Raw genomic sequence first — 121,896 nt, 5'->3', positions numbered from 1 at the left:
TATCGACCACAGAGGAACAGCTTTACTGCCACGTGTGCAGCAACCCGATGCGGTTGCAGTCCAACGCCTTCTTCCCGCAGTTCCCCGGAAGGGCAAAGAGCCGGCTCAGACCTCCCCCAGTCCCTGTGGGGGCGGGAGGAATGCGGACGGGGGAGGTCGCGGGCCGCTGGCGGGGCGGGCCGCGGGCAGCCCGGCACGGCGGTGCCCCAGCCACTGCCCCAGGCGCTCGGACGGCCCGGGGTGCCCGCGGCCCGAGCGGCGCTGCCGGAGCGGAGCGCACGGGAGGCGGCGCGGCCGGAAGGGGCGGGCGTGTCTCCCGGGTGACGGGGCCGAGATGGCGGCGCGCGAGGCGGCGGCGGAGCGGCGCGGGCCCGGCTCTGGATGAGGGGCGGCCGCAGGCTGCGGGAGCGGCCGCCTCGGCCCCTGGAGCCCCGCGACCCCCGGCGAGGCCTCCCCGCCGGGGCAGGTGAGCGGGAGGTGTCGGTTCCTACGCTGCCGAGTGCCGCTTCCGCCTTGCTGGGCAGGGGCCCGGTCCCGGCGCCTTTTCTCCCGGGGCAGAGCTGCGGTTCTCCCGCAGCAGCGCCGCCGCCCTGCTCTGCCCCGTGCTCGGGGCGCCCCGGCCCCGCGGCCCTCGCCCAGCGGCGCGGCTGCTTGGCCGGCCCGGGAGCGCCAGGCCCGCGGCCTCTGCCCGACCGCTCGGGGCCTCTTCCGGGGCGAAGTGGGGGGGAATCTCATGGACTGCGAAGAACACGATGTGGCAGACAGGCAGCGTTTGGGGACAGAGGGGCTTCGCACCCTGTGGGAAAGGGCGAGGGTACACGCCTGTCAGAACTCGTGGTGGGACGGCATTGCTTGGGGTTACCTACTGTTTACGCTGACGAGCAAATTTAATAATACATAGAGTAAAAATTCCTTAGCATGGTTTTAAATACTTCAGAATCTCTAACAGCTCACAGAAAAATTAAGTGCTACTATTTGGTTTCAGTGCTGTCTCCTAATAATATTCAAGACTCGGCTGGTCGGTAGCCGTGGTAGGGCACTGCTATTTGGTCCTGAATTCACAGTGTAAGTGTCTGAGTTGCATCTCTAGTGAAAAATGGCACAGCTTGCTGCTTTATAGCTCTGTGGAGCTGTATTTCTGTGGAAATACACATGTGCACTGCAGAAACTTCTTTAGGCCCTCTTGTAGTGTTGTTGTTTGTAAATAGCTGGTGCTCGTCAAGACAGGCATTGCAAGATGATTTTGTAGTAGTAACAATGAGTGTGTTAATTTGTTGTCTCTGGCATTGCACATAGTTACAGAAAACTTAGGTCCGGGATGGCAAATAAGGAGTGGAACAGAACTGGGGTCTCTTAAGCTCTGGTTCTGTGTCTGAGAACTTAAGTTTTGTGAAGTGAGTTACATGAATGAGGGCATTATGTAAAAGACTTGTTGCAAAGTTATGAAGTGAATGAAGTTATAATGTAGTCTCACAAGATTGTGTTACCTCAAGCTGTATTCTGTATGCTGGTTTTCACAAGACAGTGGCATATACAGGTAAAGAATTGTCAAAGAATAATGGTAGACATAAACTTTCTATCTTAACTAATATTGCATTGAAGAGTATAATTTATTGTAATTCAAGACATAAAGCTTCAGGAGTTCACATTAGTGAGATTGTAGCTATATTCAGTTTCTTGGAGAGGACCTTTCAAAAAATTCTATCCTTACCACTGAAACTTTGCTAGGGTATTGTCACCAGCTGTTCTGGTGACAACACGAAAGCACTACTGAACCAGTATGGATTTTTGGTGCTGACAAATGTTAACACTCAAGGTCATGTTAGTCTTAAGTCCTAGGAAATGAACTTCTTGTTTTGCTTTAGGAGGGTGAAGCATTTCTCACGTCTCCTTATGTAAATTGGAGGGGAGCCTTTCAGTTTCAGACAAATTATTTTAAGCATCATCGTCTGGTTATTTGTCTAGCTGTGTTTAATATGGGCTAAAATCACTGATTCCAAGGTGTGTTTGTGTTTACATTCCAGAGTTACAAGTGAGCTGATCTGAAAGAAAGCTGATGTGGCAGTAGAATATGAGTTCACTAGGAGGAAAGAAGTTTCTGAAATAATTTTAGTGTCCCAAAGTGACTTTATTTTAGAATTGACTCTGTCTGTAGAGATCCTGTTTAAGTGGTATTTGTGTGTACCGTTAGATATGAAAGAGGAAGTGTTTCTCCAGGTGCCAGTGTGCTTATTGTACAGTGATAAACAGTGAGAGTCTTGCTTATTGCACCATAGTTGATGAACCAGTCCTCCTGAGGTGGACTATGCTGGCTATGTTCAGTGAAGTCAGAGGTGCCAGGAGTTCTAATGAGGCTGCTGTTGCAAGCTGTAAAAATGTTCAGTAAAATTCTGAACTTTGCCTCCCTTAATTCTGTTTCCTTTATGGGTCCCTATAATGTTTGAGTTTCCTCATTCTTCTGACTTGGTTCTAAAGTGTATAACTTCTCATGGCTGTTGTCTTTTAGTCCTTTCTGGGCTCATGTTCCATATGAATACCTGTTGTGACTTTTTACCAGTGGAAGACAGTATGAGACGCACAAGTCAAACTCCAGCTAAATTTGGTGTCTGTTACAGAATTGCTGAGTTGACCATGAGTATTAAATTGATTAGGATTCATGTCTTGATTTATTTGCTTGTTTATATCTGTTGTAATGGAAGTTCAGTTGACCCTAAGTCTCATAAATGTAACAAAGCAATTCCAGTAGTGGGAGAAGGAAATCTATCCTGTTTTATAGATGGTAAGTTGAGGCATGAGGTGTGATACACAGAAGGATGTATCAGGCTGGCAGACAACCCTTACCAGATTTTCTGAATTTTAATCCAGTATTTCACATTTGCCTCTATCTGTTAAGAAATGTTGTAGGATTCTTGATGTAGCACTGCAACTTTGCATTATGTATCTGTCATCCTGTGTTATAATTGACTGCTGATACAGTTGTGGTTCCTTTTGGGAATGTTTATCAAGGAAAGGCTTAAGAAAACAAGGACGGTTGTGGCCTGCCATTTAGCATTACACTGTCAGTATTTTTCCCAGGAGAAAGAGAAGGTACATGGCTGTGCTTCTTTCCAATGTCTGAGAAAGATGGACAAGAAGAGGATGAAAAAGTTGTTTCAGTTCAGCTTAGTATAATGGTATCATGTGAATTAAGTTTGCAGTGAACTGAGGAAAATTTGAGTTCTGTGTACATCTATATTCATACAACTGCTTCCGAATATAAAATGGTTTAGCTTGAGAAATTTAATTAACATTAAAAAACTTCCAAGCACAAAAGAACCCAACCCAGAAGGCACCAAACAAAACTCAAAACCTTTAGCAAACCTTTAACTTTTCAGGTAGTGCTGTTCTTAGAGCAACAATGCTCACATTTCAAGTGCTGTTTCAGACAAAGGGGAAAATGCTTGACTTTTTCTTACCTTGAGACAATAATTGGTTCAAGATTTTGATTTAAATTAATTTATAAAAAATAATATTAATTAAATAAATACATATATATGGCTTCATATCATAAATAGAATAAAAAGCAGGTACATAGAGGAAAGTTCTTTTTAAAGGTAAATTATTGCTAACACTACTATGGCTGGCTGATAGCATATTGTTGACAAAACTGGCTGTGCATCTGACAGTTTATAGTGTAGGGAGCTTAACTGGGAAGACTGCAGTCAATGCTCAGAAAAGAGGTGGGCAAAACAGTACTTACTATCTTAAATCACAAACAAAACAAACTTACTATCTTAAATCACAAATGGTTGGAAGAGGCCTCCAAGGTCATCAAGTCCAGCCTTTGAAGGACCTAGTTCTAGCTCAGCTGAAATGAAATCTCTATCACAAATATGTGAACTGGCCATGTGTCTCATTGTAACTCTGAAATCTTTGCCTGACACATGGAAGGTGGAGAGGTGCAAGTTATCTGATTGTCATGGGCATAATGATAGATGTTGAGCTCTGCCAGATGGGCATACTGGTGGTACTGGAAATATAGTCACTTACCTGGGAATGACCTGGGAAATGGATTAACTTTTGCTGATTAGTTCTTGTGGACTTCACAAGTCCACTGACTCTGCAAGCCAGAGTTCTTGTGGATTGTGCTTTTTTTCAATTGTTTAACTTTATATTGAAAACTCAATACAGGATACAATTCGATATGTGAAAAAATGGTGAGTTGAAAATATATGTATTGGTAAGTGACACACTTGAACATTGTTCTGGTTTTAGTTTTTTGTTCTAGTTTTAGTTTTAGTAATCTTCCTAGTTCCTTGACTTTAGGCACAAATAATATTGAGTCTGCAGAGGTTTTTGGTGGCTTCCTAAAACGGCCATCTCAGTCAGTAGTTAGGAGTTTTTTAAATTTAGGGTCTGTGTCTAGTGTCCAGTGTAGCAGTTAGATAGCCTGAATGAGGGAAAAGAGCTTTTACTCTTGCTCATACTGAGTACTGTTCTGCTGCTTCCCTCCTGCCCCCCAAGCTGATAAAAGAGTGAATTCTGGTAGAGTGGAGTGAGCTTCCAAACAGGCTTTCTTTCAGAAAAGATGTACCTTTATAATAATTTCAGCAGTCACATGCTCTTCATGCCTCACATCCTAGGCAGATAACTTCTAGCTGCCTTTCATAAAAATAACATTTTCTTTCACCAATTCAGTGTTAGTTTGCAGTAATTTCTACCTTTTGGATTGAGAACTTTCCATCTTACTACTGTTCACTCTTTCACTAACTTCCATTATTTCCTAATCATTTAAATTCTTGACTGATGCATTTTTCTGTTATCTACATATTGTTAACATTGCCCATTCTAAAAGGTTAGGAAGTGCTTGAGCATAATATGAAATAATGGTCCAGTCTTTTAAACTAAAAGCTAAAGATGTCTGACAATGTCTGTTCTTGCTTCTTTGTGGGAACTGACTGCTTGCTAATTCTGTTAGATAAAGAGCCAATTCAACCTTGTATAAAGTTCTCTACATTTTTAAGTCTCCCATGAAATGAAATGTGATAACACAAATATTGAAGTAGAGGTGAAACATGTCCTGTAAAGCCTTTCTCCTGAGCTACAGCTTGGTAGTGCAGTCTGTAATTTGGTAGTTACTGCTAACTTAAGCTTTTCATTTTGTAGTAAAAGGGCCTGTTTATCAGCTCCCATATGATTTTTCAGTAGCAGAAAGTCCTGTCCTGAACTACATGTAAAGCACTATTTCCAGTACTATATTACTATGGTGTTTAATAATAGTTATGTTATCTAGCAAATGAGCACCAATAAAAATACATCTATGCTCCTTGAAGCTCACAAATCCCATTGTGTACCTTTTTAATAAAATCCTCAGGACAGTATTGGAGCAGCGTACCTAATGATCCACCTTCCTGACTCTTCCTAACTTAAAGCCTGGAATATAAAAAGTGATTTAAATGCCATAGCATATTTGAAATCAAGCTGTCCTTCCATGGAATACTCATGGCCTGAGGAAAATGTCACAGGGCTGCCTTCTCTTCTCACCAGAAGGTATGTTAAACTTGCAACAGAGTATGTTGTTACAAGTGTAGATGTTTATAATGCAAAGCTATTTCTGAAGCCTAACCTCTTACTCTTTACTCTGAAATGTTCACCTACAGGAGAGAAAAGAGATCCTTGAATTCCAGCAGGTTTTTCTGAGTCAGTCTGTAGTTATTCAAGGTGGTATGTTGGAATGATGTGATGTGATAAATATAAATTCTCTAGATTATCAAATTGTCACTGAAAAAATAGCTACAAACAGAAGTGGCTTCAGCCAAAGATGAATTTTTTCTTTTCTGTGTTTGCTATCATGATCCGGTCAGGCAGAGAAATATCAGTAGCTCTGTGGGTTAGCTGGTGCAGTAGTTCACACAGGATGAACACTCTTTTTTTGATGATGATTTTTCAGTGAGACTAGTTCTAAAATAAGCAGTGTTCTCATCATACATTTCCATCAAAATGGAAGGCAAACTTAAACAGCTAATTTTGGAATTTCACCTAATGACTAAATCTATAATTTGTATATGCATGATATGCTCAAGCAAGCAAGAGCTTCTCTCTGATGAGTACTCTGTTTTGCACTGCCACTGTTCAGTGGAGTGTCTGGAACAGATCAGCTGCACAGGCACTGCAGATGGTTGCCTACACTTCCCCTTTAGGAGTGTCTTTAACTGTGACTCTACCTGTGATTTTGTGCTGTTTCTTTAAAGGTCATATATAGTAGATACCTGTATTACTTACATCAGTGAAAGATCCTGATAGTAGGCAGGTAGCGTCTTTGCTCCAAGTACCTGCTCTCTTTCCCTGCAATAAGTTTCACTGACTGCTCCTAGCTTAGTAGCAACTAAGGCCATTGGCTTTAGGTACTGTATAAAGTTGTATAATCCTCTGCATCTAACTTTTTTCTTTTGCAGGAAGGGTTTCTTACCATGGCCATAACACAGTTTCGACTCTTTAAAGTCTGTACTTGCCTGGCAGCAGTGCTTTCGTTCATTAAAAAGTTAATATGCAGGTAAGCAAGTCTTACTTAATTTGGTTACCTTTTTTTTTTTCAATTTTTCAATTACAGATTCTTGCACTTCTGCCCTTCCCCCAGCACCAGCCACCACTTTTACCAGCTCTGATTTTACTAATTGCAAAACAATCAACACAGATGAAAACTAAATTGAGTGAATTCTTTAATTTGCTATTTGTTCAGAGTTCCAAAAGTCTGTGTAGTGTATTTGTGAGTGTATTTTGTTGTATGGTGGCTGAATAAGGTTTTATAAACAGCTATGACAGGGTTTTAAAATGGCTTTTAAAACTATTCCATGTCAAACTTGAAGAAAAGCTGTGCTGCACAGTTTTGAAAAGTGCTTAGCAAGTGATACTTTGTGTTTCAAGAGATTCAGTTAATGGGAGCATCCACTCTGTCATCAGTCAGTAGGCTGTCATTACAAATGTAGGCAGTTCTCATCCTGTTTGTCAAAAACAGTTGCCTGAGACTTCAGATTCTTCTGCCTATTGAAGATTCTTTCAGAAGTTTGGAGGACCGTGATTAAAGTTCAAGGAATGGCTTTTTTTTCTTTTTAATGATGAAGAATGGTTTATTTTTTACACTCTTTTAAGTCATATGTGGTGTTCTTTTGAGTTGTAGACTCATGAATGCTGCAGTGTAGTACTTTGAAGCAATCTAAAAATCCTCAAGAGTGAACGTGGAGTAGTAGAGTTCAGTGATACAGTAGTAGAGTACCTGAGGCAGTTCTTGGCACTGTGCTGTCATACGAACTGCTGTGCTTCCTGCCACTTCTGCAGCATGTTGTTTACATGAACAAATGCCAATCTAGAGAAATGTATTCTCTTTTTCTGTATGATGACAATTACTTTCCCAGTGAGGATTAAAGCGTATGCAGAATATGTGGTAGACACAAAATAACTGCTTATTTCCTCTTCACCTTTACTTATTCCAAGAGTAAGAGGAAGCTCTTGAGTTGTTGGTAACAACTCACTTACAGATCTAGTGAAGCATTAAAAGGATACATTTTAACGCTGCATACAGTGATATAGATGTCAACCTTAGTTCTGTGATTTGAATTCCAAATTAAATTAAGAAAACTTGCTGTTCAAGTTCTGAAAGAAGTCAAAACAGAGTTGATCATAACTTCTGTATTATGTGGATCCTTAATTTCTCAAATTATATTTTTTATAAGCAGATAATTGTTTTCTAAGTGTCGTGACAGTATTTTCATTCGTTTTTCCAACTTCTAAATGACATATTATCTTGAAATGAACAGCTGAGAAACTGTTTCAGAGTACATTAAGTACTCTGAAACAGTACTTTATTTGCTTAATAACAATTAGATAAAGAAATGAAAATTAGGTCTTTCACATAAGCACATAAGCACTGGATCACATTAATTCAGACCACTAACTACAGATGTTTCTTCTGTTCACTGTCATTTGCAAAGTGTAGTTTGATAAATTTTGTTTTCCTGTAATGCACCCCTCGATATAACTATGACTAATTTTCAGCAAATGTGATTTAATTAAACGTGCATTTTAATTCAATGGATATGAGCTTAGTACTTACTTAGATTACATAGTTTACATTAGATTTTCATTTGAGCAAGTGCCTGTAGAGATTGTGCAACTTTTTAGGCAGCATAGAGCTTACAAATAGTACTAGTCCTTTCTTTAGTTAAATCTCTTCTTGATAAATAACAGACTGCCTGAATCCATCTTTCAGGAAATAAAATGTGTAAGTATAAGAAGAGATGACACTTCCTTCCATTTAAAATATCTAATTATCTCCAACTGAGAAATCTGAATACTACTTATTACTAAGGAGAAACAAATCCAATCATTTTTGAGGCATTTGGCATTCAGAGCAGTGATCAGTATCTAATGGTGGCTGTGGAGCAGCTGTTCCTCTAAGCATCTTGTTCCCTTCCTAGAGGAAGTGGAGATCTGTAGCCTGCCTTGGAGCTGCTCTGTGTACTATATTCTTTCTGATGTTGTGTGACAAAAGCTCTTTCCTCCTACCTCCAGCCCTGTTACCATTTTGACTTGATTAATGTTGTTACAAGCTGCTTGCTTGTCTCGTAGCTCATATAGAGAAAGTCAGTGCAGAAGTGATGGCTTGTAATAGTATTAAATGTAAATAGTATTAAGGGTGTCTGTGTTGTAGAGGTCTGAAGGAAGTTGTTTCCAAGCTTGGATTTCCTTTAGAGATGTCCAGTAAATCTTGTCAACCAGAAGTCTCTAATGTGTTTGAGGGAACAGTGTTCTCACTTTCCTTTACCCCTAAAATCTGTTGCTTTTCAGACTTGAAGGAACAGTTTATAAAGCAAGTAGAGTTAATTATATAAAACTTGAAAATTTGATTATGGCACCTGACCTTGTCTAAGGAGGAATATTGGTCTAGAGTAGAAAAAATATATCTAGTCACTCACCAGCCTATAGTAGAGGTCATATGACAAGCAATTCAGCTAGTCAGTTGGTAGTGTGTTCTCTAATACTAAAACTAATGGATAGAAACTAGAAATTGAAGTTCCCGGTTTATTCTCATCAGTTGTAAGAAAAAAACATTCAATTTCCCAAGCTACATAAGGTCAGTTTCATGACTGCTTTGCTGTAGGACCTTACATTCTTTGTGGAAAACATAAATGTGAGTCTTAATTGCACTCTATTGTGTTGTAAGGTGTTAAAATACAGTGAATGTCAGCTAAGAATATTTTAATTATTCTGATCTTTGTATGTCATAAAGTAGATATCTAGATAATTTATTTGCAATGCATTAGTGTTGTTTTAAAGTAAAATTATTTTATATGGTTGCTGAAATGCATTGAAATGGTATTCTTTACGTAGAAGCATGAATTGAAGCTATTAACTTGCATAATCTTGTATTACCTCTGTTTAGAATTTGAAGAAAAAAGAGCTTCAGAGGGGCTTTCAAATCAAGCAGCTTAGAAAGCTATTTGTTAGACACAGCTTAAAGTTTAAGACAAATAGAAAAATTTCTCATTTTACAGTAGAAATGGCTCTTTTGCAAGTATAGATTGTTAGTGCTTGCTTCATAAGCACTGACAGTCTAAAAATTGTGACTGAATTATGCAGATGAGTTAGCCCATTTTCATGTTTCTTAGAAGTATTTCTCTATTTCACTGCAATTAGAAAAGTAAATTGCACTTTGATATTCTTGTGAAAACAACTTTCAATTCATGATGAAATTCCTTTGCTTAGCTGACTTTTAGTGACAGTAGTTAATACAAAGGTAATGGAAGCACTGAATGTTTTAGCCATGACTATTTTCAGTAGTGCTGTTCTCAGACTTCCTTTTTTGTTTTTTTTAAACTTAGTGCTCATGTTTTCAGAGCTTGGAGGAATCCTACATTTTTTTTTCAGGTCTGGAAGAGGGCGAAAGTTAAGTGGAGACCAAATAACTTTGCCAACCACAGTGGATTATTCATCTGTTCCTAAGCAGGTAAATGTTAAAGTGGTAGGTGACTTAATCCCTTAACAGGGTGATTATAGAAGTCCTACAATATTGAATTGGTATATATCCAAGAAATATATCAAATAATGTGATATATGTGATACAGTGTTAAGTATATATCTTAGCAAGTTATAAAAAGACAAGATTTTACCTGCAGATAATATTAATTTGTACCATATTCTTATATTCAGCCTGAAGTAGAAGATTGGTCTTCATGGGATGAAGATGCACCTACAAGTGTGAAGATTGAAGGTGGCAATGGTAATGTGGCTGCTCCACAAAATTCTTTGGAACAAATTGAACCTGATTATTTCAAAGATATGGCACCAACTATAAGAAAAACTCAAAAAGTAAGTATTACATTTTCAACTATATTTATGGAGGGTCTTCCTTGCTTTAAAATAAAAGCAAGTAAATTGGCAACTTACAGAAGGTGCTGTTGGTAAATGAGAATAGATGTTTGTGTGTAGTTTATCATGTTTAATTTTAAGACCTTTGAGATCTTAACAATTGTGATGCTATCAGATGTTTACATACTTAGTCTTCATGTTATTGGAAACTTATGAATAGTTTCATACTCTAAAAGTTCTTGGAAGTATAATGGGAGAACCCTCTAGTCATTTGTGCTCATATCCTTTTTTGAACAAAGACATTCAATGTCTTGCTCTATTGAAGTCTGAGGGAGCAGCCCTGCTGTTTCAGAAAACAATGGTTAATTGTTTCACCAAGTTATATTGGGGAGGCTGGAATTAGGGAACTGATTTCAAAATAGCTTGTTCTTCAGATATCCATTTTAACTGGAGACAAGACAGGAGGGCATCTCTACAGGAGCATCAAGGTTGTAAATAAATGCTGATTAAAATCTGGTGATTGCAGGTTTTGTTTCTATTTGTGAATCTTTCAGCTGGGTACTTGCAGATCTTTGAGTCAATTGGAAAAACCTCACAAGTACTGGAATAGGTTACCAGAGTTGTGCAGCCTCCATCTCTAGAAGCTTTTAAGCCCCACGTGGAAAAGCCCTAAGTACTTTCATCAGCTTTAAAGTGACAGTGGTTTGAGGAGGAGATTGGATTACAAACCTCCTGAGGCCCCTTCAAACATGAATCTTCCTGTGGTCCTGTGAACTGGAGGTGATCCTGGTGTCAGCTTTCTGTACATTTAGAATCTTCTAAGGATTTTGCTGTCCCAAAATCTGAGGAGTAGGAGAGGGCTAGGGAGAGGTAGATTTCTTCTTTATATCTACTGACATTTTTTGCCTCATAGAATGCACTTCAGGTTCAGAACAAAACTGAGGAAGAGTCCATGCTAAACACTGGGTTTCTATTAAATATCTCTCTAGGGATTACTGCAGGCACTGTAAAAAACATCCCTGTTAACTTGGCCAAATTACCACCATTCAGTATGAATTTATGTTTATTTCCACTGAATGTCTCAATACAAACCCTGAGATTTGAGGTACAGTCTACTCATGCTGTCACTCATCTATACTGATCTATTTGGAAATAGAACCTCAGTCAAATAACAGACTGTCATTGCCCAATAAGACAATAAGATTGTCTAGTCCTCTTTCCTTTCTTGGATTGGTACAAGCATACAGGCAGTGGAACTGTGGATCTGCCTCATTGGGAAGCAGAAGAGGCTCGAAGTAGCCAAAAGCCAACTTCCCAAAGTTTCTGCCTTGTGCTCAAGAAAAGTGAAAAAGTTATGTGATCTTGGCAACTGTTTTGGGAAAAGCACTGCTTTTCAGCCAAATCAGTACAGAGCTTATTAGTAAATGTTGACAGAAAATTTGCAGCTATTGAAACTGCACAGATAGTGGAGTAGTTGAGAGAGCTGACATTACAGTGCAGTACAACTGTGCAGACAGCACTGTCCTCAAAAGTAGTAGCTTAAAGTGACCTGTCACTGAAGCAGGATTTCTCCAAGCAATTTGTCACATAATTGGTACTTTTATGAGTACTGGAGATGTGGCTGTTTGAATTGTGATTCTTTGTTCCCATTCTCTGTCTTGATACAGTCACAGGTTTCTATGTGACTAAAGAATATGCTAGTGGGGGGAGGAGGAGTTCTTGTCTTTTGTATTTATCTTTCACTTACAAGTTCATTTTGCTGTGCAGCTTTAAGAACCTGGCCAGGTTTAAGACACAGTGAGGTGTTGTGTAGCTGAACCTTCATGGACAGAGAGTTATATGACCAAGGAATCTCTGCAGTGCTTTAATCTACCACTTTTTTGTTCCTTTTTTTGAATATTTTCAGATAGTTATTAAAAAACGAGAGCCTTTAAATTTTGGAATTCCAGAGGGAAACACAGGATTCTCTAGCAGATTAGCAGCCACACAAGATATTCCTTTTATTCACCAATCTGTAAGTATGCTTTAAGTATTGATCTTGTATTTGTCAGTTAAATGATATTCTCTATGGGAAGGAATAGTCTGCCTAAGGTGTGCATTGTGGGAAGTAATTGGAATAGTTGGGGATGTAAATTTTTTTTAAATTGAGTGAAGAATGAAGTAGTCCAATATGTTCTGCAGAGAAACTTGACAGATCAGTGATAAAAAGGTAGGAAGCTTCCATATACTTATGGGCTTGCAAATCTGCTAAAGCAATGAACTGGAAGTTTTGGATTTTACTCAGTAAGTTACTAACAAAAGAGTAGAAGGCTTTTTTGAAAACCTTTAAGTTACCTTTGCTTTATTGCTTTGGACCCATTTTTAACCTTCTGCTTCTCCCTTTTTGTGTAGGAATTGTAGTGTGGCAGTCTCCTAATTTTTACTCCTTAGCCTTTGAAAAATTTGTCTAGTTGCCTAATGACCTGGCCAGTTAGCAGGAGATGCTCTCCCTCCCTTGCCCTTTGCCTTTTTTAACAGTGTTTCTCTTTTGATAAACGTTGTGCACAAAAGGGTACAGGCAGGAAGCAGTACAGAATGGTCATACCACCTCCTTGCACTGTCTTTTATGAAAATAGTTCAGGAAAGGACTTTTAGTGAGTAAAAGTGTCACTCAGCTGATACTGGACATAAAAACAAGTGGATGTACGTGTTGGTTTGTCCATGCAACTGCCAGAAATCTTTTACATTATCTACTCATTTAATCTGCTCAATCTGTCTTCCTCTTGCTAAAAATGCACTCCACTACTTCCTTCCTGTCTTTGTCCAAAAAAACCCTTTGACAACTGAAAAAGCTCAGTATTATAGCAGGAAGAAAAGCATGGACAGTAAGATGAGAAGCACTGCCATACATCAAATATTTCTGTAAGTCTGAAGCATTAAGGTTAAAAATATGTTAAGGAAACTTTGCTGTCATCCAGGAGCCACTCTGGCAGTCACACACCAGTGTTTTATTTAATTTTCCATGTGCTTAGAACTTCTCTTTGTTTCAGCCTGAACTGGGAGACCTGGATACTTGGCAAGAAAATACAAATGCCTGGGAAGAAGAGGAAGATGCTGCTTGGCAGGCAGAAGAAGTTCTTAGGTAACTGAAATTAATTTAACACTATGTAAAGGTTTTACATGTAAAAGAATCACATTTGTTTATTTGACACCTTCCTGGTAAGTGCCAAGAATTCTTTAACTCCTCTTAAGACAAATTATTTTTATGCATCTAATCTCTGTGTAACTGGTACTCACCAGAAGACATTTTGGATCTAATTAATTTAATAAATGAGATAGTAGAGGACATCTGAAAATCACTGGAACACTGGAACAACACATTAACACATGCACATGCAGGTGCTAAAAAAATGGCCCTCCACCAATCCCAACAATTTATTATGTTCAGATGACATTACTTGATTAGGTAAAATACCACTTGATGTCCTTCTAAAAAGTATCACAACCATGTGCTTAAGGTAAAAATAGTTCAGGATAGAAGGTGAAGTGATAACTATGTTCTTGGAATCCCTGTAGGAGCTAGGCTTTTGTAATTTAACTAAACTAGCTGAACATAAAATCAAAGTCTTGCACAAAGTTAGTGTGAATGCTTCAGCTGTTCAGTTTGTGTTCTTCTTTCCTTTAAGGGGTATGGAGAGTAAAGGGATGCAAATTAAGTTTATCATACTCAATGATTTGAACTGGTAGTGACTTACAGTTGTATCAAACTTTACTGCTTGCTACATAGTCAGGTAACCAGCCTCAGACAGCTTTAGCTTCCTAGGCTGTTGTAATTCTACTCATTTAATTACAAGCACATGGCTTCTGTGGTCCACTAGTGAAATAAAGACATGATATAGTAAAAAATCATTCTAAGGAAAATAGGGATTGTGGGGAAAAGAAATGAGGAATCTGATCAAGTGTTTATTTTAATGTTTTGAAAAATTCACATTTTCAATCTGTGGAATAAGACAACAGGGAAGTTACCAGCTCATTTTCAATGTGCTAATCATAATTAGAATTTATTCAATTTATTATCTCTGTCAGTCTTGCTTTGCAGCAGCTTAACGTGTGAAAATAGAGTTGTAATGCAAATATTTTTGTAAACTTTATCTGGTATCGGTGTGTACATTCTGATCAATATCTTGCTGGTCTTCTTTTTTTTCCTTTTTTTTTTTTAAACTTCATTACTGTTTCAGGTTTTGTACTGAAATACAAGCTTTGTGATGTGAAAGATGTGCTTTTGGGCTGTTTTGGTTCCACAGATAGTACTTTTTCCTGTAAAGAATATCAATAGACTCAGTAAGATCTTCAATAGCTGTGGTGCAGTGAAAAAACTTTTTTTTGTTTGTTTGTTTTTTTATTGAGAAATGAAACAGGTACTTCTGCTACTGCAGAGGCTGCACTATATTTACTTAACCCTTGCCACATTCTATTACAGATGGTTTGTCATACATGAATTAGCTATTAAAAATTACCTGGTGTATGTATATGCCAGTTTATTCTTGGAGTGTAAAATTTGTGCAGTGAATATTTCCAGGATGGGCTAAGTTATATTGTTTGCCAACTGTCAGGTTCATGCTCTAGAATACATAGGAAGAGCAATCTCTTACATGGTGATAGCAGTGGAGTTTCCCAAAGGCTTTAATTTTTCATAGTGTCATAATATTTGGTTGAACCTATCCTAAAGATTTCAGCCTACCATCTTTACTGTTAAAAGGGTTCAACTCAAATGGTTACTTCTCATAGGGTTTCTTTTTGGCCTCACTAAAAAGTATCAAACTGCAGTTGTTATAGAAGGGATGTGTGTCTAAATACTTGCAGCAGATAAAATATGATTAGAACTCCAGATGTCTATGGCTTACTGCTTGTCCAGCTATGGCTGGCTACCTCTATACAGCTGGTCATTATGTAAGCTGTACCCCAGCTGGGTGAAGTAAAACCTTTGTTTTATTCATGACACAAAAATAACAATGTTTATCTGTAAATGAGTCAAGGCCTGGCTGATTTTTAGCAACATTGATAAAGAAATCCCGACTGGGTTTAGTTTCTCTTGCAGTAGACATCACCGGTGTTTTTAACATCTGACATTTAACATAAAACTTAAGCAAAATATTTAACATAAAACTGGTCAGGCCTGACTCTGTTTTCAACAGAGTGTAGTAAGGAAGTGCAATGGAGTCTCTTCTTAATGATAGAAGTCTGCATCTTGATCTGCAAAATGATCTGAAGATCCTGTGGCCACTATGGTGACTTAATGCCTAAGTGTAACACTTGAAAGAAGCTTGTATAATATTTCAGACTGCCAAATAGAGGACAGTCCTGTAATGTTCCAGAGTGTTAATGCTGACTGTACTCCAGTGGTGCTTTTGGAGAATGAAATGAGTGTGCAGAAAAAGTGAGGGTCTCCCTTAGCCTGCTGTGTCTGGTACCTGTGGGTGCTTAGTAAGACCAGAATAATTTTTGTGTAGTAATGGAGTGCTGATCACTTATGCAGAAGTGGGCTGTGTCCTGCTAACTAGCAGTGAAGACTGTCCTGTGGCCTCTGGTGAGTTTATGTATAAGCATAACAGTTGAAATGAGCACATATAGTAAGTCAAATGCTCCCTGGAATTAAGGCATGCAGAAAGTGCTGAAGAGTAGGCTATCAGAGCATGAGAAGTTCCTGTAGTCTCTTTTTTCCCCATTTTCCACAGGTTCTAGGCTGGGATACACTGAAATTTTCCAGTCAGTGGTGAATTGGTATAGTGGATGACAAACTGCGTTTTCAGTTAACTTGAGTTAGTTGGAACTGAGTTTCTTCTGCAAATTTTAGATACCTATCTACAATTCAGACTTTATATTACCAACGAAGTTTTTATCCCAGTGGAAGCAATTGAACTCACACATTTTTAGTTTATAACAGCTACTTGTATTTTTGTTGGCCAGTTGCTGTGTCTGAGGCGAGTTGAAGGTCTGTCTCTGGTAGAACTGAGTGCAGGTTCCCAGACAGTAGAGGGCGTGAAACCACTGCTGTGCACAGGAGCTCTGTGTCCTGTGGGTCACCCTGGGGAGAGAAACAGGAGCTGCCATGATCCCTCCCTTCAGAACTGCTCGTGAACAGCAGCATTAACTACATGGGGCTTTTTGGAACTTTACTGTCTCTGTGTATTGGCTGGTGAAGAAACACAGTGCCTCTTCCCTTCTGCATCACTTCAGATACGTGGGAAATATAAAAATCTGCCACTGTAATGTGGCAAATATTATTACTCTGCATATTGCTGCACTGACAGCTCTGTCAGCTGTCAGGTAGAATGTAGAGTAATGGGTGACAAACTCAAAAATATCCCTAAACCAGCAAAAACTCAAAACTTTTGAGCTGCTGCTGAAAGTATTAGATAGATTTGTAGTTTTTCCTCTAGGCCTTGCAACTGTCTTTACTCTCACTGATTCATTTACTCTGAACCTTTGAGAAGCTAGTGGCTTTTAAATTGCTGAATAATTGAACAAATATTACTGCCTAAAGCTAGGTTGGATTGGGTTTGATATGAAAAAGTTATGAAAAGTTATGAAAAAGTTCTTCACCTGGAGTGTGATCACGAACAGGCTCATCAGGGAAGTGGTCACAGCACCAAGCCCGCCAGAATTGTTTGAAGAATGCTCTGAGGCATATGGTGTGATTCATGGGGATGGTCCTGTGTAGGCCAGGAGTTGGACTTTGATGATCCTTGTGGGTTCCAACTCAGAAGATTCTACAATTCTAGATTAATCTGAAAAAAGGACTTCAGCACAGTAAAAGGACTTTTCTGAGCCTAACGACAATAGGCTGATGCTCTGTTTTTATTAGTTATAATAACCTATGTATTGACAGGAACTTAAGGTATGAGCATGCTGAAAATCGCATGTGTGTTATTTAGCAATTTATGTTTTCTTTAATTACAGACAACAGAAGATAGCGGAAAGGGAAAAAAGAGCAGCAGAGCAACAGCGAAAGAAAATGGAGAAAGAGGCACAAAGGCTAATGAAAAAGGAACAAAACAAAATTGGTGTAAAACTGTCCTAACAGAAGCCACACAGCAATGGCAGTGCCAGTGAAAAGAGAATTTCAGCTCCACAAGATACATGTTGGTATTGATTTAACTATTTATAGGACTTCAACACACTGCTTGGTTTCAGTGCATTCTTCAGGTCATCTTGGAAGCCAGGATTTTCCCAAAACATCTTGAACTACTAGTATGTAGTTCTTAAAGAAGAAAAGCCCTACAGAAAATCATGCCTTGATGGAATGTTTCCTGCAATAGTTCTTTTCCAGCACCCTTCTTTGCAGCAAGTGATTGACAAGGATGTTGATTGAAAAACACTCTAAATGAACAGCTCAAGCCTAGGGAAAAGAATGTAAATATTGAGTGGTGGGAAATCTACCTGTATTGTCTGTGCTTACCTGAAACGTGTAATTAAACAGTTTTAAAGAACCTTTTGTTTCCTGCCTGATAAAAAAGTCTGCTTTTGCTCTTTTATGAAAGTATTTGTAAACACTTGAAAGTTCTCCATGGGAGATCATACTGTATAGAAGAAAATAATTTATTATGGATGACCTACAAGTCAAAATGTGCTCCTGGTGGGTTATGCAGCTGAACACTGAAATTGGATTTCTTGTCACTTTGTCACTTGCAGCTTCCTATGCTCCCATTTACACTTGACACTGCATTGACTGCCAGCAGTGGCATCACTACACAGGAGTGGTGCAGCCTACAAAGGGTTGATGCAAATGTAAGGGAGCATTTTAGTCATTTACTTGTATTGGTAAATTTGTATTTCTAGCAGAAATTCTTAAACTTGCTAGAGATAGGAATCCTCACACCTTATAGTTGTTGCATAGTTAGCGTAATTGAGAAGAAAAATTGTGTCTTCTGCTAATAAAGCTAGTGTGAAAATTGTCAGTTCAGTTACAAGCACTTTTCAAACTCCATTTTTTGCACACTTTCTGTATGTGTTTACTTTGTAATTCTCCTGGTGAAGCATGAATGGTGTATGTGCAGTAGAAGGCAACAGTGCTTTAATGAAAAAGTTCAGTGTCTGCTGGAAGGAGATAGATGGGAGGGGTTGGGGTCTATGTGCTTCATCCAGCCCAGTGCTTCAGTGAATGCTTTTCCCAGGTTCTGTTGTGTGGGTGCTATTACCCTTGATTTGTGGGTTGTATGGATTTCTTGCCTTATGACAGGTGAGTGACGTCGGCACATTTTGCACTCAAGACTTGTTTCCTGTTCATCCAGGGACAGCACAGGAAGTGTCAGTTGTAAGAGAATGGGAAGGGGAGGAGGGGGCATGTGACTAGATCTTTCCTGCCTACAAAAATAGAATTTGTAACTAAGTTCTAGTAAGTTCTGGCACAAATTTTGCTTAGAGTGTAAGTAATTTAGAAAACAACACAGTAAGAATTAATTTTAATGGCTTTACTCCCAGAGAAGTTTTTAAAAGTTTTTAAAAAAATGTTTAGTATACTTGTCACATAGGTTCAAATCTTGCACAGGTTAACTGATGTGACAGTAATTTTCAGATGTTAAATTTTGAAATATATTTTGAAGCCAACAATGCCATGCATGATTTCTGCACAAGTCTTCTGGCTGGAGTAGAACAGATTATTAAGTGCAGACTTCGCTGCAGCAGTATGGCAAGCAAATCTGCTCCTACTACTCCTCCAAAGTATTTGGCAAGGGATGGAAGATGAGAAAGTTTATGAATAAGCTTTAATAACAATCTGGTTTGTTCTTTTAACAGCACTCAAGAAGCAAGGAGGTACCAATCACAATTCTTTAACTATTGCTGACACAGGGCAAGGAAACTGGCTATCTACTGCCTATTAAACCTGAAATCATTAGAAGCTATGTCTGATTTTATAGAAAATTAGTGATTATTGTTGCTATTTTTGAGACAGTATAAAGTAGATATAAATCAATACTATTTATTAAAAATAACAACGGGTGGGTGAGTTACTAAGTTGCAAATAAAGCCCCTTAAGTACATCATGAAAGCACATTTGATCATTGAGCCTTCAGCCATTTTAAAAACCCTTGAGTTCTGCCACCTTCTGCTTGGGACTGCTGCATTGCTTTTCCCTCCTCTCCTGCTGTGTACTGCTTTGCTGTTCTTCCATCTACCTGCTAAATTTGATAACGGCTGCTCTAGAGATTCCTCCCATTTCTGCCCTGTGTTGACATGGTGCTAGTAGGGAGGACTCTGCTCTTGGAGGAAGTCTCTTGCATGGTGATACCCATGCATTAGTATCAGTTTTGTCTTTCTCCTGTGGTCTCTTCTTTCCTCCTTCCTAAATACTGATTTTTTATCCTTGATAAATATGAAAACACTTTTGCTAAGCTTACTGAGGCTGCTGCTGATACCGTTTTTTCGATTGGTTTGAGTTTTCTGAAGATCCTATACACCCCTTTATTTCTTGTCTTTCCCTTCTACTGCCATATGCTCCTCCTTTTCTCATTCATATTTTAGTGGTTGGCCATGTGTTTTTTTTTTTTTTCTTTCTTGGCTGAAAGCTGGACTTGATTGCTTTCACTGATATTCTTGACTGTGGAGGAGTGACCTGCCAGGATGACTGAAAAATCCTTTCCTTGACTTTGCTGTACTTGTTTGTGCTTGCCAGGTCCTGTGCTCATTTGTCTGAAGGGATTTGGAGTGAAATATTCACTTATATAGGGCATATGTAAAACAGCTAAATAAGTTTCAGGAGTTTGGGATTAAGAGAGAGTTGATTTGCAGGGAAAGGAAGGAAAAATGTGTAATTGCAAGTTGGGAACAGCCTTGTGAAAAGGACATAAGGAAGGGTGGAAAGAGTCAACAAGCAGAAATTGATGCACAGCAAGTTCCACCTCAACATGAGGAACAACTTCCTTACTTGAGTAAGCACTGGAACAGATTGCCCAGAGAGGTTGTAGTCTCCCCACCCCTAAAGATACTCAAGAAGTGCCTGGATGCAATTCTGTGCCATGTGCTCCCTGCTTGAGAAGGGAGGTTTGACCAGATGACCAGTTGTGGTGCCTTCCAACCTGATGCATTCTGTGATTCTGTGAAGGATAGAGATGAATCTCTAGTGGGAAGGGAGTCAAATGCCTGAGCCTCAACATTTTCAGCAGCAGGGCATGTTGGGTACCTCTTAAACTGAATATGAAAGAAAGGCTTTTTTTTGTCCCTGGATTAGAAATAAAATGGGATTATGAACATGCATCCCCTCATCCCAGGAAGAAGCTGATTTGGTTGCTATGCCCTAAGCCCACATTCAAGTGTTCACTCTTTTATCTATAGTGTATGAGCTGCATGTCCTCCTCACCTGCCTGTTTTGAGATAAGACTTCCCAGTGAGGTAGAGGTGTGGGTATGAGCATTTTCTAAACTTATAAAAAAAGGATGAGAGTTTCTGTTGAACTGTTTGGAGGCTGATGTGTACATCACCAGTGAGATATGACTAAGACTTAAGTGTAATATTAGAGAGAAAAAAGTGAACTTGGTATGTTTGGAGCAACAACTGGCATATCCTCTACGAATTGTGAAACAATGACCAAAGTGTGGGACTGGTGCATTATAGTAATTCAGGTGTGGTCTTACAAAGGGTACCTTGAGCTATGTCCTTGCAGTGTGGAGGAGGAAAGGTGGAGGCTTAGAAGTGAGCTGAATTTCAGATAGAGATCACAGCAAAGGCTTTTATCAGGAGTGTGACTGGAATGCTGTCACCTCTCAATGAGCACAGTAGTTAAATGTCATAGGAGAATTGAACTGACTGAAGAATCTTAAGTGCAGAAAGAAACTTTGACATTGTTCTGGTTATGAGATCTGCCTATTGGCATCTTTAATGTAAGTGTAGTTTTTTGCCGCTTTGTTGCCTCTTGCTGCAAAAACTCCCCACAAAGTCAACAGTGAATGCATCTAGAACTGAAGATCACTTTTTCTTCTAAATTATGGTGCATTTCAGTGTCACTCAAAGATCACTTAAACAATAATGGCTGTGAAAGAAAAATCCAACATTGTAATGAAGTTGGTAACATCAGGTATAAAATACTGCTGTCCTGGCTCTGCACAGACATTTTGACTTAGGAATAAAATTTTCTGTAACGTGTTTCAGTCCCAAGAAGAGATATTCAGGAATTATGGAAGTCCATGGTTGTGTAAAATTTATATTGATAATATCTCCAACTGGTAATGTTGGCCCTAGTGTCCCTGTAATGTAAAATCTTTTGAAAGTGACGTTTGAGTAATATGTCACAAGGCAAGCCAGATGGCTGCAGGCACCCAAGAAGGTGGGAGAGCATGGAAGACAAAGTTATGGCAATGTAAGCAAAATGCTCTCATGTCCATCTCTGTTAGATGGGGTTTATATTACTTCAAATGATATGTTAGAGTTCTCTTCCTTAATGTAATGCTTAATGAAGCCTCTAGAATTTCTGCTGCAAACAAAAAATAATTCACCACTCAGGCACCACAGGGACATGAAAGGTGTGCAAGTCGCCTCTGTAAGCATCAGTATCACCCTGTTGAGTGTTGCAAAAGCTTCCCACACATGGCCAATTATACTCCTTTGTGAAGTACTCATAACTTCCTTCCCAAAAGCTGCACAGCAATACATGGCACTGTCAGGTTTCCCTGGATTCCTTTTTCTCTGGGTCACACAAGGAAATACTACACTTGTTTTCCTGAAGGCGAAAACAGGAGGCCAATGAGGTTTAAATGGCCAGAGGTGGGGTTGAAAGCTTGGGTGGAGCCAGACAAACCCCACTGTTTTGCCTATTGGGTAGTATTGGGTTTTGGACATGGAGAATTAATGTTTTGATGGTCACAGTGTGCATGCACACTGAGACCTCATGACTGTCAGATGGGTGAAATGCCAGAAAGACTGGTATTGTTCTGGGATTGCAGTGCTGAGGAGTTCCAGGTTTCCAGATGATTGCACTGGGTTAAAGATTAGGTCACTTGCATCTGTGAAGCCAGCGGGAGGCAGCAGAGTAGGCTGTGTGTGCAACTGCAGCCCTGCTGGAGCCTTTAATCAGCCTGGTGAGTGCTTACACTTGCAACTGTAGTCAGGTTTTCTCAGTCTAATTCTGATCTCCTTGAATAGTACCTGATACAGTACCTCCCCTAGCTCAGCCTGTACTGACAGCTCAGCTAGAATGGGGTACTTTTTTATACCTTTCTACAGTAAAACACTCACACGTTTGACATATCTATCATGCTTTACTGAACTTGTGATTATAAAGGTAATTTACAATAAAGCAATTAAATAAACAATAAGTTAAAACACAATACATTTATACATAGTATTTCAAAGGGCTCAAAAGACTATCTGGTTCCAATACATAAAGACTTTAAAACAACATTAAGAACCAAAGTGTATCCACGCCTATAGTTATCATTGTAACAAGTGTTAAGACTCCCAACGATGTACATTTTTGGTTACAGTCCCTGTATACGCACAAGACCAGTGAAATGCTCAAGCAATTGCACAATTGAGAAGAGGACTACATGAGACAGGCACAAACAATGTGCTGGAAGCTGCCTGGGGAACACGGGTTTTATCTCTAAATTGAATTGACACTTGGGACAACAAATGGAAAGCGCTAGCATGCTTTCTGGAGCACAGGTGTGATACCCTAAGGGAAGGTTAGTGCTGCCTAGAGAAATACCCCACCTTTCTCCAGCCACTTGTTCCTTGTGCATCTCACACTACCCTTGAGCCAGTGCCAAGTACTTGTACATTTGCTCAGTGAACCATCCAGGGAGAGTGACTGAACTTAATCCTGGCTCAGCAGTGGAACATGAAAGAGCACTAGGCTTGAATTCCTATTTCTCTGGTTAGGTTCACTGTGCAGATGTGCTGGCACCAGAAAGTCACCAGCACAGGGGAGGGACATGATGCCTGGGAGCAGGGGGACTATTTCTGTAAACAGCAGTATTGTTAAAAACATCTTGTGGAAGTAAGAGGTTCAGCTTATTTTTTTTATTTTGAAACAAGGAACATGTTTTTAACTGATTTATAGTGCAAATTAAATAGTCAAAAGCAAAGGATGGACTCTGCCAGAATATACAGTAATCTTTTATAATCCATCTCATCCCTCTTTCTCTCTGCCTCAGCCAGTTGGTGCCAGAGTAGACTTTAGGTTTTGATATTGAAGGGTGTTCGGCGTAAAGAGTGCAGGGCCACCAGGCAGCAACCACGAAGCAATGCTCCAATATTGTAAATAGGATCTGTTCCTCCTCTCTGAGTACTCAAAGCCCACAAAATAGTTGGTACAACAGGGGCTGCTACAGCCAGAAGATCCCCGAGGAGACTGCTGCTCCAGTATCTTCTCTTTATTCCTGTATTAACATACTCAAAGGCTTCATCATCATGAGTTTCTGTAAAATCAAGTTCTTTCATGAAACGGTTTTCATTAACTCTGTGCTCCACCTTCCGGCATGGAGACTCCATAGGAGACAAAAGGATGGCAGAATTGGGATCACTTGGGGTTAAGTCCACTATGATACCAGAATCACTGAAGCTTCCAAGAGAAAATTCACCCAGATCCTTCAGTGAAGAAGGTGGGCTTAGAGGACAGGTGTCTTGAGCTCTGAAGATGTTTTGAATGAGCTGCTCCACATCCAAGCTATATGGCACCACATCAGTCTGGATGGCCTGTTCCACCATCATACTGCTTTTTGCTTCTTCCTGGCAATAAGTTAGCTTTCCATCCAGAATGATTTCAAGCATCTCTTCATTTACAGCAGCACTGAAGGGAGCTGGATCACTCAACTCAGAGGTTGTGGTGGTCAAACTCTCTCCAGATGAGTCAGTCCCGGTAGCTCTGTCCTCACCAAGAAGCAGATCACTGTCTGCCACCTCCTCCAGACCTTGGTCCTCTGTGATGGGGCTGTCGGGCAGGGTGGCACACAATGATAACAGCTTCCCCTCTGAGTCGCTCGCATACTCCAGGCACTGCTCATCCCTCACAGAGTGGTTCTGAGCCATCTCCATGCTTTGCAGCAAAGATTCCAGTTTCTTGTTTTGAATGTTTATGTCTGTGAAGTATTTCTGAATTTTTTTGTCTTTCTCAGCCAAGCTATTTTTCATGCTTTCAATAACCTGCTTAAGTTGTTTAATTTCACTTCTTGCTTCCTTTAAGGCTAGCTCTGCCTCCACACGATTGCACTCTTCTTCAATCCAGTCTTCCCTCATCCGTCCCAGCTGAGCTTTAAGCTCTTCTATTTCTGTTTCCCTGTAGCAAAATAAAAATGATGTAACACTTCTGCTGACTGCTCACCTAAAGTCAGTATGAGGCCCCCACCACACAGTGATGGTTCTGCTGCTGAGATGCTCCAAGAAGGAAGCAAATTTCTCCAGGTGCCACTTGTGACCCCCTCTGAGAAAGCCAAGATATGCCAGCGGATTGCTAATGGGAGTGACTGACCTCCCCACAAAACCAGTGGCCTTGTGGGCTGTGCCATGACCCTGGACAATTTGAGGCACCAGTGGTGACCTCTAGGTCACATCTAACCACTGTAGTGCTTAAAATCTCCCCGATTGCCTCACCCTGGAGCAAATGGGAAACAGCTGCCTGGATGCATCCCTGCTCCTGCCAGCAGCTTGTCACATACTGCCAGAGCCAAGTGGCCTCGGACAGCCACGGAGCTGAGGTCTGCAGGCACATGGCTGGCTTGCCCCAGCAGGGAGCCAGAGGCTGCTGCAAGGACATGGGGAGCAAGTGGGAGAGAGGGGACTCCTGTGTCAGTTCCAGGCCTTGCTGATGCAGAGGAAGAGCACAAGGTCCCTGGAACTCTGTCTTGGGCTCCATTCAAACAGCCTTTTGTGACCCCTTGGATTGTCTGTGCTGGAGACCCAGCTCTCAGAGGGCAGTTTTAGTAAGAGACATCTGCTGCTGTGTAATGCATGTTGTCACTTTGCTCAGCATCCACACAAAGGGCTATTGTGAAAAATTCAGCATGTAAGTGACAAAAACACAAATAGGCACGGTGGTTTGGGTATGAACTATTCTTTCACTGGGGAAAAGGAGGATATTTGCAGTTCTACTTCACTGAGGGAGGTAGAACAGGACACTAAGGTAACACATGCTGGCAGGTAGAAACTGTTTTATGTATAAAAGGTCTCAATCTAAATAAGACTTGTAAAAAGTTGTCCTTTAAAAGCATTTTATTGTGAAAGTTCCAAGAAGGAAAAAGAGCTATATTTATAAATAATTCATTGTTTTGCATCCCCTTAGTACACTCTGAAACCTGAAATACTGAAAACAACCTAACCAGACTAATTGTATTTCAATTTTCTTAATGGAAACTTCATTGATCAAGAAATGAGTAAAACCACTCAGGATTCCCACCCCTAAATGTTCCCAAATAAAATCTTTCTGACTGGTTTCTGAAGTGAGGTTTACCTTTCTTTGAGTTTGCTTTCAGATTCCTTCAGCTTGGTTTTCAAATGTCGCACTGCCACTTCTTTCTGCTGCAGAGGAGTCAAATACTGCTCTGGGTTTTGTGGCTTAATGCTGTGATTGTCACCACAAGAACTGTATCTCCCTGACCGCCTGAAAAAACCCAAAACAAACCATCACATAACATCACTCTTACAGTTCTTAAATCCTGGCAGAATGAAAAACATCCCGTTGACGGATAAATGCAAAACTTGACTCATCTGGGGCTCCTCGGTGTCTACACAAGTTACTTCACCTTGCAAATCAAAGTACTTGAGGAAACAGCTGATTTGTAGCTATAGTGCAAGATTTACTATTTATTGTACTTGGCTTCAGTGTCATTACGTCAAATGAGGCTTTTAACTTTATTTTGACTTTACAATACCTGGCCATTCCCTCACCCCAAATGGGTGGTGTGCCCAAGAACAGGCAGGGCAAGGGCACCCATCTACAGACAGCCAGGAGAGGCAGCCCAAGGAACAAGTTCAGCTCCACACAGGATTTATAAAGCTGAGCACACTGAAATCCACACTCATCCTGTCTAGCTTTGGGTGTGTACATTACATGCTCAGTCAGCCAATACACATGTATAGTGGCTGCTCAGTCGTCTGGGAGCGTGGACAACAGCAGCAGCATGGCGGCCATTTCTTCTCTGCAACACATGTCACATGCTCTGGCAGGTGTCTGTATTCTTTCCTTACAGCAAACTGCACTCCTTAGGGAGGTGCCTAAGGCTAGGTGGGGTGAATTTTCGCCCAAGTTCATCATGTTTCCTACACTACCCCACCCAATTCTCTTTGCAGTGAAAAGAACCCTACAACAAACAAACCAGTAAATCCTCATAAGAACTGATGGCATGAAATAGCCTGCCTTGGAGTGAAAACCAACTGCAAAGGACTTTGACTTAAAGTAAACTTGAATTTTACAGTGCTGAAACAATAAAGCTTTTACATGGTATGGAGAACCTTGCTGACTGTTAAGTCACCTATATAAGGCATCATAACTATGGTGAGGAGCAAGATGACCTGCATGGCAACTCCTACAGCTGATCGCACACTACAGTGCAGAGAGAGTGTCAATGTACCCAACACCAGGAGGCTGAAACACAGACTTGCCTCATCACTGGACTGCTATCACTTCCTTTGTACGAGCCTGAGTTGCTGCTGCTGGCTGAAGAAGCCCTGTAACTCTGATGGATGTTAGCAGGACTCAGATGGTTTTTGCACAGTGTTGATGAAGCATCCTTTCCATGTGAAGAAGGTGGACTGGCTCCAGACTTGTAGGATGAGGATCCATTATTCCGACCATAAGGACCACGACTGGAGAAGAACCAAAATGGTGAAAGCATTATTCTCATCACACAACCCATTATATGTCTTATTTTATACACAAAGTTTTCTAAACAATAAACCAGAGAGATAACTGTGAGTGGCTGGAAAGAAATAAAATTCTGACATGATCAGCAACTGCATGTTCTTTCACTGGCAGGGGGCTCTCAGTCTGAATTATGTGTTCTAAGGAAATCTCAGCCATTTTACATCTCTCTGGGGACAGCACAGTTCTCAGTGACTCCATCAGATCATCCATGTTCCCGAATCTTTGACTCGGTTAAGTAAGGAGAGGCCTGTGGTCTGGACTAATGCCAAAAGAACCACACTGCAGCTTTCCCTGGCCAGGCCTGCACAGTGGTGCCTGTGCACGGAGGGTTGCTGTAAGAATGCTTTCATGCTCCTCGGCAAGCAGCCTGAGGGATCACAGTGCGCAATGAAAACAGATTTTGTTTGGGCCACTGTTCTTTTCTGCCTTTGGCATACTGGGTGCTTCATCTGTCATGGTCAGCTATTCATTCACTTCGATATAGCTTGAGCCCCATGGAGAGCAGGCTGAAATAGTATTAAAAGAGACAAAGGAAAACACAGTATTTCATTTTTTTTCTTCCAGTTTTTCTCATACATATTTACCTTTCTTTTTCCATTCTTTATAAAAGAATCTGTCAACTGTGTGTGCTTGAAAGCAATTGGTATCCTCCCTGCCTGACAGCTGCCCAAGGGCTGGAGTGCTCTGAGGCCAGCTTCTCAAGATGTGTCCCTTTCCTGTTCACTTGGTTTGTCATCCTACACTACCACACTGCCACCTCACTCTCCCCCTGAAGTTGTTCTTCTAAATGGTAATGAAAGGGAGGTTAAAAAAAAAAATAAAATAAAAAAAAAGTCCAAACAAAAAATACCAGAAAAAGGCAAACCCAACCCAGCCAGCAAAAGAGAAGGCATGAATATAAAAAATCAAATACCACAGAATTATGAAGCAACATCTCTTTAAATTGTTTCAATTGGTTTTTTCCTTTCTCAGCAAATGGAACAGTTTATAAGGAACAGATGGTTGAGTGGCTGCTGCGAACCTTCATCACACTGCTGTGGTTTGGGTGATTTTGTAATTATTTTACAATGAACTACAGGACTGTGGTTTGTGACAACATGGAACTGTTTCATAGCAAGAACAGTTAAAAAAGAACATATTGCAAAGGAGATATCTCTTTCCACTTCATACAATGTATCATCAACTCTGGTGTGTGGCAGAACTCGCAGAGACTGTGCTTAACATAGCAGGGCATCAGAAGGAGCCTTATTACAGAGGACTTCTGTCCAATACAGGATGTCAGTATGCTCTAGTTTAAAGTTATATTAAAATGCCCAGTAGTATATGAAATGACACAGAAGCTTACTGAAATTAAGGTGACTTTAGAGCTTCATATTACACTTAGTATCCTTTTTTCCCACAGCCAGTAACTTTACTTGTTGAATGTAATCTAGAGGGAACTCAAGTAGTGTTTATTTTTCCCAGAGTCTCACGATACAGACATGAAAGCGCTCTCAAAGCCTCGCTCTGACAGCCCCTGTGTTCCAGGGCACACCACGACCTCCAGGATGCCGGTGTGACTCAAGGCACATGGGTACCCTGCTGCCACCCCAGCCTGCCTGCCAGCTCCTCCACCACGGGCAGGAAACCACTCCTGTCCCTGAGAACTCCCTCCTCCTGCTCCACAAAATGTAACCAGCAGGGATTGCGTGGGCAGAACACAACGTGTGCTGCTCCATCCCAATGCCCCTGTCTTCTCAATCTGACTGAATTTGCAATTCACAGATGACAGGGAGAAATCTTACAAAAATCTTTCATGAAAGGTTCACTTAGACAGATGACTATGACATAATTTTTTTTTTTTTTAACTGCCTATAGGCTAGGCAAGGGTATTTCAGAAAAAAAAAATTCAACATCAAAGGCAATACTGTCTACTTCTTACAACAAAAAATAAGATAATGATCTGGAAGGGTGTAAGCTCAGCTGACAATTTATGACAGAGATAAAACAAATTAAGACCAAAAGGTTTAGGTTAACTGGTTAGAAATACAGCTGTTAACTAACACACCCAGCTCTCTCTCCACTCCAGCCAATGCCTTTTCTGCCTTACCTGATTCTATTTCCTGTACTTGCCATGAATAAACAAAAAAACCCCAACAGCTAGCTGATCTGGCACACTGACAATTTCTGTGCACTGAATACAGCATTTTTTTCTTTCTTATACTGCAGTTCTCACCAGTGTGCTACCCAAGAGCCTTCTGTTAACTCAATTGTTTTAAAATGCAAGACCTTACACAGTAGTCTATCTTTGCACTAGCAATATTCAGGAAAAACTGCTTTGCTTACTTGCGAGAAAAAGAAGATCTCTTGCTTCCAGCAGCCGACATATGGACTTCAGGTGCTGATATACTGCCTGTGCTGCTTGAAGAGCTAAAATCAGCTTCACTGCCTGTAAAGGAAAAGGAAAGGGTGAAAACATGGAAATTATAACTCAAAGATTGTTTTCAAAATAACAGTGAATCACAAGCATCCTTCCTTTGTCTGTTCTGGGTGAATTTCAGAAGTTGCATGGATTTTCAAACATCCCTGGGGACAGGAGATGGATTTGCTCCAGATTTTCCCTATTTCTTCAGAACTGGCACTTCAACAAGAGCAGAAAAAATACATTTGGACACAAACCCCTCACACTACAGAAGCCATTTTAGGTCTCAGACAGGAACACTTGTTGTGACAACCTGTTTGCTTCTCACAGACACCGACAGACGAATGAGGCTGCTCACGTGGCTCCTTCAGGAGCACAGTGATTAAGAAAACACCACTGTAAGTGGGTATTTCTCATGCTTTAAACCATGCAGAAACACTGCTTGCTGCTTCTGTTATGTTTTATCAGATAACATAAATGTACATATATATATACGTAAAGGCTAATGTAAATCTATACATTTATCTACACCTGCATGTAGAGTTTCATGTGGTACAGAAGCATAGTGAGGCAGTTGTAATAACCTTAAAATAATCCAGTAATCACATGTAGGTCTCAAGTGCTTCTCAGGTACCAAGTCATCTGATTACTGATTTTCTACAGATCACACCTTTTATTTGACAAGCTCTGGCATATTCAAGGAAAACTGCTCTCATTTTGCTAAGGCAGGTAGATGTACTAAGAAAGTCTTATCTGCTGGAAGAAAAACACACCAAAGCTTTAATTTTTTTTTCCAATCTGTCAGTCTAATGGTAAGCATCCTATGCCATACACATCTCATGCTGTTGAGCCATAATAGTGAATGGTGACTTTAGCTGAGGGGATGGAAATAACTCTCCAACACTTTTTAAGCAGCTGATCAAGACAGCATTTCTTACCTGGGAATTTCTGGATGTTATCCCATAGATAGACATCCCCAAGCCAGAAGCTGCAAACTTGCCATTTTTGCTATTTTTTCCACACAGGAGAGATGCAGCTGGAGCCACCATCATCCGCTGCAGCTAGACCTTCTAGTCCTCAATCTCTCTTAAATTCTACACAGAGCTCATGGTGAAAGGTGCATCTTTCACCCTGAACACCTGAGACTGGGGAAAGGCTTTGTCAGAGCCTGGCTTCACAGCCTTAAAGAAGCTGAGACAGCCAGCAACCATTCTCACATAGGGCAACACTTAGCAACCGGCCTTAGGATAAAGTGTGAATGGATTTAACCCAGTACTTTCCCTACCTCATGACATCTGAGACCAGCCTCTATTTCTCTGCGCCTCTGCATCAGCCCATCCTCAGCCCAATTTCAAAGTGCTCAGATACAAAGCTTAGCTCTTCAAAAGGGGATCCCAGGGACCCAGCTCTAGCACCTCTAACCAGCTCCATACCAAGTACAACGCCCCTGAAAACCAGATCCAAGCCATCACACCCATAACCACAGATCAGAGCTGTGTGCAAATTTGCAAGGGGAGGATGGAAAGCAGCAAAGCCACCTGGTTTCACAGAGTATTTATATCATTTTTACAGATGTAAATGTGAGTGACCTTCTCCTTGAGAAGCAAAATGATCGTGGGGCATGATATTCCAAGACACAACAGTGTTCCTGATGAACAAAATATCCGCATCTACAAGACTAATGTACACTCCAAATAATCTCTTGGTATCACACTACACCCAAAACTACTTTTCTAAAAAAGACCCAAACAGGTAAACACATCACAGAGATGTCATACCTCTGGTGTTCCAGTCCCCAAAACATCTCTGTGCTTGCAGGACACCAGCAGCTTTCCCAAGGCAAGTCCTGGCTGTGGCACAGAGAGCAGGAGCCCTAGCCAAGGTTCATCTCTGGGTAAGCAGATCACATCATAATCAGATCTTGCTATCGAAAGCATTGCCGAGTAGCAAGGCTTAACAGCCGCCTCTCCCTGACCTGCCTGGCTTGGAGCACCAAGAGCTGCAAGGCTGGGCACTGCTGGTAAGAGCCAGCACTGCCTGAAAACACAACCACACCATCAGCAGAGCTTTCTGAGAGACTGAACTGCATCTGAGACCAGGAACCGTGTCTGCAAAGCATGAACTAACCTTTCTGGCCCCAGTTCTAATAACAGCTACACACAAGCTTAACACTTCACACAGGAGACTACTTATGTTTAAAATTAGGCATGTGGCTATTTATAGGATCTTTGAGAACATTTTATAAGTTAAAGGGGTCACTGCTAGTAATGGTTCCAAGTGTACAAATGATGTTCAAACCAGTTTTGTGTGTAGCAGAGTTTGACAGCAATGTTATTAGCAGAATTTAAAAACCATCTTTTCCCATTTAGTAGATATCTCTGAGCAAAATAACATAGCATCTATCCATAAAATACCCACTGCAATATTGTCCTGGGTAGGTGTGACTTCTGTCTTAGAAATATCTGAACAAAATATGAAACTCTCTGTCTAGCAGCAGTGCAGCCAAGAGCTGAACATGGCCTCTCGTTCTTCTAATGCCATCCTCCAGGATGACAGCTTCCTAAGGATGACTTTTGATTATTTTTGTCACTGTGACTATGTAATGGCAAAAAGTCACACATCTAAGCTCCAGAACAGCCCATTAATTTAGGGCTAACAATGAAAGAGACTGACATTTCTCAACCCCGCATTCCTTTGTCCTAACTGGCCGTAACTTGTTTAGCTCCAATAAGACACTTTTCTCTTAAAAGGACTCTTACCCCCTCCTGCAAAAGATGCTACACGTTGAGTCACCAGCTTCAGCAGTATGTCATTTGGAGCTCACGCATTCCTACTCTTGCAGGCTGCAGCCATCAGTGTCCCAGCCCATGGAGCCAGCCCGGTGTCCATGCTGGGCAGCCCGTGCTCCCCGCCCGGCAGCGGGCTCCGAGCAGCACGCCCACGCTGCGGGAGCAGAGCTCTGCACTGCTCTGTGCAATGGCAGGAACAGCTCAGGGATGGCCAACCAAGCACCGTCACATTTTCCAGGGTTGCTCCTTGCCGGGAATGGGTATCTGAGAAGCCAGAGAGCAATCCTGCAGAGCCCAGAGTTCTTTACCGCTCGGGGGGCTGCGGCACCGACCTGAGAGGGCTCTGCAGGCAGCATCACGCTCTGTGCTGCCTTTTCGCCTCCTTGCTGCCCTGACAGCACCGAGCCACTGGGCTCGGCTGACACCGAAGGGCGCCCGTGCCAGCTGCGGTGCTGCCTCTGACGAGCCGTGCGGGCAGCGCCACCCGGGCAGAGGCGCACAGTGGCCACGGTCCGGCAGCGTGTGGCATCTGCCACCACGGCTCGGGAAGCTCACGCTGTACTGTCGCAGCACGGGAATCAACTGGGAGACTCTTACCAATGTCTCAAGGGCGTTTCCCATGCTGCATCCGATGCAGTAAGAGATGTGGGGGCGGGGTTGAGGAGCGGGAGAAGGGGCCGCCTGTGCGGAGGCCGCTCCGCCTCCGGCTGGCACGGCCGCGTGTTTATTCCAGCGGCGCAGGGCGGGCACCGCGCCCGCTCCGGGCGGGGAAAAGCCTCACCTCTGACTGTATCCTCTGCCCTGCCCCAGCCACAGCCCGAGGACAGCAGCGGTACAGTTCCTCTTAAAGGGAGTGTCTTACCCCTTCCTGCAAAAGATGCTACACGTTCAGTCACCAGCTTCAGCAGTACGTCATTTGGTGTTCATACACATACATATACATATACATAAACATATACATATACATATACATATACATGTGGTCATGTTTATGGAGTTAAAAGATACATTTTCTACACCAGAAACGACCTAGGAAAGAAAACTACACTATTCACATGCACTAAAAAATGTAAAAAAAAAAAAAAATCCAGGCTTTTCTTCAAATAACACCCTTAAAAATTACATATCTTTATATGTACATCAGTCTGGAAGTAGGTTTTGCATATAGCCAGTGAAACAGAGCTGTAAAAAAACCCAGTGCTGACAGAAACAGCTTGTCCTCAAATTGTAAAGCATTTAAATTTACTGACTTTTCTTGCCTTCAAAAGCATTTTGTGATACAGCCAAGTGACCAAAATATGCATACATATTAACCACTTTGGTGCAGTTACTTGAGGAATAAGTGGCATGCTGTCTCTCTACATAGCTTGATTTTGAGACCCCCAGAACTTGGGCCTATGTGAAAAAATATCCAGCAAGGTCATTAAAAGCAGCTGGAAAAGTAGAGAGAATTCTGTTGTTATGCCCACTAATGAAAGGACCAGTATTTTTAAGAGATTTGGTTCAATTTATCTTGAGAGCTTTAACTCCCAGCTACATCTCTAGCTCCAATATTTAACAGCATAAGCAGTATATTTCCAGGAAGCACTAATGCTGCTTTTATTTTTCTATTTAATATGGGGTTGTTCCTGCAAGATTCTGTACACCACAAATGACTGAGGAAAGAAAACCACACTGCTTACATGCACTGACAAATGTAAAAAAATAAGCTGCAAAGAAGCAATGAAATTTTGCTTTAACATTTCAGGCTTTTCTTCAGATAACACCCTTAAAAATGACCCATTTTGAAGCAAAGTCTCCTAGTGGGAAATGTGCTGAATTCAGTCAAGACCTTAGATGACTGGTTTTTGGTTCCGGTCCCTGGCCTTTGACTTATTATTTATTTGACTTAGGATTGTCGTACGGGAGACTCTTATTTGGGACTTAACTATTACATTTCTCACTGAACAGTAACTGGGTAAAAGCAGATGTAACCTTGAGAGCAAGGAACAGGTCACAGCTCTCCTCCATGTGGACTGCTGTAATCTTTGGGTGACAAAGGATGTTCTCACATGCTCTGCTTCTGCCGGTGTCACTTTCTCCACTACAAAGAGAGGGGAGGAAGCTGAAGATGCCCAGTAGGTTGCAGTGGTTCAGGAATTCTTAGGATTAGCATAGATTTGGGCTCCTTTGGTCTAAAGAAGGCACTGGACTCAGACCTTTTCCTCAAGCTCTTGCTGCTCAGGTGTGACACAGCACAGACTGGTAGCACTGGTGCTGCCCATATTTCAGAGGAATGAAACCTGCTGGATGCCTGCACTCACAGAGAAGGTCTGGCTCTGGTATGGAGCTTCACAGTGAATCCAAGGCATGCACGTGGGCACACCCAGGACTACAGGCAGGTGACTAAGTCTGGGACATGGGCACTTCTCCCTGGCATTCTCCTGTGGGCATGTCTGGCATGCTCTCTGCTGTGAATCTTGGATTTTAGTACCTAATCACGCCTCTGGTTTTATATAAGGTTTAGTCATTGAACTCACATTTGTGAGTTGTGCTCCACGAATAATGGCAGGAAACTGGGTACAGCGATGTCTGGCATCCTCAGTCCCAAGGCAAGAGGCATCCCCTCCCCATCCCACTGCACTGGCCAATGGATGAAACCATCACTCCCACTCCTGGGTGGACATCCACCCAACTGCTCGACAGTGCTCCCTCAGCAGACAGGTCTGTGGTCACACTTCAGCTGAGTGCTTGGCCCAGTAACAGCTGGGACCCTGGGCAGCTGGCAGAGACACACTTAGAGGGGATGTGGAGAAAAACTTTGGGTGTGGGTCTCCATAAATTGTTCAAATGTGTTGGGCAAGAAGATTTCCAGCTCAAAACCAGACAGACTTTTGGGAAGGACTGCAACACAGATCCTGCTTCCCTGTGTTTGGATCAAAATGCAATTTTACAAATTATTATTTATCTTGATTTCCGCTCATTTTTATTGCTTATTCTTTTTACTTTGAAAGAAGGATTGTTATCAAATAATTAATCTCATCAAGCAGTTTTCTGATCTAAGTACTATAGTTTTAGTAGTAATCTGAACCACACTAATGCAAATTATAAGCATTGCAGATCTCAACATGAATACATAATGTGACTTATGCATTCTGTGAAACCACAATCAATCAAGCTCTTGTCTCAAAACACAGTCACTACAAAATAATTACTGACATTGGCTGAGAGCCATCATGCATATTCTGCATATCACTATGATCTGGGCTTGTGTTTTTCTTAATTGTTTCTAATTCACTGATTTGTAGAGAAGCCAAAAGTGGATGTGGAACAGACAAAGAGCATAATAAGTTGGAGTTTTTTGCTGCTTTATGCATTTTTAAGGCTGTTTTTCATACAGAAGTCAGCCTGACCTAATTTTTTTTTTCGTGCTTCTGTATGGAACTTGAGCCATTCTAACAACACCTTAAAAATGACTCCCACAGTTTCACTCTTCTGAGCCTGAAGTGACCTTTGTCAGGGGGAACATATGCTCATGGAGCAGAAGGGAACAGTCTGGAGAACTTATCTTCATGTTCAAACAAAAAGGCTCTTTGTTATCAGAGACAGAAGGATGCTACTTTCCTACACCAACCTCAATACAAACATTGAGACTGGAGATTGAAAAAATAAACTGGGAGTTTTATAACATAATGCTAAACTTGCATTTGACAGTTTCATAAATTATATCTTTAATCCACCTATGGACAAGTATATTTTATAAGCAACCATGCAGTATCACCTCAGGGGATTTTTTATGTACCGGGCAGTACTATTTGGTCTGTTTGAAGGGAAATGGATAGGCTGGTCAGAAGTATTTTTAGGAACTGGAAAATGTCATCTTTGGCAGGGATAACCTAGCAGTACACAGAGAGCAGCAAACTTCATCACAGACTGGGAAAGGATCCCAGCCCTCCTGTCACGTTGGTGGCAGAAGTTGAACAAAGGGCTTTCATAGGCCCCTTCAACACAAATCTGCTTCCTGTGTGCAAGGAGGAGGGCACAGTGTATCTGTGAGTGCATGAAATTGCATGCAAAACCTGATTCAAGTGAAAGCTTCTGCACAGTCACCCTTAATATAAGACATATGGTTTTCATTTTAATGTGCATAAAACATTTTAAATCAGTTTGACATGTTTTCAACAGGCAAGAGAAAAACACTGGAAGGAGAAACATATCTGGGGGGTAACTGATGAAACAACCCTACAATTCCAGGATGAAAAGCAAAATGTGTTGTAAGCTAATAAAATATTTACTGTAACACACATGTTGAAATTATTACAAAAAACTAATGAAGTTCAAGTGCCATCTGTTGAAAAGAACAGCAAAACCTTATGCATAAACTGTATTTTTTACAGTAACAAATCCAAGGTAGATCTGAGGCCAATGCATTTCAAGTTATTACTGCCATCATTTGTTGCTTTTTTTCACTCTTACCGCTAAGAAGCAAAAATGACAGACAAGAAGCCTGTGCTTTTTCAGCTTATTAATCCTTGCAGGTTTGTGGTCAAGCTGTATTCCACCAACTCTAGCAAGCAGAACACAGCCTGCCCAGATTTCAAAAGCCAACAACTTCCTATTATTTACAGAATCTAAGAAAGGTGGAACACAGACCTGTAATGAAGTGCCTCAGCAAGGAAGCAAGACAATGTAATACTAATAAAATATGAAACAAACCTGGCAGAATTTTCATTTCTTTAAAATATATTTTATGTAATGGTTTATATAAAATACACTATTATAAAGCAGGTTTGCTTTTTTTTATGCCACATTAAAGGCAGTACATTTCAGAATCCTTGGGGAAGCCATGTCCCTCTTGCAGAGGCTGGAGGCTGAATGTACAAAACGAGGCCAGGTCTCCAGCTCCTGGGGGGAGTTATGGCAATTTTGGAACTGGTGCTCTCCTGAACTGCCATCTCAGCAGGTACCACCTCCCACCCATCTCACTCAGCAAAGCTTCTCAGCTCTGCCAAACTCACTTCTGAGCATGCCTGGAAGCAGGTCAGCTAAAAAAGTGGTGAACAGTTTGGTGCCTCTTTCAAAAGACCTGGGTGGGTGTTTCACACTGCACCACATAAATCAGGATCCACACAAAACAAACCCAATGACAGCTCTTTTATGCTGTCTGCTTTTCCTGGGGAAAGAAAGACTCTACCAGGGATTCTTAGGGCCAGGCTTAGCTTTGAACTGGGAGGATGCTGCTCATGATATCCCAGTCACACCCCCAGGAACACAGCATCCAGCAATAAGAACTTGATCAAGAGATGAGGCCCCATCCATGCAGCTTATCACACCCTTCTCCAGCTCCTCCATAAAACCACCTAGTAGTTTGGAATGCCTGTCTTCATTAACTCCGGCTAGATGGGTGAAATCCATACAGGCTGGAATTACACACAGCTCCCACCTCCATCAGAAGACTCCACCCTGCACACAACACAGCTGAGAAAACTGTTCTCTGCATCTAGAGTTTTAGCAAAGTTGGGAAACTCCTATCTAGTTGTTCTGGCTACAACAGAACAACTAGATAGAAGTTATTCTGTTGTACTCAGGGTTTTGTTTCATGAGTACTGTGGTATATTTATTGGAACAGGGACTGGACATGCATTTTTCCTTTTTCTTAGGCTCTTCCCAAGCTCAGAATTCTTTACTTCAAGAGACAAGCAAAACAGAGTGAAGACATCTAAAGCATAGCTTCATTGGGATTTAGATGTCTATGTACATAAAAGCAAGTGAAATACCACAGCTTAAATAGGCCAGATGTTTAAAATGACACCACTATCTGCAAAGATCTGGTAAGTTGTTTATGCTTGACCTTCCTTTTCTGAGCCCAGTCACCACTCACTCACCAATGCCTCTGTAGACAGTGAAATCAAGTAAGTGAGATTTGCATGATTAAAATAAAATTTGCATTACTAAAATAAAGACATTCCTTTAGCTTTCTATCCCTATGTATAAATACAGAGATATAAACACAAGGAATGTATTGATTTATCCACTCTATACTGCTCAAAAGTATTTGAAATAATAACTCTGAGGAAAACAAATGTTTCAGGTAGCAATTTGGTCACCAAAAAAAAAAAAAAAGATCAGAGAATACTGATCTCTAAGTCAAATTGATCCTTCAGTCTTGATATTTAAGTCAAACATGGCCAGAAAAATGTAAAATCAGATTTTTCTACTTTCTGTTTGAAATGACACTTCAATTATGAAAACTAGTAAATGCCTTTCTTCTTTTAAAAATGAGGTAAAACATAAAAATAAATCCCAAAAAATTCAAAATATTTTAGACTGAATAAGGCCTTTGTTCAGTTTGAAACAGATTTTCTTTAGTGTTTTGATTTGGCAGCAACCCCCAAATCAATTGTTTGCATAGCTCTGCTTTGAACACAGTAAGATGTCAGACAAAAAAGCAATAGGGGATAAAAAAAAAAAAAAACAGAAAAGGAAATAATCGATCAATTCCTGAGTAAACACTGCTCAGAAAACACTTTAAATCCCACAATTCTCATTTAAAAAGCATTAATAACCTGGAGAAATTCCAAAAAAGGTCAACCATAATGATAACAGCATGACAGGGCACTGTTTATGAAGGGAGATTAAGGGAATGCAATTTGTTTATTCTAAGATAAAAATGCATACTGACAACACAGTTTATCAGGGGGGAGGGAATATAGCTGGAAAACTGTAAAGAAAACGATGTAACAGCAACACAGGGTTCTGGCTGTGATGCATGTTATTTCATGAAAAATTACTTGAAATAAAAACTCATGGTGAGTGGGAGTTGTGCATAGTAAAATGTATCTGGAGTAGGTTCAAAGTACTTTAACCAGGGAAAGTTAGGAAGCTATTTTAAACATTGGCATAAATAATACAGATTGTACTTTAAAAGCAGAGGACAAAAAAAAATTCCTAAGGGAAGATTCATAGTGGACTCTTTCTCATGCACAGTATTTCATTCTGTGAAGTGGGCTGAAACCCACAGAAAGCAAACACAAGGCACAGAAAACTCACTGCAGTAAATACAGAAATTTCAAGGCATGTTCTATGTTGACTTCACATTTTAAAACAAGAACTTAAGAGTGTGCAGCGTGTGTAGCATCAGTTGCTCCTTTCTGGCTCAAATTCCATTCTGGATTAGCAGAGGAGAAAAAACCCAAACAAACCTGATTGAATATACAAAAAGAATTTTATTGTTTTTAATAAAGATCACAGCTATTGCCATCTTCAATATCTACCTCTAAACCCCAGGGCCCTTCTTATGCCAGGCCCTCAGCTGCCTTTTCCTGATGCAGAAGCACGTCCTGCAAGCCCCAGGAGATCTTCATTTCTATCAAAAGGCATTTGGGTCTAAAAGATGTATTGTGTGGCAGGGATGTCATCGTGTGCAGCATCCCAGGCAGTCCCTGCAGAAGCCCCACACCCAGGTCCCCTCCTCCCTGTGAGCTGCAGTCAGAGCAGTGGCTCTCGCGTGGACCAAGAGCGAGGTTAAGCGGGAGGCCGCGGGCATCCTCGGGCCACGATCTGCCTGTGACAGTGGCTGTCCCACTTTCTGTGTGTCTGGAGCAGCAGCAGGACAATTAATGGGCCAGGGAGAGAGAGACAAAGGAATTACCATGTGCCCGCTGGGAGCTCAGCTCCGAACCCCCAGGAAAAGAGGAACTGAATGAAAGTGGAGCAGCTTCCCTGGGAGCAGCCACCCCGCACGCCCTCAGCCTGCCCGGCGGCTCTGTACTGCGGCACTCCTCTGCTTTGTGCTAAAGGCCATCCCCCAAAGGCACACCAAGACATCTAAATCTAAGTTTACTTTCCATTTACTGAACTAAGCAACAAGGACATCCTTTTATTTATGTATTTATTTATTTATTTGTTAGGAAGGAGGTTTGTAATTGCAGATTTTTGCCCAAGGTCGGAACTGCAGGAGGCCTGTGCCACCAGCCCAGAGCTGGGCAGGTCACTGTGTAGAACAGGTGGGACTCAGGCTTTCAGCTTTTACTTCCAATTTCTCCTTTACAACTTGCTGGCTTCTTTTTTGGAACCTCCATTTTTGCTGTGACATCTGAGCACTTGCTGCAGCCTGAGTATCTTCTGAACAAAGAAATATTTTTTGAGAGGCCATGGCCTACCCACTAAATGCCTATGTCTCTACTAAGCAACATCTAAAATAATGTTTTAGAAAGGGCTGGATTATAAAATTTGTGACACAGATGGTTTTAAAAGATGTTTTTTCTACGCCACTTTAACAGGAATTTGTAGATCTGTGTTAAATACTATGAAACACTTTGAAGCTGAAGCCCTACTTGTAGCTTCTATTTTGCTTATTCATGTTTATAAGAAATGTTCGGGTATTTGAACACGTTCTTCTGCAGCAATTCAAGCAAATTTGTTTAAATTAAAAGTTTAAATCCAAAATACATGTAAATCTAAACTAAAACCCTACTGCTATGCTAATAATTTTTACCTACCTTTGTAAACATGTTTTGCTTAAAATATTTAGATTCTGGTTATATTCCAGTATTATTTTTCAGAAGCTACAGAGCACTTATTTCACTTCAGTGTATTTAGTTAGCTTTAGGACTTTAGTTTAGTCCTAAAAATATTTAATTTCTGTGAATCCATAGCACAAAATGGGATTCAGAATCTTCCTTTGCAATGCTAGGCAGCTTGGGCAGCAGTCTTCACAAAATGGGCAAATGGAGAATGCCTAAGCTAATCAGGGATGAATGGAAGAGGAAAAAGCATCTAATTAGAACTACTTGAAGGTCCATGTGTGCTCTTCAAGCACAAATCTTCTTCCACAACCGAATGCCGAAGAACTTCCCTTTCCATTAAGAAAAGAAAGAAGCCAAAAAAGAGAAAGAAAAGCCACAGAATCCCTGATTGACTTCAATAAGAGCCAACAGCAGAGGTGTCAGAGGCCTGATGAGGACACAGGAGAGGCAGGTAGGATTCATCTGACTAAACGTGGAAGTCTTCTGTGTCTGAGCCAACCTTGGTTCCATTCTCAGTCAACATAACAATCCTCAAGTAAATGCCTTAATATTTGGTCAGAAAGATCGCACACCAAATACAGTGGATTCATTTGTTCTACCTACTTTAAAACAAAACAGGACCTTAGTGCACTCATGCAGGCAAAGATAATTAATCCCTACGCTACAGACTGGGAATTGAGGTCAGATAAATTAGGGGCCATCTCTGCTCTAATCATCTTGGATGAAGACCATGAATTCACGTCCCTCACCTCCAAAACAGCTCCTGTAACCCCTAGAAGGGAAATGGCAGGTTCACCTGTTAAAGCTCCTTTGTGTTCCTTGAGCAATGGAACCAGTCACTAGGACCAGAGACTGTCAGACCCCATGTGCCACTGAAAGTTGTCTAAGGAGGCAACTAAGAGTCCAGCTTCACTTCCTCTGACAGAGGAGCTCCAACCAAGAGAATCTGCTGGCTGTGCTGGGTCTAGAACTAGAAGGAAATGTTCAAAGGGGCCATAAGAATCCAGATATCCTGGCATTTGTGGGGGAGGCTGGGCTTTGCAAATGCCAGACCCTCAGCAGTGTCACCCGCACCACCATCCCCCAAACCTCACAGGCTGGCCACCTTCCAGCCCTTACTGACTGCTACAACCACCAAACTCCTGCAGGGTGATGTCCCTCTGGGCTCAACTGCCCAGCACAAGCTCTGAGGAAGGCATGGGCTGGAACCCAGACACGGTGTCCTCACTCCTGGAGGGTGAGATGTGCATCCCCCCAGAGCACACCCTGCTCCTCTGGGACCCATGGAATGGAGGCCTTAGTAACTGCCTGTGCTGGCAAGTGAGGCAAGCAAATCTGCACTGCTCCATAGCAACAGACATGAAATTAAAACAGTAAAATATGCAGGAGGACCCAGCACACAGAATTACTATCCAGAAACGTTTTTTTTTTTTTTTTAGAAAATCAGTAGCAGCTATTTTGTGTGGCAAAATGAAATGTGAAGGGAAAGAAGAAAAGCAAAAGCAACTTAGGAAAATGAATAGGGTCAAAAACTGCCTCAACTGTATTTCCTAGATTCTGTATTAGAAAAGGTCTCAGAAATTTCAGTGTCACAAATGCAATTATGACATACACATAGTAGGAGGGGAGAAGACTGTGACTGAAACCGTACAGGAAACAAATGAGGCATATGGTTGGATTTGAATGTCAGGATGGTTATAATGGCTGCTATCAGGTGTGGGATAGAGGGGAAGCATTCAAAGCATGTGCTTACATCTGAGAAAGATGCTTCCTGCCTTTTTATTGCCAAGGTGATGTTTTAAAAAACAGATCAAAAGCCTTCCAGAAGCACAAGCACTTGACCACTGTGTATCTGCTCTTTGCCAAATATCAAGTGGTTTAAAGATATAATGCTCAAGTTAAAGCCCTCCTTATCTGGTTTCAGTTACTCGGGGAACCTGGACTTTTGCTCTTTCTCTTTTCACCTGCAACCTCCTCTGTACTTGTTAGAGAATCTATGCTCTACACTTATCAATAAACACTGTCAGATCAAGAGATTACTTGTTATTAATTCAGATAATTTAAGAGAAGAACTAATGGTCAGTCATAGGCAAGAGGTTCCATGATTTGGTATCAACTCAATTCACTTTTTTTGTTCTATTATTTGTTATTCTATTATTTGTCAATTCTATTATTGTTCTATTATTTAAAGTACACTGAACCTGGAACAGCCCATTTCCTAATTTCAGCATTCTAATGCATGTGACACCAGCCACATCTAAGTAACCGAATATTACTAGGAATGCAAGCATGAGTTTCCCAATTTCACCACTCAAGTATGGTTATCACTGGTTGCAGGATGGGAACATGGTGTTCACTGATTAAATACTGCATTTGTAACCGGGTTAAATGTTCTTTGCCATACCCTTGTTCTAAATTACCCCTCCCACAAGAAAAGGGGCAGTCTTGGAATGTGGGTTATGAGGTGCTGTTAAGTAAGTTACAGCAAAAAGACAGACATCAGTCTTCTTATTGCTCTTACCTTTGTGGGATGGAATTAAGAATGCCCATTTGCTTTAGGGATCAGTCAAGGCACTTTTCTATCTCCAAACAGAGGTTTTCCATTGGTTTTGGTGTGGGTTTTTTTGCAACAATCAAACAGTGTGACTTTGTGTTAAAATACACAGTACACCATCAGCATTTTAAGAAGTGTTTCAACATAATAGGTGGATGTCCTAGCAAGTAGTTAAAAAGATTCATTAATTTCTTTGTGTGCCATAGGAATTGTTCAAGTTAACACATTCTGTAACTTGGAGTTTGTATTCTGTACTGCTGCTCCTGAGTAACAGGGACAACAGATCTATTATTTTCCAACTGCTTGTAGAAATTTGGTACAGAGAATAAAGAAAAGTCATGCAAATACCAGATACAATGTTCTTGGATAAATGTGCTGGTACAACATGTCTTTCTAATGTTTTATCAAACTTTCCGAGATAAAACAAAGTCCTATCATTGCAAAATGATGCACTCACAAGGAAGTTCTTGACAGTGAAATAAATTTCCAGAATCACCTGTAAGACAATCCTCTCACAGAACTTACACACCAAATCATGTTTTCCAAGTGAAGCACATACCCACACATACATCAGAGTCAGACATTGCTATTCCCCACACTGCCAGACTCAAATAAGGGAATTAGTTGACAAAAGACCTGTAGAACAATACAGCCAGATGTCAGGAATATAACCTAAATCAAAATATTGTTTTGTTTTTAAAATAACCAAAGCGACTGACTTTAGAATACAGACAGATAAGGAGGTAAAGTAGCAATATGAATTAATTTATTTGCTAATTGTATACTAATGGATTAACTAGTCACTACTACTCCTTGCTTTCACAGAGGACTCCCAGAAATAAGTTCTTGGACATTCAGTGTCCTGGGAATCTAATCCTCCCACACGAGAAAATTAAAAAAATAATAAAAAACCCTAAAACTTCAGGAAAAGCATTATGTTTTAACAGCTAGACATTGTTAACACATAAAACATGTTCTGCAGCTAACATTTGCATTTCTTCTCTGATCTGTCTGGCTTATTTAAGTTCTAATCTTACTATTTCCAGTTGCCTAGAGTAATTTTCCTTGCCTCCTTTCTGATCACTATCAGCTCCAACACTGACTAAAAAAGCACCTGCACCTATTGAATACTCACAACCAAGTAAAGGCAATACATTCTGCTCCACCTGTCTCCCCTAAGAGTCCTAATTGTCCTAAGGCCTTCAAAGATTAATCTGTTCTGACTGGGACACCTTATCTCAAGGCTTATTTATGGTGGCTTAATAATTTCATTGGGAAAAAGTAGGAAACACATGTTGAATACAAAATTACTTACTTTGCCTTGTACTTACTATTTGTTAAATAACATTTTTAGTTGAATAGTGATTGTCAAAAGATGGTCTTTTTTTTCAATATACCTTCTTTTCTATGAACTTAAGTAGCCAAGCAAGGGCAGGAAAAACACAAATTGTGCCTTGCAACTACTCAACTATAGATCAGGCTGAAGCACTATATAAAGACAAAAAAAGGTCCAGCAACACAGGATTAGAAAATCGCTGGGAGATAAAAGGGACCTTTTGAAGCCACCCAGCCCAATTCCCCACTCAAGCAAGTCTAGCTGGAACAGGCTGTCCAGGACCATATCCAGCTGAGTTTTGACTATATCAATGGATGGACACTCCACAGCTTCTCCAGGCAATGTGGGCCAGTGTCTGACCACAGACAAAAAAAGTATTTTCTTGTGTCCAGATGGAATTTCATGTTTTGCAATTTGTGCTCATTGCCTATTGTCCAACAAATGTAGGTGCTTTGTGTAGTGGAAGCCTCTGAGATTTTCCCATTAAACAGAACAGAAAAAACTTTTAATGTCCAAATTCCCAGTGATGACCCTTCTTGAAATATAATCTGTAGCAGTTCAATGACACTGAAATCCAAAATATTGCTATTTTAGCCAGATTCAGTAATAAATGGCCAGATATTTTATTAGCAGTGAAAAAAAATAAACCCATTTTGCACAGTCCTCTGCTACCTGGAATATTTATTATTGTACCAAGACGTGAAAGACAGCCAGTCCTTACAAGGGCTCCTTTTGTGCCATAGTGTTTACACATCTATTCTGCAGGATTCTGAAGGTGCTAAAAGGTCTGGGACAGCCTTAATGGTTTTTTTTCTTAGATAGTAATAATTTCATGTGAAACTTCAGCAATTTCATGGGTTCTAAGAAACAGCAAACAGCTCCAACAGCAAACATTCATTCAGTAAACTGTCCCAAGTGTGCCTGTAACACCAAAAGCAAGAAGACCCAAACTTTACAGAAATGCTGAACACAGCTGAACAGATGGCCTTCTCAAATTCTGATGCTCACAGAGATTTAAATGGATGTCTGTGTTAGTTTAAACATGCAAGATTTTTAAAAGTTATTGACACAACTTCTGCTAAAGATTCTTTTCTTTATCCATGTGTTTGAAAGAGGCAGATTGTGAATACTTTCACGAAGCATTCTAATGGCAGTCAAAAAAGCAGATGAGAAAGACTCTCAAAGGAAGCAAAACAATTCCCACAGCTCTCAACAGTATGTGGACATAAACTACAGGAATTCAGGAGGGATCTTTCTAGGAGGACTACACAAGAATGTGAGCATGTAGAAGTGCTTATGGTTCTGTTTATTCAATTACAAAAAGTGTGGGATTCAGTACAGCATCTTGATAGAAAACTAAGACCAATGTTACTTAAGTCTTTTTGTGTCTTTTTGTGAGGACATTTTCTGCAACACATTTTGTATTGCTTTTAATATCATGTAAATGAATCACATCTAAAAGAAGGACTAACCTCTAAAATCCAGAAATTAAAAGGCTTGTAGCTATCTCTAAGAGTGGATGTTCTATTATTTTCCTTAATGTTCCTGTTCTCTCCATCCCTCCCTAGGAAAGCAGGCACAGGTTTTAAACCAAATTCACTTCTACACTGCTGTGATTCGGATTTAATGCACAATATAAACCATTTCCATCTCTCTCCAATGAATAATTTCTCCATTATTATAAATATTTTACAGGTCTAGCAAGAGCACTTCAGGATTATATATGGTTCTCTATGCAAACTACATAAAATATGAATGATAGCCTAATCCATTTTGTTAATACTTCAAGAGGTGAAGATGGCTTAGACTCACATAACAAGGCCTTAGGCTGTTTGAGAGGAAGAAAAGGCTATGTGTATTTTGCAATCTGAAGTACAGAAAAGAAAGATGAAGTGATGTTACTAGAGAAGCAGAAAAGTATCAAAGCTTGGGAACAGAGCAAAAACATCCCATGGTTCATTCTCAGTGCTATCCCTTTCTGACATTTCCTGAATTATCTAAATATTTGTGTAAGTGTTTCTTCTGAGATTCAGCATGTTCCAAGAAAACAATACTGGAAGCAGACAGATTTCAGCAAAATGACAGGAATTTTGAAGGTCTACAGAGATGGATGTAATTGTGTAAAAAATGTAGTGCGGGACATGGTAAAAAACAGTGGTAGGCTAGATTTTTGTCTCTCATATATGACTCCTGCTATGTGGTCATTGTCACAAGCTATTTCAGATTAACATGAAGTAGATATAATCTCTATAAATCAAGAAGGGCTTTTGGTAAAGAGAAAATTACACACAATTTCTTTTATATATGACAAGGACATGTTGCTGTTATTCTCCTCCATATCCCACTTCCCTTCTGCTGATCCCTGGTTACTCTCTGCGTGTTTTACTACATGGTGATGCCTCCTCTTTGCACAATGGCTACATCTTCTTAACTGAGTCACAAGAAATTCATGTGCAAGTAGGTCGTGAGGAAGAGACTGGGTCCACCTGAAGCTATGGAATGAGATAGCAATGGAAGAAAATCACATTAACCCCTGTGGCCAACACTGAGGAAAATGAACCACAGCTGTCCCCTGGCGTCACGTCTGACATGCCCCACTTGTGTCAGCTCTCACACTATGACATGATTTTGAACAGCTTTTCACAAAAGAATTTTGTGACATATTTGGCAGGAGGAACTTAGAAGTACTCTGTAAAACAGACCTGGTTGCTGAATATTGCAAAAGGCTAATAACTTCATATTATAAGGCAATTAAAGTGTAAAACTGAAAACAGTGAATTAATTATTGAAAAAGGTGCATAACTGTTCTCCATGAGCATAGGACTCTTCATAAGAAAAAAAATTTTGGATTAATTATTCACATTTTGCTAAGTGACATTCATATTCACAAACAAAATGGCTGTGGTAGCCACAGCTGCAGATCTGACTGTCATATGCCCCATTCACAGCAAATCTTGTAAAAAAGTATTACCTATCACCCCTTATGCACAGCAGTGGGAGACTGAGAACACTCAAGTAACATGGTGCTAAGAAATGAGCCAGATAACTTGCAGAGATAGTGGTAAAACAGGTTTAATCAACCCTTCCAATGACCAAGCCAGTGAAGACATTTTGCAACAGATTTCCCACTGTTTCTGGATTAAACATGGTGCTGGCAAATCTGAGCAAGTTTTTCATGGAAGTATCTAAATTGCTTCCAGAGATAAAATTACTCTGGAAACAATATAGCCAGGAGGTACCTGAGCTCATAAACCATGTCAGTTCTGCCACTGGCTATGTACAGGGCCAACTGTCTCCATGATTTTAATTAAACAGCAGCACAAATATCCTGACCATCGTAATCAAGAGCTGCCTGTATATGAACCAAATTATATTAAATATTTTATATCAACTCACTAAAATTACAGGAACCATTGGCACGTCTGAGTATTTGGTCTTGGATTTTGTGACAAGCAGGTGGTGATTTAGCTGGGGGTCTGAGGTGGCCCATTAGCCCAAAGCACTGGGAGATACACTCTTGATTCAGCCATTGCAGTACAGGTCCAAATCTGCCCCACTCCCACACACAGGCTGCCTGTCACACATCTTGTATCCCCAGGGCTGTCAGAGCCTGGCAGCACAAAGTTTAGGCAGGATCTAACAATAAATTTAAGGATATCACAAGACTTTTTTCTTATTTTAAGAGTCATTTCTCTTTGGGCACTAAAATATGAGTGCAGTTACTATGAAACAGAATAAAATCCATTTCAGCTATTTGATATCACCATCAAGCCTCATAAAAAAAGAGAAGATGTCAGTTGATTGTATTTCCATGAACAGGACAATAACAATAGTGTTTTCATATCTTTCAGGTGTCTCCACAGAAAGAAGCCACCTATTTTATTTACTATCAGCATTAGTGATATGACAGGTGGCACAACACAGGTGTCTATGTATGTGGGCACCTGTAAATATACCAGTCAATCAGAAAGTGTAATTAAGGAAATGCAAGGAATTTTACTCACCGGGCTTTACAAGGCTTGTCTTTGTCTCCTTCTTGTATCGAGCCAGCTGTGTATTTCCTTCACTCATTGACCCTGGACTGAATTTCTTCCTGGAAAAGTCTCCATCACTACCAGTGCAAAAACTGATTGGACTGTTTCCAGCATCAGAAGGAGTCTTAACTGGAGATACTGACTGGCTACTGGGACAGCCAGTGTCATCTGAAGAGAAAAGTAAAACATCAACATTTCTAACTAGTAAGTATATGAAAGTTAGCAGATTAAAAGAAAGAGTGTTAGCAGAATAAAAGAGTGTTTGAACTACAACTCTTTACAGTAAGTGATATGTACAGCCTTGGCTGAAGCCTGGTGAGAAGCTATTTGTTTCACGCATTTTGTGAAGAAATCTTGAATACCTTTTGGCAAGCTGAAAGGCAAATACTTGTACTCAGTCTGAAAAAATACAAAATCAGGGGCCACATAATGAAAATTCTTAGCTAAGACAAATTCCTTTAGCAAGGTTAAGGAATATTGCAGCATGAAGTTACACATGAGACACAAATGTTGTGTGGTGCACACTGGCTGCAGAGCAAGCATGGGCCACATGCTCTCCTTCAAGAAATGTTCCCATATCTGAACAACAAGACAACAACCTACAGCCCACATGCACGAAGTCAGGAATTTCATGTAACTGGAATTAATACAGGTTCCTCAAAATTGTCTTTCATTTAAAAGCAATCATGATCATAGAACTCTTCCATTCTTGACAAGTGGCTGTGAGGTACCCGGTTTAGAAGAGAGTGGGTGATACACAGATGGCTTTTGTTTAAAGCTAAATTCCTCTGAGGGCACACCAGCACTCCAGGGCACCAACAAGCCACCCTGGGAACAGACCCAGGTTCCTGACCTCCAGGGATACAAACACTCCAGCCCTTAACAACTGACTGCAAAGTAAGCAGTCTGAATTTAAATGAAATCCACAAATCAAACTCCAACTTCATGTAATTGTGTTCCATGTAATCTGGAGTAATTGCAGTTCCTCTAAAAGTCATGGTGGTTTAATTGATACACAACAAAATCAAACACACTACCCTGACTCTCCTGTGGACATCTAATTGTTCTTTCCCAGGACAAAATGAAAGCTGCCATCTGAATTATGCCATTGCACTCTTCTCCTGAATGCATTATCTTTAGCTAACATGAAACCCAAAGAAGTACCTGCAACTGAGCCAAATAATTTGCATGACTGTTTTGCACTTACCTTTTCCACCCTGTTCATAATGTAGGTCAAGAGTCATTTTGTACTGAGCTTTGCACGGGCGTATTGATTTAAAAGTCAGCGCATGACTGCATGTTTATGAGACAGAGGGGACCACCATATCTAAGACCTTTCTGCCCACCTCCCCTCAGCAGGAAAGAACAGCTTTTGCTTTTTTAAATTATTGCTCCCTCAATACAGTAGAAAAGCTTCTTTTGTGTGATCCAGTTTTCCTTTATGCCTGGGCAGTTTTTCTATCCTCACTCATCTGTCCCAAGGTTCTGCTTCTCATTTTTCCACTTCCTGCCTTCAGTCCCAAGTAAGGTACCCACATCTGATGATTGTCCAGAGCCAGCTGTGTGTATTAGGCTGCAGGAGCAGCCAGCAGCCTGAGGTGTTGCTTCCCAGGCCTCTGCCAAGTGCCAGGCATGATGCCAAGCCAAGGGGCAACCCAGCCTACTGCCAGAAACACCTCCCAGGGCACAAAGGGCAGTAACAGTGCAAAGCACCTCATCCAGTTTAATCATATTTAATTCTTTCAAATAATCCAAATCAAGCCAAAAAGCGTATCTTTTTGCTGTCTTGTTGCTGCTTTCTGTAACTCAGAATTAGTTCCTAGCAAAATAACAGGAAAGAGAGAACTGCTAATAAGCTGTTCAGCCTGTCCTTACATTCATCCTGACTAATTCAGGATTGCTGCCCACATGACTTCAGCTTACTTTTTACCCTTTCCATTACCACTGACATCACAATATAACTCAACACAAGGAAGAGAGAAGGTGGCGATTTCCTCCCAGATCAGCACCTGTTTCTCTTTCTCCAACTCCAGTTTGGAGTCTCTTCTGCAGGCTGGGTGAATATTACCTGCAGGACAGTAGATCAGCACCACTTAGTGAGCTCCTGAATTGCATTTAAGCAGCTGCTTCAGCTGTGTCCAAAGCATCCTCTCTTTAGAGGCACACAAACATTTATAATCAAGCATATTCAGAAATAAGTGACAGCTTGCACAGTTTGTTTTTAATTATGACCTTTCCACTTAGATGTTTCTGTATGTGGCATTAGTTTCCAAACTTTGTTAGAACAAAAACCTCCTCAAAACAAAAAGCAAAACCCAAGCAAAGTCCCCTCCCAAAACCATCCACCCAAACCCACAATAAACCATTTACCTCATCTCTCCACCAATACTCTTACTGCAGTACCTGCACAGGTTCTGCAGACCTCACAGATCTTTTTTTTATGGGAGAATTTATGTAGAAGTAACTCCCAAAGCTATAGAGATGCAGCCTGGAAGAGCCACAGGAGCTGATAAAACTTTACACAATGAAAGAACTAAACTACAGTGTTAAAAACTGGGGCACTAAAACCCTAAACCTAACAAAAACTAACTACAATTAGGAGAAAGATATCTAAAAAATACATACTAAAATAGCACAAAAATGTTTTCTTTACCACTCCACAACATTGCCTGTGATATCACACTGGTCACACTGTACCATCAGATTATGCCTTATCTACATATCCTTGTTTTACTGTTTAGAACTTCAGCTTTCAGTGCAACAGGGTATTTTTAAAAAGAACCAATGAGCTTGGCACAAAGAAAAATAGCTCTTCTCTACTCATACCCCTCGTAACCTTTAGATAGACCAATAACAATAATAACCAGGTGAGCACTCCCACTCCAGCTACAGTAAATGAATTATTTTATAGTATTCCCTCTCCTCCGATAGTTCATTTTATGTAATGTAAAACTTCTAATCCTTCTACTACTATTATCCAGAAACATGAGCAAAATTATAAATTTTCCAGAACTAGGGCAAGCTGTAGAGAAAGATTTTTCCTGTCAGCCTTTTGAATAATCTGCTACCACAGAATGGAAGAGCTGCCTATGAAACACTGGTGCTCACTGTCAAAGCAAGCAAAGCTCTGCTGTACATTGTGGAGATCCACCCAACCCACAGCTCACCCTCCTGGCACAAGGAAAAGTCCTGGTGAAGAGTGAGATGCTCTCCAGCTGCTTAGTGCCAGTCAATTGCCTGCCTACCTTCATCTTTCCCGCTATTGAAACCTTAACAGGCCATTGATTTGTATTTAATACTGTGGGTGGACTCCCCACAGGAGAGCAGCAGACCTGCCTGGGGACCCTGGGGAGCTGATTCCCCCTCCATCTCCAGACAGCCTGACCACCCTCCCTGCTCACTGCTGCAGGGGCCCCTCTGCTCCTCCCCTCAAGCAGAAGGCGACTGTGGCACGGTGTGTTCAGTGCTTCCCCCAGACCTGCAGGCTCCTCCTAAACCCTGCTGGAAACTCTGATGGAAGTAAAGACCTCCACCTGCCCAGAAATGGGCTAAGATAAGGAATCTCTCTCAATAAAGCAGGTAAGGAGTAGATGAGCACACAATGGGATTCACTTTCTGATATGATGTGCACATAGTTTCCAGCAAGGTCAGTTAAGGATTCAACCCTGTAACTCCACAGGAGTTTTGCTCCAGCAAGGACTTCAGATCTTAGACTCCTCAAGAGCAGAGGCACATCTTATTTACCTTCTCAGGCATATCAGCACCAGGAAGACAAAAAAGAGAAAGCTGGTAAATAGACTGTACTTCTGATCTTGCCTGCATTTACTTGCACAAGAGGTAAAATCACATGAATTTATAACACACGATTTCCATTGCTTTCTTTCACAGTGTCTTTTTTCCCACAGGGGCCTCCTAGGAGCATGCTGGGAATAGACTTTTCCTTTGAACATCAGCTGGATTTCATCACTTGAAATTCTACGTCCAAGTCCTCTCCCAGATCAGACATGCCTGCCAAATTTCAAAGCCAAGCACAGGATAGTGTCTCCTCAAACAAACCATTAGGAAAGTTGCTCAGAGGACTCTGACATTTGCATGCCCTGACTAACCTTTAAACAGTAAAACCAAAATATAAACAACAGTATTAAAGATAATAATACTGTGAACAATTGACAAAAATACTGTTCTTGTAGACTTTTAGGCTATATGTTAAGATGTGATGATTTTCTCAGCACAGATATCTTAGAAGGTTCACTAGAATATGCCTTAGAACCTTCCTTAAAAAAATACTGCCTTTCCCAAAAGGCTTCAAGAAGCTTTGAATATACAACCTCCTTATATAACACATGTAAATAATGATGCCCTCACTGAGGAAGCACTGACTTCTTTTTACTTTCACTCCTAGCTGCCAGATCGAGTTAGGCACTCCTGTGACACTGAATGGTCCAGTTCCTGCCTGATCCCTATTTCACTGTTCAACATCTCCCTCCTAAGAGTCCCCTGACCAGTGTTCAGGCTGTACATAGTCTGAATTTCCACCAGGAAATGTGGATTCTGGAATTGAACATGTAGCTCTAATGAAATCTGAATATTCAGTGTACCAAGACAAAAGCAATTTCCTGGCTTGTACCTGATGGTTATGATTGCATTCATCCCAGGATCTGTTAGTCTGGGTAGCCACAGCTCTGCCAGGAAGGTGCACTGCAAGCTGGCTATTGGCAGTGAGGGTACCACAAGGGGTAATTTTTCAGGGTAATCTCCCAGTCTGTTTACCTGCCTCATCTGTTTTAACCCTCACTTTTTGAACTGTTTTGGTCTTCTCTTCATGACCAACCTTGTAGCACAGGAATGTTTATGCAATTATGGAAGTTGCTGACAGACACCAAAGGGTATACAGCACCTGCCTTCCACCTGTAAGTCTCCTTCTTATTAAACAGAGAGAAAGAGGCTCCTCTGGAGGGTGAGTCAAGAAGGACACCCCCTTCAGGCTAAGTCACCCCAGTACTCTGAGTCACGGCCTGCAGAGTCACAGCTCCCACCAAGCACCAACACAGTCACTGCTCTGACCTGGGCAGCTGAACCAGTCAGTGCAAGGGCTCAGTGCCTGGCAGGGAAAACGGTTAATGGGAGAGTCACGGTGTCATTCTGGAACAACTGGGAAACACAGTAAAAGCAGCAGAGTATGAAATTAGTAGTACACATAGAAAGGCAGAGGTAGGAGCATATTCACATTCAGACCAGCAGGGCATCAACAGGCATAAATCCTACCTCATACCTCTGGAGATACCCTCACCTTTCCAGCAACCACTGAGGGAGCACAGCCTAAGGTAAGAAGTGGGAATATTCTCCTCAGCTCCTGAATGCACTAAAACCTTTCATTTTTACAGAGGCCATTCCAGTATGTGATTGTATGTACTCTGTAAGTTTAATAATTTGCTAATAGCAATTTGTTGCTTACAAAATCACACAGACTTTAGAAAAATACATTTATTAACTTCACTAAAGGTAGAGTCCTAAAAACGCTATTAGTTTTGGTCCTTCTGATCAATTTAAAAGTAGTTTCTTAGCTATTTTGAAGATCTGTCTGGCCTGGTATTTAAGAAGATGCCCCAGAATATGACATACTTGTGAGGCAAGTCTCTTACCAGAAGTCAAACATAGTAAAGCAGAGCTGAAGCACAAGGACAGCTACAGCAGTGCCAGGAAAAGACAGCAGGCCTACTTATGGAAAATCCTACCATGCAAATAATTTCCACATTTAATCTTGGTGTCTCTGCAGGCAAAACTCGAATTAACTACGCTCCATTTTGCTTGTGAACAAAGGCTGGCTAGCAGCTCCACCACTCCCAGAGGTCACCTACAGAGGCTGTGCAAACTCCTGTCCTTGAAGGGTTTCTAGACTTCAACAAATACATGGCTGCTGGGATGTGCTGGGAACAGTCTGGCTTCAAAAAAGAGGCTGGATGAAATGACCTCTACAGGTCCCTCCAACCTACATGCTTTTATTTTTGTCAGATATTCCGCATCTGGAAAACAACCTGCTATTCACAGTCCATCTTTCAAGCGAGAACTTTTGACTGTAATGTTCTAGTTATAAAATCTAACCCAGTAATATCACAACTAAACATCTTCAACTGCTTGCTGATGATCATCAGTGCACAGGCAACTTTCACACCTGTTGCTCACCAGCCCCTTTGAGCTGGCTTCTGTCACACCCACAGGCTGCCCACTAACTGCTGAAAATTTAGTATGAGAGCTGCTCACTGAATTTGGAAAGAGGCCCTCTCTGCTCAGTCACAGCATGGCAGGAATGCTGACAGGCTGAGATTGGAAGTATAAAAGAAGAGAGAGGAAGGTGAAAAATGATGGACTGACCTGCTCCTAAGCTTGGGCATCTTTTGCAATGCAGGATTTCACATAAACATGTCTTTAAAGCAATCTGCTCTTGATGTCTGAGCTGTGCAATTGCTAAGTCATACTGAAGTAGCTAATTTTAATTTATTTTGGCAGCTAATCTACTAATGTTCCTTGTATTTGAACATTTCACTAACAAACAGGACTGACATGAGCTCTCTCAAAGCATATGAAAAGAAAGAGGACTATGTAATTGTGGTTTACTGGCTTTGTCATTACATTTATAGCCCTACTAATGGTGTATTACAGAAAAGAAGCATAAGGGCTTACTAGTAAAAATATCAATAAAAATAGTACTGTTACTAGGAGAGCTGTGGTCAGGAATAGCACAGCTCCCTGAGTTTCATTATCACATCACAGGAAACATCTGGATAAGGGGTTTAAGGTGATAAAGGACTGAAAAATCTACTTGAAAATTTTATAGAATTTTTTAAACTAAATGTAAGGACAGGAAAGAATCTAAAGAAAAGACAAAGAAGAGTCTTTTCTATTTGATATGGGTTTAAGCAATTTAGTAGATCTCATTAATCTTTCTGAGGACAACAGCTGGAAGTGGAACCACTGCTGCTACCTCTGGTGGGAAAGCATTGACTAAATCCAGTGTAAGAAATACTATGCATTTATTATTAACATTAAGTGAAATATATATGTATATATAGGTGGGTTTCTGTGGGGTTTTGTGTGGTTTATTCCATTATGCAAAAAAGAAATAAACTAGAAATATTCTTTCCAGTTTTGAAGGCACCATTTTGAGAAATAAATATTTTCAATAGACCACAAAGAATTTTGTACCTATTCCTCAAATGGTGCAACATGTTATACTCACTTGGTCTCATATATCTCTGCCTCCATGGCTAACAGCCAACTGTGACCCTCACAGCTTCAACATCACCTCATAAGGTTGCTTTGCTTACCTTCTCATGGAAGGAAATAATATATATTCTATCCATTGTTGTTTTATACATATTTTTCTTTTATCTTTTAACTATCCTCAAGCCCAGAGTGGCACTGAGCAGCACCACAGAATCTAGTCACACACACTTCAAAACATTGCTTGAAAATTTCATGGGTATGTACTAATCCTATAAATGTAGGGCTAAAATATGTAATGTTGAATTTCTCTGAAAACATCAAGATTCTCTTTAACAAAAAGTAAATTGAAGACTTCTGATTCAAGTTTCCTTCCTGCTACAAGTTGTGATTTTCTTCAGAGAGCATGACAATATTCAACTTAACAAAAAGTTGCATGAAAAGCACTGTAAAAAAAAAGTATTGGATTATGCATTTGTGGTGAAGAAAATACCAGCTAGTGTTTAGAATCCAGTCCATAGTACACAACAAGCTACCACTAAAAGGGCAGTAGAAAGGCTGAGGTGTAGTAGAAAGGGTGACTGTTCTCAGAACACCATGCACAATGTTCCAGGGAGAATAGGAACTGTCCTACTGACCCCAGGAGGCTCTGGGTTGGGTTTTAAAGGTTCACAGTACTGACAGACACATAAAAAGGTAACAAAAAACATCCAAAAGGTCAAATATTTTGGCTTCCAGATGTTGTTGTGTGGCAAAAAGAACAAAAGGACTGTTACTTAGGGGCAAAAATACTGAAGTTGAAAGGCAAGTAGGGAAAGGCCAAAAACTGGGGAACAAGCAGACTTGCTCTTTAGTACCTAGGCACTGTTCTTATTTCCAGGTTTGGAACAGATCTGTGCCACAGACACAGAACTGGTGGATAATAATATGAACCAATAATAAATTATTGCATGTAAGGTGGTCCAGCAGGAAGTTCTCTAGGGAAGCAGCAGTGAGAAAAGGAAGCATGTCACCAGTGCCACTCTCATGAAAAAAGGCCAAATGTGTATTTTTGAAAACAGATTTTGTTTCAATGTTTTTGTAAATTAATATCACAGTCATCACTGAACTGCCTTACAAAGTGCTGCAAACGAAAGTGCTAGAAGAGTCCTCCAGAAAGTCTGAAAGAAAGGCAAAATGACTGTGGGAAAGCATAGCAAAAAGGACTGCAAGAAAGAGAATCTAACTTTCAGTATCACATTCTTGAGAACTTTTAAGCATGTTTATGTGAATCAGTAACTTAGAGAAAAAAATCAAACACATAAACCAGTAAGGAACTATTTTAAATTTTTTTTTTCTTATAAAAAGAAACAAGAAGAATGAGAGAGCTCACTGTTTCCATAGTAATACATATATACAACATATATACAAACAAATACATATATACATATACATATTTGTTTGTATACATCTATACAAACAAATAATAGGAGCAATTACTTTCAGTAATTTGAACTAACTGTCTGGCCTCAATCTGTTGACTTGTTAAAATACAAAAAAAATTTATTTTCTGTATCTATTTCTATTTAGGAATATATATTTCAGTACACATACTTATTTTGTGTAGTCTCCAAGGCTGCTGCTTTATAATGCAATGTGCTTCAATGCTCTTAACAGAGAAATTATTTACTGGAGTGCAAGAAGGTACAGCTTTTTTCTTCAGTAAGGGTTGTACAACCTCTTCTTGTCTGAGGCAAGCAAAATGGGTTGTGCATTCACATGGACTTAATAAGCCTGCCTAAAGCCTACATGCTTTTTTGGACACAAACTGTGAACTCAGCCCCAGCATCCACCAATAGCTGGGCCAACTGGCGAATAATCTCTGAGATCAAGGGCACAGAAGCAAGTGAGCAAGGAATGGCAACACTGAGATTCCTACTGCAGCACCCACACCCCAGGCTTACAGTGCAGCCGCTGTACATGTGTACATTTATTGTGCCACACATGCAAAGGACAAGATTTAAATAAAATCTCAACCCCAGAAAAGAGCAAGTTATGAAACAGAGATTGAATTTGAATAAGTATTGAACCAGATCTTGAAATTTTAAAGAAAAAGTAAGAACAAAGCTTCAATTCCTATTTTTGAAGACTGCGTTGGAGTGAGTCACAGTCAGTGATGTACAAAGATGCTGGTTTTCAATAGCACTATTCAGTCTAATTAAAAAGGTGATTTACAGGTAAGCCCAAGAAAAGAGGAACTGTTTGCTACAGCTATAAACCAAGTCCTCTGGCTCAAAATTTCTTTTGCTAAACTAATTATTAAATATACAAGAGCTTCGTGGAAACCTACATCATGGTTACCAAAGCTTCACTGCATTTGCTCATGAAATTCTGGCAAGTTGGCATCCTAGAAAAGGCTGAAAAAGGATTTGGGCAGTGTTGCAAAGGTACTGTGGAACAAGTCATCTTTATACAGAGAAATTTAAAATCTGAGTTATTAAAAAAACAAAAGTAGAAAAGAAATTATATCCCAGACTAAATTCCTTTTTAAAAGAAAAGCTGAATACATTTACAGAGCTTTGCACAGGCTGATTTCAAACCAAGGACTCCAAAACCAAGGACAGTGCTCCGCCCAAAGTATCATATTTCTTACAAAGCAACCACTAACTGGAATGACCAAAGGCCCAGCAGCTGCTCCGCCATGGATCCCTCAGCAGGAGGCTTGTTTGAGAGGCTCTGGGTCACATTCTCTGCACAACTGACAAGGTAAGTGCACAAAGCCACCTGAAAGCCAAGTGCAACTCAGGAGAGAAACACGCTTGACATGGGCAAATGCTCAGTGGCAGCTGAGCCACACAAAGCTGCTGGGAAATGTCCTTCCATCCTTTGACACTGTAGGAGTTCTGTGGCTAACATCCAAGCCAAAGGAGAGAAGTGCTCCCATATCAAATGACAACCAGCACCCCAGATGTTCTAAGGTTTTAAGAAAGGGTTGAGCATCGTGAACTCAAGCACCAAAAGCTCAGCTTGCCTACACACCATCCAGACAGCATCCACATTCACTTGGCAGAAACAAAGAATATTAAAAACACATATAAAAGCATATTAAAATTTTGTCAGGAATTTTCCAGATATGACGAACACTCTCACTGTGTTCATATGGACTTACGAAGCAAAACTGACATAAAGTCAACTGCAAATAATTGACCAACATGACCAAGTGAAGCTTAGATTCACTCAAACAAGACAAAGAGAGAGCTGATCATGCAAATTTAAACCAATCACAGCCAGAACTAACAACTTCTTCAAAAGAAACTAAGCATTACAAAAGCTGTCTCTTTTCTGTTGCCAAGAGATATTTTTTGCTGTTACCACCATTCCTGCAGCACTGCCATGGTTCCCAAAACCAACATTATTAATACCTACAAGATTTACCCTCATTTAAAATGGAGGAACACCAAGCCTTCACTTAGGCACTGACACCAGTGTAAGCACACAAGGAAAATGGACAAGATCAGAAGCTCTAGGGAATGAAGCAAAAAATACATATTTAATGGATGAGGGGAAAAGAGTAATTTCTATTGGGCTAAAAAGAAATCTGCACATCATTACTTGGTGTCAATAATAATGGAAGAAAGGTAGAGAACAATCTGACAAGAGAAGGGTAAAGAGGAAATGAATCATTCCAGGGATTAATTCATACTATGTTCTGCTTATCAAAAAATTTTGGGGGCTTAACGCTCAAAAGAAATTACAAAAGAGACATGTATCCAAATGCTCACAAGCTTTCTCATACTGCTACATTAGTGTTCCCATATGCTCTCATCTTCCAAATATACTACTTGCCAATTTTAAATAACCTTTTTTGCACATGCTACTTCTAAATTAAGAAGCACCAGCAGAGGCAGGTTAGGGCTGTGGCCGCTCCACTCACCTCTCCACACATCTGTTCACCATCCCCTCCCCAGAAACAGGAATTAGCAGCCCCCTGCTGTCCCTGGGGGATTTTACTCTAAATCAGACAAATGCTGATAAAGAAGGATCGTAAGTGGAAGACAGGAGAGAGATGTCAAAGAATGAGGAAGTCAAGTCAGTGACTGTTGCCCTACCTGCATCCCAGTGAAAAATCCATCAAACCTAGCAACAACTGAACCAGGGTCTAGGATGGAGGACAGTGCCTTGGCTGATCCATGGCTGTGTGAGGTCTGAAGACTCACAGCAGCAAACCACGTAGAATGTACCTGTATGGGTGCTGCAGACAGATCTAGGAACACAAAGTGCTTATGTGGAGGAAAAAATCAAACTAAATCATTGCAGCATGCGTGAAATAATAAAATATGAATCAAATAAATAAAAGAGATGAGTGGTTGTGCTTAAGATGCCAGTTAAGAGACCAGCATTGCATGCTGCAATACCTCTGTGAAAGATGCCTTAAAATGGTCAAGCCATGAGATCAGACACACCCAGAATAAAAAAAAAATGTGCTGCTGGGACTCAAGACAGCCTATACAGCGCAGTGGGACAGCAAGGGTATATGACAGTGACAGCTACTTGTTGAGTAGATCTGAAGAGCAGGGTACAAAAGATGAAAAAAATGTCAGTGATCAAGATGAAAGGCTTGTCAACTCAGAACGAAAAAATTTAGGATGAAAAGCAGCCATTTGGGAGAGATCATAAAAATAACGTTTTTCTAGAAAGCTTCAAAAGATTTTATTTCTTTGGAACACAAACCTGCAAACTCAAGCAGGTAAGGTGGAAGGATTAAAAAGGCATGGGAAAAAGACTACAGCATTCTTCCAATCCTATGATGTTTATTTAACGCTCTGCATTGTTCATTAAACAATAACCAAATAGATCATTCCACTGAGCTTGAATTGCAAAATCTGGCAGAGCTAGACTCAAACATGGATATTGTGTTTCTCATCTAAGAAAACTTGTACGCTGTGTTCAATACACTGCTTCTCATGAAAGGAGTTAAAAAAGTAATAACAGTAATCTAATGCACTGTAGTGAAGACCAAGATAAATAACAGCGTTCCTGTCTATTCCCAGGAACACCTCTGAAAATTGAAAACACTTTATAAACTAAAAAAAAGAAAGCTTGAGAAGTTGCTGTGGTACTAACTATTGCAAAAAGACTTCTTATAATGCAGATTTTTAAATAGAGAATCACAGAATCATAGAAACACGTAGGTTATAAAGACCTCTAAAGTCATTGAGTCCAACCACTAACCTAGCACTTCCAATTCCACCACTGAAATTGTTATGCTTTCCATAAAACTGAGTATTGAAAACAAATTTCTCCACACCAGAAATACCTTTTGAATTACCACAGGCATATAGAGTACAAGGTGTTCATGATGTGACCCTCAATTTTTTTATTCATGTACATTAATGTCATTTGCAGTGAAGAGTTTCACTGAATTAAAAAATTACTCACCACTAGTAGGCATCTGAGTCTTTCACTGCCAGTTGAGGCATTTAAATTGTGTTAAACTCTACACAGGGCAAATATTCAACATAAAAAAATCTGGTTTTGAGTTGCCCCTTATGTGATATTTTGAAAAGCAAATGACATTTTTTTGGTCTACAGTTGGAGAGGAATAATTTCTGATCAAGCACGGATCCATTGCCCTCTCTGTAGAGAAGCCATCATGCCCAGCTCATATCTGGTGACACACTCATCAGTAGAAGCCTGAATTCTGAAATAAACAAAACTTATTTCAATATGACAGGGAAGACTTCACCTACATATTCTGTTCCAATTCATGGAGATCACTGTCAAAAAACCAAAAGGAATTGCAGTCTGATAGCAACTCCCCTGTTTTACCAACTTTTGATTTAAGGGCTTTTCAAAATGCCTTAATACCACACTGCAGACGTTAAAGCAAATATATCTCTTTAAAGCAACGCTTCTGCCGCAATAAAACCGCCAACTTTTTTAGCAGTGGATAGCAGAACTCGGAATGGAAACATCTGGCGTCGCTTACACACACATATTAAAAGAACAGATACTAGATTTCCCTGGAAAAATCGATGGTTGCCCTTTTTCATCGGTAAAACGGGCTGCTCATGCGGGCTCGATGGGAGCCCGGCTCACAGATGCTGCGGCGCGGATGGCAGCGAAGCCTCGGGGGTGGCCGTGCGGGGCACACCGCGCTCCCCAGAGACCCCGAGGCTGGGGGGATCTCTCTGCGGTACCTGAGCAGAAGCTGTTGCTGCTGATAGTCCTGCCGGAGCCCGCGGAGGAGCTGGGCGGGTTGAACTCCCGGCTTTCCTCTTCCGAAAAGGGCGATTCGGAAGCGGGAGATACCTTCTGCTGCGGCCGAAGGACCAAGCGGGGGATGCGGCTGCGGGACACCTCCTTTTCCAGCTGCGTCCTCTGCTCCTGCTCGGGAAGGGACACCCCGTCAGGAACCTCTCGGATGCGCCCTCCTCTTTCCATCATCGAGGCAGGGGCAGGCAAATCCCGGCCCCTCCGCCCCCCCCAGGGCGGGGGCAGGACGCGATTTGCCTGCCCCTGCTTCTGCTCGCTCCCCGCCGCGCCGTCCGTCCCCGGCTCCTCACCTTGCCGCTCTCCCGCAGAGGCCCCATCGCTCCTCAGTCACGGCGCAGCCCGGAGCAGGCACCTGGCATGGGCGAGAGGGATGCGCTGAGCGGGGCTGCGCTGCCGCTGCCGCTGCGGCGCTGGGGGTGGCGCTGCCCGGCCCGGCCCCGCCGCCGCTCCCCGCCCCGGCACGTGGTGCCGCCGCAGCGCCCGCGCCCGCCCGCTCGCCCCGGGGCCGCGGGCAGGTGTGGGGCTCGGCCGGGCCGGGGGAGCGGGGCTGGGCCGGGCCGGGGCAGGTGCGGGGCCGGGCCGGGGCAGGTGCGGGGCCGGGCCGGGGCAGGCGCGGGGCTGGGCCGGGCCGGGCCGGGCTAGGCCGGGGCAGGTGCGGGGCTGGGCCGGGCCGGGGCAGGTGTGGGGCTGGGCCGGGGCAGGTGCGGGGCTGGACCGGGGCAGGTGCGGGGCTGGGCCGCCCCTCGGCACCGCTGCCGGGCAGCCCCGCCGTCCGACCGGGCTTGCCGGGCCCTGGCCGCGAAGGGCGAGGGGAACGCGGGCACAGGAGACAGGGGCAGAGGGCAGATGATGTCGGCACAGATACGGTGGGTGTATGTCCGCACACTTAGCAAAATGCACCGTCAGACTTCTCTGCTTCTTAGTCATAGACTCATAGACAGTTAAGCGTTTGGGAGGGACCCTAAATATTATCTAGTCCTGTCCTCCCCGGCCATGGGCAGGGACACTTCTCACTAGACCAGGTTGCTCAAGCCCTTATCCAAGCTGGTTTTGAAGACTGCCATTGCCAGGGCATCCACAGTTTCACTGAGCAACCTGTCCCAGTGTCTCACCACCCTCACAGTAAAGAGTTTCTTCCTAAAGTAAAGAATTTCTTCCTATTATTTTTCAGTAACCCGTTTATGGAACATGTAGAGAGACAAAAGCTTACTTGATTCTGACATAAAAACGTACTTGATTCTCAGACGATACATTGCAATATATTTAATTGTAGCATTTTCTCTCTTACCATTCGTCGTGGTAATTGTTGTTGATCCTCCTATTGATTAATGCACATGTGGTAACCTTGTTAATCTGCTCTCTAGGGAGGATCTATTTAAAAAACAAGCATTAGCAGGACTGCATTCTGGGCTATAAGCTTATGCACATAATGGGTGAAAAGGACTTCTTTTCCACAAGAGGGATGATGAAATTCTCAGTATGAAACTCACCTGATGTTCCACATATATATCTGCTTATGGGCCCTAATGAGCTTGCAGAATTTGTACTTTCAGCAATCATATTTTTGGGCAAAGATCCCCTTTACATTTATGCTTCCTGCTGTTCTGCTTTCAGCTGAGATCTAGTTAATTTTCCCATGACACCTATGAATGGCCCCAGTTTTTCACTGGAACTTCTGTTTGCTATTAGACCATAAATATTAAATACTGTCTCAAAAACAATTAAGAGCAAATGTGCCTTTAATGTGTAGCGCAGAGAGCATAGCATCAGTAACAGGAAAGGTGATGCATTCATCTAGACCTCGAGGAGGAAAGAGGACACTGGTAAGTACTGACGCACTGATTGTTGTATATCCAAAGAGTCATAATTATTAATTTATTAACCTGGCATCAGAATTAGATCCATTACTTATGTAGAGCTCCAAGCTATGCTTTGCCAAAAAGATGATACCATCCTTCCCTGGCAGTGACAACACATCTATAATTCAGAGATGTGAGGTAGTTACAGCTGAAAAAAAAGCCTAAAATTCCTGTAATAAAAATTCTATGCTTATAAGATATCTTCTAAGCACTAGCGCCTACCTTCCTGCCACAAAATATCAGGAAGAATTCTGGACCTTTCCCTACTTCTCCAAGACTGTTTCCATGGAAAATTGCAAATCACATATTTTAATCACACAGATTTGCTCTTCTGTACAGTAGAGATCAGGGCACCTGAGACCGTGGGCTTCTCCTGAGACCACAGGCACCCGTGGCATGCATGGGGTGGAAATTTCCCACGTACATTTGCAAAGCTGCTGTACCAGTAGTAAGAGTAAGAAGAAGCTGTGCAGCAGCACTGCCATTGCCATAGTAACTCAGCTCCAGAGCTGCTGCTGCTGCTTCAATTCTCAGAGCCTGTTTTATCTTTTTCATTTCAAACTCAAATTTTTGCCTTGCTAAGAAACAAGATATAAGAAGTGAAGTCTGCAGGCTGCCTTAGGTCTCATAATGGGATGCGATTCCTTTTGATCTTCTCTCTTCTTGGCATAGAGATTTATAGCCTTATCATAAATCATAAAACAATCATTAACCTTCAAGCAAACATTTTTCCCCCTTACAGTCATGTATATCTTATAAATATTGAGGAATTAAGTCACTTTTCAGTAATTGATGAATTAATTAACTTTTAAGCCACTTATTAAAATATTTTTAACTTGCACTAGTTAATCATCAGTACTGGGAGAAACACATATTTGATATGAATATGTGAACTCTTACTCCTCTCATGTCTTTTACAAACTGCCAAGATCTCTGACAAACTGTATGACCTATAAAACTAATTTCATAACCAGTGTGTAACTGAAGAAATCTGTGTTTGCTGGAAAGAAAAAATGTTACACATTCATAAGGGCCTCAGAAAACCTACAGAACACAGTATCTTCTTAGCCTTTCCTTGCTTTACTCCCCCCTGAAAAATAGCAGCTCTCCAGGAAGCTGCAGAGGGCTGCAGATTCAGCAGAAGCTCCTGGAGCTGCCAGGGGAAGCTGGGCCCTGCGCCAGGCCCTGGGCTTACACCTTATGTGCTCCTGAGTGGGGAACAAGGTACATGAAGCAGTTTTTATTCCAGGCTTTTCTACCAAGTTCTTCATTCTGGTAGAGTGCTCTTCCAGAGGTAAGTTGTGGGGGAGAGAAGATGTGGTGAAATACAGAGGATCACAGAGTATGTTTTGCTGCTGCCCCTGAATTTTCTCAGTGGGAGGGGGAATGGGATTCTAATTCAACAGAGTTTTGCTGGCCAACAGTTAGCTGTGTCCATCAGCACAGTCACAAGGATCTCATTGCATTGACACTTCCATTTCTGAACTGAGAAAAAAGCTTCACCTGATGTATTAGCAAAGCTTTCTGTGAAATTTGTTTTTCTAACTTTATTTGTTCCATCTGATGGCATACTGTTTTGCGACATCCACAAATGCTGTTTTTCAGTTTGCTTTCTTGCAGTGCAGTAGTTTTGCTCGTGAGCTGCCGGAACAACAGCAGGAAAGCAGTACAGTAAAAGTCTCAATATCTTAATTAAGTGTCCAAATACCTCAGTTCGGAATTGGGCACTTCAGAAGAATAAGCAGAAACCATAAGATACTCAGGAGAGAATTGCCTAGAGCTCAGCACTATGTACAAGAGTACCTTTGCACCATTCCACACAAGTGGTTTATTCATGCTGCCAGCAGAGACCAAGTCTCAACTGCAGCCTTCTCTGTGGTATACCTTTAATGTTTCTTTCTGTTTCCATGAATTTTCTATGTAGTAGCTCAGCTTCAGCAAGAAGGCTTCAACTCCTCACTTTTCTTTTGACCAGTCCTTCAGAATGGAAGCAAGCAGGACTTGCAGGAAGTCAGAGACAGCAGTCATCCCAGGTGGCAGAAGGAGTGGAACTTTTTTGGTTTTGGTTTTTTTTCTATTTTTTTTTTTTTTTTTTTTTTTGGTTTTTTTTTTTGGTGTGTGTAATAATTAAAATAATTAAAAGGCTGAACAAGGATTCCTGGGTGATGTGAATTCTTACTCAACAGTCACCTCGTGCATCTTTGCTATTTTTATGTTGTCACCATTTTGTAGTTTCATATACTTGAAAAATTTGACTTTGTGGAGAAATGAATGCTTCCACACATGGATTATCACGCAAAGAATGCTGGTCCAAAACCAGGCTGGCTCATTCCTCAGATCAGGACTCCTTCAAATTTTTGCAATACTGTAAGACTTGTGGGCATTTGGGATGGAAACCAGGGATACATTTTGTGGTCTTATGTTCATTAGGTTTAGATGGCTTTCTTGCAAAGTTATTTTGAATTGGTAAATTTTGGTGCCTAAATCTCTCTAGATTCAATTTCATGGGTCTGAGTTTTTCTTTTTCTTTTGGCACTGGGCTTTCTCAGGTTGACAAAGTGCAGGCAATACCTGTACTGGCCATAGGCCATGTTTAGGTTTTGAATTACATCACCCTCTGAGGTCAGTGATGAATGAGGCAGAGGGCAGAGCTGGGCCCTGTAATCCCAAGACTATATGATTTCATTAATGCAGGCACATAGCTGATAATGCTTCTGTTGGTGACTTAGAAAGTATCTCTACTTTGCCAGCTGAGACAAGTTTGCTTATCAAATGTGTCGATCCTGTTTTTCTGTTCAGATGGGCTGTATAATATCAGCAGATCTCACTCAAATGCTTCACAAATGCTAAAAAGAAAACCAGCTGGAGCTAACCATTTTCATAGCAATAGTTTGCATTAGAGGCCAGCAGAGAATTACCTGGAAAAATTCTTTCATCTTCTTTCAGAAATACTAGAAAATGAGAGAAAGATGAGAAGACTATGAATATCATTATAAGACAGGGAAAACAGAAAAGGGGAAGGATTGCTTCACATTGGTCTTGAGCTAGAAAATGAGAGAAAGATGAGAAGACTATGAATATCATTATAAGACAGGGAAAACAGAAAAGGGGAAGGATTGCTTCACATTGGTCTTGAGCAAAATAATGGAATAATTAATTTGGGACTCTGACAACACAAAACACGGGCTAAAATATTAAATTATTAGATATTAAATATTATAGTAACAGGTATCAGGACATCTTTATAGGAAGCATATCTTATAAGAAAGGCTCATTGGAGTGAATAGTGACATTTTAAAACTTACAGCCAAATTCAAAGAAAAAACATCTGGGACAAATAATAAGGCTCTGCCAACAGGAGGGGAAACTGTTTTGGAAAGCAAATTTGAGAAAATTACTTTGAGCCCTTAGTAGCCAATATCTCAATATGAGTTCTTAGACTTAGACTGTAGTTAAGAGAGCTAATGCAGAAGAAGTGGAATATTTAGCTGAAATAGGGGAGGGATCTTGCCTGTGTACACAGTGTAAGATGTCTGCTGGAACAGTGTGTTCAGTGCTATTGGGAAAGAGTTCAAGGGAAATACTACTTACTGCAAGACATTTATTTAATCTGACTTCTGATAAGAGTTTTGTGATCTTTTTGTACTAGTTAGATCTCTGTCAGTTCTGCTCAGTGAAATGCAAGACAGAAGGCAACCTAAAGCACTGTGCACCCTCAGATGTTTGTGAAGCAGCCTATATATGTAGAAGGGACTTGGGCTGACTTGTCTCACTTCAGGCATCTGAAGTTACTGTGTGAAATTATAAGCTATAGAGAGGCAGAGGCAAGGCAAGCAGGCACATCTGTGCCTGTGCCCACACTGGAGATGGAGGTGCAGGGAGGGATCTGTGGCCAGAAGCTGCCTGGATTTAAGCTTCCCTCCCCAGGGGTCCCAGAGCTCTGCCAAAACTCATGACTCAGCTCTGCATCCAAACAGTTTGGTAAATATGTGAAATTTGGGTTAAAGTGCAGATTTAATCTGCTTTTGAAATAGTGTAAACCCATTAAAAAAATTGATCTAGAAATTATTACGATTGCTTATTGTAACAGGCACTCCCACCAAAGTCTGTTAGTTTGTAGATGTGTGGTCTAAGTGGCACAGAAATATTCTGTGTTTTAGACTTCAGCTGTGCCTGAGCTGTAACAGAACAAATCTGTATTGCTCTTTAGGTCCAATTTTTTCTAATTCATAAAATGGTTGTACATAACAGGACAACCTGACATTATTTTGATAATCTCTGAGAAGATTACTGCATGGTCCACTGTAAAAGATTAGGAGTGGCCTTGTTATGATTCCTAAAATCCAGGTATCTAAGCTCAATAATGGTATCCTACTGCAACATATGGATTTTTTATATAATGTAAATTCTATACAGATTTGCAGTAGAGCTTGGGATGCAGCTGTAGTGAGGTCCTGAAAAAGATGATGGTGTGCAGCTATTTCTGGTAGATGAGTCCTGGTGTAATCTTCAACCTTAATTGATTTAGGTTTTGGTATGATATTGCTGAAACCTGAATACTCAGAGGAAACAGACTGGTCAGAGACAGACACACATAATGGCTTTTACCTCATTTTGAAAGCTTTTCTGCTTGGGGACAAGTGCTCAGTTTTATCTTGGCTCAGTGGTATCAGCCAAGCATTATTTAAGCTGGAGGATACAGAAATGGTGGATGTGAGAGATATTTTTTATATTAAGTCAGAATAAGTGAGGCAGTAAGTAGTGGTGGTATTCAGCAGTTAATTATTTCTGAGTGCTGCATCTCTTAGGGTTGTCAAGGAAATTATTTTAGTATCTTGCTTTATTTTCTTCAGTACCTTATGTATGAAATTATGAGATATAGAGAGGCTTATAGTATGTAGCACTTGCATCATAGAGTGAAGAGAAAAAGCATTTGATTGGGAATCTGAAGTCCAGCTTGGATATTTTTAGTTCTATCTGGAAACAAGTGTCATTTGTGAAAGGATTTTTATGACCCCAAAACAGGTGTCTGAGAAGTGTCTGCTCATTTAACTTGCAGACCCAACTGGATTTCTATGTTCTGATGAGTAAAAATTTTATTTCTGACCTACTTTTATTCTGTTCTTAGTATGCAGGTAGAGAAGAGTCTGATTTTGAATCCTCGTCACTGTGGGAAAGGCAAAGGATGCAGTGAAATATGTGTATCAGAAAGTTTCCCAGGAATTGAATCATATTCTTGCAGAGCTATTAAGGTGAGCTCAAAATTAGTTGAAGACATTTAATATGTTTAATATGTTTAGACACTGACCTGGTGTCTAACATGGTTCTTAAGATCTCTCTCCTCTGAGTCAAAGTAATGCCTTGCCAATTACCACACGCTTCTGCCAAAATGTAATGATTGGGACCAGTACAAATTTCATCAGTCTATAAAAACACTCACCCAGGAAGGAAAGGCAAAATGAGATACCATGATGGTGCGGAAGGAGATGGCATCTAGAATGCCCCAGGGGCTCCTCTGTGTGAGCCAGAGAGCCCTGCATGTGCTGTAGCCAGGTGAGATGTGATGCAGGAGGTGGCAATCACTTCTAAGCCCCTGGGAGGCAAACACAAGGCAATGGGGGAAGGATGTCAGGGGTGCACATGGGATCTGAGGCACTGCTGGTCAATAATGATGTGATTTCCCATGCTCCATAAATGAAGCGCGAATCCATTTCAACTGCAACTGAAGTAAGAAAACCAGCATAAACTGTACATAATTGCCAATGTCAGTAGCTGTCCAGCTTCAGGGAAGAGCAGAAACTGGATTAGCAGGGCATTGTAATTTGAGCTCTGGATAACTAAATTGAATTTACCATATTTCAAAGGCAACAGCAGAAGAATGGTCAAAGAAGCTTTTTACCTTGGTCCTTTCAAATGGCAAAAATACGAACGATACTTTCCCCCCCCCTCCCACCACCACCAAGTAGACTAAAAACTAAGAATCTTGCAAAGTCTTTTATCTTCTTATTAAGTACTCTGTTAGTCATTCTGGGGTTGCTTTAAAAACAAGATTTGGGATATATGTGAATTTTTCAGTACTGAGGTTCAGTATTGAGCAAGTAGGAATTTACATATGGGTATTCATCTGTATACTAGTACTTGAAAACTTGAATAGCTCAGAAGAAGAGCCAGAAATATGTTTTTTTTTATTTATTCAATTGATGTTATAGTATTTATAGTTTGATCTTATTTTTAGATCCTGGTCTTGCTTCCGTTAACTTCGCAGTATTGATGTAGTATATAAGCCAAGGAGCATAACACAGTTACTGTCCTCCTCCTGCCCCTGTTCCTTTCACTGACATTCTCAGCTAGACACTTACCCAGCAGTGTTGTCCACAAAGGCACTCTCTGAGAAGGTTTGGAGGTGGAATTGTGAACAGAGACAAGGTCTTTTTATCTGTTTTTTCAATGTCTATTTCATGAAATGCTACTTCATATAAACAGTGGATGGCAATATTAGTATGAGTAAATGGTTAAACTTAATGACTTCAACACCAGAAAGATTATCAGAATGCCAGTTGGGCTACAAATTCTTAAAGAGTCAAATGGAATGATTACTAAATGGACTCAAAATCACTGTAACGGTTTTGGAGCCACATGTTTGTAGTTCACAAACTACACCAACCTGTGTATGGTTCCTGACAGGTAATTTCTGTTTGATAACATCCACCCACATAACATGTGATTAAGGTGTGTTGTTACCATCCTCTCATTCCCTTTCAATAAGATAAGCCTGGCATCTGGGACATTTGAAAGGCAAATGCCACGCCTTTTTTTTTTTTTTTTTTTTTTAATTTAGGCATCTACTTTAGACAATGGCAATATCACATTTTCCACAACTGTCAATAAATTACAAAATAACAGTGAGACTGAGATGCAAAGCTTTGTGAAGTTTCTGAGAACATTGAATACATGAAGGGAATAAAAAAGAATGCCTCACTTTAAAGAAAAGATGTTTATGGGGCTGCTGAAGATTTTTAATGTCTATAAATGTCAAGAAGAAGAAATGAGAATTTTAATCTTAATTTTGCATCTGTTTTGATAATTTTATTTACATTCTAAGTTTGTAATTTTATTTCATTTTTCTCTAAAAGAAGATAAGATAAACATGAAAATATTTCCTACTGATAAGGAATTGTTGACTGTGTCAAGTGTACTGTTGATTTATAGTGTGGTTATTGAGCTGAAAGAACTGAATGCAGTCTGAGCCTTGAATTATGGGTGAGTGCAAGAGTACATCAACCCCCCTTGCCTATTTATTGGGACTCAGCTGTGTTTTGCAGGCAGTGCCCTTCTCTCCAGGGAGGCCCTTGGCTGCAGTGGGTGGGGTGGCAGAGCTCCTGCTGAGATGTGTGTTGGCTCTCTCCGTGTTGTTCCAAACTGGCTGGAGGCGCCCAGCCAGTAATCCCCAGCTGCACGTGTCTGACACCCAGTCCCTCGGCTCCATTTAATTGCTAATTGCAACAAATGCCTCCCAGAATTCGAGGGCAGGGGCATCTGTGTGGGTGTAGGGACAGGAAGGGATCGTGCCAGAGCTGATTTCATACCCCATGCCCCTGGGAGCTGCCCTGGGTACCATGCCACCTGGCACCAGTGGATTTCAGCACGCCCTGCTGCAGCACACAACAGTGTTGGGCAAGCTTTAGTTCAGGAAAGAAAAGGGATTGGGCTCAAATATTTCTGAAATATGATTCATACCCACAGTCCTTGTATACTCGTAATTACCAGCACAGCTGAAAGGTTATGTCCTGCCCTGCAGTTTCTACCAAAATAAGGCCTAAGCTTTGAAATCACCTACTGAGGAATTGCTGTTGATGCTAAGAGGGACTTGAATTAATGCAGTCATTGAACACTTACTGATGATAGGAATTTCAGAAGATTCCAAATCCTTATTATTAAAATATATGTTATTAAAAATTGCCTATTCTACTCATTAGTTTTCCTGTTTTCCTTGTACCTTGTTCTCTTAATCTAGATGTCAAGTGATCAGTGGGCCTTTTAAATTATTTGGGGGGAGGGGGTAACCAATGCAGATTCAGACCTCCAAAAGTGTTAATTTTTCTGTTGATTAGTGTATAGAATGTATTTAAGTATGGTAAACGGTAGATTCCTTTTGTTATTCCATACAACTCTGATTTTTTTCCTACCATTGTAATTCTAATATAGATATTTTATAAATCATTATGAGAGACTATAATGATTGTCAACTGTGGGTTTCAGTTGAGTTTAAGCAGTCAAGAGCACCCACTCAACCCACTCAGAACATTAGTTTTGAGTTTTCATGGAAGGCAGATTTAACCCACATCAACACACAATGCCACAAATGCAGGACTTTGATGAAAGGAGGACTGAAGTTCTGCTCATGGCAAGTGTGCAGGATCATTATTAAAATTGTATTACTGTTGTAAGTAACTTAAAATCTTCAAAAACAATATTTAAATAAGACACAAGTGTTACTTTTTATGGTATCAGTAGAGTTAAAAGAAACATACTTTGAGCCTGGACTCAAGAGAGAACTTGTGACAAAATGAAATATAGCCTGCTGAAACCTACTGTAAGCAAATACCACAAGCTGTGCCAAACAATTATGTTAGTTTCACATTAAAAGTAATACCAAATGGAAAGAGAGGATTTACAAATTCATGTCACCACTGTTTTTAAGTAGTACACCCACAAATAAGGCTAGCAATCATCTGGCAAAAAAGGCCATTAAACCATAAACTGTTTATACAAATATCCCAGACAGAAATGAGTCTTAAAGACTTGTTTTTTAATAAGGAAGAAATGGATTTAAATATCAGAACTGCTTTCTAATACTATTTGGGAATATTAGAAACACTGTTGTTATTTAAGAATTTAGTTTTCATTACAGTTTAAGTACGGGTTGGCTCCTCTGATCCTGTATACATACAGACTAATTTTTTACTTTTCATTGTGAGAAGTTATTGTGAAATATCTGCTCTTTGCAACAAAGCTGCAAATAGGGGATTAGTATTCAGTTCATGCCTGGTACATGGCAACACTTTTGAGTTTATAAATGGATTTTGGTGAACACCACTGAAGTGGTGAGATTATATCTACTTAAAACATCAGGTGAGGGGCTCGTGTCAAACCCAACAATTTGTGGTGTATTCCTGTCCAAAGATACCCAGATTTGTATGCTGCTGATTGGTGTGGGATCTCCTGCTCCTGCTTCAGGGACATGATGCAAATTCTCATCAGATATTCCAATGCTTTTGCAAACAGTCTGTATCTGTGGCCTGACCTTGACCTCTGGAGGAACTCCCTTCTCCACTGCAGCAGATGGAACTGGATGTGGATGTGGCTGGAGAATACAGGGTTTCATAATGAGAGGGCATTTTGTCTCTAGAGGTTGCCAGAACATGCTAACAACTTTGATTTCAGAGCTGAGTTCAACTTTTTTTTTTTTTAAAGAATCCCTAATTTTTGCCAACTGGAATCTTCACAAATAGGTTTAGCAATGCCTCAACAGAAATACAGATACTTGTAGGTTTTATAACTATATTTTTCAAAAGTTTGTATGTTGGTTTATTTGTTGTCCCAGATATGTACTGGAAGGCACCTTTCCCTTAGACCTCACTAAACTTCTTTTCACAGTCTATCACAAATCAAAATTATCTACATATCACTAGTCCTACATAGTCTAATCTCACCAAAATGACTGTACTGGGCTATATTTTTTGTATCATTTGGCAAATCATTCAGTACATTTTCAGGGTTCACTAATTCATCTTCTCCCATGTACTGTACAATTTTTCCTTCCATCTTCTCTGTTCTTCAATATCTAAGAAATAATAGTTCAGAAGTCTGAAGTTTGTTTTAATCTACGATAAGAACATTTAGGGATTTCAGAAGTTAGTGGATATTTTGTGCTTTGTAAGGTGGAAAAATTCACTGACAGGCCCTAATAACATTGACAGGCAACTAATAACATCAGCAGAGATGATGTTACTTCTTCCTTCTCCAATTAGAATCTCATGTTCTGTAGACATAGGGAGGGCAATTACATCTCTTACTGGTGTTTGTATAGTGTCACAAATGCTGTTCATCCTCATGGCTTTTTCACAGTTCTTAAAAGATGAGATACTTTTTCTAGTTTTTGTTAATGATCACTTACTTGCTTTTATTGAAGACATTGTGGGTTTTATCAAGCTTCTTGTTAGAAGTCACTATTCAATTCCAAATAGGACTAGAAAAAATTATGAACAGTATGAAGTCATACTTGGAATTGTTCCCACTCAGAAAATGCTTTTAGATTAAGAGTGCAACCTCACTCAATATTTAAAATAGTGGCAATACTAAATAAACCTGAATTCCGTCCTATGGAGTGAAGAAGTTAAATGATATCTTACTCCTCAGAGTAATTAGGAAGTTTGCATGGAAGTTGGTTTAGTGTTTCAAATAACAGAATTTTTTTATCATCATCTGGCAGGTTCTGGATCTTGGCAAATGTAATTGTCTTTGTCATAATTATAAATGCATTTGAAATGTTCTAAGTGGTAAAATGGCATTTTATTCTATTGCTTCTATGGGAGTGTTGGAGCAGCTTGAGAGAAGCCTTGATTCTGCCGAGGCCGTCGTGTGCATGTGCCTCCCCCAGGCTGTGTGGAGGGTCAGGCATGTGCTTATCTGGTGACTCTCAGAGTTTTTGTTGCTGAATGTAACAAATCATGTTCCTTCCAATCATCAGCCTGTATGTGGTTTGGTTTTCTCTTCTGTTGAATATATAAAATAATAAATATGTTCTCTAGATGGTAACAGAAATCATTCTAGGAGTAAGAATTTCAACTACACCTATATTGATTCTGGTCTATACATGTCTAACTTGCCCTTAGAAGTCTCCAGCAATGGTTTCCATAATATCCCCAGCTACATTACTCTTCCACTCTTAGTTATCTTCACTTGGTGTTGGAACTTTCTGTGCTGAAGTGTTAAAGTCATTACTCGTCCTGTCCTCCACAGCCAGGAAGAACAGAGTGTGCTGCTTTTAGCAACTTTTTATGCACATCAATATTTCCCCCTGCTTATCTCAGTTCCTCCTTATTCTGTTCAGCCCATGATTCCTTCATTTATTTTCATTTATTCTGTTTAAAACAATCATTGTATTATACACAGATGATATAACTTGTTAGGGTTATTATAAATTCTAACCATTCTTTAAAGATCTGACAGTCCTATTCAGCTTGGAGTTGTCAGCACATTAACAATGTCATCCTTATTTCATTATGCAGGCCACTAATGGAACTGTGCCAGACCCAGGATGCATCCCTGAGGACCCTACTGAAATACATGTTGCCCTTTTTTACAATGAACCATTGATAATGCTACTCCTGGTATTATTTTGTAACTAGATGTTTCACATCTAGTAAAAGGTAGTTCCACCTCTATCACGTGTTCCTAGTTTGCTTTGGGAATGCGCTGTCAGTACAGTGTCACAAGTGCTAAAATCAAAATATAACACTTCAGCTGTTTCTCTCTCACCCACACGCCTGTGACCCTGTCACAAAGGAATTTATATTGGCTCGACATAATTTATTCTTAACTAATCCACACTGGCTCTTAGTCATCTCCTTCTCTGCTGGGTGCTTACAGATAGTTTGTAGAAAAATTGTCATTTTGGTTCAGACTGGGAGAGGGGAGGAATTGACATGAGACCATCACCATGGGTGGCTGTCAGCTGAATGTCAGTGGATAACACCAGAACAAAACCTACCTCTTTGGACTCTTCACCCTATTTGCCCTCCAGACTGCAGCAAGGATCCTTGCTGCCTGGGAGTCAGTAACAGGCTGTGCTGTGCCAGCCAGCCCCTGTGCCAGGGACTGCTCCTGGCACATTCACGACTCCTTGGGATGCAGCTTCATTCTTCTTAACCTCTTGCATCCCTTTTCAAAACCGAAACCTATCACAGTTCTCACCAGTGGTAAGCACTTGATTGGCAAATGATCTTTTTAGTGAAAGGGAACTTGGCAGCATGATTTGTTCATACTCACTGAATGGTAGACTAACTGTTCAAGTTTTTCCCTTATGACTGAAGTCCTCCAAATGTTTATTGCATCAGTTTTCTTTTTCCCTTGTATGAGAGTAATAATTTTGTCTTGAAGTTAAAATCTGTTATCTGATAGCCCTTTTTGAGTGAATTTTATTGAAGTGTTGGCTCAAGTGCCTATTTTCACTAAAATGTGATAGCTTAATAGCTGTATTCATCTCACTACATTTTAAAATTATGTCTGTTGTTGTTTTCCAGAAAGTGAACACGTCGAACATGAGAACAAATGACATGAACCTATATATATATATTTGCATGCATTATGTATAATATAATAAATGTATTTATCTAGGAATAAACTTTATATCTGTGCATTTAAAAAATAATATAATCATCAAAATCAATTTAATTACGTTATTTAATTATCTCATACTTGTAGCACAGAAAAAATGAAACAGACCCTGGATGTTGCTGGCACATTCCCTGAATGCTCCTGCAAGCAAGTTGCAGCACTGCCAGGCAGGGCATTCTGGGGGAAGGATGGCTACAGGACATGTTTGCATGTGATGGGTAGAAAAGGTGCCTTAGGAAGGTTGTAGTTGTTGTTGTTGTTGTCCCATTCCCACCAACAAGATGACCTTGCTGTCTCTTTTCTTCCCTTTTGTGACTGAACCAATGATTTATACTCATTCCTCCAGTTAGGAGTTTGTTCTGCCAACTTGATGCAGAGCAGTGGCCTAAATTCCTCTGTTTGAAAACTCACATGCATTTAAAAATAAGCAAGGATAATTTCAAAAGCAAAACCAAACCAAGCAAAAAAAAAAAAAAAAACAACCAAAAGTCAAGTGAACTTTGGAAAACAGTTTTCCATAAGTGATAGAGTAAATTAATAATTCCAGAAAAAACCATTATGCAGTTAGCATTAACAATATGGCAAAGAATTCTCTTGGTTTTTTTTTATGGATATCACACAAAGGTGTTTCTGCTATTAAGGCTGGAGGGCATACATGACTTGCAAATCTGAAAGCTTCTGCAAATAATTAAAGCATGGGAGAAGGGAGTCACAGGCTATCTCTGCTTGTCATAAATAGTTATTAGCCTGGATCTTTTGTCTGCTTGAATGTTTTTATTTGTGTCATCTCTCTTGTTTTTATTATTTAATTACTGCTGCTGTTTGTCAAATTATGGCATTAGGGGATCATAGTAGCATTTATAAAAGTAGGAACACCATGTACTAGTGTACATGCATCTAAAAATATCAGAAACATTCTAATTTAAAAGGTGATATAGTACACTATTTTATCTAGATGCTTCCCATTCCAAGAGACTTCTGTTTCCTAATTCTGGGCTTAAGAAAATTGATAAATTTGCAACTTGGACAAACTTTTGATGTATAAGGAGCTTGTTGGATGGCCTCAGTTCTAAACTAAAAGAGATTAGGTGTAGATTGGACATAAGGAAGAAGTTCTTCACTGTGAGGCTGGTGAGGCCCTGGAGCAGGCTGCACAATGAAGCTGTGGATGCCCCATCCCTGGATGATCATCTATCCAAATGATAATAGATTTTCCAAACCAAATGATTCTATCATTCTGTGATTCTATGACTTTATATATAACCTTTAAACTGGTGCATAGCTGAGATATAAATTAATATTCAGCATTAGAGGATGTTAAATCTTTTTCAAATAACAGGCAAATCCATCCAAACAAAATTCCAGACCTGAAAAGATCTGGATGTAATTTTTCTGCACTTGTAATACGCCATTTGAAAGGGATAGAGTGGATACCAAGAAGCTTCAATTAGCAAGGGAACGAATTAACGAGATGAGATGACAAAAAACATAATAACTGTAATGGACTTTGGTTTGCATTTTGGGGAACGAAAGTACCCAGGGAGCTGTTTGCAGACCCTGTTCTCGAGCACCCTCTCCTGGCTGGCTCAAGGGTGGCCGTACAGCCTCGGAAAGTGCCAGGTCTTCTGGGGAAGCAGAAGGTGACACTACACCTACATTTTCAATGGAAAGTTAAAGTGGAAATGAAGTGGATGAGAGAAACAAAATTATTTTTATATTTCCTGCAGGTACCATGAGCCTATCTGCAGGATTGAAGAGTTGTTGTGTTTGCTCACACATTTGCATTCTCACATGCTCAGGGACAGACCCAGAGCAGCCACCTGTTGATGTGTGTGGTGAAGCCACGGTGCTGGTGCTGCAGAAAGGTCACTCCAGTGGGTACAAGCACATCCACCTCCCCTGTGCCTTCCCAAACAGTGCATCCACGGCTTCCAGTCACAGCACAGTGTATCCCAGGGAACACAGTACAGGGCTTTTCGCTGCAGCTCTGGAAGGAGGAGAGCACTAAAACAAAATCCTTGTTCTGTCAAAATGGGTTTAATGCATAACATGAATAATTTCTTCCAAGTATGCTAAGTGGAGAGAGAAGGAACACTTTCTAACCAGGTCACCACTTACTTCAGTTGCAGATGTAGTCCTAAAATGCAGTAATTTCATAAGTCTTAAATTTCACTTGATGCATATGAATGTAAGATGTTATGAAATTAAAGGCAGGGCTCAGTATCAGGCTGTTGTATGAAAATGTTGACATTCTCTTTTGTAAGAATGTCTCAGATAAATGTAAGTTAAACATTTTTCATGTCTTAAAGAGATTTTGGTAAGGATGTTCATACTTAGAAATATATGCAATACATAAGAGTAAATTAATCTTTTATAATATATACATATATAAAAATAAATACATGTAGAAAATATTGTATCTAAAAGAAAATATATTTCTAAATTACTATGAAGATGTGAGTGATTCCCAAGGCTTTTGATAGCCATTTTCTCAAAAAAAAAGTCAAAATAAGCCAAATACAATGTGGTAGTTCATTAGAGATTTGCTATCTTTGATCAGCAGGTATGTCGTGAAGGTACACAAAAACAACTTCACATTGATAACAAACTCAGCCACACTTCATTTACAGCCAGAGCCAAAGTCCAGATCTCACACACAAACTAACTCACAGCGGGGTAAGCACGGCGACGCCCCAGTGACAATTCATGGGTTTGGTGTCAGTTACCAGTCAGGGATATTAGAACCAAGGAATCATGGAATCACCACGGTTGGTAAAAGACATCCTAGATCACCAAGTCCAATCGCCAGCCCAGCACTGCCACCATTTTCACCAACCCTGCAGTGCCACCATTTTCACTTGAGCACATTAAACCGTGTGCTCAAGTGCCACAGCCACATGCTTCTTGAACATTTTCAGGTCTGGTGAGTCTTCGCTTCCCTAGGCAGCCTGTTGCAATGCTTGGCAACCCCTTTAACGAAGAAAGTTTTTCTGATATTTGATCTAAACCTCCCCTGGTGCAACTTGAAGCCATTTCCTCTCATCCTGACACTTGTTACTGGGGAGAAGAGAGTGACACCCAACTCATTTTAACAACTTTTTTCAGAATCATTAAATCAATCTTACACTCAGAGTAACAATAGTCATGCACCAATGTCTCCATTGACATGAATTTGACATAAAATCCCACCCCTTGTGCTCTATGAAAAATAGGAAAGAAGAATTTTTTTTCCCTAATGCATCTATTTCTACTGGTAGAGAAATTGCCACTATCTGAATAAGAGCAAAAATTGGTTGGAACTCAATTATTAGTATTCTTTTTATTTGCCAGCTATTTTTAGGATTTTAGAGAAATGCATTTTTGGCAATTGTGCAGAGGAAGAGAAAGTCCCTAAAAGATTTACTTGGTCCAGTGTTAGACAGACAAACGCAACTGTCCAACCTGTGAATCACAGAGGGGTCTCGAGGGACAAAGCCAGTAGCAGTGAACCTCTGCATAAAAACCTTGGCACCCAACATCTCTGCCTCTGTGGACTTCCTCTGGCCTGTTTGAACTGATGGCTTTTGGTGGGTAAAAGCACCTTTCATTCTTTTTAACAAATTCTGAAATATCCTATGAATAGTGCTAGAAATTTTGTAGAATGTAATGATGACTCTTACATGAAGAACAACATATAGATAATGGAAGTCATGTTGATAGTCTAGACTGCTGCAAAAATTCCTGCAATATTTAACATCCGTTTGCCAAAACATTCAGTTTTGAGATAGAGAATCTACTTTCAACCCAAATGAAATTTAAGTAAAAATTGTATTGATATAATTGAATTAATATAAACATAACTATCAGATTGTATTTTGAGTTTTTTAAATATAAGGATCAGATCTTTTGTATTTCCCTTCTAAATCCCACATCTGCACTCAAACCAAATACACTAACACCTTCTAGAAATGCTGCAGAAAACTAGGTCAGGAAAAAATGCAGTGCTACACTCAATTTTACAGAATTTTATGGTATTACAGAAGTTTCCAGACTCAATTTTTATACCAATTCACTGAAGTGGCACTTTTTGAGTGACCCAGTCAGCATAGCACCATTGTAGCTGATGTAATTTGAATTAACTCTTACTATTTAGGCTCAGAAACAATCTTATTACTAATATTTTCAATTCTATTTTTATTGATATTTAATGACAAGTTATCTTCCAAATTTTAGTATTCTGCAGATCTGTAATAAAATATCAATTTATATTTATTATATCAGAATGCTAAATTCTTTTATTGTATAAATGATTTTAAAGAATGTAAAACTAGTTTACCATTCTGCTGCTCTTCTATTAGGCAACATGAGTTAGTGACACAACCTTTGAAATGCACATAAAAGAATTTATTTCTTTTTGAGGAAAGCACAAAATCAAGACTTTGCTGAATATATACTAGGAGTGGTGCTCTGCTAACAATTAGATAGAGGTTATATATGAACATCATTTGCAATTGCTAATCAATTATTAGTAGTAATTATATAAAAATCCAAGTGAGATTGGGACCCAAAATGTTTTAAATTACTTAATTTAGAAAGAGAGAATCTGATAAGAGATGTAGTGTTTGATATCCATGTGTCTGATGAAATGTTTCTTCAGTATCTAATGTAAGAGATGGGTTGGCCTTTAGACTTGCCTGTATGAATGAGGGAAGGGGCAGTGCAAGAATGGAAAATGAACTCATGAATATAAAAATATGATGTCTCCTGCTTCTTTGTTTATGCTTCAAATTTAGATTTTTTTCACACAGGTGTGTTACTGACACCACTATGGAGAGCCTCTTGGGTAATTGTCTGTTTGGAGATGGAGAATATTTTCTTGATGTGGTAGTACCTCCTTTACCTCAGCTGAGACTTTGAGTCACAGCCAAGCAGAGGACAACACCTGAGGGCTTTGATAATTCTCAGGTGGAGGTCTCCCAGCCTACTTGCTATAGCCATTCAATCAGTTGCAAATTAATTTAATAATTAATTATTTTAATAATTATATTTTAATAATTATAATTAATTAGACCCAGAAAAATACTAACCTGTCTGAACAACTCAGCATAATTTCCAGAATTATTTTCCAAGCTATTTATTGTCTTGAAGAAGACTAAAAACTAAGGGTCAAATTCTTTCCATGAGTAGAGAACGGAACAAATTTGTCCCATTATCTGACAACTTTTCACAGGGGCACTCAGGGTTTCCTAATGGGTTTTAAGTGTAATTTGAGTCAATTTACATCCTCTGTGCTAATGTTTATTGCTGCATTTTTCCAGCATTTTTTCTGAATACTCAAAATCTTCATACACACACATGAAAGGAAAGAATTTCTTTTGCCATTTTCTGAATCTATGGCATACACAAATGAGACATGATATTTATTAATTGCTCAGCTTTGCATGTATTCAGCACATCTTAGAGAAAAGCAATTATAATTAATTTTTTCACAAAATTGATAACTTTAGTATGGTAATTCTATGAGTAATAGCAAGCTCTGAAGAAAATAACCAACATTTGTAATCTCAAAGCCCATTATCATCAGGTGAATTATCTCTTTAACCACCTTTGGTCCAAGAGGATCTATTATGTTCTTAGTGATATTCTTTGTCATTATACAAAGCAATTTAATTAAGTTCATAATAAATTCCACCTCTCTTCCCTTGCATAGTTTATGTGGAAAATGCAATTAATTTATTTTTGCAATATAGACCCTTTAATAAAGACAAATGTGTAATTTTTCTTTATAATATATAAATAATATATATTATAAATAATAATATATATATAATATATAAATAAAATAAAGACAAATTGTCTCTCGCAGTTGTTTTGCAGCCCTTTTAATTAGTTTTTATTACAGTATTTGTTATGGAGAGATCAAAAATTAGTGAATTTCTCAAAAACTCCATAAGTCTCAAAACTAAGACTGCATTCACTTGTAAAAGCACAAAAAGACTGACTTCAATGAAGTCACCATGTTCTGTTCTAAGCATGTTTTCTAAAGTTGCTCCAGGTGCAATGGAAAGTTATAATTTCACAGGCTGACGTGTTGTTCTATTCTACGGTCAACACAGGCTGAAAATCAGAGAATTTTTCTTCTGTCAAACCTGTGTGTGTATGCACAGCTGTACAAAATTACTGTCATGTTCCTTTTTCACAGGTGATGAAGCAAATAATCCATATAAAAAAATTGGTCCTTGAGTGATCCTAATAAAAGAAAGGAGTCTGGCACAAATCTTCTATAATATAGCAAGATAAATTTCATTAATTGAGCTATAGTGATGGGCTCTATGCTTATTTTTATTACAGATGCAAATTCAAAATGCTTTGAATTACATCACCCTTCTGCCAGACTAGAAAAGTTCAACCTGTAATTCAGCTGATACATTTGAATACTTGTTTCAGTTGCCTTTTTTTGGAATATTTTTTTTTGCATTTTCCTTGTATAAATTAAGATACTTTAGAATCTCTGAATTTTTCTCTAGAAAATCTTAACAGAAAGTTAAATTTAACTTTTCTGAAGAGTCAGGATAATTTATGCTTAAACACATATGCATGCTGTTTTATTTACTTTATGTCTCTAGAGATTTAAAATCTAATAATAATCTTGGGTGTCTAAGACTATTTTGATACTTATAAAATTTGATAAATATAACCAGTGATTCAGTATATCACAGATTATACAATTTATTATGAGCTTTTCCATGCAGAAGATGTTGTAAGGTGAACTAACACATCAGCCAGCTCCTGTACATCCATAGCTTTCCAGCAATTGGCTTTGGAATTGGTTGCTTCTCTGGAATGAATGGAGAAGAGCCTTTCAATCTACAAAGGGTAAGCTTTCTTAAATTACTTCACACTTTTTAGGAGATAAGAGGGCACATGGAAAATTACTGTGGAAAAAATGCTGTATGGTTCCTTATTCTGTGCACTCAAACCCCAAGCGTGGAATTGATGGTGGAGTTAAACAGTATCACAGCCTTCCCTGTGGACTGTTGACTGGGAAAGAGAAAATTACTGTGAATTATTAGGGGAGTTTAAAGCAAATAGGCATGGCAGATCAGATGGAGCACCTTTCCCTTCTTAATCCCTAGCCTAGATATTGCTAGAAGCAGTTTTTTCTGAACTGATTCTGAGAATCACAAGTTTTGTCAAATAAACTGGAGATGGAATAAACTAATTTTATATAATTTCAATGTAAGTAAAAATAATCCACAGAGAACCATTCCTTAGGTCTTCTGAACAGCAAAGTTTATGTGTGGCTTTGCAACAAAACTGAAAACAATAAAGAATTGAAAGAATATCTTATTTGACAGATGTCAGCTATATTGATGTATCCATTCTTTATAGCATCTAGAACCAAAAACCTGACTATACAGAAACTCTATATTAACTCTATGTATGAGTCAGATAATTCCAGTAAATTTCAAATGAGACAGAGCGCATCTATATTGGAGTAAAAGCTGTCATTCAATGTCATGCACTTTATTTATGCTGACTTCAGCAGGGCTAACTGAGTGCAGCAGAATGTGAGTGTGGCTCTGTGAAGCACATGGCTGTGGGCATCCTTGGCACAGGGAACTTAAAATAAAAATGGGAATTTCAACTTTCATTTTCCTGCAAAGACAGCACAGAAAAGGAAGCCTGGCTATTCCTGTGTGCAAGTTTATGACAGCAAAAACTAGGGCACCTGTCTGTGGTGGTGCTGCCTACATTTTATTCAAGATCATAGGCTCTTCCCATAAAAATCCATTGCTATTCATTTATGCCCTGTAGCACATTTACTACTTAACACCAAGGAATAAAGTAACAGTAATGAGCTTCAGTGTACACTCTCAACAGATCAAGTCAGAGGGAACAGCACATGCCTCATGCTGCTCTCCTGAAGGCACACTGAGAGAGCAGAGCTCAGAATCAAACAGAGAATGATGTGCTCTGCTTGTGAGCCCACACCTCCAAAGGAAAATGTGCTGCCTTGGCAGTTAGGCAAAGTTGGGCCTCATGAGTTGAGCACAGTTAGCGTTCTCACTTAGACATTTTGACCTCCTGAGATAATGTGAATTTAACACTTCGATGTAAAATATCAAGATTTCATAAAAAGAAAAGGATAAAAAAATTACATCAAATAAAATAATTATATAGACTAGACCAGACTAAACTTGTTCAGTTGAAGGGGATCTACAACAGTCATTTATCCAATTGCCTTGCAACTTCAGAGCTGACCAAATGGTAAAGGATATTAAAGGCATTGCCCAAATGCTCTTGAACATTGACAGGTATCACAACCTCTCTAGGAAGCCTGTTTCAGTGTCTGAGTACCTCATGGTAAAGAAATATTTTCTGTATACACTTCAAAATTTAGGAAAATTTACACACTTTTTTTATGTCAGATCTTTCCAATAAAGTTTTCATTTCCAGAAAAATTATAAGGCTAAATAATAGTTATCCTTAAAAAAAAAAAAAAATATATATATGTGGGATCTGCAATCAAATTAATAACTATTGTTTGTCTGTCAGACACTGTATAGTTACGCTGAATTGTAAAAGATAACTGGGCTGTTTTTCACTCATCTCAAAATGCTGCCTATGTGGATAAAGATTACTAAAATCAGCTAGTATGAAATGATCTCTAAAGGCTAAAAAGTATCAAAAGTAATATTTTAAGGATTATTGTAACAGGGATTAAGATTTATGTGTTACTTTTTGAGATGAAACATGCTGATTTCTTGATTGCTGTATCGTTTTGAGCTATGAACATGAAGAATTTCCAAAATTAGTTCCCTCCCACAAGCATTATTTTCTTAATTGTTTTAGTGCTGCTGCCTGGAACAAGTCCTGTTGATTTGATTCAGGAAAGCAAGCAGAGCTTCAACCAGCAGTGTCAGTACAATAGGAACAATAAATCTCCTTCACAATTGAAACAAGAAAATACTTGCCTTTTGAGAAGAGATGAGACAGCGCAGCAACAGCTGTGTTCTTCTTTGAGAACCCTGTCTTGGACACACTGGTAAAAGAATTTTTCCTTTTTGATCTGGATCCAAAAAATAAAGCTGTTTAAATACACTTAACATGCGGCTGTTGCACCCTTTCCAAACAGAAAACAAAGAGACATGCACTAAGTCCTTATTTGCTGAACTGCACCTTTGTTCTAGGCAGAATGCTAATGGAAAACCTGCTACTTTCACTGCTCCTGCTACTTTGCAAAGCAATGATTTGATCTGACAAAGAGCTTCTAGCAAATAATATCCTGTTAATAAAATCAGAACCACTGTGCTGCACCCTTTCAGAGTGAATGTGGGCAGAAACCAGCAGCAGTTCAGGGCATGAATAAGTGAAGCTGAAGGATATAAAAGCCTTGGCCATGGTAGTGCATGGTAGTGTTTGTTGCCCTTCCAAGAAATTCTTGTGCAAGCATATTCAAGCAATGAAAATAAGATTTGATTGTTGACTAATTCTATCAATTTCTTAATATGCTTCTATCAACTCCATTGAGGCTGTCTCAAAGACAGTGAGAATCAAACATGTCAGTCCTTTCCTGGAGTACTATACCGCTTTTGTGAAGAACACAGATTGTTTAAAATGAAAAAGATGTAAAACCAGCTGTAAGATGATGTGAATCAAGGAAAATACAGTGTAAAATTAGGAATACTTTTTTTTGGTTTTGTTTTTCTTTTATTCATTAAGTCCATGATAGTATTTGAGTAATTTAATTTCTATGAGGCATAAATCAGTGAATTCTGGTTTGGACAGTGCCATCTGTCCCATTGCAAATGTCACAGCTGGGATTGGGAAAAAATATCCATACTTTTAATGAATTTACTCCCATCCTTTGAAGATTTTAAGTAGAAAGTTGATTACATTGGCATTCAGCTTTTTAACTCATTAGTAAATATTCACAAACTCCTAAGTAAGGGGGGGTAAAAAGGTATGAAAAGTAACAGTTAAATCATAGGATAGCAGTGGAGTTAATTTCTATCCTACTCTCTGGAGACACTCTTATCTACCCCAGTTCCTTGGGGATTTTCCATGTCTATAGTATAGGTAGCCCTTTCTGTTTTGGGGGGATTTCCATCTTGTTTTCATTGTCTCAGGAGTGCTTTCCTGCACTGCTTATGTGTGTGACTGCTTTATTGCCCTTTTTTATGTGAATCTCATTCATGTCCTTCTCTTCTGGCCACTTGCCAGCCAGAGAACAGCTTCTCATATCCCATTTATCTTCCTAATAAGTCTCTTGAAACTCCTAGGGTCTCCATATAAATGACTCACAATCCCCCTGTGGAAGTAGCTGCTGTCTTAAGTGCTTTGTTGACTCAGGTGTTTGATCTCATCTTTCTCAGATCTCTTTGAAGTACTTTATTAATTCCAGAGGGAAAAGAATATCACCTGAAATCCAGGTTTCTTCTTCAGCTCAGTTTCGATGTTGTTCTGTTTTCAAGAAGGAGCATGGAATCTCTTGAAGTGCACTGTTAAAACCAGCTAATTGCTGACACTCGATCACAAGAACCCTTCCACAACGTAAATATGATTATTTAGTTTAAACCTACAGCAGATTTTGAAAAATCACTGGGAAAAACCATGGCAGTAGGTGCCTGCACTTATGCTGGAGAAAGCTGGTTCATTCCAGTAGCACTGATATCAAACGGGCTCTGTTTTGGAAAGGGATTAGCACTGTTTTAATCTCTTTAATATTCATAGGATGGTTTGGTTTGGAAGGGACCTTGAAAGATCATCTAGTGGGTGAAAGGACCTTGAAAGATCATCCACCCCATGTGAGGCAATATCATATCAAGATGTTTATATATGAATTAATGTTCTGCCAGAGTGTTTTGGGGTTTTTTTTTGTATTTTTTTTTTTTTTTTAATCATCGCGGGAGGGGCTGCCGGAAAGGTTTCCCTCACGCCGCGGTGCCTGCGGGGCGGGGCGGGCAGGGCGGCCGCGGCCGGGCTCCGTCTCCAGCACCGCGGACAGCGCCCGCCCGCCCGCCCGCGCCCTCCGCGCTCGGAGACGCGCACGATGCAGGCCCGCCGCGGCCAGTAGTCTTAATGGGATGCAAACCAGGCTCCAGTCTTACGGGAACCGCGCTTATGCAAGGAGCATGATTGATGGTAATGGGAAATGGACTCGCCCTTGGACATCCTGAGTAGGAGAGCTGAGTGATTTGCACCTCTCTGAATGTAACGTCGAGAGGGCTGTGAACAGCAGAAGACACGTAACATAGCCAAGTGTATTATATATACACTGAGGTCCACTGGGTGTTACATTAGATAAATTTTATCTGTGGCATAACCTGAGTACTTCACTTAGATGAGTCAGAGAATGCGCTTCATAAAATTTATGCTCCAGGGCAGGTGGCGTGAATTGCAGAAATGAAAAGGTATAAGCAAAATATTATTTACATCTTATGTTGTTTAAAGGGTTGAGTCTATATAGAAAACAACACAATTCAACAAAGCCAACAAAATTACAAGCTGATCAGATTGTTTTTCTGAAGCTTCTTGGATCATTCCAGTGTTGCTCTGTGCTTAACATCTGGGTAGAAGGACTGATGTTTTCTCAAAAACTCTGCCTTTATTGCACATGAACCTCTGGCTGTGGAGCACATCCACGAGAAAATCTGATTTTCCTGCTTGCGAGATTTTGGCTCTTGATGAAAGATCAGAGCTCATTGCTGTTATATAGTGCATGCAGAGTGATTTGAGCCCTTTCATCTGAACTCAAGTATTATTCAGGGAAAGCTTAAAACAAAGGGGCAATTCTTAAAATTCCATGCAGGCAAGATTGTTCAGTGGAAAGAAAAAGTGATTTTTTTCAGTGTAAAAACCTGAATATATAGTAGTCCTAGTTAAGAATAAATGGTCTTAATTATGTGTATTTAAAGCAGTACTTGATATTATTGTTGAAGTTTTCACATGCACATTAAATTGTTTTTTTTACACATAGGGTTGTAGCTGCTTCTCCAATCTTGAAATATGAAATGGCTTTCAAAAAAGCAGACATACTTCTGAGCAAGTGCAGCCTGTCAAGTTCTGTGCATAAAAAGAAATCATCCCATGACCTGCTTTTCTGTTCAATGTGTTAGCTAAAATGTTTTTGGCACAACAACAGGAGAGATGGCTCCTTGGCTCCTTGCCATATGTGTCTTTTTCATACCTGGAGTCATCAGCTTCCTGACTCCCCTCCCTTTCTTCCTCACTGTAGCCCTAGAATACAAAATACTCCATAAATGTACATTTGCTTGTACATTAATTATAATGGTTTTCACACCTCAATGTTAAATTGAATGTATGTATACATGAAGTTCTCAAAAATGGGTGGATAAGATATCCTATCTGTAGGCTTTTGGGCAGATATGAGATAATTCACAGTAGTATTTTTAGAGGTGCACGTGTTTGAAGATTGTGGTTTTTTTCCCTTGAGCTTCACACAGTCCTAGGATGCACTGACACAGATATCCTTAAACCCAGCAGCGATCTTTAACAAGCTGTGATCTAAGCACAAGCAGAACAACAATCAGTTTGCCCTGCAGTGTTTGTGAAGGACAGAGGAGGTACAGGAGCAGGGCACACGCACCCCCCAAAGCTCCTGTTGCAGCTGAGGAGGATGCAGAGCAATCCTTGGAGCAGCCATGCCATCTCCATGGCAACAGAGCGCAGGGATGACGGCTCCGTGTTGAGCATGCCCTGTTCCTATTGCTATGCAGCCTCTTGCCGCAGGAATTTTTCCGTGCTGTCTCCAAACAGAACCTTACTTTTCCCTTAACCATCTGGAAATACTGAGGTTGCAGAGCAGTCCTGTACTGCTAGACAAGACTGAATAAACAAAGGCAAATTTTATGTCAGAAGGCTAAGCCACCACAAATGTAAAAGCCATAAATCCACTTGTTGAGGAGACTGTGGAATGAATTCTGCACTTATTGAATAAGTTAGGTGACATTGCATGCTTTTAGATTCCTTCTGTTCCCTCCCCACTCAGGAAGCTCAGCTGTAAATTTTCCTGCTGCTCAGTGAAAGGAGGTGGGTTAGACAGTATGTTACCCACAACCACCTCTGAATCACTTGGAAAAATCTGTTCTTTTTTCCTCAAAGAGGAAAGCAGAAATGGGTTCAAATTAAATTACCGGAAAATATCAATGGGGGAAAGGTATTTTCTAAACAATATTTTAAAAGCATCCAGTGATTTGGAACCCGGTTATTGGTGGATGGCTCCTTGTCAGCAGACTGAGCCTGCTCTATGCACACAGCAGATTTCTCCACTTTTCTCCAAGCCAAGCAGCACCCAGATAACTAGTAGTGTGAATGTATGCTATGGCGCACCTCTCATCAATGTTTTATAGCACAGACTTACTGTCATGCTCACCACGACTTCTGGGGTGCAGACAATGTGAGCTCAGGGTTACCATGGACAGTTGAGCAGATATACCACAAAGACTTTCATACATTTTGATCCATGGTTAGTGCAGTAAATTTGTATGCAGGCATCACATTTCACATAACACAAGCCTGAGATTCAAGTTTGCACACACCAAGGGCTGAACATGATGCAACGCCCCACAGCTCGAACCATGACCTTTCTCTTTGCTTATGTTTCTGAATATAACACTTATATTTAGAATATAAGGAAGTGTGACTCATTAATCTCCACAGATTTTGTCCTTCTATTGGCACCTTTCTCATTTCTTTCCCCAGCAAATCAATCTCTTTGCTCTCTGTGTAATGTAAGGTTTTCTTTATTTTACTGTTTTCATTGCTCCTTTTTCTGGGATTTCCTACTATGTCTGTACAGAGAATGTTGGCATGGCCAATGCGCAGAAGGATTGGAATCCCTAAGGCAGGAAAATGTAATCTGATTTGCATAGTATTTTCCTGTAATGGTGAATCTTCCACTGAAGCATCAAAAAGAGGATTTATACATGGTCAAGGATTTAACCCAGAGTTCCTAGATATGATGGTGATAAATATGCCAGAAATTCACCCCCAAAGACATTTTTGTTAATATGCACAGGAAATGAAGGATGTAGAGCTGCCTGTACTTGTTTTTTCTAATGACTAGATTCTGAATTTTTTCCTGGCTTTAAATGAAATATTTTAATTACATTTCTGTTTTAAACTGTGTGTATTTTTTTTGCTGAACGTACCAAGTGGTGACACATGAAATGGCATATCTTAAAAAGCGAGGAGAATAAAGACAAGGTTGCTGAGATGCTGTTTTTGAAACTAACATTTACTGACAAGTTTGTTACACTACCCAGCAGTGCTGACCTTATTATGCCAGTCTCATCTTCAGGAAACCTCCATGCAGCAATGGGAAAAGAGGGTAGCCTATTTTTATAAAATACCGTGTTCACAGATCACAATGCTCACTGAAGCAAACACATCTTATGATGACTTTAAAGGAATAATAATAATAATAATATTAATAATAATAAGGTAGTTTTTTCTTGTAAGAGAAAATCTGCTACTATTCAAAGCACTGTGCTGGATTATAACCAGGACAGATAGGCAGCAATTTTGCCTGAGAATTCAATGGATAAGGCATTTGAGAATAAATCTCTAAGCCAGATGTTATTAGCAGTGGTGTGTTTGTTTATGTGCCAAGGTTTTGGGAGCAGGGGGGCTGAAGGGCTGGCTTCTGTGAGAAGATACCAGAAGCTTCCCCATGTCAGACAGAGCCAGTGCCAGACAGCTCCAAAACAGCCACTGGCCAGAGCTGAGTCCTTTAAGCTTCGTTGGTAGTGCCTCTGTGATAATGTGCTTAAGAAAGGTTAAAAAGTGCTGCACAGCTGTTGTAAGAGACAAGTGAGAAAATGTGAGAAAAACAGTCCTGCAGACAGCAAGGTCAGTGAAGAAGGAGGGGGAGGAGCACAGATTCCCTTGCAGCCCATGGAAGAGACGCTGGTGCTGCACACTGTCCCCCTGCAGCTCGGGGGGACCCCACAGAGAGGAGGGGGATGTGCCCTGAGGGCAGCTGTGGACCATGGAAACCCTACAGTGGAGCAGGTTCCTGGCAGGAGCTGTGCTCTGTGGGAGAGGATCCATGCAGGAGAAGGCGTCACTGGCAGGATGTGAGGAGGGCCCACCCAGGAGCAGTTTGCTCCCTAAGGACTGTTCTCATGGGAAGGATCAACACTGGAGAAGTTTCTGAAGGACTGTGTCCTGTAGGATGTGCCCCGTGCTGGAGCAGTGGAAAAGCATGAGGAGGAAGGAGCAGCAGAGGCAAAGTTATGAGTTGTGAACTGTCTCCAGCCTGCATGCCCCATCTCCCTGATCTACTTGGGGCAGAGACAATAAAAGAGTCAGGAGGGAAGCTAAGCCTAGGAAGAAGGGTTGGTGGAGGGGAAGGTGTTTTTAATTTTTTTTTTTATATTTCTCACTTTCCTGCTGTTATTAACTGACAAGAAATCAAATATTTTTTACTGAAAGTCATGTCTCTTTTGCCCATGATGGTATTTAGTGCATCATTTCCCTGTCCTTAGCTCAATTTATGAGCTTGTTGCAGTCTGGCTCACTGCAACACCGAGTCTGATCCAGCTGGGGGGAAAGTAGCAAAAATAGAGGGATGGGACGATGGACTTGCCTGAAAAATAAAGAACTTTTATAGCAAAATAACAAATGTAGAAACTGCATGATCTGAGGGGCAATATCCAAAGACCAGGGGGCGTGGTGAACATAGCAAAATATATGGGGGTATTCTGAGGGCAGGGCACAAACATGAACTTGGAACATGACCTTGTATGTGACAGGTCCCAAACCAACAGAGAACTAGAACCTGAAACATGACCAATTATAGAATAATCCCATTAACATACTAACTCCCATGACCACATTCTTCTCACCATAACCTGGTACCTCCATTTCGGTGTCCTGCTTTCCATGGTCTCAGGTTGATGCCTCCTGTATAAACCACCGAGGCTAAACCACCATTCATCCCAGCCAGTTGTGTTCTTACACACATTTGCTGATAATCTCAGTGGAGGTGACATAAACAACTGCCTTCTGTCACCAAAGAGGATCACTTGTTTGGATTAGTGAACCATGCTTGAGAGAAGCTTCCCCAGTAATGGCTTATCTCATTTTTCAGTGGAAGAGCAAGGATTTCAGTTTCCACAGCTGTCAGTCTGATATGTGTTTCGATGTCTCATATCTCCTGAAGGTAGTAGCCCTGCAGAGCTTTCCTGTTTCAGTTTGACTCAGATCAAACTGATGTTACTGACAAGGAATGAGATCTTTAGAATATGACCTTCTGCTCTGTGAGCTCATTTCATTTGAAAGGGAATCATAGAATCGTTGAGTTTGCAAAAGACCTGTAAGATCATCAAGTCCAGCCAGTAACCCAGCACTCCCAAGTCCACCACTAAACCATGTCCCTGTGCACCACATGTCTGTTAATTACCTCCAGGGAGGGTGACTCAATCACTTCCTTGGGCAGCCTGTTCCAATGCTTTACAATGCTTTCAGGGAAGAAATGTTTCCTAATATCAAACCTAACCTTCCCTGGACACAATTTGAACTGATTTCCTCTTGTCCTATCACTCATTACTTCACAGAAGAGACCAAACCCCACCATACTGCAAGCTCCTTTCAGGGAGTTGTAGAGAGTGATAATTTTCCACCCAAAACTCCTTTTCTCCAGCCTAAACACCCCCAGCTCCCTTAGCTGCTCCTATCAGCTTCCAGCTGTCAGCCTCAGCGTCAGAGTAGATTTATACTGTTTACACACTAAAGAAAATAAGAAAACTTGATTTTCTGGAGACTTTGATCACTTGCTGTTAAGAAAGCTGGGAAGCTTCTTGCTATCGATATTAGAAGTTGTGCACTTCTTTGAATCAGTCAAACTGAACTTTGGTGCTACTGTAACCAAACATTTAAAATCAGATAAATGAGGGATAAAATGTTCTAAATTCCCATAAAGCACAAGCTGTGAAACAATATGTGAAAATATTATGAGTTTAATGAAGGTGCATGCATACAAAGAAGGTATGTATTTGCTGTAAAGTTAAGAACCAAAGTAATAAGAAAAAAAGTCTTCCTTTCTTCAATGAAATATTGAGTTTACTTAACCTTCTATTTTCCCAGTCCCTTTAGATTAAGGGAAATGTGGTATATGTTTTCCTCTGATGCCAAATACTGCTGTGAAGTCCTAGTGAGACTTTGTGAGTATTGTTCAGAAATAAATTTCCCCTCCTATTTTGTAAGTAGATTAGAAAAATACAAAGCTGAATAAATGTACCTTTTTGCCTGGCAGGTGGATGGATACACCTTACCCCAAGTTGCAGTCTGTGTGAAAGAAATATTGCTTAGCTTATCTATAATTTATCATGGCTAGTCTGGATTCCTGTGCTTTTTATGTGAAGTGATGGTGATGGCATGCTAGGAGTATGTTACTGAACTTCAAAGAAACCAGGCAAACAGAGAAAAGAGAATGAAAAAAGTTGAACACTGATCAGACTTTCTACCTGTCAGCAGTTGCATTTTAGATCAAAGATTTTATTTATGTGCAAAAACTGTAGTCCATCTCAGTAATCAAAACAATTTCTAACACCACAGTGAAAACAAAGCCATAGAATTTCCCGCTGGTTTTTCCAATGTTTCCATAGAATTTCATCGTCTCCTCTCCACTGACAGGAAACAGGAACCCTTCAAGTCTTTTCTTTTTACTTTATCATCAACCTACAAAATGTCTATGTTCTGTGAAGAAAATCTCTAGATCCACCCTCGTGCAATTTCCATTGTATTCATAACTGAAAAATCAAAAAATCTTAGGTGTGTGGATGGTTCTGTCTTTCTTCTCATTAAACCCTTTTGTTCAGGTGCTGTGTAACAGAGACCTCTGAACCTGGTAGCTCTTGATGTGGGTTCTGCTGTGTGAGCTGATCTGAAGATAGCTTCACACAGAGAATTTTGTTACTGATTCTTCTGAGCTGGTTTTATCTGTAGCCAGTTTGTTTCAGCAGCACTTCTATTTCTACTCATAAGCATATCAGTTCTGTATATTATCTGCAATGTTATTAATTCCAGAATGATATGTAGCAGGTATTTTGCTTTTAGACTAAAGTGTATTTTAAAATATGTGACAGCATTTATTTTAAATTTGAATATGGTGGCCATCCTTGATATAGGGTTGTTCTGAATCCAGTGCTGAGTACTTCTGTTCTTACATTCACAGTTAATATGAGAAAAGTAGGGTAGCAGTTATCAGACCATAAATTTATCTATAAAATCCTACTCCAGTGCTCACCCTGTAATCTAAAAAGTCCTAATGGAAGACAGAAGTAGCTGACAGTAAGAAAAGGTCACAATCATTAAATCACATGCCATTTGTTCAGGCAGTCTGGCTTTCCTCAAGCAGGTCGTGGGGGCTGTTTTTCAGCAGAGACTGTATTTTCATGCACTGTGATGCATTGAGGAACACCAGAACTCAGTAACTCACTTTAATTTTCTCACTGAAATTAAGCATTTATGCTCCTTTGCTGCTGAAGAATATTATAAAAAACTCATCACTACAGGCAGATCCTGAGAGCTGCTCAAAGCAACCTTGACTTTCCAGTCTATCTCTTTGGTTTGGCTGTGAGGTTATTATGGACTACTTATGCCTTGCTAAAGGCTTTTAAACAGGTTTCCAGCAATTCTATGACCCATTGATCTCATAATACAGAGCCATCAGGCTTGTCAAGTGTGAGGCACCCTTGATATATCTGTGCTGGCTGCTCCCAGTCAAATTTTTGTGCCTGGAAATGTCCTCCAGGAAAGTTTGTTTCCTAATTTTCTTATGGACAAATATTAAGATAACAGGCTTCTTCTTATCTTGCCTTTCAAGATGGGTGCTACATTTGCCTTTACTACAGTCACTGGGGATTTCACCTAACTTCTGTGACCTTACAATGATGACTTAGAGTGGCCTTACAATAGCAAATGGCAGCTCTTGTACCCACAAACACATCTCATCTAGTTCTATAGGCTGCTTTGCACTCACTTTTCTGAAGTGATCTCTAATTTTGTTCAAAAAGTCAGAAATAGTTGCATAGTGGGAAAGTATCTTCACAGTTGATCTTAATACAGGAACATTTGCACCATTTCCAAACCAGCTTAATAAAGGATTGAAAGGGGGTAAATTGGGCTCTAATAATACTGCTCCACAATCTTGAATTTAAATCAGACTACATTTAGTCTGGTATGGATTCCCTCTTATATAAATTTCAGGGTTTTGGTGTTTGGGGGGGGAGGTTGTTTGTTTGTTTGCTTGTTTGCTTGTTTGCTTGTTTTCTTTATTGTTTTGTAAATTTGAATCTTTCTTCTGGCAGATTTATATAGACAAAACAACTGTGCCTGACAGAGTTACTCAGTAAATGTCATGCATTAAATCTGATCTGAAAACAAGTGTCTTTCAATACACAAGATAACAGGGGCTTTTGAATGTTCACGCTTTCTAAGGCATTTATTGTCTTAGCACACATCTGAATGCAATGAATAAAAATTGAGCAAAATTTCATTAATTCCAGCCTAAAACTGTATGTCATGGTTCAGGGGGCAGCATTCTAAAAACATACTGTGTTTGTCAGATTGAAATGGTTAATGTATGGTGGTATGAATATAAATTCACATGGGACAGGGCCACTCTGGTTTGTATGCATGAACTATCACTTATTTCTATTTTGTCAGGAAATTCAGTCTTAACTAAATAACTTCCTTGCAGAGATTTTTGGTGAGGCCAGTTTGTTTGTTTGTTTGTTTGTTTTTTACATTGCAGATTATTGGATTTTACATTGTACTGTTGGATTCAAGCACAGCATTGCCATCTGGTCAAGGGAGGCGATTGTCCCCCTGGTGTGTCCCCGCCTTGAGTGCTGTGTGCAGTTTGGGGCTCCACAGCACACAGTTTCAGAGTGTCCAGAGAAGGGCCACCAAGATGGTGAAAGTCCCCAGGGCCAAGACTCACAAGCAGTGTCTGAGGTCACCTATTTGGCACAGCTTGAAGAAAGGAAGGCTGAGGAGTGACCTTACCACAGCCTGCGATTTCCTCAGGGAGGGCAGCAGAGGGAGCGGTGCTGATCTCTCTCTGGTTACCAGCAACAGGACACAAGGAAATGGAGTGAAGCTGTGTCCCAGTAGGTTCAGACTGGACATTAGGAAAAGTTTCTCCACGAAGGAAGTGGCCAATCACTGGAAGAGCCTACCCAGGGAAGTGGTCATGGCACCAAGCTGGCTGGAGTTCAAGAACTGTCTGGAGAGTGCTCTTAGTCATATTTTTAAAATTTTATCCAGTCTTGCAAGGAGCAAAGAATTGGACTTGATGATCCTTATGGGTACCTTCTGACCTGAAATATTTTATTATTCTATGTGTCAAAATGTGTCTAAATAATAAGCAAAATCTTCTAGGCAGACAGATTTCCACAGGATATGCTTATACCCACTTCCTGGAATCTGGAGAAATTTTGGCAATGCCTCAGAGCTCACACACCAGGAGCTACAGGAAAGCAGAGGACTGGTCCCTTGGGGTGTTGAACTCCTTCAAATCTCTTGGGTGTCTCTGAGGTTTGGGTGTCTCTGAAGAACCCTCTGTGACTGAGCCTACAGAAGCCAGGCTGTGGCCCCACAGGGTTGGAGAGCTTACTGTGTGCACCAGGAGAGAGACTGAAGGTTTGCTGCATTGGGTAGGAATTATGGTCCTTCCATTTAAATAGTCACTGTTCTCTTCCTTCTTTACTCTGCTGCTCTTCCTCCCCATGATGGCCTCGACTCTGACTTCACTGGTGAAGAGCAAATGGTCTTTCTACAGCGTTTGTCTCCACCACCTGGCCATAATGACACCTGGAATAATGCAGCCTCATGCAGATCTTGTCTCCAGAGGTAAGAGCTTTAGCTTAAAATGAAAAGCTGTGTAAAACTTTTGCTTATCTGATAGTGTATCATCTGTAAGTGGGTAGCATGGCAGCTGCTCAAACCTGTTCTATTTATTTTTTCATTTTTTTCTTTTTGTTTGTTCAAGTCTTGCAGTCTGAATGTTAGGGGGAAAAAGTGAATTCAGAATTGAATCTCCCTTTCACCTTAGAAGTGAAATCCTGGGGGAAAAAATCCCTTCTCAATCACACAGAGAATATAATTTTCTGATTTAGCTTGATTATTTCAGCTTTCTTGAAAATTCTCATAAGCCAGATCAAACTGCTCAGAAAAATTCAGAGTGATAGCTGGAATCGGTCTGGCTTCATGGTTCTTTAGAGACAAGTGATTTTAGGGACAATTTCTAAATGTCTCCAAATGAGAGCAAATGCTGACACCCAGAGGCAGGATCATGTAACACTTTACGGTGGCTCATGCAAATGTGAACACCGCACCTCAAAAGGAGCGTCAAGAATGGCTTCTGGGGAACCTTTTCACATACTTAGCTGTAGTTCGGGTTAATATTTGTATAAACGACTTTGAGCAGGAGGTCAGGCTAGAGACTTCATGAAGTTCCTTCCAGCCTGAATTGCTCTGCAATTCTGTGACTGATTTCACACAACAATATTACATGTTGAGAAGAGCGTGGGACTGGGGACTACTTGTAGAAAACTTCATTTAATTAATTATCTTAGCACCACTTTGAGACAGAGATAAAGAAAGACCCAGCTACTTACATCATCACATAATTTTTTCTCATTCTATAGTATGAGGTAAGAATAATCTACAAAACTACCTCTTAGTCTTAAATTCAGTCAGGCTGGGAGGCTGTAAAATATGAGGAAATATCAGACCATAAACTATGAAGATATTTTATTAAAAAATACATCTGTCCACAGTAACAAGGCTAAAAATAAAATACCTAATGACCATTCATTGCTTTTATAAATTGAAGCTGCTGTGGTTTTGTTGGTCTGCAGAAATATTTCTAAATATTGAACAGATCTTGCCTTACAGAAAAAGTGAGGGACGACTGATCTAAGGAACAGCTTCCTATTATCATAAGGGGACTGAATGATGATTGCCATTGCTCAGAAGTAAATATGCCATCACGTAACTCATAACTCTGTCATTATGCTTCAGTGCTGGCTTTTTCTAATTTCCAGGTGCTTTATTTTATGATATTAAAGATGCTATCACATAGGATGAGTGTAATGAGTGTAAATGTTGGAGTTATTAAATTCACTGCAAAGACTTCAGGGATTTTCTCTTCCCTGCCTTTTTCTCAGCAGAATGGTAATCCTAAAAGTATTCAACTTATATATTTCTGGTTTCAGTGCCCTATGTGCATGAATCCAGACCCTAAAGACATGAGTTGTGCTCAGTCTTTGCCTGCCCTATAAAGGAAAAGGATTTCTTCAATAACTTTTGCTGACACTGGCCTGTGTGGGTGGTGCAAGCTCGCACTGCTAACAGGTAAGCAAGACGTGTGTGTCTGATGCCAAAAGCTCTCCAGGGATCTCTAGCTGGGATAAAGCAGGCTGGTGTGTGAGACTGCATGCTGCTGGATGCAATAAACTGTTTCTAGAGACACATCTTCTGCTGATATTCAATACTGCTTGTGGCTGAGCTGGAGCCAGCACATGGAGTCATAGCTGTGGTGTGTTTGAGGAGAGGCAGCCTCTCTGCACGGCTGAGCACATTATTGTACACTCCCAGCCAGTACTGTGGTGTCTGGTGTACTTGAAAGACTCTCCTCTGGAGGTGGGACAGAGCTCTTTGTTGCTGCTCCAGCCCTTTATTTCTGCCTTTTTGTTCTCCATGACAGCTGTGTCCAATCCTCGTATTGGAAATAGGAAATTCAATTTTTTCCTACTTGCTGTGAAACCTTGGGTAGGTTCTGCTCCTCTCTTGCACCACAGCTCTTTTCTGTAACTGCTGATCCTTATTCAGTGTTTCCAAGTCTGCCTGTGGCTGCTCCAGGTTTCTCTTTGCTTGACATTGTCCCTTCCACCTCCATATCACTGTATCATTCCCTTTAGAAAAAAATACAGGAGGAAAAAAATCAGTTATTCTAGACAAGTTTTAATTTCTGGTTTGGTACATTGCCCATAAAACATATTTCTAAACTAATCTAGTCTTCTGCTGTCAGTCTGAACATCTTCCAACCTGTTGACAGGAACATTTTATTTCAGACTTGTCACCAAATACTGCAAATGGATGGAGCAGCTCTTACTGTGTGTGTTCTAACACATAATCATAGAATCATTTAGGTTAGAGAAAACCTTTAAAGATTCAACCATTTCAACCATTTCAACCAGTTCAACCATTAACTTAACACTGCCAAGTTCACCCCTAATCAATATCTCTAAGTACCACATCTACATGTCTTTTAAATCCCTTCACAGTGGTGATTCCACGCTTCCCAGGGCAGTGACAAAAGGTGACTCTGAACATCGAGAAGGAGCAAGCTCGTAAATGTGGGATGGGGAATGACTTGGTGCTTCGCTGCACGTCAGACTGGGACAATGGCTTTAGCTAGAGTAGAATAAACTTTTAGGGCCACAAGATGGCAGAAGGGAACAAGGCAAGGCTGCCGGGAAGGGATTTGCGCAGCTCTAGATTTTCCTCACCTTTGAGCCAAATAATAGTTAAGAACAGTGATTCATTAACCTTCTGGAACACAACGGGATCTCCATAGCAAACAAAGGAAGTGTCTTCACTGATGCTGAAGGGAAGCAGGTGACAATCAGGGCACAGTTGACATTGAAAAACCTGCATAGTAATAACTCAGAGACTAAAGACATCAAGAGTCAAGGAGCATTCCGGCTTTTATAATGATGGTCTTTAAAAGAAGTATATTCCATAGGTATAAATTTTATACTCTCAAGTATGAGTATGACCATAATAAAAAAACCTTTCTTTTCCTGATTTTGTGCTTTTCTCTTTTTTCCATTATTTTCTGTTTTGGTTTTTTTTTTTTTTTTTCATTATTGTCTTTATATTTTTTTATCATTTTCATTATTGTCTCAACTAAATGTACCCATCAGGGTGCAATCCCTGACTTGATGCAGTATATGTTTATCACATGCCATTCATTTTTCCCTAATTTAATGCAAATAACTATGTCTCCTTAAGTGGCCAAAAGCCTGAGCAATCTTTTCTCCTGGGCTCTTCCCTGTTTGGGGCAGATAATGTTCCCACCAAAGCTGAGACTTTGCTGCTCTGAGCAGCTCTGGGCATGCTGAGAGCTCATGCCCTGAGATGAGCCACCAAGGTCCCTGCTGTACACACTGCCACAAGCAGCGCTCACCAGGAGCTGCTCAGCTCTGCTCTTCTTTGATGTCTGAATCTATGTACTGCAAGCATGGTACACTTAACAGCGCTCACCAGGAGCTGCTTAGCTCTGCTGAGTGGTTGTGACTCTTGCTCACAGTCCTGGAAGCAATTAACAAGTCACTTTTGCATCCAGTGGATCTGGCCTCATGACTTACCAGTACTTTTTGATTGTTTATTTGAGAGGGGGTAGTGGTTCTGTGCAGATTTGTCACCTTGCAATGTAAGCCATGTACAAATGACACAATGTGCCCTAGCAAGGAGCTAAACAGCACCAGCCTGGCAGCTCTCCAGGGCACAGGCCCACTGAATTACAAGTGAAAATCAGCTTGTAGAAGCTGTAGAGCAGCTTTTAGCCATTGCCCACCATGAGAAGCAGCCCTGTCTGTGGGCCCCTGTCTTTGTGTCCCCCATGCCCTGCATGAGCAGTGTACAGAAGTGGGGGAAGAGGGTGTAGAGGTGTCCTGGCTTGTTTTTTAGTTAAAGAGGCATATTTGGGATGGGCTGAAGCCAGGCCATGTGCTTGCAGGCAGGCCCTGTGGCTGGCCAGGGCTGGGCTGTGGGGCTCTGGGGGCTGTAGCTCATCCATTAGAGCACAAGTTGAACAGCAGCTGCCATAGGCCAGGCTGGGTTATGGGCAAGCATTCCCAATGGGATCGGGGCTGCCGCAGCTGCTCCAGCTCTGAGCTGGCCCTGAGTCCTGAAGACAGCCCTACTGCCCTTATCACTGTAACAGAACTTGATATTCCTATTGCTATTTTAGTCCTATTGTTTCCTGACTGGGATTGTTGCCTCCTGGCTTTCAGATAGCACTTTAAGCTTCTGATTTTACCTAGCAAGTCCTAAAAAGTCAGTTGATGACAGTTTGAGGGATGACCTGTGTTGGCACATGTAGTGCGGCTGGGAAAATGGATCCTAACTTCACATATGGAGGCTTGACACTTGTTTCCAACCAGGCAGAGTGGGAATTAGAGTAGTCTTTCGTTTCCCAGCAGAGTGATCAAAAGTCCAGGCTGGAGAGGTCCCTTTGGCTTGTCTAATTGGGCTGATCTACTATCTGTAAGTAATTACACATACCCTTGACTCTGTAGCACTTTCCTGTTCCCCATTCTGTATCTTCATTGGGTGAGAGGCTGGACTGTCACTGGTTAATTGCTCAAACAATCGATCACTTAATTGCCCATCACCAGAGGCTACAGTTGGATGTTGAGTGAGATAACGGAACAGGCTGATAAGAGGCAAATCCAATGAAGTTGGATAGTGCTTTTTATCATGCCAAGGACCTTATACAAGTGGCTCAGCCATGAAAACTCACCTCTGGAAAAGTATTGGCACATTCATATGTAGCCTGACAGTATTCATCTCTGCTGGTGGGTCATAATGGGCTAGAACTGACTCACTTAGCTGATGTAAGAGGCATCTTAAAAGGTGCCATAACCTTCAAAGACACCCACAGTGTCCCATGATCCAAAGTATTACATCATCCAGTATAAAACTTCCTGCCCTAGGAGAAGTACCTGGGTGTTCCCACCTGGACCTGAGCAAATGTAAATCCAGTGGACTCTGTGTTTCATGGACTTCCTCCACTCCCAACAGATCAAGAACAGGACCCTTACCACCAAGAAGACCAGAAGAAGAGGACCAATAGGATGCTGTCAGGATTCATGTAGTGGTGATATTTTTTCTATTTAATCTGTCTCTCTGTCACTCTCATTTTCTCCTCCCACTCTCATTTCCTATTTTTTTCTCTCACTCTATGTCACATTTATGGTTAAATAAAAATCCACAGTGTTGACTTCAGCACATGGTCTCATTTGAACCCTAATTTAGACAAAGGCATGTCTCTCATAATTTTAATAACCAGTGTACACTGCACTGGTTCTCTTGGCTTGGCCTCTCATCTGAAATCTGAACAGATTTAAGGAGCCCATGCAGAGAGGCTCCTCCTGAAGCTGGATACATTCTGAAGGAACATGAAAGTTTTGATGGAAGTAATGAAAGATTGTCCACTTTCTGTAAAACAAGTTAAACATATTTTGAGGATGTTTTGACAGAATGCCCTTCAGATTAAGAGTTGGAGAATGATGACAGAATTATCTGTCTTGTCTATTAGGCTGCCTTGGAACCATTTTAATATTTTGCTTGAAACAGATGTAATTTCTTGGTCCTCAATACAGGCTTTACTGCCTAACCTTCCTGTGCTGTAGTGAAAAGGCAAGAATATGGAAGGATAGATGATTTTGTGGAAACTGAGAATGAAACTGTTACTGTTTTATTTGGAAATAAAACAGTTTGTTAAAGATATCTATAGCCTCACTGAATACTGGGGAGTAGAAAAAAGTGTTGCTTTCTTTCATCTATAGATGTCCATAAAGATCATGCTTTTCTGACTGTTCTCTTTCATGTTTCCTATTTCCCTGAATATTTCATGTGGGATTTCTCCACAAGAGCGGTGACTCAGTCCATGCAAACCACCAACTCTCCCACTTACCCTCTTGTGAAGGAAAATTTATTTTAGCTAAATTGGGTGATTACAGTCAGGGAGGAGAAATATTTGCCTTTTCAAGTGGAGGAGAAGTCAGAGAACCCTCAGAGTTCTTAAATGAGTTGAATGGCATCACCTAGCTGATCCCCTTGTACCCCCAAATTAAAAAACAAACTTTAGACCAGAATGGCTGTGCTCTGACTTCAAGCCAGGATATGATCACCTACCAGTGCCAGGTTTCCTGCCTTTGCTCCTATTTACAACCATGTTCATATATAGCAGGGAAAATATGACTCAAAACACTCTCTGGCAATTTAGCAGTCATGAGATACGGACATTGCAAGACATTGAAACAGATTAGACATCAGTCTGCAATGGGTTTGCCAAAAAAAAGAAATATATAATATTTCTTCTTTGATGTCTGAATTTATGTACTCCAAGCATGGTGCACTTAACAGTCATCTAAAACTATATTTGCATGCAAATACAGGTGGATGTATATATATGTGCATATATATATATATATGTGCACACACATATGAACACAGACATGCACACAAATCTTTCTCTATCTGCACACATATGATGGGAGCCACATGAAATATCTGTTCTGGTATATGCATGTTATGCATTTAATATACATATTAAATGTACCTATATCTACCTATATGGACGTGTCTGTCCATATATATACACACATTTTACACATGCGTGCATACTCATATATATATATATATATATATATATACATCTATGTCTTGTGAGTACAGATGATATAACTGTATGTATACATACAGTACTTATGTGATTCCTAAAATTTAAGCCTTTTATGATAATATGTTATTCAGTCACCATAATTCAGCTCTTTGTTGCCTAGAGACTGATGTCAAGAATGAAAGCACACTGCTCTTAGTCTCTTTCTTTCAGGCCTATGAGAGAGTGACACAGTACTGAGGCAGAAATCCTGATTTTTGAGACTCCACACAACTTACCAGATACTGAATACTGAAATGTTAGTCCCAGCAATCATCCCAAGCATTGTACTGTAAACAGGATTTTTGCAGCCATTGTGTAGACTAGTGCTGATAGTAGTCACATTCTACTGAAATTTAAACAAATATGATGGGCGATGAGGCATTTCTTCTGTGAAAATTTGTGCAACTGTACCAATCCTGAAAAAGCCAGGCAATGCCATTTCATGTCATCATGTCCACCTGACTTAGTGCCAAAACATATCCTCCTGATGACTTTTTAAATACCAGGACTATAGCTAAAATGTTCTAGCAGTAGAGCTGATTGAGAATCAATTTCATGGCTTTTCAACAGCAATGTGTTCCGGCACTTCAGATTTCCTGCCAAAAAAAGAAAATGGAATTTATTCCTCCTGGGCATGCAGGAAAAAGAATATTCTAGGTTTTTTTCCAAAAGAAAGATTGTGATGAGATTTCTCTGTCTGTTACTTCCCTTCATTGCAGTAGATTTTAAATCTAAAGTTTAATTTCAATCATATTTAATTAGTTATTCTCGTCCTAAAACTTTAATGAAAAATGATGGCAGGGAAATGAGAGAGATAAAATTAGTGTCTCTGATGAGAAAAAGGCATAAGTCTGAACTCAGCTGATATTTCTTTTGTGGTTTGCAGGTTAGTCATTCAGCATTTTCATATGGCAAGTCAGCCACCATGGGCATAGTTGGAATTAACAGGGAATTAGGAGGAAAAGGAGAATAGTGAGAGTTCAAATGTGGGGAAAATGTACATGAATTTTCAGTTTTTAAATTAAAAACATTGTCTGTTGGACAACAGGCTTCAGTAACTACAAATATTCAGGAACATTTTTTCCATATGTGATTAACTCAAAGATTTGTTTCATCACTTGCCAGCCCCGTGAGTGCTCTTTGCAGCATAAGCTGGACAGAGATGCAGCTTTAGCATTAGGGAGCACTCAGGGATGCTGTTAGGCCAAACATGAGACGTGCTGTCATGCCGCTTGCTATAGTTAGCCACTGTAAGTGACAGTATCCTTTGTGCTATTTTCACATTCTTTTGCAGGTTCAGTTTGTTAGCTGCTTCTGGCAAGTCTTACAGCAGTGGCTTTAAAACACTCCTAACTTTTGTCACCTTTTCACAGCATTTAGCATAATCTAAACTCCCTTGACTGATGTTCCTTAATCAATTATGCTGGAATACTGAAGTTAATAATCTACAATGGAAGTGCCCTTGAAATTTTTAAAAGTCAAACTATCTTTCAGAAACTGTTTTTTGCTGATATAAAAAGGCAAGGGTCAGATATAGGTAAAATTTAGGGCATTAAAAAACTTGCAACAAACACCAGTTTACATGGGAAGGATTGTTAGCAGAAACTCCATATAAAATTGCTGAAAGGCCACGATATTGAAACTGTTCACTGTCAGTGAGGTCTAGCTAAGAGGTTTTGCAGTGGTGCCACAACTGTCCCAGCTGTCATTTAGAGTAAGATTAAGGTTTATAAGTATTTATCAGGACAATTGCTTCTATTAAAAGCTGTAGTATCCACTTAGGAACATAAGAAAGACAATTCTTTATAATTATTCTGATTTATGTGATACCAGCTCTTTCCCATTTGAGTGTTTATTTATTACAGGCTTCTTCTATACAAGCAGATCGTGCAGGCCAAACTTCATCCTTTGCTTGTGAGGGCAAGCAGCATTTCATAGCCCATATCTCTTCATCTAAATGATATCCCCTCATAAGAGGATCACCTGGTTTATGCAGCTCACTGGAGAGGGTTTGTGTTTCAAGCTATCCCCTGAAACATGCTCAGACATTCCTTTCTGGTAGTGTTGCCAGGTGGGATAAACCAAAATAATGCAGAGCATGTGTTAATGGTTAAAGAATACAGTCACATTTGACTGTTTTAGTGAGACTTTGGCATTATTAAGTTTAATAGCAAACACATAGAAGCTGTTTTTCAGCTAGGTACCCAACACCCAACATATATCAACCACCTTCAGCCTGAAACACAGACCAATATAAGCTATAGTCAATACCCACCATCTTTCCAGAGGACATTTAAATGTGGCATCTTTGTTGCACGACAGGTGTATAACTGGTCACATGATGAGCACATCTGGATCACAGATTGAAGAGGGCATTTCTGACATGCAAAGTGCATGAACTTCTGTCCTCTGGTCCTGAGAAAGACCTAGACCAGCTCTCTCCAAGAGGAGTGCAAAGCAGAATTTTGTCCTAATAAAGTCACAAAGCTGAAATACATTCAGTCAACTCATAGACTGGCACTAGGCTGGATATGTTAAATATATGACAAGCACAGTGCTGTTAAATATGGGCTTTAAGTGTGTCTGTAAATGTCTGCAAAGTTTGCTCAAGAGAAGGATTTCTAGCACCATTTTGTCTTGGCCATTTGGATTTTGTACAGAACAGAAAGTGCTTGTGGCTGCAAGATGCCAACTGAAAAAATAGGGGCTAATCTAAGAAACAGGTTTTATGTATTTCAGTTATTATAAATAAACAGATAATGAAACAAGATAGACAGACTTTCATATTTTGGTGTTTGGGAGCAAAATCACCATTATCTAGGTTCACACAAAGAACAAAAGAGAAGTTTATTTAAAGACTGCAAAAATTTTGATGCCACCCCGGAGTAAGGAAAAATCCCCTTTGCAAGGGATGAGGCAGCAATGCTCTGAGGGGAAACAACTGTTATGGTAAAGGTAGTTTGAGGGGCCTGCTTAATTCATAGTATTAATTGAAGGAGTTGTGATCACAGGGAGATAAAAATAAAACATTTTCTCAGCTGCTGCCACAGATGTGAATCTTCACGCAGCAAGAACACTTTAACTGGTAACAAACAAGTACAGAGGTGACAGCAAGTGCTTGGAGCCTTATTTAATTGAGCAAGAAGAAGAAAGCACCTCTGGTACATCTGCAGGGTACTGCAAGGTCAAATCTAGTTCCTCTGTATGGAGTGTATTTACTGCCAGGAGATATTTTTCAAGCATGAAGGATTCAGAAGGGTAAAGTTCCAAATATTAATGTCATTCTTAGTACATGTTTCATTTTAGCCCAATATGAGACTCATTAATAAGATGAGTATTTTTTTAGTAACCAGCCTTGCAGGAATTCAAAGAGAAAGCCACATCCTGGATTTTAATTCCACTCAAAGGCTATCTCTAATTACACATGTCAAAATTCCAGAACATTTCTATTGTAAATGTGTAATTAATTTGCTTACTAAAAATATTTTAGGTCCTAAAAAATATCTTAAAGATTAATTATTGAAAGACCATTTCAAGAAATGTGGGATTCAGGAAATAGACAAAGCTGGATCAGAAAAGTATTATCAAGAAAAGTTTTAGTAAGATTTATGTTGAATAACTAAACACCCATGAGAAAAAAACAAACAAACAAAAAAAACCCCCAAAGCCTCCTTAGTGAGACTATGCATTCCCTCATGTTTATTGCTCTTTATATTTCTGTAGGGAAGAGGCAAATTATAGACATCACAATGCAAGGGTTTTTCGGGACTTTTCTACTGAAAAATGATAAGAATGTCTGAGTATTTCTAGCTCTAAATATTTGAAAGATAGCTGAGGTCTGTGGTTCCTTGCAGGGCATCCTTTCCATACCTAACAGTCACACCAATGGCAAATTTGTATTAAACCAGAGACTGATTATTCTGTCTGATGAATAAAATTATTTCCCCCCTTGAATTACCTGTCATTTGTGATTTTTTTTCCAGCTAGGACACAGATAGAATGTTGTTTACCTTGTTTCCAGAAGAAACATTATGTTGGCTTTACTTGGATGATGTCTGTAGGAATATATACATGAGAAGGAATGATCAGGGCACCCCTGAACCTAGAATGGTTCAATGGAGGAGAGAAATTAACTTCCTTTCTTGCAATGTTTCTTGTAAAGTGCTTCTGGTGGCATTTAGAAAATATTTCCCCTCTGTGATGGGTAGTGTGAAATGAAGGCCTGCTAAAATATAAAAGTAGTGAAAGTCACTAAAAAGATTTGTAGGGCAAAACTCATGTACTTCTGACCCCATTTTACCTGTGGTCTTTTCACTCTTTCTCAGGAATGGTGCCATGAAGATTTGTGAAGTCCTAGACTTATTTCTAGTATATTTCTTCACATGATTCCCATTATTATCTAATGACATTAGTGCTTATATTGCTTGAATGTTGAGACCTTCATGGAATTTTTGAATAAGGCAATTTCTCCAAAGGTCAAGATCAAGAAACATCTTTACATTAGAATTTAAGAATAAATTTATGGCTGCTTAAACTGAACTTCTGAAGAAAGTAAATAAGGTTTAGCAATGCACTTAGGAGATAATTACCCTTAATGTTCTGCAGTGAGTGCCATGATGTTATGCCTCAGTGCAGCCCCATCAGCACTTCCTGGGACTCTTTCCATAAACCTTAGCTTGAAGCTCAGTGGTTAATTTTCATCCAGATCTGCTGGATAATGTTGCTGAGGTCTGTTCTGCAGGAAGCAGGATGCCAGCTCATCTTCTTCTGGGACAGCCAGGTGCTGAACATCCCCTCTGAACTGGAAACTGCAGCATGCAGCAGCTGCTCTCTGAAGGAGCAAATACAGAGTAGCCTGCCAGAACTGAGAAGCTGAAATTAAAGGGCACTCCTAAAGTTTAGAAAAATTCATCCTATACTCCTTTTTCAGACCTGGACTGTAACTTATGACATGAACAAACTTGTTGCGGACCAATCTTAAAGTACTTAAGTTGATCATTAAAACCAGAAGAAGCATAGGCATGCAATACCACTGATTAGATAGTAATTATTACTGTTTGTTACTTGACTGACTTTAGAAACAGGCTACTAAGAACTGTCTCTTTTTAAGAAACTAAAAGCTGGTTTCTAAGGAGCATGCAAAAAGTCTCAGTGAAAGTAGGTGAGCTACTTTTCTGGCAGCCCTCAGTGCTGTTAACCTTCAATGGGGTGCATAGCATCTCCTCACATCTCTTCAAATAAAATCAATTAGTGCCATTTAATTCTGCTATGCAATGAATCAGAAAGGCAAAGAACCCAGAAAGAAATCAAGTTATTGCACTGAGAGTTGCTTGTTATCTTAGTGAGAAACTCTAGTTTTGTCTTTTCCTTAATATATTTAGCTGCAACTGTCTGAACATGGCCATTTAAAATCTGCAAGTCTTTGGTAAGAGCAAATGTCCCATTAATCATATTGATGAAGTCTTCTAGGCACAAAGAAGTGCATAATTCTAAAGATGTGCATTCGGACATATTTTCACATTAGCAATTTGGAGTTTTATTTCCCCTTGATAAAACAAAATTAAATTCAGAGAGATCTGACTTGAACATATTTTGCTCAAAAAAAATCTCCTTTGTTCTTATCAGATGAGAAGCTTGGCTTTGTTTTAATTAATTATCATTCAAAAACAAAACTGATACAGTTTTATTATAATTTTCTTTTCTTCTAATTTTGTACTAGGAGAAAATATACTATGATAAATTCAGAAAGAGCTTAAGGTAGCCTGATCTTTTTTCTTCCTGAAATGGCTTTAGTACTCCTGCCAAAGACATATCAGCCAATTACAGTAGGAAGTACACTAATGGTCAAAGCTCTTTAAGTGCCTTATTGTCACAGTTCTGAAATGCCTAGCTTTTAATTTCCTTAAAAAAGTAAAAGGCAAAATAAAAGAAAATCATGCAACATAAAACAGTTTCTTTGGTTATAGTGGTGAAGGTGTTAAAACCACATATGTTCAGTTTGTTTCTGATGCTTTGTCAGATGATGTACTTTTCAACATCTCCAGGGGTGGAGTATTCTCCTCTGCTTTTATTTTATTGTTGTCAACTTAAGGAATATTATTCATGTAACTGCTGCATCTGCTGCCTGTATAAATTTGGGATATTCCCCATTGATAGGGAACTTTTGTCTAATTGGCTTTTTAATTGGACGCTGAAATCAACAGTCTCAGTTTGTATTTTGATTTGCTGAAACCAATGTGAGGGGAATAGTTCTTGTCCTTTCTTTAAGATCAAAGGCTTAACCAGGGAACTGTAAATTACACTGGAAGTTTGGAACAACAGAATAAACCTTGTCAGAGGAAAACTGTCATGGCCATCTCAAATAGTGACATGCACTCAACAACTTCTAATGCATCAAACACAGTATGACGCGTGGGTAATAGAGGGGATTATCCCAATGTGTTCAGCATTGGTGGGACCTCATCTGGAGCACTGTGCACAGTTCTGGGTCCTTCCATTTAAGAAGGATGTGAACGTCCTGGGATGTTTCCAGAGGAGGACAACGCAGCTGGTCAAAGGGCTTGAAGGTGTATTCTGCATGGAGTGGCTGAGGACTTGCTCCCTACAGCTTCCTAAGGAAATGGAGAGGGAGGTGACAAAATATGTGAGAGCTGTTCAAATCCATGTCAGGGGAGGTTCAGATGAGATATTAGGAAGAATTTCTTTACCAAAAGGGTAGTCAAATGTTGGATCAGGCTTCCTAGAGGAGTGTTTGATGGTCCAAGCCTGAAAGTGTTTATGAGGCATGTGGACATGCTTCCAACTTTAATCAGCTCTGAAGAAGTGGTCAGGCAGTTGAACTAGATAATTGTTGTACATTTCTTCCAATTGAACACCTCTCCTCTCCTCTCCTCTCCTCTCCTCTCCTCTCCTCTCCTCTCCTCTCCTCTCCTCTCCTCTCCTCTCCTCTCCTCTCCTCTCCTCTCCTCTCCTCTCCTCTCCTCTCCTCTCCTCTCCTCTCCTCTCCTCTCCTCTCCTCTCCTCTCCTCTCCTCTCCTCTCCTCTCCTCTCCTCTCCTCTCTCTCGGGTGATAGCTGTGGATAAAGGAACATAAGTATATACAGCTCTGGATCCAAGGTGAGTGCTACCACCTTGATTGTTCCAAAGGCAGGAACTGCAGAGGACTCTGGGAGCTAAATAGCTGAGGTTGCCCAGGTGTGCCTCTGTCATACAGTGAGGGTTCATGTGTTGTGGTCTGCTTATGGTCTGCTTACAGCATATGAGGAGAAATAATTCTCTCTCAGTGGGTCTAAAAGGACATATGTTGATCAGGGAGCTGCCTGAAATCATCCAGTCTGTAGATAATGTTAAGTATATAGTCTGCCTGAAGTTTCTTTGTCTGAATAACAAGCAATAGGGCAACAGGAAATGGCCTTAAGTTGTGTGAGGGGAGATTTAGATTGGGTATTAGGGAAAATTTCTTAAGGGAAAGGATTGTAAATCATTGGAACAGGCTGCTCAAGGGAGTGGTAGCATGCCCATCCCTGGAGGTGGATAAAAGATGTGTGGATGAGGCACTTAGGGACACTGTTTAGTGCAGACTTGGCAGTGCTGGGTTTGTGGTTGGACTTGATAGTCTTAGAGGTCTTTTCTAACTTCCATGATACTCTTCTATGGTTCTATGCTATGGTTCTAGGTCCTGTTTGCCTCTGGTGCGTGTGTTCCTCATTGAGTGGAAGAGATGTGAGCCTTTCTTCAGTTTCACCTGGACATCTCTGCTGAAGGTGGATTTCTGCAGCTTGAAAAGCAGGAGCCAGACATCTATCTTGTAAACTATAATCCAGGCTGGTGATTAAGGCTTACATTTAGGACATGGGAAGATGATTTCCTAAAAATAATCTTATTATGAATTGAGCTCCTTTTTCCCTTCTCCAGAGGGAGCCAGAATAGCAGCAGAATTACCAGATCCATTGGGTCCAGAGGAATTATGTGGAAGGCATGATGAAATTATGAAGACCAGTTTTATGCCCCTTATGAGCATCATGTAGATTTAGACCTATACATTTGATTAGTAATGGTAATAGTATTGAGAACCCCCCATCACAAATGTGTCATCCGATGAGGGAATTGCAGCCAGTCTTTTGCAATTCTTGTGACCCAGTGACTCATCCACATTTCTGCACAGTAGCATACAATTGGCAAATATGGTATCTAAGATTTTAACAAGATAGTCGTGTTTAAAATTAGACTTTTGGTGACCCAAGACCAACCCTCCCTGCTTCACCACATATCTGTACCTCTGCCTGGACTACACAGAGCTCAGAGTATAAATTAAAATATCCACAATGCCACTGTGAACATCTTCATGCAATGACTTGGAACTTTTCACTCCAAAACCCTGTTGCAGATTACATAAAACAAGAAAAAAAGTGCAAAATGCTCATGTTTAGTCTAACTTATAGAAATAATTAAAAAAAGCTGTCTATACATGGGAGTGCAAAGTACCTTCACTGGAATAAAAATGAGAGTAAAAACTGATGCTTTTCTGATTACGAGTCCTTTCTTATGAGAAACTCTTAAATGGAAATAAATTTAAATCACTATGAAGAGTCACTGAAAACACTAGAGTTAAGAAATTCACACTTGTCACATTTTGTTAATACTATTTTATTATCTTTCATAGATAGGGAAAATAAATACTGTGATGTAAGGTAGGAGGTCCTGCAGGTTATTGTCCTATTCTGCTTTCCTATAGCAGGGGTACTTTGATATGGATCTTTGATTTTCTTGTTTCCAAATCTGATTTCTGAATAGCTACATGAAACAGGAGTGTTTATTTTATGTGTCTGAGCTGTTCTGTAGTCTTTTTGTTCAGAGGCTTGTAGGGTGTTTTTTAATGTACTCTCTGAAGTCTCCAGTAACTATAAAAAGAATTGGATTTCTTTCCCATTGACTTCATGGTGAAAAAAAGAGCTGTAATCAGGTAAAATCTTCTTAGCAATGCAAATGGAAAATAAATTTAGCAATTGAGGAATGGTTTAAGATGATGGTTTGTAGGCAGGGTACAAACTGAATTATTTTGTCTTATTTTCTAATGAAGAATTCTGAGATACAGTCATTATTTGAAGTGTAGGCAAGAGTATCACTGCTGTCAAGCCATCATTTGCAGCCAAAGAATTCATTCCCTATTCTAGAGGGCATGTGGTCCATGAGTCATAGTCTGCTATAGACATGCTCAAACTTTGGAGAGGTTTTGGGAATAAGATTATCCTCAGCTATCCTACTGACCTACTTTGTTGGCTGATTGTGCTCTCTGCTTTAAACACGATGTGAAATAATGCCTAAATTGAGACCTTACCTAAATGAAGATGCTGACTGACCATGTGCTGGGACCTTTCACACATCTTTCCTAAATTTTTTAAGCCTATGTTCTCATCTTTGTAAAGGTAAATTAGAAGTTGACTATATGACAGAAGAAATAATAAGAAACAAGAAAACGAGCAAAAATATTTTTGTTCACAGTGCAGAGACAGATACTTGTGAGTCCAGGTCCCCATAAAAAGCCTGCACTTGATATACCTGTGCTAGGTTTGAGACTAAAAGAATTTATACAGTTCACTTCCAGGGGAATGTGAAAAAAGAAAAGTTTTCATCCAGGAAATGAAAAGGCTCAGATTTCAGAAAGAGTACTTCAGTTGTTGTTTTGTACTTGGTAGGGTGTAGAAATAACCAAGCAAATGAGAGCTTACTTTAAAAGCAGATGAAGGATGGTCAGAACTGAATATGCAAAGATGATAAACTTGGAATGCAAAAAAGCCTGATTGACCAGTACACTTATGTGACAGTATTCACAGGAGTTTTTGGATGAGGGAAGAGATGAGGATCTGACTCCATGTTTCAGAAGGCTTGATTTATTATTTTATTATACATATTACATTAAAACTATACTAAAAGAATAGAAGAAAGGATTTCATGAGAAGGCTAGCTAATATTAGAATAGGGAGGAATGATAGCAAAGGCTCTGTCTCAGACTCTCTGTCTGAACCAGCTGGGCTGTGATTTGCCATTAATTAGAAACATCCAACATGGGCCAATCAAAGATCCACCTGTTGCATTCCACAGCAGCAGATAATCAATGTTTACATTTTGTTCCTGAGGGCTCTTGGCTTCTCAGGAGGAAAAATCCTAAGGAAAGGATTTTTCATAGAAGATGTCTACGACACACACTTCTAGGCACACAGGTAGATGTGGAGTTGGATATTTAAGTTACCATGACACAATGTACAGCATTAACAGCCATTTTCTACCTCACTGTACATCAACAAAAGACTGACTTATAATTCATTAGAGTGCTCTTGATGCATTATGTGTATCTGTGTTGGCTTTACTGAACTGCTCAGATTAATCAAGGAGAAGACAATAAGCAAGATATCAGATAAGGATTCTGCTTGCAGGAACTGTACCAGAATTTGTAATTTAGCAATTTGTAATAAGAGTGGCAAGCCCATTGTGTAGTGATATTTATTGCAGACACCGTTATCAGTAGTATTGTCCTTTCACTCAGATAGAACAAAATACATCCTTCATCCTACTGATATTATCAATTGTTTAAAATTTTAAACAATTTAAAACTGTTTAAAATAAAAGAATATCAGGATTGAATTTGGCCTGTTAAATTGAAAAAAAGTTAAAAGAAATTAATTAAAGAAAATTAATTTTAAAAGAAAATGTAAAAGCTAAGCAAGAGTAAAAAGCGTACTTATAAAAAATCCTGATAATACAGATAAAATATTATTGGAATTAATTGTATTTAGATAATATTGAAACAGATTACAGCGGTAGTTGAAAACTGTTTGCCCAAATGAATGCTACAGAAAATAATAGTTGGAGAAATCAAGGCTGAGCTTAACCAAACTGAAAGTAGAGCAAAATTAGAGCATTACTCCTATGCATTAAAAGTAACACTGCAAGCATGCTAAAATTCACCTATAGACATTTAGAGTGAAGATAAATTCTTTTTCATAGCAACTAATGGCATTTATCTCTTCTTATAGAGCTTCATTTTTTAATTCAATGATGAGTGACTTGGATGACAGTGTTCATACTGTTTAATGCGCTGTAGGGCCTGGATGGCTTCTACATCTAATTGGAGATTTTAACAAAAACTCTTCTGACACAAAAGACAATAGCAAAATGAAATAGACGCATGCATTAACTAATAAGCAAGAGTTAACTTGGAGGCTTCAGAGATAAAAATCAAGTGTAGAGGAATTGTACCAGCTCAGAACCAGTCAGGCAGTGAGGAAGGATGCTGACCCTTGGGCAATGTGTATACTAATGAAACCAGAGGGGCCAGTCTCATTCTCTGCTTCTGATGGCAAGTAGATATGTTTATATCCCACAGTTTATATCTATACAGCCAAATTCTTTCTTCTAGAACAGAATGGTTGGTCCTTTGTGCCTCTTTTGAATGGTTGCTGACTTTAACAAACCCAAAGTTACCCCAGGTGTTGCCTGTGAGAGTGCTAAGGGGACAGACCAAAACTATGGCAGGGATGGTGCTGTTAGTGTGTGAATAAACTCTGTGTTTATTTGAGAACTTGGAACTTTGGGCAGACCAGTAAAAATATAAAATAAATGTCCAGAAAATAAAAATATCTATGCAGACCATATGCAAAGAAAGGAGATAACTGCTGAGAAAAGCACAGTCAATCAAGGAAGCAGAGATATATAATCTGGCAATAGCAATATTTAGGGGATTTCTTCTGCATACAGGTGAAACAGGGGTCTTATTAGATCTAAGCCATAGAGGAAATAATGCTAAAAGTATAAATTAACTTATAAAACAATGAATTTAAATAAATAACGGTGAAACAAAAAGAAAAAGAAAACCCCAGTGTATGAGTATGTATTTGCAGTTTAAAGTTCATCAAGATTTTCAAATTGGACACCATTCTAGCTCCTGCATGCTGAAAAAATATTTCCCTTTATTTATGTGGTTAAATAACCAAATAAAAGGTCTGCAGTGAATGTTTCAGGTTAATGGACTTTATCTAAAATCTGTACTGGATGATTCATGTAAGGATAGACAGTATTACACTGAGTCTTTCTCCTTGCAAGACAGGAGGTTTTGCTTTGTCTCAGCCCTTCTGAGATAAGGAATCCCAGTGTTCTTTCACAGGAAGCATGGCCTCCAAGAAAACAGAATATTATTAAGTGGACATTTTTCCCTTTTTGAGAAGTACAGATGCACAGTACTCTGCAGGACCAAAATAGTATTCCATTTTTTATACACAAAATCTACTTTACATTTGCATGTTTGGCACAGCAGCACTTAGAGGTGCTATGATTTCATTCAGGCCACCGTCAGTCTCCATTCTCCCTTGGACTTATGCACTGGCCACGTTGGACTCCTAAGGGGTGAGTGAGTCTTGCTGTCCACTCCGAGGCTCTCAAGTCCGCAAATCATGTCATGAACGGGGGTGATGGAATCCCAGTGGGTGGAAACCCCAGTGAGGGGTCCTCTGTGGGACTAGGCAAGGTATTTATCTGTCTTAATTTCCTGTGTCTTCACAGCAGTTATTCCAAATGTCCAACAATCCTCTTTTGGGTTTTTGAAATACCCTCTCCCAAGCTAATTTATGCCAAGGATACCTGGCACCTCTAGGCCAGTCACAATGAGTTTTATTTGCCATTCATTTTCCATCAGGCTCACTTCAGTTTTCAGTCCAGACAGCTTTTGGGATCCTCCTGCCAGCCCAGAAATAGGATTCTGTTGCCACATATCTTGATGGCATTGGTTTTGTTTTTGTTAAAATGTTTTAATAAGCTAATGTCACAGTGGCTAAATTGGTGCTTGTTATTGGGAAACAACTCCAGTGAAAGATAATGTACAATAATGCTCTCTAAAAACTTTGATAAGTGTCAGATGGTGTCTAAAAATGACTGGTATCAATCAGGTGGTTAGTGACTTGTCCCATCACACTTCCATTTCTCGCAGGTCTTCTGTGATATTGAGCTGAACAATTCCTCATTCAAAGATGCCTCAAGAGCAGATATTGCATCTGGCACCTGATTATCTGTTTTCAGAATTTGTTCCTTTTAACTTACTTTCTAAGGTGGGATTAAGGTGGGAATCTGGAGTGTGAAAATATTTTTCATTTGTTTTCAAGGTAATTATTATTTCTGTTTCAGATCAGATCTAGAGATAAAAATAAAAAAAAATTGTCTCCATGGAACAAAAGTACCTGACATACATCTTTAGGTGGCACATTGATGCTTTTTTAAAAAATCAAGGTAATAGTAGGGGATGTTAGCATTTCAGCTCTTCTCAAGTATGAAGATAATGCACCATGAGTCTGAGGCTTCTAATCAGTACAAAAGCTGCTGTTTATTTCAGTGCTTGTTACTTTAATCTTAGACTTGTGATCCAGAATGAGGAACAAACACACATTTGTACAGAAAATCCTAAGGACATTTGCTTATGGTTCCTTTAAACAGGTAACTATAAGGTTTGAGCCTTTAAGTATTTATTCTGAACTCAGGAGTTCAAACTTTGACAAGAATTGTGCAAGACTCATTTTTAATAAGTGAATATTTAAAAAATGCCCACTGAAGTTAATGGAGCTGTCCATCAATTTTCTTTACCTTGGTCTTCTATGTAATTTTTAGGGAAGTACTTCTCAGACTGCAGATGACTCTTCATCCTGGCCTAAGATTTTCTCTCATTTCTTTGGTTATTGAAAGAATGTAAGCAATTACCTCAGACTGTTTTTAACCCTCAGATAACTGAAAGCAGATGAATTCCATCCATTGCATTTGAAGATTCTGACAGCTCAGACACACACTTGGGTTTGAAAAGGGCAAATTGTGTTTGTTTTCTCAGGCATAATCCTTAATATTTACAGGACTGGTAGGTGTGCATTTATCATACTCTGCACTGTTTTCTGCAGCATTACTTTTCTGTATTTTAAACACATCAAAGGTAATGGAAATTATTGAATAGAGAGACAAATCAATAGCAATTACATTAAAAATAACACTCCATAGAAAAGATCATAAACACAGTTCAGAAAGCAAATCTCATTGGGCAACTTGGAACATCTGGTCAACTGGTTATAACAGTTTTTTCTGTGTTTTTCCTGTTGAGAATTCTTCTAAATCCACAAGCAAGGAGGTTAGGCTGCTAGCTGTGCTGTTTAAAAATTCCATCATTAGCATTCCTGAAGAGTTCATTTTGATTCACTGGAATGGATACGATGATTTATCAGCAATACGGAATGGAGTCTGAAAATCTGAATCTCCATTTACTTTTGGCATAGGTAAAGCACTATCCATTTACACAGCTGAATTCCCCATGTGAGCACTGTGACTTGAGCCTGGTGGAGATGTGCCCTGCATTGCCCTCAAGCTTTCCTAGGGAAGTGTAGAGCAATTGCATCTGGCTAGCACAAACTACTGTAGATAAATGGGACCTGACCTCAATGATGCTTACAAAAAGGGTGGAAATGTAAGTTCAGAGGAAGTAATGGGCACAGTCACTTTACACAGTGTCTGTAAGGGTGGAGAGAGAAAAAACAAAAAAAGATTTAAGAAAATCTTCCCTAAGGAAGACGCTACCATTCCTCAACCACATTCCCTTCTCTGGTCTTTTTCTCCTTATATTATTCCTCCTCACTTTTTCTTTACACATACATGGCTGCCTCTCTGTGCCACGTACTGGTGTCTGGGTAGAATGCAAAACTGTGATTTTTTCATTTAGACTCAAGTTCTAAAAGCATATTCTATATCTTTCAAGCCTTTTAGGTCGCTGAATGTATATTTTATGACATATTTTTGTGTTGTTGAGAGTCTGCATCTCCAAGGGTATCATCCAAAGGCTTCTAATCAAACATTCATGCCGCCAAATGTTCTCTTTGATATAGCACTTTGAGACAGCAATTTTATGTTCTGAAAATAAAATTGATAAGACCCTTTAAGAAATTTTAGATTTTTAGCTTTATCAGGAAAAAAATAACCATACGTGTTGAAAATAAAGAAATGTGAGTTTCTTGTAATTCAGTGGATGGCAGCACTGTACAAATAGTGTAGATGTGATTGTTGGACTATTTGTACTCTTTTAAGTACATGTTCAAGGTAATCTTTTGATTTTTTTTTCTTGGAACTACATTAACTAACCTTTATCAGACCAAATTTAAAAATAAGAATAACATTTTTACAACCTGAATTTCTTCACAATTTCTCCAGATTTTTCACAATGCCTAATAAAATGCAGCACTTGCTTAGCAAAAAGGAGAATATCTTGTTCTTTACTCTCACTCCAATACGTTTTCAAAACACAGATTAAATTATTTTAGGCTCCCAGTGTGTGTCCTACTTACTTTATTGATTTCAATCACTTAATTGTATTCCTGGAAACGGGGAAGGCAAGATTTAATGTCTAGAAATAAAAAGAGGCTGGTGAATTATTCCTGGCAATTAGAATTGTTTTAAATTTGTACTGTTGCAATAATTGCGGGTGGACAGACAATATTAATGCACACCACTTCAGATTGCTCCAGCCATAGGGGATACAAAGATTTATTGCCTGACTAAATAAAGCAGAGTAACAAAATATCACGTGTGATACATGGAATGAGTATGAGCTTTACTTGAGGGATCCATTATTGTATCTAAATTTATTTTTATGTATCTACCTTACAGATCTAGGGTACTTTGGAATAATGCAAAAGCTATACATTTTACCATTACAGGTCTCTAACTGCATTATGCATTTTCTAGACATCAGTGCTGATATTTCACTTAACTTGGTCAAAAATCCAGTGTGGTGGAGTTTGTTTCCCTTTTGCACCCTGCTTCAGGGGAGAGGAAAGCACCTGAAAAGCTCTACTTGCATTAAATCTAACTGTTGCTATTTCAGGAAAAAAGCCTAAAAACTATGAATGGATACTAAAGATCTTATTGGGCCCTAAGAACTATTTAAACCCATTCTATTTCTGTGTTATGCGATGATTGCTCTGCATGTGATCTATTCAGTGGTACCCACAATATTTCTACCATATCCCAGGTAGGTACCCAAACCTGTGATTGCTCTCTCTTGCACATCCTGCTGCCTGGCAGGACACTTTCACGTGCACTGTGGAGAATTTGGTGCTTAGTTAAATCAGAGCGTCTGGGTCCAGCTTATGGCATTTCATTTTAAATTTTTTAATAACTCCTTTGGATATTTTAAACTTCTCCAGGTTAAATTTAGTCATTTTGATGAGTTAGCCTTCATGATGAAATCTGAGGAAGTATTTCTGTGCCCAAAGCTAGACATACGCCAAAGCATCCAGGTGATTCAGTTTTGTAACTGAACATGTTCCTTCTGAATGTATTGATTAGCGTGAATTAATGAATAAATTAAAAAATAAACTTTAAAAGTCTCTGGAAATCTGGGATTTTAAAAATCAAGTGTGCAATTTTGCAAGGCATAGTGTAGCTATTATGTGTACCACTGAAGAGCAGGATTTGTTCCTTAGATATGTACAATTAATCATCTACCCAGTCATCAATGGAAAGAGATTATGCACTTCCAACCTTAAATTTGTCATTTCCTCTAACGTTTGTGTAGGAAAGATGGGGTGAGTTAGCTTTTGCAGATTCCTGTCTTGGGTTCTTTAGTTACATTGGGGCCCTAAGTAATTAGTTCAGTGTTAGTCAAGCACTAATATCAGCTGGAATTTCCAGTCTAGCACAAGGATTTATTAGAATTGCCACACTGAAAGTCCCAGGGATGTTCTCTGGCACTGAGCTCAGCTGCTGTAATGTGGCTGGTATTTTTACTATTGAACATTCTAAAATGCTACAAAGTAATAAAAACCTGATGACTAACCCCTAGACATACGAAAGAACTTTATGGAAAGCTCTGGCTGTCACTAACCTGATAAATGCTACTCCTGGACATAATTAAATTATAGATTCCCTTCTGTAACAGAATTGTTGAAAAAGGTAAGAGATCTACAGGTGATATGAACGCCGTTTGATAAAAGGTAACTAGTAAAGGAAACTAGTAAAGGAAAAGGATTAAAATGGAAAAAAAGTAGAAATAAGAACAATAGACAGAAGAAGGGAATATAATGGTACTGTAAAACATGGGCTGGTGCCAAGGACATTATTGTACTCCCACAAGCAAGTCTGTTGTGCTCTGCTGCTCAAACTCACTTTCTTTTTTCTTCCTAGAGTAACTTTCAAGACAGTCTTTATACAATCATATTTTATTGAGTCAGCTACATCAAATGTATTTTAGAAAGCTGCGTGAATTCCTGCCCTATTTAAATTATTTAAACCACAATATATTATTTAGTGGTCTGTGTGTTCATTTGTTTTAGTAGAATCAATGTATGTGTATCAAAGAAATGTCATTCTGATTTGAGTGCTTTTGAGTAAATAGTAATACATGTTACTCTCAAAATGAATGTTTAGAGCTTGTAACAGTAGGTGTATTTCAAGAATCTATAAATGGCTTTTTTTCTGTTTTTTATGATAGCTTAATTTCACAGCTCTCAGGCAAATATATCCTGTGCAATATAGCTGTATGATCTAACCTTTGGGCAGTGTAAATTTAACCTAAGTGGTGTTTATCCTACTGAATACAAGCCAGAGTTTCTGTCCTTTTTGCTGGGTTTTACATGCTCTCTGAGCAGCTACCTGAGCCTAGATAATGACATGAGAAGGGACAATGCCACGGAGAAGGTCTACATGCTCAGGAGGGAATTTTCCCTTCCTCTCAGTCTGATGGGGGTTCTTTCCCTGTCTTTTGATACCTGTTTTGATTCATGTGCCAGAAGTGGTAGTGATGAGATTAAGCAGACCAAAAGCAATGTTTCTAGGCTTAAAGCCTTTAGGGAAATTTCCATTCCAGTGTGGCTGTGGAA

General features: G+C 40.0%; 2 protein-coding genes across 3 annotated transcripts; one reads left to right on the top strand and one right to left on the bottom strand.

Moving 5' to 3' along the window:
• The first annotated feature begins 236 nt into the window (after positions 1-236).
• On the top strand, positions 237-17,813 carry EBAG9 (estrogen receptor binding site associated antigen 9). 2 transcript variants are annotated; one of them, XM_058808354.1, is made up of 8 exons: positions 316-466; positions 5,354-5,529; positions 6,435-6,532; positions 9,904-9,982; positions 10,186-10,344; positions 12,251-12,358; positions 13,374-13,465; positions 17,284-17,813. In XM_058808354.1, the coding sequence occupies exons 3-8, from the start codon at positions 6,450-6,452 to the stop codon at positions 17,402-17,404; spliced, it is 642 nt and encodes a 213-aa protein (XP_058664337.1). In that variant the 5' UTR covers positions 316-466; positions 5,354-5,529; positions 6,435-6,449; the 3' UTR covers positions 17,405-17,813. The 2 variants fall into 2 exon arrangements, with proteins under 2 accessions (XP_058664331.1, XP_058664337.1); XM_058808348.1 differs by lacking the exon at positions 5,354-5,529 and having other exon boundaries at positions 237-466.
• Positions 17,814-22,635: 4,822 nt separating this feature from the next.
• On the bottom strand, positions 22,636-62,693 carry SYBU (syntabulin). The gene is made up of 7 exons (XM_058808820.1): positions 62,563-62,693; positions 62,197-62,383; positions 48,767-48,964; positions 29,501-29,603; positions 26,914-27,117; positions 25,763-25,912; positions 22,636-24,592 (listed from the first exon to the last, which is right to left on the bottom strand). Exons 1-7 carry the CDS (start codon positions 62,587-62,589, stop codon positions 23,494-23,496), a joined length of 1,968 nt encoding a protein of 655 aa, XP_058664803.1. The 5' UTR covers positions 62,590-62,693; the 3' UTR covers positions 22,636-23,493.
• Between the last annotated feature and the right edge of the window lie 59,203 nt (positions 62,694-121,896).

The sequence above is a fragment of the Ammospiza caudacuta genome, chromosome 1, assembly GCF_027887145.1.
Source record: "Ammospiza caudacuta isolate bAmmCau1 chromosome 1, bAmmCau1.pri, whole genome shotgun sequence".
Lineage (NCBI taxonomy): Eukaryota > Metazoa > Chordata > Aves > Passeriformes > Passerellidae > Ammospiza > Ammospiza caudacuta.
This window is presented reverse-complemented; position numbering and strand designations above follow the sequence as displayed.

What these genes read in the sequence shown, in the direction of transcription:
- EBAG9 (XM_058808348.1), top strand. Translation starts at nt 6,450, where the DNA reads ATGGCCATAACACAGTTTCGACTCTTTAAAGTCTGTACTTGCCTGGCA. An exon ending in ATTAAAAAGTTAATATGCAG is followed by an intron (nt 6,533 to 9,903) that starts GTAAGCAAGTCT and finishes TTTTTTTTTCAG; the next exon opens with GTCTGGAAGAGGGCGAAAGT. An exon ending in CTATAAGAAAAACTCAAAAA is followed by an intron (nt 10,345 to 12,250) that starts GTAAGTATTACA and finishes GAATATTTTCAG; the next exon opens with ATAGTTATTAAAAAACGAGA.
- SYBU (XM_058808820.1), bottom strand. Translation starts at nt 62,589, where the DNA reads ATGGGGCCTCTGCGGGAGAGCGGCAAG. An exon ending in CAGCAACAGCTTCTGCTCAG is followed by an intron (nt 48,965 to 62,196) that starts GTACCGCAGAGA and finishes TTTTCTCTTCAG; the next exon opens with ATGACACTGGCTGTCCCAGT. An exon ending in GAAAGCAAACTCAAAGAAAG is followed by an intron (nt 24,593 to 25,762) that starts GTAAACCTCACT and finishes ATTTTGCTACAG; the next exon opens with GGAAACAGAAATAGAAGAGC.